Source organism: Corylus avellana, chromosome 8, assembly GCF_965113065.1.
Source record: "Corylus avellana chromosome 8, dhCorAvel1.hap1.2, whole genome shotgun sequence".
Classification (NCBI taxonomy): domain Eukaryota; kingdom Viridiplantae; phylum Streptophyta; class Magnoliopsida; order Fagales; family Betulaceae; genus Corylus; species Corylus avellana.
The window spans coordinates 21,441,106-21,581,575 of record NC_142497.1 but is presented as its reverse complement, the minus strand read 5'-3'; the positions used below and the strand labels follow the sequence as shown (position 1 = coordinate 21,581,575).

The 140,470-nt window shown below is 36.3% G+C and overlaps 18 protein-coding genes and 1 pseudogene across 21 annotated transcripts; 5 read left to right on the top strand and 14 right to left on the bottom strand.

Annotated features, from left to right (window-relative positions):
* Nucleotides 1–19,375: 19,375 nt before the first annotated feature.
* On the top strand, nt 19,376–22,782 carry LOC132163543 (uncharacterized). Its single transcript, XM_059573863.2, has 3 exons — nt 19,376–19,481; nt 19,803–21,509; nt 22,060–22,782. Exons 2-3 carry the CDS (start codon nt 20,011–20,013, stop codon nt 22,310–22,312), a joined length of 1,752 nt encoding a protein of 583 aa, XP_059429846.2. The 5' UTR covers nt 19,376–19,481; nt 19,803–20,010; the 3' UTR covers nt 22,313–22,782.
* Nucleotides 22,783–27,004: 4,222 nt separating this feature from the next.
* LOC132163120 (transcription factor MYB119-like) lies at nt 27,005–28,978 on the top strand. Its single transcript, XM_059573314.2, has 3 exons — nt 27,005–27,390; nt 27,536–27,662; nt 28,274–28,978. The coding sequence occupies exons 1-3, from the start codon at nt 27,005–27,007 to the stop codon at nt 28,976–28,978; spliced, it is 1,218 nt and encodes a 405-aa protein (XP_059429297.2).
* A 2,929-nt stretch (nt 28,979–31,907) lies between these two features.
* On the bottom strand, nt 31,908–37,419 carry LOC132163602 (GDP-mannose transporter GONST2-like). The gene is made up of 10 exons (XM_059573950.2): nt 37,305–37,419; nt 35,981–36,186; nt 34,954–35,167; nt 34,558–34,697; nt 34,309–34,438; nt 33,633–33,731; nt 33,277–33,431; nt 33,050–33,166; nt 32,081–32,178; nt 31,908–31,986 (listed from the first exon to the last, which is right to left on the bottom strand). The coding sequence occupies exons 2-10, from the start codon at nt 36,175–36,177 to the stop codon at nt 31,943–31,945; spliced, it is 1,194 nt and encodes a 397-aa protein (XP_059429933.2). The 5' UTR covers nt 36,178–36,186; nt 37,305–37,419; the 3' UTR covers nt 31,908–31,942.
* Nucleotides 37,420–39,669: 2,250 nt separating this feature from the next.
* LOC132163603 (zinc finger (C2H2 type) family protein) lies at nt 39,670–41,745 on the bottom strand. Its single transcript, XM_059573951.2, has one exon. It carries the CDS (start codon nt 41,367–41,369, stop codon nt 40,257–40,259), a length of 1,113 nt encoding a protein of 370 aa, XP_059429934.1. The 5' UTR covers nt 41,370–41,745; the 3' UTR covers nt 39,670–40,256.
* Nucleotides 41,746–49,936: 8,191 nt separating this feature from the next.
* Nucleotides 49,937–54,298, top strand: PHT4;1 (phosphate transporter 4;1). Of its 2 annotated transcripts, XM_059573821.2 has the most exons (10): nt 49,937–50,407; nt 50,670–50,777; nt 51,106–51,261; nt 51,513–51,728; nt 51,960–52,169; nt 52,491–52,628; nt 52,868–52,969; nt 53,119–53,184; nt 53,312–53,396; nt 53,806–54,298. In XM_059573821.2, exons 1-10 carry the CDS (start codon nt 49,967–49,969, stop codon nt 53,901–53,903), a joined length of 1,620 nt encoding a protein of 539 aa, XP_059429804.2. In that variant the 5' UTR covers nt 49,937–49,966; the 3' UTR covers nt 53,904–54,298. The 2 variants fall into 2 exon arrangements, with proteins under 2 accessions (XP_059429804.2, XP_059429805.2); XM_059573822.2 differs by lacking the exon at nt 52,491–52,628.
* A 1,831-nt stretch (nt 54,299–56,129) lies between these two features.
* LOC132163647 (mediator-associated protein) lies at nt 56,130–59,734 on the bottom strand. Of its 2 annotated transcripts, none has more exons than XM_059574016.2 (5): nt 59,457–59,734; nt 58,445–58,860; nt 57,917–57,995; nt 57,664–57,744; nt 56,130–56,775 (listed from the first exon to the last, which is right to left on the bottom strand). In XM_059574016.2, the coding sequence occupies exons 2-5, from the start codon at nt 58,574–58,576 to the stop codon at nt 56,372–56,374; spliced, it is 696 nt and encodes a 231-aa protein (XP_059429999.2). In that variant the 5' UTR covers nt 58,577–58,860; nt 59,457–59,734; the 3' UTR covers nt 56,130–56,371. The 2 variants fall into 2 exon arrangements, with proteins under 2 accessions (XP_059429999.2, XP_059429998.2); XM_059574015.2 differs by having other exon boundaries at nt 58,445–58,855.
* Nucleotides 59,735–63,003: 3,269 nt separating this feature from the next.
* CYP86A1 (cytochrome P450, family 86, subfamily A, polypeptide 1) lies at nt 63,004–64,842 on the bottom strand. Its single transcript, XM_059574337.2, has one exon. The coding sequence runs from the start codon at nt 64,833–64,835 to the stop codon at nt 63,297–63,299; it is 1,539 nt and encodes a 512-aa protein (XP_059430320.1). The 5' UTR covers nt 64,836–64,842; the 3' UTR covers nt 63,004–63,296.
* Nucleotides 64,843–69,298: 4,456 nt separating this feature from the next.
* LOC132164441 (thylakoid soluble phosphoprotein) lies at nt 69,299–69,964 on the top strand. The gene has a single exon (XM_059574954.2). The coding sequence runs from the start codon at nt 69,479–69,481 to the stop codon at nt 69,767–69,769; it is 291 nt and encodes a 96-aa protein (XP_059430937.1). The 5' UTR covers nt 69,299–69,478; the 3' UTR covers nt 69,770–69,964.
* A 4,091-nt stretch (nt 69,965–74,055) lies between these two features.
* JOSL (JOSEPHIN-like protein) lies at nt 74,056–76,071 on the bottom strand. The gene is made up of 2 exons (XM_059574465.2): nt 75,744–76,071; nt 74,056–75,406 (listed from the first exon to the last, which is right to left on the bottom strand). Exons 1-2 carry the CDS (start codon nt 75,825–75,827, stop codon nt 74,942–74,944), a joined length of 549 nt encoding a protein of 182 aa, XP_059430448.1. The 5' UTR covers nt 75,828–76,071; the 3' UTR covers nt 74,056–74,941.
* Nucleotides 76,072–79,185: 3,114 nt separating this feature from the next.
* LOC132163595 (Calcium-dependent lipid-binding (CaLB domain) family protein) lies at nt 79,186–81,811 on the bottom strand. Its single transcript, XM_059573943.2, has 2 exons — nt 80,972–81,811; nt 79,186–79,533 (listed from the first exon to the last, which is right to left on the bottom strand). Exon 1 carries the CDS (start codon nt 81,737–81,739, stop codon nt 80,981–80,983), a length of 759 nt encoding a protein of 252 aa, XP_059429926.2. The 5' UTR covers nt 81,740–81,811; the 3' UTR covers nt 79,186–79,533; nt 80,972–80,980.
* A 1,268-nt stretch (nt 81,812–83,079) lies between these two features.
* On the top strand, nt 83,080–85,345 carry RPL4 (ribosomal protein L4). The gene is made up of 2 exons (XM_059574012.2): nt 83,080–83,998; nt 85,044–85,345. Exons 1-2 carry the CDS (start codon nt 83,155–83,157, stop codon nt 85,079–85,081), a joined length of 882 nt encoding a protein of 293 aa, XP_059429995.1. The 5' UTR covers nt 83,080–83,154; the 3' UTR covers nt 85,082–85,345.
* Nucleotides 85,346–92,345: 7,000 nt separating this feature from the next.
* Nucleotides 92,346–93,695, bottom strand: LOC148584275 (uncharacterized; annotated as a pseudogene).
* Nucleotides 93,696–95,166: 1,471 nt separating this feature from the next.
* LOC132163119 (disease resistance protein Roq1-like) lies at nt 95,167–97,441 on the bottom strand. The gene is made up of 4 exons (XM_088518832.1): nt 97,404–97,441; nt 96,209–97,313; nt 95,824–96,099; nt 95,167–95,733 (listed from the first exon to the last, which is right to left on the bottom strand). The coding sequence occupies exons 1-4, from the start codon at nt 97,439–97,441 to the stop codon at nt 95,167–95,169; spliced, it is 1,986 nt and encodes a 661-aa protein (XP_088374958.1).
* Nucleotides 97,442–97,569: 128 nt separating this feature from the next.
* LOC148584274 (toll/interleukin-1 receptor-like protein) lies at nt 97,570–98,070 on the bottom strand. Its single transcript, XM_088519005.1, has one exon. The coding sequence runs from the start codon at nt 98,068–98,070 to the stop codon at nt 97,570–97,572; it is 501 nt and encodes a 166-aa protein (XP_088375131.1).
* Nucleotides 98,071–100,370: 2,300 nt separating this feature from the next.
* On the bottom strand, nt 100,371–101,786 carry LOC148584273 (uncharacterized). The gene has a single exon (XM_088518831.1). The coding sequence runs from the start codon at nt 101,784–101,786 to the stop codon at nt 100,371–100,373; it is 1,416 nt and encodes a 471-aa protein (XP_088374957.1).
* Nucleotides 101,787–102,857: 1,071 nt separating this feature from the next.
* LOC148584272 (uncharacterized) lies at nt 102,858–112,092 on the bottom strand. The gene is made up of 3 exons (XM_088518830.1): nt 112,050–112,092; nt 103,924–105,226; nt 102,858–103,155 (listed from the first exon to the last, which is right to left on the bottom strand). The coding sequence occupies exons 1-3, from the start codon at nt 112,090–112,092 to the stop codon at nt 102,858–102,860; spliced, it is 1,644 nt and encodes a 547-aa protein (XP_088374956.1).
* On the bottom strand, nt 106,268–111,889 carry LOC132163118 (disease resistance-like protein DSC1). Its single transcript, XM_088519052.1, has 4 exons — nt 111,818–111,889; nt 111,559–111,690; nt 111,185–111,460; nt 106,268–106,723 (listed from the first exon to the last, which is right to left on the bottom strand). The coding sequence occupies exons 1-4, from the start codon at nt 111,887–111,889 to the stop codon at nt 106,268–106,270; spliced, it is 936 nt and encodes a 311-aa protein (XP_088375178.1).
* A 6,931-nt stretch (nt 112,093–119,023) lies between the features above and the next one.
* LOC148584271 (disease resistance protein RUN1-like) lies at nt 119,024–123,830 on the bottom strand. The gene is made up of 2 exons (XM_088519004.1): nt 123,334–123,830; nt 119,024–120,143 (listed from the first exon to the last, which is right to left on the bottom strand). Exons 1-2 carry the CDS (start codon nt 123,828–123,830, stop codon nt 119,024–119,026), a joined length of 1,617 nt encoding a protein of 538 aa, XP_088375130.1.
* Nucleotides 123,831–133,984: 10,154 nt separating this feature from the next.
* Nucleotides 133,985–139,292, bottom strand: THIC (thiaminC). Of its 2 annotated transcripts, XR_009438346.2 has the most exons (7): nt 139,213–139,292; nt 137,888–138,210; nt 137,595–137,722; nt 136,194–137,020; nt 134,772–135,454; nt 134,560–134,647; nt 133,985–134,412 (listed from the first exon to the last, which is right to left on the bottom strand). XR_009438346.2 is itself a non-coding variant. In XM_059574374.2 (6 exons), the coding sequence occupies exons 2-5, from the start codon at nt 138,196–138,198 to the stop codon at nt 134,774–134,776; spliced, it is 1,947 nt and encodes a 648-aa protein (XP_059430357.1). In that variant the 5' UTR covers nt 138,199–138,210; nt 139,213–139,292; the 3' UTR covers nt 133,985–134,647; nt 134,772–134,773. The 2 variants fall into 2 exon arrangements, 1 of the variants encoding a protein (XP_059430357.1); XM_059574374.2 differs by having other exon boundaries at nt 133,985–134,647.
* Nucleotides 139,293–140,470: the final 1,178 nt, after the last annotated feature.

Genomic DNA, 140,470 nt, shown 5'->3' with positions numbered 1-140,470 from the left:
CCACAGTCTGTCATAATCATAACCCAAGTTTTCTACTTGCTATTTTTTATATATTATTATTTATACTTCTTTTCGTTTTAAATTACAGCTATGAGAACAAAGATTTTAACATGTTTTAATTTATATAAATGAGATCTTATGACAGTAATTTTTTTTTTTAATATGTCTTTTTATTGAAAAATGTGTAATAGATTTCTTGCACACATTTATTTTTAACCTATAAAAAAAAAAGTAAATTAAAATGTGTTTAAATCTTGAAATTAAATTATAATGAAGAATTCTGCGTATAGTACGGGTTATGAGCTAGTTACAATAACTCAAGAGACAAAGAACTCAATAGTTAAGAGTTACAAGAACTCAAGACACAAGAACTCAAGAAATAAGAACTCAAGCGATAAGAGTTACAAATGATAAATTAACTTTATTGTTATTAATGTAAAAGTAGAAAAAAACTTATAATGTTCATATTTTTTCTCTATAAATAAGAGTATTATACACAATAAAAAATATTAAAGTAAAATGTAGCCATGAAAATGCTTTAATGTGTGGAAGTAAGCTATAAGCCGAACCACCTTAATTCTTTGAGTCTCTCTTCTGTATCATCTATCTTCTTTAAATTATAAGTTCTAATAAAATCCATTGGTCATCCCTCCATATCACATTTCATCATTGTTCCCACTGAACTATCTTTACTTTGATGACGACCATAAATCCCTTGCCTATCTTGAATAACGATTCATAAGTTTAATTGGACCATAAAAAAATATAAATAGATAAATAAATGATTCGTTTAAGATTTATTTCTTCCACAAGTCTCTTAGGTGGCATAAGTACATTGGCTACAAATCAGCAACCACTACAAACACAGAGCACCAAGGTTTCGAAACACCAAATGACTCAATTTTAGCCAAAATTGTTGTCAAGGTGTAGACAACAAACAAAATCAAAACAATGCAAATAAAGAAAAACATACAAGGCATTAATAAGATCTAATAGCTGGGCCTCAACAAAAGCTTTATGAGTCGAGAGAAGATCTATTATTTCAACCAGAGGTTTGCCCTTTCTAACTATACTCATAGACACTACAACTTCTAATTATAAACACACACACACTTGCATTACCTATAATTATTATAATTGAATATCTAATAAATAATATACTATCACAAAGTATCCCGCCCGCATACCCACACCAATTTCATGTTGTGTTCACAGAGGTTTTCAATACCTAAATATCTTCTTCATTCCAGGTGGTCCACTGCCAATGCCTTAAAATCTTTTGCTAGTCTAATCATGAATCGGCCAATTAATTAAGTGCATCATGCAATATGATTAAAAAGGAAAAAAAATGTAAATACATTTTATTAACTAACCTGTATGGCCTTGTATAAAATCCTAATGGCTTATTCTCAAATAGTGTAACCATCCTACAGCTCTCGAAGAGAGCGTAATCATTCACACTTCTTAACATGGAGTCTAACAATTTGGCATATATTTCAGGAAATTGATTGTTTAGCAATTGCTCAATTTCTTCATGAAACATTGACTATCATTAAATAACAAAATAAAGATGCTCATCTTATAATCTTATTGTCGTTGATATTTAATCATTTGCTCAATATCTTCATGTAATGCGGACAAATGGCATTAAATAACAAATTAATACCTCTTCATTGAAATGCTGATGCGCGTTATGGATTAGCCATGGAAGATTTATAGCATAAGATTTTTTGTAGTGATTGTCATTATCAATCACCATCCAATGAAAAGAACTATTCGGAGGGATATTGAAAGTCCATCCTGAAAACAATTTGGGGGTAGCCGAGCCACCCCACAGTCTGTGATAATCAGAATTCAAGTTTTCTAATTATTATTATTTATACTTATTTTCTTTTTAAAATACAAGTATGAGAACAAGGATTTTAACATCTTTTAATTTATATGGATTAAACTAAAATTGTATTTTATGATAGTAATTTTTTTTTTTTTTTTTTAGATTTATACATTTATGCAATGTTTTGTGTCACCATGTGTAGTAATGTATTGGCGTATTAATATGTCTTTCTATTGAAAAATGTATAATAGATATCTTACCCACCTTTATTTTTTAATCTATTAAAAAAAAAAAAGTAAACTAAAATGTGTTTAAATCTTGAAATTAAATTACAATGAAGAATTTTTCGCATAGTATGGGTTTTGAGCTAGTTACAATAACTAAAGAGACAAAGAACTCAAGAGTTAAGAATTACAATAACTCAAGAAATAAGAACTCAAGAGATAAGAGTTACAAATGAAAAATTAACTTTATTGTTGTTACTGTAAAAGTAGAAAAGTATAAATTAACTTTCATTTTTTTTAAAATTATAATTAAGGAAAATTTTGAAAAGGTCTTCTACATATTTGTCATTAAAAAAGGACAAGCTCACTAGTATTTTGAAAAACAATTTTTTTTTTTTAATCACTCCAAAGTTTTTGATTGAACTATAGTTTTTGATTGAACTATTGATAACCATCTTATTTTCTCTAGTGAGTAAATAGGGCAAAAATGATATATTATTTTGGTTGCATCACCCATCAAACACTATTTGCTACTTTGAGAATATTATAAGATTCATATAAAATTAACTTGTAAAAAAATTCGAAAGAGTGTGTTTGTGTGTGTTTGTTTCCAATCTATGATTGTTTATTTGTTCTTTTTTTTTTTTTTTTTTTTTTCAATCTGATTGTCTCTTACGTAATCGTAATTTAAATTTAAAAAATTTAGGTTCATGGATCAAACCGTCAAAATTAAAAACTATCTATTTAAAAGGAAAGAAGTTGTCATTCCAAAAAGTAATACATCGTTGAATTTTAATGACAAAACTTCAAAGCTTAAAGTGTTGCCAAAAAAATATCATTATAAAACTCTAGTTGTGGAAATGTAACTGTTGCAGTTGAAAAACATTCACTTTTTATTTTAAATTGAGTTTATCATATTTTTAATTTGGCTCATACAATAGTAAATTTCTAACTCTGTCACTGAATAGGGGTGGACCTATGTTTGGCTTTGGGGGTCCATGGCAATCCCAAACTTTTTTAAGGCTCCGTTTACTTTGACGTAAAATGGTTTTCATCGGAAAATATTTTCGGGAAAACCATTTTTCTTGAAAATATTTTCTGTCGAAAACATTTTACGGCGTTTACCGTGCACACGGAAAATAATTTTTTTTTCCAATAAGGTCCCTGCCGGAACCTACACAGGACTTGTTCGAGACCCTGCATGAACCTGCCCAGGACCCTGCCGGGACTTGTCCAGGACCTCGCGGAGACCTGCCTGGGACTTGACCGGGACCCGACTTACCCAGGGCCCCACTGGGATTTGACTGGAACCCGCCCGGGACCCCACCTGGACTTGATCGAAACCTGCCCGAGACCCCGCCGGGACGTGACCGGGACCCGCCTGGGACTTGCTCGGGACCCCGCCGGGACCTGCCCAGGACTTGACCGGGATCTGACCGGGCCAGGGGTGTAAACGAGCAGAGCTTGAGCGAGCTTCCCTTGTTTAGGCTTGGCTCATTTAAATTTTACTCGAGCTCAAGGGCGAGCCAAAAAAATCGAACTCGAGCTAATAATAAGTCGAGCCGAGAGCTGGCTCTTATATTTAATGTCTTTGTTTTTTTTAAAAAAAAAAAATTAACCTCAAATACTCTTAAACGGCTTAAGAAGTTAGTTTGCATATGAGTATTTGCTTAACCTGGCTAGTCGAGTATGGAGCCTGAGTCAATACAGCAAGGCATTTGGTTTCAAATAAAGAGGATATGCATCCTTTTATAGATAAGCAAACTTGGAGATTAATGTTTTCTTAACAATGTGGGACAAGTTAATAGGTTGCATTCAGACTACATTGGGACAACGCCCCCTACAAAAAACTATTTTTTAACGTCTCTCTCTCAATCCCCGTCACCAGTCACAGCGCATCTTCCACCTGAACTCTCATTTCCCACTCTCTCACTCTCGTTCATCAAACAGGTAGTGATAGTGTTTGGGTCTGTATGATTCTTCAATAGTTTATGCCTTTTGCAATCTCCCTTAATAGTTTCTACTTGATTCTTCTTCCTTTCGTTTGAGTCTGCTCTAATTGAATAGAGGTCTTTTTAATGATTGCTCTCTCTCTCTCTCTCTTTGATCACGAAGGGTTTAGAATTTTTCATTCTCTAATGCTTAAATATAAATGCAATTTTAAGATTTTAATAATTATGAGATTTATAATTAATTATGTATTACTTAGTTTGTATATATATATATATATATATATATATATACACACACACACGAGCTTGCTCACGAGCCTAGCCGAGCTTACTTCGTTTAATATTCGAGCTAGGATTTGTGTTCATGAAGTGTTTCATTTAATATTCGAGTCGAGCACGAGCCGAGCTTATGCGAGCCGAGCCCGAGCGGGTCTCGGCCAAGTCCCAGTCAAGTCCCGGGTGGGCCCTAGTCAAGTTCTGGTCAGGTCGCGGGCGGGTCCCAATCAAGTCCTAGTCAAGTCCCGGGTGGGTCCTAGGTGGGTCCCGGTGGGGTCCCGTCAAGTCTCGGGCGGGTCTCGGTTAGGTCCCGCTTGCCCGAGCAAGTCCAAGGAGGGTCTCGGCCAAGTCCCGGTCAAGTCCCGGGTGGGTTCTAGTCAAGTTCTGGTCAGGTCCCGGGCGGGTCCCAGTCAAGTCCTGGTCAGGTCCCGGGCGGGTCCTAGTCAAGTCCTGGGTGGGTCCTAGGCGGGTCCCGGTGGGGTCCTGTCAAGTCTCGGGCGGGTCCCGGTCAGGTCCCAGTCAAGTCCCGGTCTAGTCCCAGGCGGGTCCTGGGCAAGTCCTGGTCAGGTCCCGAGCGGGTCCCGGTTAAGTTCAGGGCAGGTCTCGGCGGGTCCTGGGCGAGTCCCAATCAAGTCCCAGCAAGATTCTGGGCGGGTCTTGACGAGGTCTATCGATTTAAAAATGTGATGCTTATAATCGGAAAATGGTTTACGGTTTTGAAAACTGTAAACCATTTTCCGAAAATTAAAGAAGAATTTTCGGTCAAAAGGAAAATATTTTCCGTTAACCACTATTTTACGGTGTTTTTATATTGAAGTAAACACCGTAAAATGTGAAAATTATTTTCTGAAAACTATTTTACGTCGAAGTAAACGGAGCCTAAATCACTCCAAAAAATGCTACTTTTGAATTATACTACAATTCTGACTACAAAGTCATTTAAAAACGAGAAATGATTATTGTCAATAATCTGCTCATATTTTTCTCATATTCTCCTACAAATTTAATAGATAAACCATTAGATTTGTGGGTATACCATTCACTGATGCGGGGTTCACTTAAGTTTATAAATCTAATAATTAATTTATAAGATGAGATAAAGAAAATATGAAAAAAATGTTTGACACCAATTATTTCTCTTTAAAAATTGATATAATCACTAATTGGTGCAATAATTAACAGAATTTGATAAGCCATTTATTTTCCTCTATTATTTTGCAAATTATGAACTATCACGTTTATTTGTAAATAAATTTATTGTAAAAAATATATAGTATTCCTAATATTAGACCAATTAAATTTGAATATAATCATTACTCCAATCATTTTAATTTTTTAATGTTATGGGGAAATATTAAGAAGGGCCTTTAATATTATCAACTACTTTCTCCAAGCCCATAAATACTTAGAGAACCGAGCTCAGATTTGGCATTTAAGGCCCATGACCTGATCCCACCAGTTTGGCAGTTTGTTAGTTGGATTTTTTCTTGGTGCCGTTACATCAACTACCCTAAAAAACCATAGAAATGAAACAATTCAAACTTCTTGTTTCACATCAAAATCTAAAATGACCGACTTTTGCAGTTTATCTTAGGATTTTACAAATTAGTCTCTCACTTATCACTTATGTGATTGCCTTATAATGATCAAATAATACTTCAAATGGGCAACTGGGCTCCACCTATATATATCATTGGCTTAATTAATTATAAACCAAAATCAATGAAAAATAATTTGAGGAATTACAAATTTTACTACAATTTCTTTTAAACTCACGTGGTAATCCACGTGGCTGACTTGTTAATTGTCGCATGAACTTACAAACTGACGTAAAAATCAATGTATTATTGTCCATTGATTTACAATTAAATTTAGGGAAGACTTCACTTACCACATTGCTCTTTCATCATTTTTACAATCATATTATTAAATTCGCTTTTAAAAGTGTCAAGTTACCATATTTCAGAAGTTTGCAATATCAACCATTCTATCCAAATTCAACCTTAAATCCTAAAGGTTGATGGGTGATATCCAAAAAAAAAAAAAAAAACTCTTTAAATGTTTATAAAATTACAAAAATACCTTGAATTTTGACCGGGTATTTAGAAATTTCACTCCCTCCACTATAATTTAACACTGAGTTTAAACGAAAAGGTTGGCATTATAAACGAAAAGGTTAATTTAAGAGTACGATTGCAAAAACAATGAAAGTTCAAGGATTATAAATGAAAGTTTTTTTAAAAATTTAATTGTTTAATAACTGACATGATAAATGTTACGTAAACTATCACTCTTAAGTTTAAAATAAAAAAATTGTTAACATCATTGACAGGTCTGCAAAAGGAAAAAGAAGTAAAAGATGAAGATTCGAGATAATAACCTCTAGGACTCTAGGTCATAGTTTCGGTCAATTAAACTACCTCTTTGGACCGGTCTAAACGAATTAGAAAAAACTTGATTTAAAAAAATGTCAATAAAATCAAAACACAACCATCTCAGCTTTATGTCAGTGTAGAGTACGAATGGTACAACACATCCACATCATAACAAGAAATTCTACGTCAGCCAAAATTAAATGTCGACGTTGGTATATGAAGATTTCGTATGGACGTGAATGGCGGAGATATGCTCAGACACGGAGCTGTGGATGTAACTTCATGGCGCCAACTCTGCTGGCCCCGCCGTTGGGACACAGTCGCCGATGCTGACCACGTGCATGTAGAAAATGACCAGCATCTTTGATATTTTTCCTCCCCATATTACCAAAATATCCCCACCCACCAAAATAAAAAGACATCCTCTCTATTTTCCTCTTGCTTACGTGTATTGCATGGTTATTTACCGGGTTCGTAATTTTTTGTGTAACTTAATTTAATATAAAATTAATAAATTAGAGTTGAGAAGTTTGATTGGTTTAATTAAATTAATCAGATTAAGATTAACTTATGTAATTTTATACTAATATTTTAATATGATTCACATCCGACACGTAAACATGAATTCTCAATGCTAATCATTTATAAATCTCAATTTCTTATAATTTAAGGATATATGTGCATTGCATGGTCAATTGGAAAAAGAATTGTGTATTCTCTCACTGCAGTTGGACAAATAGCTACCTAAATGCCTACTCAAATAGATAAACTCATTCATCCAAACAGGAGGAAAGTAAAGATCCCCATCCACGAAGTATAGGATGAGGAATTTTGGTCATTTGGATTTGCTAATGGAAAAAATAAAAATAAAAAAATCTATGAGAGTGAGAGGTGGAACTATCAAAGCTTTTTTTTTTTTTTTTGGGTGGGTTGGGAAAGGAGTAGAGAAGAGTAGATGAGGAGATGAGGGGATAAGGAGATTGGCGTGGCATCGGCGTCTACAAGTCTCTGTTTTGATTATAAGCCCATGTGGTCAGTTGAATTCCTCTCTGTCTCCACGTTTTCCTTCCGTTGGCTTTTCCCTTGATGCCAACAATCACCTCTTGCCGATCCAATTTTCTTCGTCTCTTCTTTCTCATCACCCACAAGCCCAAATTAACAAGTAAAGATTCGATCTCTATCCTCAAAGCTACATAATAAATATGTTACCATGTTATTTGAACGTGACATTATTTAAACGGTTAGACGTAACAACATTAAATTATATGATCATTCTTCATTTCACTTATTCAATTAATGTATTTATCATTTAATTTAGTTGGTCCACTGCTAAATAATAGCGAAAACGATTAATCTAGCTAATTAGACTACCAAAAAAGGGGCCACATCTACCAAGTGGTTTATGTGGAAATCTCCAAAAGCAAATAGTTAGTGATTTTTTGTGTTAACATGACTTGATCACTTTTTCATTACCCGTCATATAAGCATAAATTATAAAGGGACTGCGGCTTGTCCCCACAGTTTTCCCACCACCAAACGTGGCCTATATGGTTGGGACCAGACCTGGGATGATGGGAATTAATACTACTACTCTACTACCCAACAAATTAATAGAAAACACATTAAGGGTATGTTTGGGTATACGTACGTTTAACACTTAAAAAGTTCGCTTGAAGAAAAAAATACCCGTTTGGTAGAAAAAATTGAAAACACTTTTAAAAGTCTAAAAAACTAAAAAATGATCAAAAAAATGTTTTTTTGACTTAAAAACTCTATTTTTTAAACGCAATTTCAAACATGCTATAAGTTTGATAAAACAACCCTAATTGATCATAAGGGGTTTAAGGCTTTAAGCTTGCATTTTTTTTTTAGATGTGCCAATTATCACGCACATGCTTTCAACAAAATGAGCTGCTACTCACCCAATGTTTGGTAATATTCTCATAGGATCAAGAATGATAAAGATTCACTGTAACCTTTTTTCCTCTTCAATTATATATATATATATATATTGTTTTCACTTTACATTATTTGCTGTGAAGATAAATACAAGAAACTTTAAAATTGTAACTGTACACATTATCAACAAAGTAGTTGTTGACGAATATCACCATATGCTTCAATATATGGAAGGGATATTTTAGCACAACCAGCAAACTAGTGCTTCAACACTATTTCTATTTCGGCAGATTGATTATTTTTTTTATGGTTCGATGAGTGAGATAATTTTGAGGATCCATTCAATCCAATATAATCAGACAAAACAAGTTCCACTTTGGTTTTTGGTTGGAATTTTGATATTTTTAAAGTAAGACTAGTGCAGCAGTTGCTGGCCGGTACGTGTATATAGTATTGTTTTCTTAAGAACAAGATCAATTTGGTTACACGCAGGTAAATTGGATGTTACTGCTAAACTGTCGGTTCTTTTGGCTTGTGGAATTTAGTTTCTTGTTAGATGTTGAATGTATACATTACCCTACCGTTTCTTTCTCCATTGGTCATGATATAAAGTTTTTACAACATTCTAGACTGTCAAAGATGCATACACGTACGACTATAGTGGTTATCCGTTATTTTCTTTTGACCTTTTCTTGTATTGTCAGATTCTAGACTATTCTTATATGCTATAATGCTAAGATGAAAATGATTTAGTCTTAGGGGTAATTCAATCAACCGAAGCCTGAAGGCTATTCATTTGAATCTTCTTTCCTCATTTCTCTACCATTATGCGATTTTATTTTTAATTTGAAAAAGTGTCGTGTGATGTAATATAAAGGTGATTTTTTTTTTTTTTTAATTTATGATAAATTGATAATGTTGTGTTTCTTCTTCTTTTTTTTTTTTTTTTGAAAAGAGAACAAATATTAACGGAGCCTGTCTTTCCAAATTAAACTGGGTTAAAAATAAAATAACAAAAATACGTGGCAGGCATGCATGTTTCAATTTTTAACATAAAATAACAAAAATGCCCTTCAAATGAAATGAGGAAAGGAAAGATGCCTAAATTCATTTATCAGGGGTGAGATTTTAGGAGGGGAATAGATCAAACCTGGCTTTCTTTATAAAAACTTTTTTCTTATATTTTTACATTTACATCACATCAAACCACATAGTTTCAAAACAAAAAAAAAACACCATTTAACAAACGGTTTCATCCATTGTGTTAATTCCAAGTTCTGTCACGTCTCGGTTTGCTTATTGCTAATGCAAAAATCATCCTCAAAAAGTTGTCCTTTCCAACTCACAAAGCATTAAAAATCCACCAACTAGAAAACAAGGATATGACATGATATATACTGTTCTTCTTTTCTTTCATGTTTCTTCGTTGATTATTGGCTTGCCCATCGAGTCCCCAGAGAGGGACACACAGAGGTTGCGCATGCTCGTTGTTCACACATCACAATTCACACCAGAAAAAGCTTTCCGGCCATCCTTACGCAATGCCGCCCCCATTGCTCAGTGCTTGCTTGGAAACTATTATAGTCTCACCCACGTGAAGACGGGCCATTGTTTTGTTGCTCAAGTTTTACATGCAAAAGTCTAGCTAGACCTACTTTTCATTGAGAGAGAGAGAGAGAGAGGCCATTGACATGTTCCTTTGTGCTTTATATGCTTTCTCCAATTAGATATTTTTCGTCCATAATTGGTGGGTTCTTCATATTGTGTCTCCAATAAGCATCTAAATTGACCTTTTCTTTTTCTCATGTTTTGTTTGTTTGATGCTCTCCATACATTATCGATGTGCTTTTGCTATACAATCACGTAGTTTGACAAACCATACTTTGCGTTCACAACAATGCCTTTGATTGGCACCGGTGATCATGCATGTGAAGAGAATGGGTCCTCTCCATTTCTTTTGAAGAGTGAATCAAGTCCCTTATGCTTACAAGGGTATAACTGTCATTTCACTTTCCTTTTTTTTTTTCTTTTGACAATTTTACCCTTATAAAATAAGTAGAGAGTATATATCATTCTCCCATGTGAGAAGTACATAATAAAAATACTTAATCATTTCCTTACGGATGGAGCCAAAAATTATTATGGGTAAGGATTAGAAGTCAAAAAAATTTGCTGCTAGAAGCCGGTTGGTTAGATTTTTTTTTTTTTTTTACCTTAAAATTTTTTTGCATGTTCTTAGGAATTGGAGGGGTGGCCATGGTCAATACCAGTCCCCCCCTCCCTTCGTCTCTAATTTCATCAATTATAAACTATTACGTCAAGATTGTAAGGGGCTGATAATATATAGAAATGTTATATATTACACCTTCATCACATTCCTTTTTTTTTTTCTTTTTAAACAATAGCTTATACAAAAGTTGATAGATACGGCCACACAGAGTAGTAGTTAGCACTACTTAAAATAAACGTTATAGTCTTTTTGAGTAACACTATAAACCACATTTTTATTCAACTACAATTTTACCTATTAATGTGACGGTGGGAATCAATACTAATTACCTATTAAGTAATTAATACTAATTACTAGAAGGTCTTCGAATAAAGTAGCCAATTATGTTTTTTTCTTGGTAAGACTCGCTCGCAGAGGAGAAAATGTGGTGATAGAGCTAGCTGTGTTTATCCTCTACTACAGCAGCCGTACGTGGTTGCACTTTTCTGGTTATACTCTTTCTCATTTTCATATTTTTTGGAGAAGAAATTTGTGATTGATTATTATGCACGTGCCAAATTGGAGTATGATACGAAAATAAATAACAAAGGTCATGCTCAATTAAAGAGCCCTAGGTAAAAACATTAAAACTATAATACATTAGACCGTCACTATACAACAATGTGTCTATTAGGCGACAAAAAATTAAGAGACGTTATCAAGGGACCGGTCACATATATGACTTAGGGCCTGTTTGAGATTGCGTTTGAGGGGCTTAAAAGTGCTTTTAACACTCAAAAAATCTGTTTGAAGAAAAAAGTATGCGTTTGGTAAAAAAATAAAAAGCACTTTTAATGGTCAAAAAAGCTTAAAAATGACCAAAAAACATTTTTGGCAAAAGTTTAAAAATGAAGTTTTTGCCCAAAAGCTCTTTTTGACTTAAAAGTTCTATTTCTCAAACACAATCTCAAACAGACTCTTAATCATTGGAGGCTTCTGGCCAGTGCAACTCTGGCACTTCCTTATTTTGTAAGTGTCTATAGATCGGTTTGATCATGCAAAAATCCGCATCAACAAACGAGAAAAATTAAAAACTAGTACCATTTAACTCAATTGATGAAGATATTCAGTAATGTGTATGAAACTTTAGATTAAATTTTATCTTCACTAATATTAAAGGTTTAAATAGGTGCGCAAGAGAGATTGATGTAAAAGTTATTCATCTTCCAATTCTTTGTGTATGGTTCTTCCATGATATCGAGGGACGACTGCTCCAAAAAGCTTCAGGCATACACCTCCAAAATCAAGTAAGCTAGCTCCACATTAAAAAAAAAAAAAAAAATTAGTAAGTTCCACATTCTTCTTTTTGTCGTTCTCTCACGTTTACAGTTGAGAACCATTTGTATAGAGACTTTCAATTCTTCAAACCGACAGTATTTTATAACCTCTTTTTTTTTTTTTTTTTTTGTTTGGTAGGTGATTTGCCGCCAAACGTTGTACATACATGACGCTAGACAAAGAAATTCCTCATGAATTTCAAGCTAACTTGTCAAGTTTTATGGATAAAGTTAAGAAAAAAATGAATTTGAATGATCGTATCAAATCTTTGGGAGGAAATTAAAGTGGGTGACCATAAGTCAACTAATCTTATCAATTATCATCCCTTTCCCTTTCCTTTTTCCTACCTTTGAAAAAAAAATAAGAAGGGCCGTGATTCTAAGCACGGCAGACTATTTTTATTTATTTTTTATTTTTTAATATCTTTTTTAAAAAATAAAAAAAAATTGCCGGCGTGTGTTGTGCTTAGCTTCACCCAAATAAGAATAATAATAATAAAAAAAAAGCTTGTCATCTCTTTGACGCATGGCTAGTTAATAGTGGAAGTTCTTTATGGGAACCAAGCAGATTCTTGGGTGTAGAAATGTGATGCTTGGAGATTAATTTACAGCCATGATTCCTCCGGGATGCCAGCCTGTCGGTGGGCGCCCACAATCCCTGTTCACACGGCCTCGATTGCTCGTCTCATAGTTGCACATTGCTGATTGCTAACGAACGAACCAAATTCTTTTCGATCGCTCGGCCCACCCCGACTCTGCAAGACGGAGCCGAATAGATTAATGATTGAAATAGAAGATAGCGACAAATTACTTTTTTTTGTGATAAATTAAAAATAAATAAAAAATGCTAAGGCTCAATATTTTTTTATATATTTGGCTAATCTCACTTTACAAATTAATTATTGATTTATAAACTTATGCCACATAAGTCAATAATAGACCTTACAAATCTAATGATTTATTTATTAAATTTATAAGAAAATAAAAAAAATACTAGGGGTATTGAGCTTATTCATTGGAGATGATCAAAATAATTAATAAAGAAAAATGTTACGAATACCAATGAATAAGCTCAAAATCCTGTTAGGAAACTTATCAAAAAAAAAAAAAAAAATCCTGTTAGGAAAAGTACTCATCTGTTAGTAAAATAGTTAGTACATTTAGCATTTCTAAGGAAAGTATGGGCCAAATATGAAGAACTTATTGACCCATAGCATTTCTCATTATTTTATTATGTTAATGTATTATTGTCAATTCATTTTTAGATGAATCTTAATTTTTTTTTTTTTAAAAAAAAAAATCAACAATAAATGATAATGACACGAAATATGCTATTTAGACTTTCTCATGTAATATTTATAGTTCACGTAACATTTACTATGTTAATCATTAATAAATGTGGATTGACACTCGACACTCATTTTTATAACACGTGGATTGTCACATGAGTTTATAAGAAAATTATAATAAAAATTGTAATTCAATACATGCGTATCATATAAAAGAATCATTAATCAAAATGATAAGCATCGTTATGTTACTATTCCAAATTACAGACAAGTTTAAAGAAAAAAAAAAAAAAAAAAAAAAGGTCCAAACTATAGGATGGGACAGAGGTTATAATTCATCCCAAAGAAAAAATCTATTGGTTTATGATTGGAAAAAGAAACCATAAATTTAATTAATATTTTGGCACGTTTTCTTTACTGTGTCCAATGAAAGACATTAAGTGGAAGTTGATATGATTTCTGTATGAATTTATTCGTGGATGGAGAGATACTTTATAGAAAATCATGACATTTTGTTCGTATTTGGATCAAACCCATGTACATAATGCAAGAATTAAGTGAATAAATTAAACCACTTGAAAGTAATAATAACATAGCTCGATATATTCAACAAAGTAATAATCTTAAGATAGAGTAATATAGATTAATGAAGAATGAAACTCCATTAATCAAATTCCCAGATGTACTTGCCCAAACTGTGGTGTAAAAACAATCATGCAAAGCAACAGTTTTTTACTTTCATTTGTGAACAGCCAAATCCTGTTGTACGTCTTCGTTGCTCGTAGAAGACTTGACATCAAAACAGACAAAAAAAAGATTATTAATTAAGCAATCACGCCATCTAATACGGTGCCTGGTTCTTTTCTTTACCGACAGTAATAGTACGTAAGAGGGGCTCTCATGTATGTTTGAGTAGAGAGTACGTTCATCTGTAAGGTTTTTGGGCCGGGCGGGGGCTCCGATAGTCGGATAAGGGAACCTCTTTCACAGTTCTCTATTATTATTCTCTGCCTCATCTTTGAACGGGTAATAATAGGAAATTTGGATCGGTACAATACTTTTTTTTTGTTACTATTTATTTTAAATGAATTGTTCAAATCTTGCCGACACTATATGCAGAAGATCGACCATTTCTCATGCAGGTAATGAACACCATACCTGGAATATTTTCCTTACCAAATGCAAGTAGGTCTATAATTTTGTTAGGTTGTACAAATTCAGTATCAAAATTAGTTTGGCCTAAGTCTATATTTGTTTATTAAATCGAGGCTTCAATTTGTGTTCAAAGAGGCAAGTATTTTATATAACGCTCTGGCCTCATATTGAAAAGATGAGTATCCTACATAAAAAGTGAATTGTTTATAAGAGATGTTCATGGGTATTAAGTTTTATATTGCTTACTTACTAGAAAAAACTGAGTTTATAAGTAATTATAGATAAACTCGAAATTTATTTGTCATTTTGGAGTTATAGTGTTTTTTTCTAGGTCGTTACAATTTAAAGCTAACCAAAAAGCTTGAGCAAATTATAGTCGATAGGTGTTCGAACATGATCTTCAAGACACTTCAACAACTGAGATTTGAGAGCTCCAATCGCAGCATGATCGACAGAGGTGTTTCACAACAGTCACATAAACATCAAATCACAATCCTAGTCGTAGAGCGTTCCAATGCAAATGGAATTGAGCTAGATTCTTATTTAAAAAGTTTTCACTTCATTACCAAAATTATTATATTTAATATATTTATTTGATTTTGACGATGGTGCGTGGTTGCAGTACTTTTTTATTGGTCCCCCCGAGGCAGCGTAGTCTAGAGTTAGGTGAATGTCAAAAGGCTAGGTCACTCCGGTGACCGGCCACATACAAGATTACGAATAAAACTATCAGAATGGCGCCAGCCAAAAAGCAGCCAGTTAAAAGCCTTCAATAATGAAATCATTAAAATATTTTTGAAAGACAATCGTATGGACAGTAAAATAATAACATACGTATATTTGGAGAGACGTGATCCTTTTAACGCGAGAGGCTGGTCATTAACGATGTCTAATTTTCTTTGTTGGTGGCATTAATAGCATGCTAGTAATTGATTAGGGTGTATGATTTTTAAGTAGATACGATTTGAAGAGCTTGTTTGAATGGATTTGATTGTGAGGGGGTGATGGTGGCTGCAACAGTCTGATTAGATTATATTTTTGATGATTATTTTTCATTTTTTTAATAACATGTGAGATGAACATGAGTTTTTAATAAAATTTATTTCAGCTTTGTCCTTGCAATTAAAAAAAAATGTACATTTCACATGTTCAAAAGACACATGCATGTCACTTTTATAGATTAAGTTAAAAAAAATTCTTTCAACCCAGTTTAAATGAAAACTTTGTCCATGTTATTTTAATAACAGTATGTAAGCCAAATCCTAAAATAATAACATACGTATATTTGGAGAGACGTGATCCTTTTAACGCGAGAGGCTTGTCGTTAACGATGTCTAATTTTCTTTGTTGGTGGCATTAATAGCATGTTGGTAATTGATGAGGGTGTATGATCTTCAAGTAGATACGATTTGAAGAGCTTGTTTGAATGGATTTGATTGTGAGGGGGTGATGGTGGCTGCAACAGCTTGATTAGATTATATTTTTGATGATTATTTTTTATTATTTTAATAACATGTGAGATGAACATGAGTTTTTAATAAAATTTATTTCAGTTTTGTCTCTGTTATTAAAAAAACATGTACATCTTACATGTTTAAGAGACACATGCATGTCACTTTTATAGATTAAGTTGAAAAAAATTTCAACCTAGTTTGAATGAAAATTTTGTTCATGTTATTTTAATAGCAGCATATAAGCCGAATCCTGAAATAATAACATACGTATATTTGGAGAGACGTGTCCCTTTTACAGTGAGAGGCTTGTCATTAACGATGTTTAATTTTCTTTGTTGTTGGAATTAATAGCATGTTTGTAATTGATGAGGGTGTATGATCTTCAAGCAGATACGATTTGAAGAGCTTGTTTGAATGCATTTGATTGTGAGGGGGTGATGGCGGCTCCAACAGCCTGATTATATTATATTTTGGATGATTATTTTCTATATAAAGTAGTAATCTAGTCCCACTTATTATATAGTAATTGTGATGCAAGTTGGCACTAGAATCTGATAGGAAATTTGGTAATGAAGTTACAAGAGGCTATCAAATTACTCACAGCCAATAAAAAGATCTCCACCGTGGAATGCCAGCCGCTAATCCTTTCGTGGCTGTCACCATCACCGGTCACCCTCCTTCTCCTGATGGCACCATCGCGCAAGTTGCCTTTGGCATTCACCTCCAGCCCTGCTCACCTATCATTTTGGACCGTCGGTTCCTCACCCGCCAAGAGCTCACAACTAGATATTTTTTTTTTTTTTTCTGTATTTTTTTTTGTCCACATTCGGGACCCAAAAAGAAAAAGAAAAAGAAAAAGAAAAAGAAATCGTAAAAAACAGAAAAACAACAGCCTAGATCTAAAAGAAGGTACAAAAGCGTAAGATATGAAGACATTATTATTGTTTAATTAATGAAGATATTATAAGTTATATAACCTACGGAGATGGTCGCACCGGACCTCCATTTCTACCCCATCTTTACATTCAATTAACAGTTGGCTCAACTTTTTCGAACAATTTAATACATCACATGTCTTTATGTGAACCAAATGACGAAAATATCCCTACTATTGTAAAAAATTACCTTTTTATGCTACAATAATTTGTAAGATACTTTCGAGATAAAAATATGGTGTATAATATTACTTACTTTTGTATATTTCGATAAGTAATGCTATATGCCACACTTCTATTTTACTCACATGTCATTAGGTTGATAAGACAGTGCTCATTATATAACTATGAATTTCAATATTTATTGCCAATAATCAATATTAAATTTTAAATTATCGGAGTACCTAATTATTGTTAAGTGAGTAATATAAAAATTATGTTTGTATCCCACAACTTTAGAGCATTCTCAGCAGTTTTCTCGTCATTTTGCCTACATTTAAGGATTCAAACTATTTTTTGTTTTCCTGTGTCAAAATATACATCAATAGTTTCCCTTAATCATTCTCTATATCATTAAAATATTTGTTTTTTTTTTTAATTATATTGTATATATGAGAGGAGAGATGAGAGAGAATTGTGATAGGAGAGAGGAGAGAAGAGAGAAGAGAGAGAATCATTTTTTTATATTTTAATAATCATAAGAATTGCAATAGTAAAACCAAAACATTGGGTTTTACTGTAGTAATCCTAATGTTTAGGGTTCATTTAGAGAGTATGCTGTAGGATTTTTTTTGTAATTTTTTGAACATATTCTCTAGACTTAGGGAACAGACTCCCTAAGTTTAGACAGTCTACTGGAAATGCTCTTAATGTTGACATGACCAACTAACTCTTAGACTAGTTTTGTTTTTTCTTAAAAAAAAAAAATCAAAGATTAGTCGGAACTTCCCAATCAACATTATGAAATGATTGTATGATGGAAATGTAAATTATAATATTGATATTTATTTAGTGGCTTCTTTAATATCATCCGTATCATAGGCGAAATGAAGGGACCTTCATGACATTCTTGAAACTTTTTCTTTTATATATATATATATGGGACGGAACTAACATTTGGAGTTTGAAAGGCCAAAACTAAAAAATAAAAATGAAGAAAATAAAATTCTAATTTAAAAAAAAAAATAGGGAAAAACATGTGGCCAAGCCACCATGTGGTTCCACCCCTATAAAGTTTGATCAAGTTCAACTATTAGAAATTAAAAACATGTGGCAAAGGCACCATGTGGCCTCACTCAATATTTGTACTTTCGATCAAGTTCAACTATTGTTTATGAAAAAATAATATACCTGTTAATTTCTTTTACAATTTATTAACACGTGTATATGATTGGAGAGTGTTAATAATCTGTTTTTCAATGTGTTTTGAGAGGATTTTTTTTTTTTTTTTAAATAGTGTTAAGTGACATAAATATAAAAATTATTTATGTTTTGACTAGTAATTCGTGTTTTTAATTAGATTTTGTTTTAAAAATAAAAAATAAAATTTTTAACAAATATAGCCGTTATCATATATATTATTGTTGGATTTTTTTGCTAATTTTCTCAAAGTGGTTAACTTAAGTTCAAATTGTTGACTTAATTTCAGTCACATGTTAACAGGTGTTATTAGGTTATAAAAAAGCTTTTAGTGTATAAACACTACCAGTATAAAGTGCGGAATGGTATTTTCGTCATTTTGCAAAGCAGAGTTCTCTACTTTCCAATTTGATCATCAACAATAAGGAATAGGATCCTCTCCATTTCAAAATCCCTCCATTTCCTTCATTTAGTGCATTTTGAAGGGTATTGCATTTAATGCACTACCCTTATTAAAACTTTTGGACAACACTACCCTTCAAAATGCACTAAATAGAGGAAATGGAGGGATTTTGAAATGGAGAGATCCTTTTCCAACAAAATCCCCCCATCATCATCATAAGACGGTGAAAATATCTTAATCGAAGAGCTTTCAGGAAAACACACGTTGAGTTTACACTCAAAAATAACCACGAATACGAACACCGCAACAGTACTATATGGACACGTGTCGCAATGGCAGCAGCCTAGTCGGCGGTGTCACGATTTTCAAAGTCGGTCGGGTTCCAAACGTGGCACATGAAGGACGGTCAGATCGGATCCGAGTAGTCCGTGAAAACAGCCGCGTGGGACTGAATAGTCCTCGAGTAGTTTCCCAAACGCTTGCAAATTGGCATCTGACCCGGGACCCACACAAATCTGACCGGTTACCTAAACTCCCCGTTTTTTACCGTACGGTCAGGTATACCTAGGGTGCGATTATTATTATTATTATTATTTTATTATTTTACTTTTAACAGGCTGTACAGTCCCTGAGATTTTTACGAGCGCGTGAGAGGCCTTTGTATATAAAGGATTCGAGAGGGCTCTCTTTAGGACAAAAGTGAAGGGTTAGAACTTCGCTTTGAGTTCCCATCGGAAGTCTTCGCCGGAAAAGTTTATAGAAGTACCTGAACAAATCAAAGTAAGTTTGTGACGAGTTTTTTTAGAAATTTTCCCAGTTTGGAATCTCACTGACATCGATTTTCGCGAAAGTGTGAGTTGGTCTCGGTGCGCGTTTTCCCGATCCGATTTTCATGGAAAATAATGAGTGGCTATGGAAATTGGAAATGAGCTTTCTATAAGACATGGCAGAAATGAAAATGATTTTTGCGAAACAAAATTTGGGTTTCTTTTCTTTTGAGTTCTATGGGAAAAATCTGGGATTTGATTGAAAATTGGTGTGTTTGAGTGGGATTTTGGGATAGAATTGTTGACGTATTTGGTTGGTTTTTATGATTTTCAGGTGAAAGAGTGAATTTGAAGGAAGATAGGAGAAGACTTTTCTCGGATCCGATTGGAAAAAAGGCAGCGAGATTTCCGATTGGAGGAAGAGAAAAAAATTTCCTCTTTTTGCGAAAGCATTTTCCCGGACTTTCCAATTCCTTTGGTTTCTGATTTCTAAACCCTTTCGGCTTTGCGCTGTTTCCCATTTCACCGTCCCTTCGAGAGATATGGGAGTGAAGGTAGCTACGACCTGTTTGCATTGGTCGCAGCCGATACTTCTTCGCTCTCCCTCCACATCTCAAACCCTAGCCTCAGCAGCCTCGTCTCCTTCAAGACGACGTCGTAGCCGCGATGGAGGAGTTCTCGTGTGCCGGTACGTGCAGAGACTGGACCGATCGGCTCTGTTCGGAGTCACACCGACGAAGCTTTACCGGTCCCGATCTTACGAGTACCCGAAACCGAGAACTGAGACTCTGAAACGAGTTTGCAGTGCCAGCTTAGACTCTTTTTCTGACGAAGAATTCTCGAAGAAGATTCAGGAAATGGCACTCCGATTCCAATTGTCGGACGATAGCGACGACGATAATTGTACTGCCATGGATGATTCGGAATCACACATGCTTCCAGATTCCATGGATAGTTTTGACAGTTTCAACAGTAGCGTCGACTTTTTACAGAATCAGACGCATAGAGCACCGCAACCACCTTTGGACCTCGAGCCTCCGTGGCCGGAGATCCGGCATGAGCCTCCGGATTGGGCCGGAAGAGACGAAATCATCCCGTCGAGCATCGAACGCAAGGCGAACAGTGTGGATCTTCCGCTTTCGCTCCGAATCATCAAGCGGAAGATGCAATGGCAGGAGGGGTTCAGGGAGGTCGGTGAATCGGCTTATTGCTCTGTAAAGAAAGCTTTCTCGTCGATGGTGTTCATCATTAGAGAGCTTCAGAGCTACACGTTGCATATGAGAGAGTTCCTCTTCTACGAAGACCTACAGGGGATTCTCGCACGTGTCCAGAAGGAGATGCACGCTTCGTTCGTGTGGCTTTTCCAACAGGTCTTCTCTCACACGCCGACTCTAATGGTGTATGTGATGATCCTCCTCGCGAATTTCACCGTCCACTCGATGGGCCACAACAACCTGGCACTCGCAGCCTCACCGTCAATTGAGTCTTATTCAACTACGACAGAGATCGCTTCGGTTGTAGAAACTGATAAGGATGAGACGCTTCAACGGTTTGATTCTTCCGCAATTAAGAGTTTTTCGTCGTCGGGGAAGACAGCGTCAATCGGCGGAAACAATGGCGGTGGAGGGACGGTAAGGCCGGTGGGTAGTGGGACCGACGGTGACGGACGGTTCGACGGGTCGGATTACCAGTACCGGACGGTTCCCCCCGACGGGTCTTCTTCGCAATTGTCTTCTTCCTCTTACGGAACAACAAGAGAGGCAGAGGCGGAGACGCAGGAAGAAGAGGCGACTCTTTGGAACTCCATAGTCGAAGAGGCTTCGGGAATGCAAGCCGCACTAAGAGACGACGCTCTGGATGAAGAAACAATGAAACGGTTCGTTTCGCCCGTGACGGCTAAGATCGAAGCGGACTCCGACTACGCTGAGTTCTTCAGAACAGAGCTGCTCTACCGAACGGGCCTGGCCCAAGAGCCCAACAACCCTCTTCTTCTCGCCAACTTCGCTCAATTCCTCTACCTAGTCGCCCACGACTACGACAGGTACTACAATTAAGTCTTTCGTTTTTCTTTTCCCATTGATATTTCAGTAATTAATTCTAATTTCTCGCCTAAATTTTTGTCCAATTCTACGATGCATGTTATAGTAAGTTACTGTACAACGTAAAAGAGTTCATGTCTTTTTTTCTTTTTTCTTTTTTTGGGATGAATAGCGTAAGGAGTTCATTTTGTTCTTTGTTTCTTCCTCCCACTCTTCCCTCTTCAATCCGTTTTTGTCGGTTTGCTTAATTTTGGGTTTTGATGATAAGGGAATGTGTGGTTTAGGTTCCCTTTCTTGGCAAACTATCATATTTTGTTACTTTGCGTGATTCCCACGTGCTTCACAAGAAAAAAATATCTTCAATTTTGACTCTAAAACTCGTTGACTTCAATGTGATATTTTTTTATAAGTACATGTTTGGGTTACAAAACCTCGTTTCAGACCGAATAACACAGAAATTTGATGCACCCCGGACCTAATTATTATCCCATGTTATAAGTTACATGAAAAAGTCCAGCTGTTGACTGTGTTTTTTGGTTTAATGGTGAACAGAGCGGAGGATTACTTCAAGAGGGCGATACGGGTGGAGCCACATGACGCGGAGGCACACAGCAAGTATGCTACCTTCTTGTGGAGAGTGAGAAAGGACTTGTGGGCCGCGGAGGAGACGTTTCTTGAGGCCATCTCTGTTGACCCAAGCAACTCATACTACGCTGCTAATTATGCCCATTTCCTTTGGAACACCGGCGGTGAAGACACTTGTTTCCCTCTCGACTCCCCCGAAGAGACCACTGAAGAAGCTTAAAAAATTAACCCCCCCCCCAAAAAAAAAGAAATAAAATGGGTTGTTCCCACCATACCATACTTCCACTCTCTTTACTCGGATGACAAAATATGCACACAAAAAAAAAAAGGAAAACAAAAAATGAAAGAGATTTTTGTTTGAAGTTTTGTTTTTGTTGTTTTTAAATTAATTGGGCGGTGGAGTTTGGAAGGAGGAAGCATGTGAGTGAAGAGGGGTCGGGCACATGCTGCACCGCGAATGGAAACAATGGGAGTGTGTTGGGTTTGGCGTGTCTTCTGCCATGGAGATCTATGGTGGTAAAGCTTGGACCAGTGGGGATGGTTTTGCTTTTGCACAGTTTTTCAAACTTTTTGGTGACACAAATCACATGGCAAACTGTAGTTAGCCTCTTGTTCATATATGCTATTTTTAAATTAGAAACAAAGAAAAGGACTAATTTAATTTAGCAAAAGAAGCTTATGTTATGCTTCTCTCTCTCTCTCTCTCTTTTGTGTGGTGGGATACAAATCAATATGCACTCGTGACTATGGAGACTGGAGAGGCGTCAGCCTGTAAAAGTAGAGCTTTGCGTGGTGCACGACGAGAGATAAAAAAAGGAAGCTTGAAAAGATATATCTCTTTCTTTTTTAGTCACGTCGTACAAGTGCTTGAAAAAGCAGTACGAAATCTTGTTGCTTACAATAATTTGATTCCTTTATTGCAATCTAATCAAGAGGGTTATATCCCAATCTTAACACACCCAATCCTTCTTCAAGAAGAAGAAGAAAAATAAAAAAAACAAAGCAAGGCCTTGTTTGGCTTCAATGGAATCTGAGAAAAGCATCGATTCCTAGTATGTAAACTAGAAACCAACTTGTTGCAGCTGCTGTTCTAACAAATTGACTCACTTATGGTCTACTCACGCGGAGGCGTACTGTATTTTCTATTTAGAGCTTCTTGTTGGACCCTCACCTCTTTTGTACTTTGTTTTATTGTAACCATTTCCTAATAGGGATTAATAGCTATCGTTTTGTTTGTTAGCTTTTTTTTATTCACTCTTTTGTTTTTGTTTATCAAAACAAAGACGTTAACAAACAGTCCAAAACATAAAATACTCAAAAATACTAACAATTATTAAACAGAGTCGTAGAGTTTTTGTTGAGAAATATGTATGTATTAATGCATGTAAAACAAAACTCATAAAACAGAGACAAACTAAATCAAACTCTTAATAATGACCCTCAAGTAGAATTCCTTATAATTAGAGTGATCAAATTGAATTGCAATGTAATTCGAACACGCCCACATGTCAGGTAGAAATCTCAAACTATACTTAAGACATCTCAATTATAGAGAATCCCGATCTGAACTCTTATCTTTGTTCCTTTGAAGCCCAGGTTCAATGAGTCAATACCTACTCAAAGGCAAAAGGTAATACATATTAATAAATATGAATGAATGGAGAATTGACAAACACTTGCCGTCAAGCACATGGATCCCATGGTCTCCCTAGCATGAGGTTAGGCCAAGCAGAAAATGACGGGTTTTTCACGTGAAAGGAAGGGGGTGGTTATTGAGCTTCGCCCCTTTGCCCATGTCTCCATCCACTTCCTCTCTCAATGCCCCAAGACATGGATCACTAGGAATTCTTAAATACAAAGTTTTTCTAATATTATCTTTCTTATTTTTGGATGAGTGGCCCCTAACATATAATCTAATGTTTCTTTTGATCTTTAAAGGAATACAAGACCGAGCAATCTATCAAATTTGGATCTTTCACATGAGCCAAAACATGAATGAAAGGTTAAATCTAATTTTGATAGAGACCAAATTTAATTTTTAAGTGTATATATATATATATATGAGAATATTTCAAAACCAGGGGGTCACGGCCCCTAGCCCCTGGTTTTGTCCTTGCATGCATCATATTGACCCAAATATATTTATTAAAAGAGTAACGCAGAGTAATGGTACATACTACATTCTTATTCTACTCTTATTTTATTGGGGTAATGTGACAGTACTCATCAGCCCTTGAATTTTTTTTATTTTTTAATTTTAACAATGGCTGATAGGCTACATCAACCTAGCTAGCTGATGTTGGAGGTGGGATGCACTGTAGTATATAATATTGCTCTTATTAAAATCAGAATTTTTGTCAAATTAATTAATTAATTTTTTTTTAAAGAAATCAAATTAACCTTTAGATTATTTGACGAGGGGGAGAAAAGTCTCAGATTTTAAAGTGTAGCCAAGGTAGGGGTAGGTGGGCCGCAATTTTGTTTCCGTTGACATAGTTGGGCTCGACTCAAGGCTCAATAGGTAAACGGATACTAAATTTAGTACTTCATGGGCTTGAGCCCTCTAGATCCCCCGTCCAGTCCAATATCCAAAAACGCAGAATATATATATATATATATATATACACACACACACAAAATTATAAATATGCATAAGCATATTTTAACGAAATTTGGTCATTATAAATACGCAAGGAAATAATTGAATTCCAAAGAAGTAGTATTATCTTCTTAGATATTGGTTTGGATTTTTGAAATTTTGATTATATAATCAATAAAGTCTATTAATAACATGAAAAATGCTTAGGGGTACTACACCTTGTACTATAATTTCCTTACAAACTAACATGATGGTTTCAAATTTGTGAAATTTTTAAATATGTATACTCGACCGGTCAACTGCTAACTAGTTAAATTGATGAGTCAAAACTTTTTTTCTTAATAATTTCACTAATTTTTGTCTGCTACAAGTCAACCACTAACTAGTTAAATTCACGAGTCAAAACCTTTTTTCTTAATCATTTTACTAATTTTGGTTTGCTACGTCATCGTATAAAGCAACTTGTAGTAAAAACTGTAGTACTCTTAGTAACACTAATATACACAAATTCTTGATTAAACAAAGTTTTTATCCAAATTAGGTTGGAAAATATTTCTTTGATTTAGTCTATTATAAATTGACATATGTTCTTATAGTATGTGATTTTCACATTCGTTTTTAATAGCATTAAAAGATGAGATGCATTTAGAAAATACATGTGAAAATCAAGGATATATCTCAAATTAATAGGTTGGATTTTTTTTTTTTTTTTTTTTTTTATCCCTCTTGATCTCTCTAGACGGGGTAAACAATAAGTGATTACTAATAAGTGTAAGGCTAGCACAAATTTTCTTAAAAGGGACATTTTAAGCTTATATATGTCTAGTGCAGTATTGGATTCCTCTAAATCAATTGCCATTTGCCACCCACTTTAAACATGGTTCTCTAAAAACGAAAACAAAAAAGGAAAAATTATTTTATGGGTAAAGCTTAAAAAAAAAAAAAAAAACAAAACAAAAAAGGAAAAATTATTTTACGGTAAAGCTAAAAACTATACTTTTATCTTACTTCAATTCTATGCATCACTACAATTTCGGTATATCACCGACCCAACAATGGTGGAGGCTTATGCAGCTTGAAAAGTAGTATTATTTGGTAGAGATTTGGGCATACGAAACGTTACGTAGGAAGTTGTTGCTTTGGAGATAGTTTATGCCTTTTAGATTGAAGACCACCTACGGCAGAGATATGGTACGTTTTTTAGGATGCAAAAATTGTATTGCACATTAATTTTTAGTCTTGGCTTGTGGTGCATACAAGAAGAGAGGCAAATATGGTGACACACATGTTGGCAAAGAGGGCGCTCCAAACATTTATGAAAGAATATTATGAATTTATTCATGATGTTATAAACGCTGAAAGTTGTATTCTTTGATACTCTTTTGAATGAATGAACGAGGTTTAAAATTCTATGTGTCTTGCTGACGTGGGTATCCATCAGCTTTTGAATTTTATTTTTATTTTTTAACAAGGGGCTTATCCTGGGATTAATTGACATTATCACCGTAAAAGATAATTGTGAAATAAAAAAAGCTTGAAAATACCAAAATAAACCGTCATTGCTAATAGCTAAATTATCTCTTTGAATTCTAAAATGTTGACCCATCAACATGCAAATTCAAGCTCTTTCCCATTTGTGAAATTAATAGTGAGCTTTTTATTAGCCAAAGAGATAAGAAACTGAAAAAGGGCCAATAATATATTTACCTCCATGTGCAGGCAATTAGCAGCCATCCAAGCACGCAATTAATTAATAAAAACAAGGTCTTACAATTCTCCCCAATTTCCTCACCCTAATTAATCACAATTAATTTTCAAAAATGACCTTAGCTGCCAACGTTTTCCTTTTGCTCTAATAATTAATACCACCATTTTTTTTTTAATCGTACCATTGATTTATCAAAATCACCCTCTAAATTGCCTTAAAAAAGGGTCATACTCGTCTTCTCAACATAATGGCGCCAAAATAATCAATAATTTGTAATTTTTTGTTCATTTTAACAAAAACAAGCGATTAAATTAACAATAATTGTGGGTTTAATAACGAACCCACTAATCTCTCCTTATACTCTTTCTACTTTTGTCTGAGAGAGGAAGCTCAGGAGTTACACCCATGTCCGATTTTCAGCCGTTGGATGTGCCCCATGATCAACGGCTATCATGCCATGTGGCTAATTACAAGGCTTGGTATAAGCTTCTTTGTCCAGCTCCAGTCATGGGGGTTGTCTCACAAGCTTAGCAAAAAAAAGAACCCATAAAAAGTTTCCCAAAAATCAAGCCCCTCTCTCTTCTGGGTATTTTCAAGCTCCTCTTATGGAAGAAGGTGGTGGGAGAGGTGTTTTCGGGAATGAAAATTCCCAGAATAACCCTTCCATATACCGTCCATGTCCGCCATTAACAGCCATAGATAGGTTCTTGTACGGGCAGAGCCATTTCTCTCAGAACAATGCAAAGAACAAACAAGTGCTTGTTTCTGACAACGGCTTCTGCAGCTTTCCTCCTTTCACCGGTGCAATTGTTGACGGGTTTTTTGTGGATCATGGGGAGCCTCTGAATTGGATGCATGAGAGAAACCCTAATATGGGTTTCAAAGAAGAAGTGAAAGTTGTTGGGAAGAATTCTAAAAGTACAGCAAAGAAAGCTAGAAAAGCCTCGTCTGAAGCTTTGATCAAGGGGCAATGGACAGATGAGGAGGACAGGTGAAATAAATTTATAAAAGCCTTTTGATATCTTCTTCTTCTTCTTCTTCTTTTTCTTTTCTTTTCTTTTCTTTTTTCATTATATTATTGTTTCTTGTTTGTTTATACGGAAATATTTTAGGGTTTTCTTTTTCATGGCTTGAAGGACACTGATAAAGTTGGTGAAGCAATATGGAGAGAAGAAATGGGCACAGATTGCTGTGAAGTTGGTTGGAAGAGCTGGCAAGCAGTGTCGGGAGAGATGGCATAATCACTTACGCCCAGATATTAAGGTTTTCTCACTTTGTTTAATTACTTTATATCTTCATTTTGAAGATGTTTGGAACTCTAGGCCTTTTATGGGTGTATCTAAGAACTGAAAATTTTTGTTAGATTCTCAGATTTGATATAACTAATTAAACCATTAGTTCGACATGAAAAAAAATTAATCATATATAGATTTCGTTGTGTTTGTGTTGCAATCATGCATAGATCCTTTAGAATCTATGTAAAAGATCTATTTGATTATGATCTCTTTAGATCCTTCTTTGTGATCCATGCCAAGGAAATAATAATTAACTCATTCGGAAAAGAAAGCTTTAGATTCGACATATATATATATATATATATATATATATACACCATGCAATTAAATCTTAATTAGATCTTTGACACCATATCTTCTCCTTCCAAAAATTGTTCATCTCTTGTTTTTTATCATGCAGATAGAGAAATTCTAGGCTTCATTCTTCAAACATATTATTTATCGAATATGTAGGACCCCCCATATAAACCTAGGAATCCAATGATGGATTTGAATCCATAGCGTTTCTAAAAGTTGACGCCTTTGTGCGACATTAATGGGTTTCTCATAGATTTTACAAACTAATCATGTTGGTTTCAGAAGGATAGCTGGAGTGAAGAGGAGGAGAGGGTGTTGGTTGAAGCTCATGCAAAAGTAGGGAACCGATGGGCGGAGATCGCAAAGTGCATTCCAGGAAGAACAGAAAACGCAATAAAGAATCATTGGAATGCCACGAAAAGAAGGCAGAATTCAAGGAGAAAGAACAAGCAGACAGATCGCCAAAAGGGAAAGCCCCAGTCTTCTGTTCTTCAAGATTACATCCGAAGCAAAACGCTCACGGATACCACCGCCGCCGCAGCCGCCACTGCCACCGCCACCACCAGTACTTCCACTCTCTCCGAAGAGCTTATTGATTCTCCCACATTCAACATTTCTCAAACATATGATGATGAACTCCTCTTCATGCAAAACTTCTTTGCAACCCAACCGCATCTTGATCATAACGACGACAATTACATCAATCAAAACATTAATGGTGACCACCAGCTGCTCAGTGATGTTAATAATCTCCAAACAAAAGAGACCCATCTGTATTCTGACCTCTACCTCTCTTACCTGCTCAATGGTGGCACTGCCGCCAATGATTACGGCTACGACGAGGCCATGAACATGGAGTTGCAGCTTTCAGATGAAGCTTACAGCTCCACCAGTGCAAAGAAAGAGATGGATTTGATAGAGCTGGTCTCTTCATCAAATTCTCAGTTCTCTCAGGGAAGCAATTACAGCAGCTTCTTTGTAGCTTAGTGGGTTGGTTTTAATTGTTGTTATAGAAGAGAATTTGAAGAACAATCTCTCCCTGCAGTTGTGATCATAAATGTGAGATTTGGGATTATAACTGTTGGGGTAGGAGTTTACTGACACTTGAAAAGGTGAAGCTGTTAGAGTATGTTCCAGGACGCTGATGAGCGTTTCTGGGCCCTTTTTTTTTTTTTTTTTTTGTTAATGTTTTTGTTTTGTAGCTGGATTGCAATCATTATTTTCCTGGGAATTCCTCGCTTTCTTTTCTTTTTCTGTTACTGTCTTTTTCTTTGCTTTTTCAACGGCTTTTGATTCTTGAAATGTTGTCGACCAGAGTGTTCGGTCAACACGATAGAACTGATCATTGCTCTGAAATGGATATATATAGAATATATCTTCTTATAAATCTTACGGGGTTTGCTCTAATTTTTTTTTTCTTTTTTTTTTTTGGTAAATTCCAAGTGTAATTGCCAATCATTAGCATGTTTTTAATTGAAAAAAAAAAAAGGTTAATTCTTCTGATTAACCCACTTGCTCTCAAGTCTCAACAAATTTTATTATATTTCACCCCATATACAATATTTTTGTCTTTTTATTTTCAACATAAATAATATTTTTCTCCTTTTATTTATCAGAAAAACATTTTAAAATTAAAAAATAAATAAATAAAAAAGAGAAGAAAAATAAAAGCAACGTCTCTCCCACTTAATATTACTGACCTAGTTGTAACTGGATCTGATACTGCTTTATGGGCAATTATTTTTGCTAAAGATATGGGGTGGAATAAGGTGGAGTTGGAAGGAGATGCGTTATAAGTAGTGCAAGCTTTACGAAAAGAGGGGCAAAATTGGTGTCGTCATGGCTAAGTAATTAACGATGCTTGAATTGTGTTGCAATCTCTTATACAAAGTAGAGTCTCTCATGTTCGACGAGAAGTAAACGAAGCAGCTCATAGACTTGCAAAGAGTTCTCTCACAATTATGGAAGAACTTATTCATATAGAAGAAACTCTTCAATGTGCTTTTGATATTGTAATAGCTGAACGTACGTATTATTCAAAGTATTCATCAATGATATATGAAATGATTGAATGGTTTAAAAAAAAATAGCGTCAACATGCATTTTTTAACTTAGCAACCTAGAACTATTTCATGAAACTTTTTCTTATGAGATGCACTACATATATTTAAAATTAAATAGCTAAATAATAGTATTTTGCGTTGGAAAATTAGTGTCTGCCATGATAAAAATCTATACTACAATGGCACCAACAATATTGTGGATGTGCACTACATCTACGATTTTTTACAAATTGGGTTAGATTTTCTTTTTCTTTTCTTTTTTTTAGTTCTTTTTTCAATCGAGTTTTTAAAAGGTAACGAGTTTTTTTGGCATGTAAGAAACATGTCTTTTTTTTTTTAATAACATGTTAGCCATTTAAAACACCCACTCGGGTCACTCTATTGCATGTAATGCCAACTAGCGCCTTTGGTTTTTTTTTGTCTAAAGGATAGACTGGCCCTACAATGTCCACGTGATTATACGTTGCATGTAAAATAAAAGTGTGGTTTGTAGCATTACTCTTTTCAAGTTGTAGTGTTAAGTAATTGAAAAATAATCCGATACTTTTCATAAAATAATAATAATAATAATAATAATCCGATAGTTAAGAATACATGCACTACAACACAAACACGTTTGCAGCACTTCGGATAGTTTCTTCATATTTTGAAAAAGTAACGGTTTCAATGTCGTGGTTACTACTTTTAAATAGCATTTTTATTATTGTTTATGGTGCTATTTTCAGTTACAATTCTAATATAAATTATATAATTGGAAAAACATAAATAGAAATTACGACTTTAAAACACAAGAAAACATTTTTCTTTTCATGTGAAAAGTAGTAGGGTTGATATTTAGTAAGAAATTATCAATCAACGACACCATTGATTCAAAAAAATAAAAAATAAAAAAAAATAAAGTTTATCCCCAATCTAGGGTGGTAGAGAAAATTCCTCAAACCTCACTACTAAATTGATATCTATCCTTAAAGTATGTAACGTGCATATTTTTAAAATACATATGACATAAGAATCACGTGCTTTATTAAAAATGTTTATGAGAATCACGTGTTCTAAAAACTTATATTAGTTTAATAGACCAGGTTAAAATTTAGAGATATTATTTAGTATTCTCCCATTCTTCTCCATCCTCATCTTTTGAAAATCAACCATCGACTCTGTAAGTCCCACTTACAGAGTCGATGGTTGATTTTCAAAAAGAGAGGATGGAAGAAGGATGAAAAAAATACTAAATAGCATGTCTCTAAAAATAAGTTCTGTATATTTGACCCATATTCTCCAATAAATTCGATAGATAAACCGTTAGACTTGTGGGGTTTACATAAGTTTATAAATCTAATGATTAATTTGTAAGATGAGATGGGCCAAATATGAAAAAAAAATATTGACTCATAGCATTTCTAATGAGTTTTGTCTCTCATTAGATTTCTACAAATTAAATCTAATGACTGTTTTGAAACAAGAACTCAAATTATCTGAGTCAAAGAATATTATTACTATGTATCGTTGACAAAATTCTTTCCCAAAATTAATACATGCCAAATCAACGTGAAGATGATTAATTTTCAGTATGCCAATTTTTATGTCTAAATTCTAATATATATATATATATATATTTTTTTTTTGAAGAAATAAAACCTGTTAAGAATATACTAATTACATTCTTTCTTTACTTATGATTTATGAATCTCTTTGCCCATTCAAATTCTTGAAACTGTGTAAAAGCAGCTGCCATTGTCAAATCCTTGCTTTCACTTCTTTGCTGGAAAATAATTTCTGCAGTCAGAAGTTCAATCATTATTTGACACATTCCTTTCTCATATGATCAGGCAGAAGCCATTTGAACAGAGCCTCTAGGATGCTTTTCGTTTCCAATGAAGTTTGATGGTCAGGACAATTTGGCCCTGGCAAAGAATACTCCAGCAAATAGACCTGAAAGAGGTGTGTTATTGACATGATCTTTAGAATAAGTAATTAATACATTAATTAAAGTTGTCATGATATTTGCAGTAGATTTTGTAATTACCAAACAGTATACTGAAGAGATTTGATACACTAAGAGGAACCTTGAAGACCACTAAACCAGCAATGGAGATAGGAATCTTGTTTAAGGAACCCACCAAACTGTAAAACAGAAGCACAATGTCAATGATAAATATGTGTCAAAAAACAGCATAACATGCCGGGGCGAAACCTTAAATTTTAGTTTGGGAGCAAAACTAAAAACAAAAATTTGGAGGGAAAGGAAATTAATTTTTGAGAGTTTATGTCATAAAAAACATATAATTTTAAGGATTTTTTTTTTTTTTTTTTTTTTTTTTTTTAATTTTATTTTTGTGGGGTTGAAGCCCCCAAACCATAAGCTAGTTCTGTCCATGGTAACAAGTATTTAGACAAAAGATTGAACAGAACAAAAGTTTGCCCCGGATATTTAGACACCTATAATAAGCAATTAGTCCCACGTTGATTTATTACTAGGTGTTGGAAATAATTCCACTTTATTAGTCCACTTGATACATCATGGATCTCAAGACCAATATCAGCCTACCAGAAGAATAATGGGCTACAACTCTCAGCACTTCTAGAGCAAGTGGAAGTAAAAGACCTAATCCTAACCTATAAATAGGCCCTTATACCAGGTATAAACCCTAGACTCAATTATTGGATATTGGACAGATTTTTCTCAAATGAACTAACTTAGACATCGGAGTAAGACCCACCGGCACCACCTGCGAGTTCTCTTAATTGGTTATTGTCTTACAGGAGCATGAAAGATGCCTCGAAGAACGCAAAAAAGTGCAGATCTCACCAATCGGAGATTGTTAGACCAAAAAATGTTCTAACACTAGGTAATTTTAAGGAGCTCTAAATGTACTTTAACTAGTCATTTTGAAATGATAACGCAGATGTATTTAGCGCTTTCCTTAAGTCGTGACAAATAGAATCAGAGTAATCTAATAACACAATATAATACTAAAATATTGTTTAAAATCACCTGTAAGTGGTCGGGCCAGTTTGATGTAAGAACCACATAGAAGTGAAGCTAATGGCAAGTCCAAGGAATCCACTGGCCGTGGCAACAACCCAAAACATTGGCAATTTAGTTACATCCCTGGAAATCACAACCAAAAAGAAACAGTGAAACACGTAAAATATAGCTCCTTGCATGGAAGTAAAGCCTGAAAGTGGTGTCCAGTTTAATAGTTAAAAGACATAGCTTACACATTAATTACATATTCCCATTCACCAAGCAGTATAATCAAGAAGATCGCAAAAGGTAGAGATAATAAATTATTCAGCAACACCATTGAAACTTCATTAAGTGATCCAGATCTTGTTGACTTTTTTGCTTCATCCATGACACGCCGCAGGGTGAGCTATATATCACAAAGGGCAATTTTTGCTTACTAATTCTGCAGAATTCTAGAATGATAGAGAGATCTTCACCAACAATCATAGTTCCCATGGTCCAAAGCTCAAGATTATAGATCTCAAAAGCAAACACTAATCTCACTGCTGTTTAAGGGAAAGAAGGCAAGAATATGTAAACAATATATTTGCACCTAAAAACTACATACAGAGTAGCTTGCTGTTAGAACGCAATTCAGAATCTGCCATGCATAACCCACTGCATCAAAGGAGAGATCCGTGATTCCACCAGTGACAGCAGAGATAATCTGCAATGCACAGAGATACAAACCACCTGAGACTCTTTTTCTTGTTCTAGAAAAGGAAGAACTACATATTTCTAAGAGAAACAAAAACCAAAAACATATTAGATTGGAAGAAATAACATGATTTATAGATTAATCAATCAAAGTACGGGCAATTTTATTTCTTTGACTTTTAGGGAAAATGCAATACTAAGCTGATATCTCTTTCCAAATGCATATAAAGGGACCCAAGAACTTATAGAGCTTAGACAAGTATTGACATCAAATTAGGGAAGTAAGATACCAAGTTGTCCAAAATTAAGATTTGGGTGAAACCAACTCTTCCAATATGTTTCAAAGTGTAAATAGATTAAACCAGAAAGTTTTCTTTTCATAAAATTAGATTCCAATAACAGTCATTTGTACCAAAGTGCTTTTCTGCTACAAAAACAATGTGAAAATAATCCCAAGAACTATAAAATCACTCCAGCGTTTCATTTAACTAGAATAGATAGGTATATCTTTACTGCAACTAGTCATCATCACCAGCAAAGAGATTGAGGAATTGTGCTGAACAGGTTGGAGGGAGAATGGCATTTACCATTAAAAACATTGCAGTCCACACTTTTTGATTCTGAGTTTTCCGAAATATATATAGTTCTCCAATTGCTGTTAAAATATTTGTCATGTTCTTCAGAATTGTCACCATTGCTATATTTATGTACTTCAAACTGAAAAGAAAATGTGCACCAGAAAATATTAATCAAACATGAATGTTAGACAGAATATTAATCAAACAGTTGCTCATAATAGGATTAGGAGCACCAAACAAGTGCAGTTCATAGCCTACCTATACATGCCAGATAGAAGCATTCCAATGAATATTAAATTGACAGGGATCCAGACCCTAATCAGCTTCCAGTTAAGCTTTTCCACAGAAACAACTCGACAGAGGCCCAATACCACAACAACTAGAGAACTGATGAGGTTCTGTTTAAAATTACATGAAAAAAGGATATTAGTTTTCATCATGCTTATATGAACTTTTAATAACACAAAGGAAGAAAAAAAAAAAAAAAAAAAAAAACAGGCCGCATATGTTCAACTAGTACAAACAGGCTGCATATGTTCAATGGAGAGAAAACATTGCCTGTAGGAAACATTAGACAATTCTTCATACTCCACCTTGTTAAAGTATTGATTAAATGATTAATTGTACCAATATCTATCAGTTTAAGTAACATACTTGATAAAACATTAGTGATACTCCTGCATTGAAATTATAGCTTGATAGAACAACTTTGTTTAGCAATATCATGCTGCAAGAGGATATGCAATAAGCTGTCCCAGAAAAAAGAGGCCCAGCAGCTTTTTTTCCTGATCCATGTTCGCGATTTTCATCATCCACAACTGGAAGAATGACACTATTATCAACTGCAGCTCGTTTCCCTCTAGAAAACCTGCTCAGGAAGTAAAAGTTTGACCCATCATTTTTTGCCATCAGTAAAATGCCCCACACTGACCATGAACTCAAATCTTCAAAATTTTGCTTCCCCAAGAAAAACTCTTTTCAGATAGTTGTATAACAAACAAATTACAGAACAATTCAGAGTCAAAAGATTAGCTAGTTCTACTTTGTATCATTGTGACCAATGGGCAAAAGAAAAATTCTTGTGAAGTGGTAATGAGGCATTCAATTTTAGAAGAAATAGGACTAAAAGTAAAAAAAATGTTTGAGGAACTACAATTTTTATTATAATTCCTTACAGACTAGCCTAACAGTTTAGCTACTTAATTGCTGCTTTTCATGTCAGCCATAATCAAATTAAATTGTTTAGTGGCTAAAATGGAAGTGCTACATTAACTGACACATCAGCATTTAATTGTGGCAGACATGGTAAGTGTCAGATGGACTACCACATCAATTTGTAAAGGGTTTGTAGCAAAGAGTTGTAGTACTCCTAGCAACACTCCCAAAAGTATATCACAAAATGACAAAGTTGATCTTAGTATACCGAAAATCAAATCAAGCAGGAAATAATGTTTACAAAGAAATTTCCCTATCCTACGCCATCATTTTCATGTCCCAGAAACTTCAAGTCTTAAAGCCTCAAGTATAAAGAAAGAAAGCATCTCTCTAGAAGTATATGATAAATAGTAAGGTAAATACAAAGTAATATAGTGAAATTGGAAGTGGGGAAAGGAAAAGAAATATGTACATAGCGAAAATCTGCATGATACAAATAGAGCAAAAAGATTATAACTCACTCTACCTGTCAGTGAAAGCTCTACGCTCTGCATTTGTCACAATATTGGTAATTGATCCATTTCCTTGCTTACGGATATCGTTGAAAACTTTATATGTTGCATTAACCCTATCATTCAATGTCACTTCTCCATTTATAGAGCTTAACTCGGATTCCTCAATGTCATGGCTATTAACCACATCTAACCTGATTTCGGCTGACATGTCACAAACCTGGAAATGGGAAAACAAAATGAACTTCTTAAATGAAGGAGACTGATTTGAATTCAAAACTATTGTTACCGTTTTAAACGGATTGAAAGCCGGTGCAATACACGGTGTAACGGCTCAAATCATGACAACAAATAAAAAGAAAGAAGGGGCTGGCAGCCGGCCACCCCTTTGCCCATAGGATTTAGTTTGGCCACTCCCCTTGCACTACAACACACCCTTTTTTTTCTTCTTTTTATTTGTTATCACGATTTGGACCATTCATTTGAAATAAACAGCTCAAATAAGAGGTATTACACTAAGGGTCTGTTTAAATGTGCGTTGGAAGAACCTAAAAATGTGTTTAGTAGTCAAAAAATTCATTTGAATAAAAAATTAAAAGCGTTTTTAATGGTTTAAAAAGTTCAAAAATGACCTAAATGCACTTTTGGCAGAAGCTTAAAAATGAAGCTTTTGCCAAAAAAAAAAAAAATTTTAACTTAAAAACTCTATTTCTCAAACACAATTTCAAATATGCTCTTAATGTAAAACCGCTGAGCATCAAACACAACTGACAAACTACCACACCAATACTTTCCAACGCCTAATAAATTGCTGTGAATTAACCATCTTCATCCAAGACGCATACACTTTTCTTACTCGAAATTAAAAATTTGTAAATTTCTCTGGCACATTCCATGAGCCTAAGCAGTAAGCATACTCAATGTTTGAATTTTGAATCTTGATAAATAAATAATAAACCTCTTTTTTACTTCTTTTTTTTTTTTTCCTTCAGACCAGCCTCAGATTCCTCAGCACAAAGTGGGAACTTGAAGTATGTTCTCAAATCTCAGTGTGATATATGTTTGAATTTCTTTAACAGCTCAATGTAATAATTTGTATTCATTACGAAAATTAAGTGGAAAGCTGCAGAGAACATAACCAGAACTCAGAATGAACAAAACAATTTCAGTTAACGTGAATGTCAGAACAAATTTCCCCACGCCTAAAGAGTTCCTAGGAACAGAAATTCAAGAACAAATTAATTAAGGAAGAAGAAAATGAAGTGAAAAAAAAAAAATCATAAACTGGAGCTAAGCTCGTAAAAACTAAAATAGGAGAATTCCCATCAAGATTCGTACCTTACGAGGTCGTTTCAGTTTGGAAAAATCACAACAGCTGAAGAATTATTTATACAAAGAAGTGGCGAGCTAGAGGGCTTGTGAAGCAGAAAACCATGGCTGTAGAGATGCAACTGCGAGACCCTTTTTGAAGAGCACGCAAAGGGAAGGAGGGAAAAGAAGAAAAGGTTCACGTGGATCAGAAATAAAAGGATCGGAGGGGCCGAGATTCCCGGCGAGGGAGGAGGAGGAGGAGGACGATCCTCCAAAAAAAAAAACGAACAATTTCCAAAGCTTCCAAAGTCAAACAATTTCTTCTTTGTTTTTTTCTTTTTCTTCGAATGAGCCAGAGCCATCGTGCGTGCGTCTCTCACTTCGAGAACAAGGGAGCGGAGAAAGCGAGCTGAGCTGTGCGTGTGTGTTCTCCAGGGGCTTTGTTTCTTGGGATACGCAGGGCTGGAGGAGTCTGTGATGAGCAGCAAAGTTGGGGGTTCGATGCATGCAGGTTTTCAGTACCGAGCCTTTTTTGCGCGAAAAATATGGGTTGGGTGGGCCATGTTTTAGCAGTTTTTAAGATTAAACTTAAAAAGAGTGAAAACGGTATCTGGGCCCTCCAATTTGTTTTGGTTAATTGTCCATTGGATCAACTTTAAGCATGCTCAACTCACTTTCCTTCTAATCAATCAATTATTATTAGGAAAAAAATTGCTAGGAATTTTATCAATTTACTCCCTAAGATTATAAGTATTATCTAATAAATCTTTTCATTCACTTTCGGTTAAATTTTAAGGATATTGTCATGTCGCATCCAATTAGAAGGCAACATGTCAACCTGTGTCTCATTTAATAAAAATAATAATAAAGACATTAATATATATATATATATATATATATATATATATAGACATGACAATATCCTTAAAATTTAACCGAAAGTGAATGAAAAGATTTATTAGATAATACTTATAATCTTAGGGAGTATATATATATATATATATAAATTTTAAAAAGCGTAGGGGGTGGTTGGAACCACCCTATCCCCTATTTTTTTTTTTTTTTTTTTTATATTTATAACTTTATTTTTATGTTTTTATATTTCTAATTATTATTTTTTATTTTTTATTATTAAAATGGACGCGTGTTGCCTTCTGATTGAGTATAAGATGACAACATTGTTAGAAATTGATAACGCAATGACCTATTTGATAACAACTCTAGCCTTAAAGAGTAAATTAATAAAATTTAAACCTTGAGATCGATTTTATAAAAAAAGTGATACCTTAGGATTTTTTAGAGCATTTTTTTTTTAGAGAAAGTTTTTCCTCTAAATTAGGTTGAACGAATTTCGTTCAACCTAGTCTAACATGTGTCTATTTTTTTAATAACATGTGAGATGCACATGAGTTTTTAATAAAATTTATTCTAATTTTGCCCCTGTTATGAAAAAAAAAAAAAAAAAAAACATGTGCATCTCACATGTTTATGAGATACATGTCTTTTTTATAAACTAGGTTAAAGGAAATTCCTTCAACTTAGTTTGAAGGAAAACTTTGTCATTTTTTCCTTATTATTATTATTTTCTTTTGCACTTGATAATTACACGCTATAATGATATGTGTCAGTTTAATAAGCCGAATTAGATAAATTTCCTCCCATCTAATTTGAAAAAAAAAAAAAAAAAAACCCTTGTCATGGAAATAGTAAATGGAAAGTTAATACAACTCGATTCAAACGAATACAATCTTAAGCAAGCCCATAGCTCAAAGCTCAACCTGCATCTTGGAGAAGCCCCAAATTTAGTAATATTGGCCCACTAAAATGAATGGGTTGGACACATTAGAGACCCTATCCAGAAAACAAAGGCTGAGTGGGCCAATATTTTTTCCATTAATATGATATTATTTTATTTATTTATTTACATGAATATGATATTATGTAGTTCTTTGTCTAAAGTCAAATTGGGTTCAAAGAAATTTACTAAAAAGGCAAGTGAGCCATGTGAGCAGCCACCAGCACCGACACCACCATGGCCACGGACGCCTCAAACTCTCATCAAACCAATCAAACACCGTAGGTATGAAATTTGTTGAGATTCATGGTATATCAATTTGAGGGGTAAAGGTAATTCTATCATTCATCAAATTAAAGGTGTAAAAAGGAAATTTGAGATATTCGAGGAACAAGCTTTATATGGTGGGGATTGTTTATCAAAATCTAGGCACTTCCCTTTAATGTTCTCACAATAATTTATAAAGAAATTGTAGTAACATTTGTATTATTCAAACATTTTTAGAAAACATAAAGAATACTGATACCATTGGACCGACATCTGATGTAGTATATAGCATTTCTCAAATATGAATTACATTATTTGCAAGCAACATAAACAACTGTGTAGCTCCATAAAAAATAAAAAAAGAAAGGCACATCACAATAAATCTAGAATCCCTACAAGAAAATCCCATGAAGAGAACAAAACAAAACTTGTTTCCCCACACACAATTGGCATTTTCTTTCGCCAAGTTAGATTCCATTGAGGAGGCAACATATTTAGAACTATATTACAATAAGTTATCTAACAATCGACTCAAAATCAGTGCTATCCAAGACTGCAACATTATTTTTACTGTTTTAATAATGTACACTGTTAAATACGACAACATCAAATCTTGACCATAAAATTACTCATCTACCTTTAGAAGAGAAATAGAGATCATTTTTGTCCAAGTGGGATAATGATAAATATCACAACCTCTAAATAACAATTATCCTAACATATGAGAGGAAGCCAAGCCACTGCCGAAGTGGTCAATAGGGCATAAGGTTTATCACGTGGGACTGACACCCTACACCTACTGTGACCCCATTTCTGGGTCACAGACAAATCGAAACCTATGAGAAGCATAATACACAATCAGCACCACACATCACAAATAACATTCCACGACTGAGAAAACGACCGCAGGATCATACTCACACAGTGTACACAATCACAAAGCAAGGAAGCACAGCCCTTGGATTAAACACCAACAGCTCCTCCTCGTCCACTCTCGTGTGGGCCCCACTCCCGCCCCTCCCGACGACCGAGTCAAACCCGCCATCCTCCTTGTCCACGTCCACATCCGACTCACACCCGATCCGGCCCGCCACGACCCGGCAAACCAGCATGGCCCGCTTCACGTTCATGAACCTGAACTCCTCCTCGATCTCCTCTGGAATCGCCACGTGTGCCCTCCAGCTGGTCGACAGCGTGGAAATTCCGTCCAACTTGGGTGAGAAGCCGGACTTGATAATCCCACACACACTGCAATACTGCTGGCTACATATGCTGGAATTCCCATCGTACCCCAAATCACAGAGAAACGTCGAGCAGTGGAATCTCAGGAGCTCATTACCATCGGCTATACACCTCTCGTTTCGTTTCCGAACGGCGCCGTTTCGCGCAGCTTTAGCTTTCACCGACTCTCTGTACTCCTCGAACCTCGTAAGTATCTTGGGGCAGTTATGGATCTTCAAAATCCGATGAATTTTCGGGGTCTTCTGGATGTCGGTCCAGCCGGTTTTGAATATGATACGGACGATGTTCTTGCTCGAATCGCCATCGAAAAGCTCCGAGAGAGCGTGAACGATTGCCTGGTGCTGTTCCAGGAGCTGGGGTTTAGGGAAGATTTCGCCGCAGGCCGTGCAGGGGAAGATATCGTTTCGGAGAGGAAAGAAGGGGTTATCGGCGGAGATATCGGATTCTAAGCAAGACCCAGATTGTTTCTCGGGGGGGATGAAGATGGGGGCGATGGAGTGCTGGGATGATCTGGCGGAGGAGACGGTGGTGGTGGGAGTGGTTGGGTGGGTTTGGGTGGAGCTGCTTGTTTGGCAGGGATTGGAGGAGAAGATACGTTTGAAGAAAGACCAAGAGGAGGAGAGAGCTTTGGTGGTTTTGAATGAAGGAGACGGCCGAGAAAGGCGAGAACCTCTGCGTTTCTTCGAAGGTCGGTGGTCTTTTGTGGTGGTTAAAATGAAGCAACCGAGGTGGAGGAGGAGGATGAAGATAGAAAAGAACTTGTTGAACAATGTCGCAACTTTTGCCATTGCTCTAGGAGCTTGAGCTTGAGCTCTAGCTCAGGCCATAGAGAGAGAGAGAGAGAGAGAGAGAGAGAGAGAGAGGGCAGAGAGGGAGAGGGTGTGAGGTGAATGATGGAAGGAGAGAGGTGAAGGTAGAAGAAAGGTGAGGGAAAGGAAAGAAAGGAATTGGAAAAGGTGACGTGGGTGGGGGCTTTGGAAGAATAAAGCTAAGAGTGGGTGTAACGCATCTTCTTCCTGGCATCTCTTCTGTGTTTGTGTGTGTAAATTATACAGATCATAAATTCTCGTCCCACCTGAGAGACGAGAAAATTAATCCAGTTTGCGTTTTATTCGTCTCTTGTATCGTAGGGGTCAGTTAATATCACCTTTTACCGAAATTAACGCTCTGTCATTCCCTCCTCTTCCTTGGCTCTTCTTTGATTGAGATCAAAACATTGTTTTCATCATTGTTTCTTAGTGACAGGTTTTCTTCAAATTAGTATCTCGTTTATAAAAATGATATGCGTCGGAAAACATATATATTTTATAATAAAATATATTTTAATTTTGTTCTTATAATTAAAAAAAAATGTGTTTCTCACATGAATATAATGCATGTCTTTTTTATAATCAATGTTAAAAAAAACTTCTTTCAACTCAGTTTGAAAAAAAAATTATGTCAAATTCTGTAATATTTAGGCATGTATTAGTGTAAAATTTCGACTCTTGAAATAAAAATTCTGTAGTTCTAATATTCTTGGACGTAATTTACTGTCTAATTCTTTTTCGTACATCTTTCGGCAAACAACTGCTATTATAGTTACGCTTAGATAGAACATAAATAAAATAATGACAATTGGTTTCTAGACTTTCTTCAACTGGTAAGAAACAACGTGGGCCTCTTAAGTATCATGACTTGATGTATGTGCCAGAGAAAACTGTCCTCGAAAGTTTTTATGGATCATTTGTACTAATTCGGTACTTTGTAATATTAATTTATTACGTGAATCATACTTAATTTAAATAAATTTCTATAACTCAAAACTTGGATAATCAATTCGTTGTCAGATGAAAAAACTCCACATGAAGTAGCAATATTTTTTTGGAAAAAGAATAACGTAGTTAATTCCCAAGTTCCTAGTTATGACGAAGACGTGCCATTGCATGTGCATTGTGCAGAGCTCAGCTCCCCCACAAGTGGCCGATCCATTTTGGTTCTGAGTGTTTTATCAATGGAATAATGCATCTAATTAAAATCCTCTGCAGAAAATAAAGAGAATCCAAAGCCTTTTATCTTCTTCTGCTCATTTCTTATTTTATTTTACTTTGTTTTTTTTTTTTCCTCTTGAAAGATATAAACAAATAACACGTGAAATTGTCTGATTTTGCTTATTTTTAATTTATAGTTTCAACGCTTTTCATGGCCAAATCTAATTAAGACGCACAATTAATGTTTATATTAATTTTCTACTTTTTCATGGATCGAGAAGTTCTTTAATAACGAGGAGTTGATCGAGCTAACTCGATCCCAGGGAAATTAATTAGGAATAATTGTTTTCAGTGCCAAACGTGGTGTGTTTGGGAAAGTATTTTTCCCACTTTTTTTAATAGAATAATAATAATAATAATAATAAATTTAAAAACTACTCCATCTTCTTACCTTTTCACTTATCAACATGGGATTTCCAAACCAGACCTAAAAAAAATATTATAAACTTATCAAGTATTAGTGTTCTGATTGGGTATGATTAAGTGACATGGCGGGCTAATTAACCTCTAAAGAGCATTCTCATTAGCCTGCTTCAAGTGAATTTTTTGAAAATTTTTCTACATCTAAGAAAAAAAGAAAAAGAAAAGAGATTTAAAAAGTCTTCTGATAGTGCTCTTAGGACTGTAACACATATTACAAGCATTTATAATCGTCTAAACCATATGCTTAGGTACGTATAATAATATTGGACCTAGAAGTGTACTAATTAAAACTAGGTTATAAATCTCTTAGCTTAACCAGTCCCAATGCAGATGGGAAAGAGAGGGTTCATTACGAGCATTCCCTAGCAAATTGCACTATATTCCCTTTTTAATTTCAATAAAATTTTCCTTTCAAATTGACTTCTTTCAACCCAATTTTCTAAACTGACATTTATTCATATAGCATACAATTTTCATATATATTTATAATTCTCAAGTGTATTTTTAATAGATCATCTAATTCTCATATAAATAGTTTTTGGATTAGAATTCCTTACAATTTTTTTAAAAAAAATAGTAGATTCTCAAATTACTTAATTTTGGTCATTTTTAGGCATCGAAATGCTTGAAAAATGCTGTCTATTAAAAATGTGATATGTTACCGTTGAGAATTTAATATATTTTCATTAGGTTCTTGCTCTTTCTGTTGTAAAAAGGCTTTGAGAAAAAAAAATATATATCTTTTTATTTTATATATGAAGAATAAGCGTATTTACAAAAGTGAAAAATAAGCATCTTGAGAGAAAAATTCTTTTTAGTTACTGCAATAACATTCAACTTTTTTAATAAGTAGCATTTTGCAAGCATTTAAATATAATTTGAGAATTTACAATTTTAAATAAATTGTAGGGGATCCTAATCCATAATTTTTTACATGATTCAAGGGCATATATGTCAATTTAATAAGCTATTATATATATATCCAACCTAATTTGGAAAAAAATAATGTTGGTCTCCCTTATTTATATCCTTTCCATCTAGGGGCGGATCTAGGTGTAGCTTTGCCCCTCTCCCATAATTTTTTTTTTTTTATTTGCCCCTCCAAACCTAAAATTCTAGCTCCGCCCCTCCTTCCATCCATACACTCAGATCTACTAATACGGCTCATCAATGTTGTAATTATCACATAAATAGCATAGCAAGCTAGCTAGGGTGTCTATGTGAGTGATTCTTCATGGTACTCAACCATGTCGATCGGTTACAAGACAAGCTATACAAACATCACGTTCACAAGCCATAGCCAGTGGCCAATTAAGCGGAGACATCATCTTCATCCGTTCTCTACCTGTTTTTTTTACAAGTAAAAGCTTGTGATAATTGCTATTTTGAGGATGTTCCATATTTTCTCCTTCGCCTCACGATATTTTCTTAATGGGCAGAATGATCTCGCGAGTCGCGACATATTGGATGATCGATATCCCACCAAACAATTCAATGTAGGCCACCCGAGAATAAGGAGATGTCTGGCTTTTTCTGTGGGTGGGGCCCACTATGATCTTCTCCTCGGCCGATAAAAATCCTGATGATCCCTCCGTGTCTCCCGTTCGTTAAATTATTTAACCTTACTTCTAATCATGCGATTCATGCTCACTGTGTTTAATATAATATATAAGGTAAACAACTTTCACTGCATTATAGATCCTCTCTTTTATGTGAATAGGTAAAATTTACCAAATTTTCAAGTTTATCTGATTCGCATCCTCCGGTGAGATATGTATTCTACTGAGCGCCGCTTGTTGGTGAGGCACGATTCTGGTAGAGCAGTGGCGTCGAATTTTTTTTTTTTTTTTTGACATGTTCGCACAAGAGGGGGGAGGGAGATTCGAACTAATGATCTCCACTTCATAAAGTATGGACCCAGCCGATTGAACTACCTCTTGGAGACCTATAGCGTCGAATTTCTTGCCTCTTAACATGCTGCAACCGTAATCAGTCGTTGTGTTGTGCTACTTGCTTGCTGGTAAGTTATTTTTTTGTAGAAAATAACGTGATGGTTGGAATATGACGTGGCGAGGATGCTATCCTATGCGTCACACCGCCCTCATTGTGATGTGGGTAATTGGCTGATTATCTCACTTGGCCCATTGGGGCCGCCCAAAGTTTAGGGCGTAATTGTTTGGTGTTAAGAATATTATATTAGAGTTATTTACTTCCTTAGGTATTATTAGTTTATTAGGTTTACATTTTCTTAATCTATTAGGTTATTTGTCTCTCTATAAATAGAAGCTTCTGTATTCATTATCATTATTAGAATAAAATATCAATACAATGTAATCCATTGTGTGCTTTCGCTCTTTATTATTCTTTCGTTTCTATATATCTTCATTATTTTATCATAGTATCAAAATAGGGATCAGAACATTCTAACAGGCGTAAGTCTGTATTCTTGCCCCGGAGCTAGTCGGGTGGATACTTAGTAATATATCAATTCAGGTTCTGAAGTCATTATATAAGAATTTGTATACAACAAAACATTGATCCATTATAAGTTTTTGTTTTGTTTTTCTTAATTTCCACCTAGGACGAACTGTCAGCCCATAAAAAAGAAAAAAAAAAAGACAAAGAAAAAAGAAAGAAAGAATAATTTGGTAAAGCAAGCATATTATTATTCTGTTGCCTTTCAATGAAATTGACTTTGACGACATTAATGTTGACTCTTGAAGATGAAGTAAACGTTCACATCACATGATAAACAGAGTGGTAAAAGAAGCTCTGGTTCTTTTCTCCTGGGACACCCTTTTAAGCTTTCCTCTGTTTTCTCTCTCTCCCTTTGTTTTTGTTTTTTTTTTTAATCCCACCAGCTACCACCACATAGAAGAAAGCAGCCGACAGTGTTTTATACTGTTCAGCAGTCTCTTTAGGAAAAGCAAGTAGATAAATAAATATATCAATAAAAAAGTTTGTGATTCAATAAAGAAAATACGAGAAAGAATCAAATAAATGACACTACCGATAATAACTTATCGGCATGCAGTTTAAGAAAGGAGTCGTTAAAAATGACAGTTTTTTAGGCCGTCCAAATTATAAGCTAATTGGAGATATTTCTATTGCAGCGATAAGAATATTTGATAACCATAGCAAGAAATGTTGTATTGAGATTGATTTTACCGAAGCTATTAAAGATGAGCTCTATTTCGATATCTAATAAGGAAGGCGTTTTATTGAAGGTTAAGGGACATCGGATTTGGATCTACCACTCTGCATAAGCAAACAAAAGTACCATCGTCTACAAAGAGACGGAGGAGGAGGAGGAGGAGACGACGAAGAAATGACACACATTTGTGTACTATTGATTTTGTTTTTCAGCAAATGATGTGATGTCACAGCGCAAAGCATGTCTTTTTCTAATTATTTTTCAAAATGATTTTATAAGTAATATTTGTTGATGGACATGCGTATATTAATTTAATTGGGCATGGGGGAAAGGAAAGCATGAAGCTAGTTCTAATGATCATGAGCATTAACATTTCTCTTATTCTGTTTCCTTCTCTCTTTCTGATCAATAATTAACTGTTCCCTGTATTGCTGGCCACCATCTATATATAGCTTTTCGTATTATACTTGTGCAAAAGCATTTTAAATTAATCAAAGATTAAATTATTTTATTCATATAATATTTAAAAACTCAATAATATGTATTTTGTTTATTATTTTGCATGAAAATTTAAAAAAAAAAATGAAGATTATATACTCAATATATTACGATATTATATTAAGACTGGAGAAATTTGTGGGCCTAACTCATCTAATAAAATTGGTTCTACAAGAGAGGGATGTCAATTCTTTATAAACATACACAAGGTCTTGTCCACAAGTAATGTGAGATTATTTCTCAACAGCCTCCCTTACGTGCAGGTCGGTATTTTTCCTTATCCTTGTTACGAGTAAGTAATACGGGCTCTATTTGTCCTATGATAAGCTCTAATACCATGAAAAAATTTATAAGCCTAACTCATCTCATAAAATCAATTCTACAAGAGAAAGTTGTCAATTCTTTATAAATATGTCTAAAGTTTTGTCCACATGCAATGTAAGATTATTTTTGGACAGAGACAATGTAAGTAAGTGATAAATTAAAATAAAATACCAATTGTGTGAATGCTTAAGCCATTTTTATTAGTAAAAGAGAAGAGAAAGGCCACATGTCATCTGCCCTAGGGGAAAGAGGCTGCCCCGGTTTTGAAGGGAGTCCCGGCCGGCCCCCCCATTTCCATAGGGTTCCATTAAAAGGCTGGAAGTTGGAAGTTTGAATAATTTAGAGTCCGCCAAAGAAATGGGGTCCATCGTGGGGAGCAAGTAGCAATTATTATTGGTATTTTCTGAAACGACGTAATGATCGTCTGAAATGTTCCACCGCAGCTCAGGCCAGTACTTGTACGGCGGGGGGGACTGATTGTAGGTTGAGTGAACCTCAAGATAGTTCCGGGTAATTATTCGGGTAACAAATTATTGGGCCATCCACATTATTCGAACAATTATAGCAATAGCTTTAGATAAGAAATATAACTTATTTTCAAAAGAAAAGAAAAGAAAAGAAACATAATAATTAATCTAATGTTGTGTCTATATGATGTTGTTACTAAAGTACTAATTAATTATATATGTTATGCTCAGACAAAAAAACAGAAGAAGAAAGTACTGACGATGTTATGCTTAATGGGTTTTATTTATCCTTTTATTTTAGATTGTGTTTAGTCCCACAATTTTGCTGGCTAAAAAAGTGTTTTTAAACAAAATAGCGAAAAATGTCTTACGTTTGATTTGAAAAAAAAGTAAAATATAGGGTTAAATTTATTTTATCCTCTGAAGTTTTATGAATTTTTAAATTTGAACTCTAATGTTTAAAATTTGGCAATGTATCTCCCTAATGTTTTAAAAATTTTCAATTCAAACATTTCGTTACTAATTTCCATCAAATTGGACGGAAATCTATGAAATTACATAATTACCCTCAATTTTTTTATTTTTATTTTTTAAAAAAAATTTATTTCCATCCAATTAGACAGAAATTAGTAATGGAGAATCCGAATTAAAATTTTTTGAAACATTAAAGAGGTACATTGCTAATTTTTAATTTCATGTAACTTGCAAGAAGTATAATTTTAAAAACACACGATTTAAAATCGTACGTGACAGACGTTGCTGTGATGTGGTAGGTTATTAAAGTTTTGGACGAAACATAGACAAAAGACTGACGAAAAATGTTATGGGTCAATAAATTCTTTATATTTGGTTCATATTATCTTATAAATTAAATAGATTAACTGTTAAATTTATGAGGTCCATCATTAACTTATGTGAGAGTCCATATAAGTTCACAAATTTAATAATTAATTTGTAAGATAAGATAGGTCAAATATGAGAAAAATATTGACGTTTAACATTTATCGGAACTGAAAAGGTCAACTGAAAAATCACAAGTACCCTTTCTGACAAATTTTGGGCTCAATCAAGAGAGAAAAGGGCTTGAAGTTACAAATGCGCGGCCAATCCAGTCTCTTGTGGTGGGAAGTTGGGCTATGATACTCTGTCTTTTATGGTGACATCGACTACCCACAGGCCAGCCCAATCATGTGTTCCACAACCCGGTAGGAAAATAAAAAATAAAAAAAATCATATAGTTTTCCTCCTATTTGAATATAATCAGTAAGTTTTTAATTTCAAGTATAAAATTTTTTACAGAGTTTTTTTTTTAAATTGGGTTGAAAAACTTTTCTAATTCAGTCTATAAAAATGACATGTCATTTGAAAATGTAAGATACACATTTTTTTTTTTTTTTTATAACAATGACAAAGTTGAAATAAATAATATTAAAAACGTATGTGCATCTCATATGTTATTAAAAAAAGAAATACACGTCATTTTTATAGATTGTGTTGAAGGAAGTTCCTCCTATTTGAATATAATCAGTAAGTTTTTAATTTCAAGTATAAAATTTTTTACAGAGTTTTTTTTCTAAATTGTGTTGGAAAAACTTTTCTAATTCAGTCTATAAAAATGACATATCATTTGAAAATGTGAGATACACATGTTTTTTTTTTTAATAACAATGACAAAGTTGGAATAAATAATATTAAAAACTTATGTGCATCTCATATGTTATTAAAAAAGGAACACACGTCATTTTATAGATTGTGTTGAAGGAAGTTCCTCCAACCCAATTTGAAGGAAAACTCTGTCTTAAAATTTTTAGGTTTTGTCCAAATTTTAAAGTTGACTATTCATCACTTTACCCTTAAAGTTAAAATCAACATATTTCATCTACCAAGTGTGTCTCATTTGATACGCCAAAGCCTATGTCAGCGCTCAGTATTAATATTAGCATTTCCATGTAAACATCAAAATTAACAATTTTTCCTCTAATGTTATAAATCCAAAAAATTATAATGATTAAGACGTGGGTTTTTGTTTATGGAGTTAAGTTTTTTTTAAAATATATATAAATACCTTAGTGCTTAATGCTGATATGAACACTGGCGTGTTAATTGAGATACACGTTACATATGACATCCGTAATTTTGATAGGAAAGTGACCCTATAAAATTTGGACAAAACCTAAAAATCATATTATTGAAATTAGAAAACAAATTAGATAAAAAATAAACTAAAGGTTAAATATGATTTTTTTTCTTTAAAAAAAAAAAAAAGGAAAAAAAAGAATTGAATACTATCTTGACGGATTCTGTTTTCTGTTAAGTTCCGTGAAGTTTTATCAAACGAATTCCTTTTACTCTTCTCAGTCCAATCTCCTGCAAGCAACCTCCACGTGTCAAAACCAGAACCAATGCCCATAAATATCCCCTCCACTTCTCTCCCAAAATCTTTGCTCTACCCTTTTAAAAATCCTTTCTTTTTTAACTCTTTCTCTGCAATGAACTGTTCACTTTCTAACGCCATGAGCGCCAGAGCTCTGCTCTACTCTCTATCCCTCACGCCCAAAGCACCTCCTGATATTTCGGTTCGAAAGAAAATTCCTGGTTCCGATTCCCATTCCAAACCCAGGTGCCCGTTTCCTTTGCTGATTCGGGTCCGGTTCTCCTCCTCCTCCTCTTCCCAAGAACAAGGTTACTCTGTCTTTCGGGTCTCGGCACGAAGAAGCTCCGGGAAAGTGTGGGCCGATGTCAAATCCGAGACTTACGATGTATCCGACTCGGTTCCGGATTCTGTTAAGTTTGAGGAGGCCCTGGACGGTGTCGTTCTGGGGGAAGAGGAAAAGTTGGAGAGCTCAGTTTCCTGGCGGGAACAGTTTCCAAAACGATGGGTCATTGTCGTTTTGTGTTTCTCGGCGTTCCTACTCTGCAATATGGATAGAGTAAGCAGCTTTTGTTTCTCAGTTTTTTTTTTTTTTTGTTCTTTTCTTTTCTTTTGTGTGTGTGTGTGTTAATTGTTATGTTCAAAATGAAGCTTAGGAAATTGTCATGCTTCAATGCTAGTTATGAGAAGTAATAATAATAGGAATACAATGTTGGTTTCGGTTATTTCTGTTAATTACTATCGTTATACAGTTAAAGTAGCCGTTAAAGAAGTTTGAGTCTTTGGGTGGTGAGAAACTTTGAACAGATTATGTTTGACAGGTGAATATGAGCATTGCCATACTTCCAATGTCAGCAGAGTACAATTGGAACCCATCAACAGTTGGTTTGATACAGTCTTCGTTTTTCTGGGGTTACCTCCTTACTCAGGTTTGTTAATGCAGCCTTGTCTTAATCTAGTCTATTACTCTATAGTAATATGGTTATTAGTCCCATGTGTTGAACTTTCTTTGTTCATGAAAGGAAAAAGTTATTACCTATGATCATGTGGATGGAAGATGCTAAAGTATTATTTAAATGATTAATTTCATCATTTATATGACTTAAGCTTTTGAGATGATCTTTGATTTAACATTATATTAGCGCAGAAGTCTTGAATTCGAATCTTGTATAACCATTAATTTCAGTTAAATATTTTGCATCAACTTAACCTTTTGGGATAAACGGTCTCATTTTAACTTTGTAACTTTGAGTGAAGGTTGCTGGTGGCATATGGGCAGACACAGTAGGTGGAAAGGCTGTCCTGGGATTTGGTGTTGTTTGGTGGTCGATTGCTACAGTTCTCACTCCCGTTGCTGCTAAATTAGGGTTGCCTTTCTTGCTTGTTGTTCGTGCTTTCATGGGGATCGGTGAGGTTGGTGCTATTCTAATTATCTTGTAAAATCAATTTTTTTTGGAAAGAGAATGTTGTAATATGCTTTTATCCCATGAGGTGATGACTAATGTACTATGTTTTAACACTTGTCTTGAATAAGTTAGTGACTAATTTAATAAGTTCCTACATTATGTCATTAGAGATTTGATTTATCTTATCAGGCAGATGTATCATATTTAACGATAAGATTATCTTGTCAAACATGTCTCAGTAATTTGGTTCTCTTTCAGGGTGTTGCTATGCCTGCCATGAATAATATTTTGTCAAGATGGATTCCTGTAGCAGAGAGAAGTAGATCATTAGCATTGGTGTACAGTGGGATGTACCTTGGATCAGTCACTGGCCTGGCCTTTTCACCTTTTTTAATCCATCAATATGGATGGCCATCAGTCTTCTACTCCTTCGGTTCTCTAGGAACAGTTTGGGTTGCTGTGTGGCTAAGTAAGGTAATGTTTGCAGCATTTATGGAAGCATTACAGATTAACATGTTGCTTTTTGGATAGATTTTACCATTACAAAGTTTCAGTAGTTGTAATTTATTCCTAATACTTCAAACTTTTTGGATCACAAGTTCAATTTTTAGCTTTTGTTTTTTAAATATCTTTGAGAATTGAAATCTCAGATATACTTATGTCACCTCACCTGTTCTTCTCTTCTTCCGGGAATTGTTGTTGTAGGCACATAGTTCTCCTCTTGAGGATCCTGAGCTGCGGCCCGAAGAAAAAAAGCTGATCCTTAGCAACAGTGTTTCCAACGAACCTGTTAAAACCATACCTTGGAGACAACTTTTGTCAAAAGCACCTGTATGGGCCCTAATAGTCTCTCACTTCTGTCACAATTGGGGTACATTTATTCTTCTAACATGGATGCCAACGTACTATAACCAAGTAAGTCTTTATACTTCTTGCAATTTAGACTCCTTTAATTGTGGGGGGCTGTTGGAAGATATCAAGTTTACTAGTTTCTCCAACAATTTTCTTGTGTGGAATATTTTAATTTTCAGCTTTACCATCTTGTGGTGTGTCAACATAAATGCTTAAACCTATGGGTTCCTACTTAATTGCCATTTTTTTGTTAAATTCTGATGGCTCTTTGGGCTGCAAAATCTGCAAAACTGTATAATCTTATTGGCATCTTAGAGAAGAGGTGCTGTTGCTTGCATTCATTGTATTGACAGAGTAAATACGTTTTCTCTGACAACTCCCTAGGTCCTGAAGTTCGATCTTACAGAATCCGGGCTTTTTTGTGTTTTGCCTTGGCTTACAATGGCATTTTCTGCAAATCTTGGAGGGTGGATTGCAGATACACTTGTTAGCAAAGGTTTATCTGTGACAACGGTTCGCAAGGTAGCAATCATTTTGCTTATACTTAAATCTTTAAGTTTCTCAAGTGCCAATTCAATTTTCTATAGAAATCACATTCTATTGAGATTTAAAAAGGGAAAAGAACTGGTTTACTTATTACAGATTTCAAATAATTTGCCAGTTTAAGTCATCTTCCCACTTTGCTTTGCTGTAACCTTTAGTAAACTCTCTTGGTCACTTTTCTGTACTGCTAATAAAGTATTTTACATTCTTCCCTGCAGATCATGCAAACAATTGGCTTTCTTGGTCCTGCATTCTTCCTAACTCAGTTGAGCCATGTTAATTCTCCTCAAATGGCTGTTTTGTGCATGGCGTGCAGCCAGGTTTGCTTCTTACTACACGTTTAAACAGAAAGGAGTAAATTCCACAAATTTACCACATTTATTATTTTCTTGTTTTTGTGTTCTCTTTAGCTTCACATCTACAAGCTATAAGATCATCCTAATCAACATTAACTTCTTTTCTTCAATAGGGTACTGATGCATTCTCACAGTCTGGTCTATATTCAAACCACCAAGATATTGCCCCTCGATATTCTGTGAGTATTGTATTATTAACTCTTTAGTCCTAGATTTTGTTTACATGTGCTTTCATTCATGAAATTACTGTGAAGACTAGGGAAAAGTTAAGTGGGTTTTATTTTTTATTTTCCATTATTTCCTCAGGGTGTATTGCTTGGTCTATCCAATACTGCTGGGGTACTGGCAGGTGTTTTGGGAACAGCAGCAACAGGCTACATCTTGCAACATGGTTAGAACTTCTCTCTTGCACTTTTTTAGCAACTTTGAAGCAAACTTGGTACCCAAAAATAAGTGATTAAATTTATCGTTTTCTATCCACTTGAGTTTTTGGGTATAAATAATAATTTAACAAGAACAGCATCCTTTTAACTATCTCTTCCAAAACTTAGCTATACTAAATTTAGTTGGTGAAGACTCCCAAGGAGTGTGAAAAATGATAGTATTCTAAACATTCAATTTCCCAATGAGGACAGAGCTCTACACTGCTGATGTTCTTTCTTTAGGCGGTTACCAAACTCCTACCCGTTACCTGTCTTCCACCTGCTATTCTTGTGGTCATGGTCTTATTATGCTCACTGCTCTTGTGTTGTTTGTTATTTGAGACAACAAACTGATTCTTATCACCCACAATTTCTCAGGCTCATGGGACGATGTTTTCAAGGTCTCTGTGGGGCTCTACTTGGTTGGCACTGTAGTTTGGAACCTTTTCTCAACTGGGGAGAAGATATTGGATTAAACTAAAGATATTTGATCTGATTCTTCATATGCAGCACTTCAACTCCTGAGCTAATGTATAATATACAAGAGTTCAACTGCAAGGAATGTTGGAAAAAAACAAAGAGATCAAATTTGAGAAGAGCAAGATCATTGTAATGGGTATTCATTCTTATGCTTGAAGATCATTTGCAGAATTCTTTTCCACATGGGGCATGGAGCTTGAGTTTAGCAGAGTGAATGCCCCCCCATCTCTTGAACACTTCGATGCCATCTGAACAGAGGAAGGATACATACGTAAATTTGCACCAGACACAGCCTGTAAATGTTGTATTCAAATCAACTAACACCAATTTTGTGATTGTGTTGCACACATAATTTCAATAATATTGTTTCCCCAATCTTTTCTTCTGATGCTATTCCTCTATTTCTTTTATCATTGTTAGAATATTAATTAAATGATGTGTTAAATACTAAAAACCTCATAAGGTTTGGACACTTTATTTTTTTTTCTCCTAAGTTTGGATTTGTATCACAGGAGGTACTTGTGGCTTTGATAAAGACCAAATTGGTCTTTTCATCCATTGACCGTTAGTTGACTTAACGGAAGTCCATGTCACTGACATGTGGACCAATTAAAATTTGACACCTGGCATAAGTGGCTTAGACCCAGTGGGTCAGTGAGACTGAGACTGAGACTGAGACTGAGAGAGAGAGAGAGAGAGAGAGAGAGAGGAGTCTGTTGACGAGTCAACATTTGAAAGTCTAGAAGTAAGGCTGTCTACACCAAGAATGTATATTTTAGGAAGTCTTTCAACTGGAACCCAGTTTCAAAGAATTTCCTAACGTATAGATGAATGACTTTGAACATACTCACTTTGCTTCTCATTCCCGATTCATTGTTTTTGTCTTCTTAGTTTCAAATTTAGAGGATTAGATTTAGTTACAGATATTAGATTAAGACAAATCACGAAAAAGACATTTGAAACGAGCGTTTCATTCAAACCTGATTTCATTACTCTTTACTGTCGAACAGGCAGGCCAGAGAGAAGCCTCTAGAACCCGACCAATTGGGCTGGGCTAGAGTCCAATAACATTCCATTTCTAACACGCCATCGATAAGTCCAAACTTCATAGCCTGTAGTTATATATATATATATGATTCTTGAGGTTGTCTATGCCCAATTTGAAAATTAAACTTTCATTAATTAGGTGGCCACATCATCACTGATGACATCGCCACTTATGTCAGGTATCGGATTTTAATTAGTCCACGTGTCAGTGACGTGGACTTCCATTAAGTAAACTAACGGTTAATGAATGGAAGGACCAATTTGGTCTTTATCAAAACTACAAGTACCTCCTGTAATACAAATCAAAACCTAAGGAGAAAAAAATAAAGTGTCCAAACCCTAGGGGGTCCCTTCAATGATTAAATCAATCATTTCTTATTAGTTTAAGCTTTTGAGATTAGTGATTTATCAGTTATCACGGTATCAAATCAAAGCTCTTAGTCTTCAATTTTTTTTTTTTTTTTTGGGTGTATCGAGTCTTCACTCTTTTACATTAGCCGAAGAAGGAAGAGACTAAGGACCAACAAAAAAAAAAAAAAACCGGGAATACATTGGACATTTCAATCTTTAAGATCCACATGGAGGCTTGTATGGGCCGTGACCCCTCCAAATTGTTTAATAAGTTTTAATGTATAAGGAAGATTTTAGGCTTATTGTTAAATGGCCCCTACAAATTGTTTAAAAAAATTCTCTCTGCACACCGTAAACATTAGACAAAGTCGCAACGTAGATCCCATGCCTTATTGGGCTGCAATCTTCCTTTTTCTTTTTCCCCGTATTAAGCTTTAAGTGGTTGATGTTATGCACTTTGTTTAACATCGATATTCTTATTTACAGTGTATCCTGCATTCTAGTGATGAAGGAAAGTAGACTTTCCACATCTCCACTTTCTTGTCCGTGCGGGAAGAACCACTAGAATTACATGCAACAAATCTAAATTTGAATCATAAAATAAATCTTTTTTTAAAAAAAAAAAAATTGAGAGAATATATAGGGAGGGTGCTTGGAAAGATGAATACTTAATACCCATTTTTTTTTCAGGTATAAAATTTGAAATAGAAAGAACAAATAATGAGCTTTTCTACTTCTTCCTATTTGTGCTGCATTTTGACAAATCAATGTTGATAGCCATAAAAGAGCAGAAAATATTTCCAGTACATAACATGAGCCAAAAATCAAACAAGGAAATAAAAGGAGCAGAAAATATTTCATTTCTCTCATACCAGCGTTTCCATCAATTTTCTTAACGATTCAAAAGCCCGCATTCCAAGAATACATAATGAACTAGAAAATTTGTAAATCCTGTTGCAAAAGCAGCAGTGATGATCTAGCACCTCTCCTTACCATAAAAAAAAAAGAAAGATTTTGCATAGTTGGGGAAGATAATTAACTACTGAAGAAAGGCAGGGAGGGCACCTTACTCTTCATTTTTAACAATCTTTGTCTTCTTTGATTTGTGGTGATGGGAACGCCCAGAGGACCCCCCTGATGAAGTAATTGCACTATGACCTCGTCCTGAGTCTTGCGGAGAGCGCTCCATAGAAACAGGGGAATTGTGCACACGTCTTCGTTTTGGAGTCTTTGATGGCTCCCCAACTTCCGATAAGGAACTTCTTTGTCTGCTACTATGCGAGGAAGGATGTCCACTTGTCAATTGTGACCCTCTCAGCATAGTACTTTGCATAGAAAATTGTCGCGAAGAATTTGTCAGTGACAGCCCCCTGGATTTCTGAAAATGTCTCAAATTGATGGGATTGGGTTTTTTAATTTCATCAGGCTCTGGATGATAGATAAGGTTAACGAGACGTGAAATCTTCCCAACTGCAAACGCATATATATTAAATCATATGAGTGCACGAAAGCTTAGACATCAACAATAGGAACAACACCAATAATAAAGGCAACAATAATAGTGATAACCTATTCAAACGATCATGCTACACAGACAGAATTGATCTCATCTATGGGTCAACTGATCACGTGACAAATGAAAGACATACAAACTAGATGTTGGTGATGAAACTTCACTGGATCAAACACCAAAAACAATCCTTCAAAGTGAGAAGCATGGATAACTTTGATTGTATAAATTCCTAAATAAATATATGATTTCAGAATCTAACTATGAACCATATGAGGATTACAGATAATTAAATATCAGACTTATGAACAGAGGTCTCAGTATGGCACAAATGACTAGATGAGTTGCTAGATTGGAAAAGTAAAAATAACCATGTATTCATTTATTAATTTTTCTTTGCTAGGTAAATACTTTGGAGGATGATACAATGAAACAAAGAACAAGGCAGAATATAGAGGAAAAATCCTAAAGATATCAAACTTCAAAATAGAAACCAAATGAACTAAACTAGGACAATTCCTCTCAGGCACTTCTTTTTCTCTTCAATGACTTTTAATGCTTACTTAAGCATTCATTAAAAAAAACGCTTCATAAGCTGTCAGGCAGAAGGAACAAGACCAAAATGGCCAAAATGGATCCCAATGGACAACCTCATCTGAAAAGTTTACATTATTGAAATAACACACCCAAATGAATTGACTAAAACACATGGATATCAACACAAATAAGATAGAAATATAAAAACTACTGATTCAACTTAATTCATATGGGTTAACACTGGATGAAGCTTGAAAGATATAAGAAAGATGAGGAAAAAAGAAAGGAAAGATGCTTATTTACAAGCATACCAATTTTTGAATCTGATGCAGAATTAAGAAAAACTGTTGCATTCGACTCTTGAGCCACAAAACTGAGATCACAGACTTTTCCTGTCACAATGCACAACACTGAATAAAAATAGTTCTGACAAATCATTTGCTGCAAGCAGTAAGTTACATTTAAATCAAGCTACATGAGATGCTAGAATAGCTAACACAAGAAAAACTTGGGTGCTGAGACTAGAGTTTCCCCCATGTACTGACATAGATAATTCATATTTACCCGATGAATTGTCAAAACTCCCCGACTGTCCATCTTGATGAAGCTGGAGTGACATTTCCTGCCCATCCACTCCAGGAAGCTGCAATACCCATAGATCAATTGATAAACTTAAAGACTTGCCATGGCAACATCAACTATAATGGCAAATTTCCAGTGACTTTCAAATAAGATCTTTTTTTGATAGGTGACTTTCAAATAAGATCTTTTCACTGTTAGATCTTTGATGCTATGGAAGTCAAACCCAGACAACTATTTTATGCTCGGATTGAGCTCCCTCATGTCAAACCAGTTATTTTTGAGTTAATAAGACAGGTAGACCACACTTTACCACATAATACAATTTTGCAAAACAAATTGGCATTGACCCTCCAACTAATTCTAGGTTTAAAAATTTTCTCTTCAACGTGAAACAACAACAACAGTAACATGGCAATTACAGTTTGTTAAAAACCTTGCTTCATGTTGGTTTTGTTTTTTTGTCTTCCACCCTAAAAACTGTGTCAGCATATACGAAAGAATAAAACTTACCGGTTTACTAGGTGGCAAACGAATGAGCCAAAGTTCTGTGGAATCTGTTGAACTAAGATCAATGAGTGGTTCCTTGGCCTCTAACTGAAACTCTGGAAGAGGTTTGTAACCTTGTTCATCGTCAGAATCCATTCCCTCAATCTTTAGGTCACAAACAACCAACTGTATTTCCAAAAAGTAAAGCAACGTTCTGATCCCCTGGGAAGAAAATCACGGCCGATTATGCTCTCCGAGCTCTAGAACGTGCGGCGTGAGAGCTGAAAGGCTGAGAGAGGCGAGAGGTACAGCGGCGTGCGTGAGAAAGGAGAAGAGAATAAGAAGCTTGTTTGGAAGCAAGTTCAATTGGGCTCAAACTTGGGCTTCCGTTTTGGGTCAGTTTTGAACTGGGCTTCACACTATGTCAGCAAAGGTCTGTCCTTCAAACAGTAAAATAGATGAATTGTCAAAGTGCGGGGAGAAACAAAGAAAAAGACATTGAGAGAGGTTAAAATCTGATAAAGAGAAGAACAAAATAAACATAATGATCAATATAAAAGAGTAAAATACCACAAATAAGTAATATCAAGTAAGAAAGCAATAAGAATATAAGCTGCACAAAAACTTAATAAAACAACAATCAATCTTCTAAAAAAAAAAAGAAGCCAATGAATGCACCCCATGCACCCAGCCTATACATCATACCTAAAGGTCCTAAACAACCAAAACCTGACGCAAACAGAGAAGAAAAACAAGGGCCCAACAGCAATACAAATTTCAAGAATAATTACAGCAATTAGCAAATGCTTATCCAAAAAAAGAAAATTTATTTGCAGGAAAAATCAAGGTAGCGTAAATCAGATCGAGGTTGAGTAAAAGACTAAAAATCTATCATTTTCATTCCTATGTATTCCTAAATCCGAATAATACAAACAAACTCGAAAATAAATGCAAAATCAAAGAATAAAAATCTAAACCCTCAATTAGTTCAAAAAATAAAAATCAAAGAAAATGAAGTAACTCGAAAAATCTATACCTGAAAAGACGGGAGACGAGAGAGAGATACGACGGCTTACCGCTTGCAACGAGAAAGCGAGGGAGACGACGGTGAAGTTAAGCCACCGGACACGATGGGAGACGAGAGAGAGACACAACGGCGTGCCGCTTTCAACAAGAGAGCAAGAGAGAGAGTCAACAGACGGCCGCGGGAGGCGAGAGAGAGGGAGGCAGCCGGAGAGAGACGGCTGCGCGGCGTGAGAGAGAAAGGCCGGAGGCAGGGCCGCGGGAGACTGGAGAGTGGAGAGGGCAGCAGGTGTGAGGAGTTAGAGATTAGGGTTCAAATGAAAGTGTAGTTTACACTCAAGCTTAAAACGACGCCGTTTTGAGTTTCAATTAAATTTTTGGGAGAAGTTCACATACCCCTCAAACTACCACTAAGACAATGTCCCCCAAACTTTGACAATATCATTAACACCTCAAAACTACCAAAACCTAAGGCTAGCAATAAGACAAAAATACTCTTATAGATTTCTAAAAAATAAAAAATAAAAATAATTTTTTTTAAAAACGAAAATTTTAATTAAAAAAAAAAACGATTTTTTTTAAAAGCAATTTTATTCGAACTTTTTTTTTTTTTTTTGAAACATAAATTTTTATAAGAATTTTTTTTAATTATGTTTTAAAAAATGAACATTTTTTATTTTTTTTAAACGAATTTTTTTTAAATGAAATTTTTATTAAAATTTTTTTTTTAAAAAAAATGAAAATTTTCAATTTTTATTAAAAAATCTTTTTTTAATTTTTTTCTTATTAAAAGGATTTAAAAAAAAAAAAAATTGGCCATTCCTTGGATTTTTTTTTTTTTTTTTTTTTTTTTTTCTTTAAAGGGGAAATCATTCCAGTCTCATTAATTGATGAATGATCATGAGCATAAAGCTCTTACATTACAGAGCAAGCTCTGAGAAAATCATAGTTGAAGTTACGAGGTTACAAGTCATAAATACATACATAACAATTTAACATTTAAGGCCTATCTATAACATCAATATTCACTAACCCATAACTAATCTTCAGTTGTAACAACAGATCTGTTCCAGACAGACTCAATTCAATGCATAGGTAGCTCTTATTCTTCAGCCCTGAGAGTAGAAGACCCCATGCCGAAACTCATCATCCTTAACCCAAAAGCTAAGATACTGTTCACATCCATAACCCAAGGGTTTGGACCAGATATGGGGATAACGACAGTCCTTATTCAAACAAGTTATAAAGAAAATGCAAAAATAAATAAAATAAAATAGATAAAAAAAAAACACACACACACACACACACAAAACCAGCAGACGACAACATCGGTGGAGGCGAAGCAAAAACCGCATGTGTGGAGCACATGCAAAAGAGTGAAGTTCCCACGTCAGCGTATAGTGGCAGTGTTGCAACGAGGAGGGCGGCGACAAGTGGTGGAGATGGTGGAGAAGGCGAGGGAGAGGCGCGTCGTTGGCCTAGCAAGCCCGAAATGAACAAATTTAGCTTAGAGTAGACCGAATCTAAACCCCCAAGGCGACTAGAGCAAAGGAAGAGGCGACGACCGGATGAGGTAGCAAGTTGACAATGTGGAGGGAGTGGCATGGCCGATGCTCAAACCGGTAATGGGGACCTCAAAAACAGGAGACAAAAAAAGAAGTGCATAAAAATCAAAAGAAGGGGGGGAGGGGGAGGGATGGGGGGATGGGTATATATATATAATAAAAATAATTTAATATTTGAGTAATTAGATAAATTAACTTCAACCTTAAATAATTTAATATTTTAACTTATAATATCTATATATATACATACACATATACACATAAATACACATATATCTACAATTTTATATCAAGAATCAGAATTACGTATATTCAAACTATATCTATTACGTTATGAAGATAGTTATTTTTTTTATCTTTTTGACTACAAAGTTAAAAATATTGTAATAAAAATAAAGTTATACAAATTGAGTCTAGTTTATATATATGAGTTCGATTCACCAAATAAACGGATATAAATTTTTGTTTAAACTCTATTAATTAATAAATAAACAAATCTCGAACTAACCTAATACAAATCAAATTCGAATATGCTCACGACCAGTCATGTTTATTTACTGTCCTCCGGACATTGGGTCTATTCTAACATCCACCAGTTTCCGTACATTTACGAGCATCGTTGTTGTTTCAGCCCACTTTTCCGTACCATCAGCCGAAGCTCGCATGCATGGAGCCCATGCACTCCCTTCAAAAGCGGGCAGCCGTAGATGACACGTGTTTTTTTAACGTAAAATTTTGGCTAATGACGTGGCATTCAAACAATTTGTATTTTAATTTACAGACATACTTAATTACTACATTATCCTAATATAATATCATAAGATAGAGTAATGTTAAGTACTATCTTTTTCTCTTTTAAAATTGATGATACTTAGAATTAATCTAATGTATTAATTCAATAGTTTAATATATATTGAGTATATAGCTCTTCAATTTTTTCTATCTTCATTGCAAACATATTATTGAGTTTTTTAATACAACATGAACAAAATAATTTAATCTTTGATTAATTAAACGAGTTTTAGTTTTGTACACATAGCTAGGTGTGTAGAACATAATTATAAATTACGTGTTCTTATATCATTTAAGTTTCATATAGTAACCAAGAGCTAGTTTTTTTTTTTTTTTAATGACACATTCATAAAATACAAGTACTATGGCATATTTTAGAAACCGTACATGATTATTACAACTTAAGAAATCTTTTAGTAATATCTGCATTATCACTTCAAAATGACTAATTAATTTGAAGTTTTTTTATAATTACTTATAAAGACATAATAAAGAATCAATATCTGTTAAATTAATCACTTTAACATTCTCCCTCACGTGTGGCCCAAATACGTAGAATATTTAATTAAATGTGAATGAATTGACGGAGTCAAGGTTCGATCCCAAGACCTTTGGCTCTGATACCATGTTAAATTACCAGTTATCCTAAAAGCTTAAGCTGGTGGGAAGAGGTAGATTTAATAACTTAATTAACCATTACTTTAACAATATCAATAAATGCTTTTATAATCCACTCACTTTAGGTGAGCTACTCATTTTCATTCGGACAAAAATTTCCTCTAAATCAGTTTCAAGAAAACATTCTCCAACCCATTTAAAATAATGCCAAGTGTCTATAAATATTTAAAAGGCACATTAAATTCTTAACGTCATTAATAACACTTTATTAACTTAGACTAAATTTAATGTGCATTTTAAATGTTTATAGATACTTGCACTATTTTAAATAGGTTGGAGGATATTTTCTTTAGATTGATTTTAAGAAAATTTACGTCCTTTTCATAATGTAGGATTAGTCATTGGGATTGTACTCATTAGCTAGGGCCATCTAATGGAACCTTATTTCATTACGAGCATTAGACGATTGCTTAAGCGAACTAATAGAAGAGCTGGCTTTTATAAGTGTCACATAAACTATTATATTAATCTGTAAGGAATTCATATATATTGTAAAAATTGTACAACCCTAACATGACGGGGAGAGAATAAAGAAAATAACTTTGTGGTATATTTTATTGATAAACATATAAAAAAAGAAAACCCATATCTACTGACATGGAATATGAACGTCACGAAGACATTAATCTTCCAACTTAGACGAGCAAACTGTACTCGAATTCAACTCACCTAACCCAACAAACAAGGAAAATTAAAGTAACATATCATAGCAAAACAACAAATTGAATGACTATTACACCCTTTCCCTTTACCTGCCACATTGACAACTATGCCCTCACAAATAACCAACTGAATCACCATATTGCCCCCATCCTTTTTCACACAGAGAGCTGACGTGGATTCAAGTACACGTGGAGCCCATTCTTCATGAACAGAGTGAGAGACATCTTCTGCTCCACGCGATGACCGGGAACGGGCGATATCCGATACCTCAAAAGCACAGCCGAGGCCACAGACTTCATTTGCAGGTAAGCCAAGTCCTTCCCCAAACAAGTCCTCGGTCCAGCATTGAACGCCACGAACTTGTACCCATCTTTGGGCGGTTCGAACCGGTCTCCTTCTGCCGAGAGCCACCGGTCCGGTTTAAACTCCATGCAGTCCTCGCCCCATATGCTCTTCATCCTCCCAACCGAATATATAGAATACGTGACCGTCGAACCTGCCGGTACGAACGTGCCATCAGGTAAAACATCGTCCGACACGACGTACTTGAAGTCCTCCGGCACGGACGGGAACAAACGCAGCGTTTCTGCAAGTGCGGCTTTCAGGTAGACCAACCTGTCGGCCTCGTCGAACACCAACGGCTCTTGGATCCATTTCTGGTGGTCGGCCCCACGTGTGTCATTCAGGACCGTTGATATCTCCTTGATGATCTTGTCCTCGACCTCCGGGTAGTGCATGACGAGCCAGAAGAACCAGCTCAGCGCCACCGACGATGTGTCACGTCCGGCGAGGACGAAGTTCAGAGCGATGCGTTGGAGGACGGAGATTGAGAAGGGTTTTCCGTCGACGTCACGTTTGTTCATGAAGCGAGAGAGTAAATCATCTGACGGGGATTCCTTGCGCGCCGTGATGGCATCGTTCATGTAGTTTTCGACGACTTGAAGGCTTTCTTTCAATCTCCTCTCCGTTCCGATACAGAAAATCTTTTCCAACCTCCAAAGGAAACCCGGGTAGAGAAGGCGTTGGAGAGTGGATTCGGTGGCGGTGTCAAATGACATGGCAAACGGGTTATCGGGTAAACCCGGAGAGAGCGTTTCCGGGTCTTTACCGAACGTGAGCCCGCATATATTATCGAACGTCAAGCGTAGCAACAAGTCCTGCAAGTCCACCGACGTGTTGTCTTTAGCTGCTTTCTCCAAAATGCACCAGAGCCGGTTCTTGATAGTCCGGTTCACCCAGCGAGCCATGGCTTGCCTTAGAGTCCGGGTGGTGAACTCCAACGCCGCCGTTTTGCGCTGTATGAGCCACGTCTCGCCGTCGCTGTTGAAGATCCCTTGGCCCAACAGGTCGTGGAAAGCCGCCTGCCAGTCCGGGCCTTTCGGGTAGTTATCGAACCGGGTCCGGAGAATGTGCTCGATGTTCTTGGGGTGACACGTGACTGTGAAAAACCCTTGCTTGCGAGCCACGAAAGGAATGGGGATGGTGCAAGTTTGGTAGGTAGCTGAACCACCGGTGGCGCGAAGGTTATTAGCCATCCAGTCGTGGATTCTCCAGCGGTTCAGAAAGAGAGACGGGAGGCTCCCAACGAAAGGCCATACCTTGGGACCGGTGAGCTTCCGGGCTAGGAGATAGAACCAGACGAGATAGGCTGATGTAGCAGCTGCTATGGCGAAGAGAATAGCTAGGCTTTCCATTGGTAGAGCTCAGCTTAATTAGACTGGTTTTCGACAAAGAGATTGTCCCACATGTCATATATATATATACACCAAACATAAGGAGAAAGATTTAGGAGGAGTTGTTGGGAATTTTGGCTGTTGGGTTGATACATAGACCAGTATGCATGAGAGTAATCAATTAAGTATACACACGAAAACCGACTTTAAGTCTTTTATTAAAGAAAACCCGAAATATTTTCTTCCTTACAACAGCAGCCGACACGTTCATGTATTAGGTTATCTATCTATGTTTTTTTTTTTTTTTTTTTTTTTGAATTAAAACGAGCATATATATTAGATTAAAATGATCAATTGATCGAATCTTTTGTATTAATGCATTTGATTTTCCTGCACGGTAATGGTAAGTTAATTATTGGCTCTTAATTTGACTTAAATTTCTTTATAGCGTGTGTCCAACGAAGGGGCAAGTATATTTTTACCTACTTCAGCTTTCCAACCCATCTTTTTCGTTTTTTCTCTGCTTTCTTGCTTGCCTAGTTTTTTGTTTGTTTGAGAGAGAGATATTAGTTAGAGATGGTATACCCGAAATGAGAAATTGGGTTTGTTTCAAAACCTGGAAAAAGGAGAATTTATGAATCTTTGAACCCATGTAAGGAAAAACCATAGAAGACCTCATGAAAGAGATGAAGCACATTGACTCTCTTTTGAGTGAGTAGTTCTGAGAGGAGGAAACTTTGTAGTGAAGAAATGAAAGCCCAAAAATTCTTCCTTTCTCCTTTCTTAGGCTAATCCACACCAACCAATGCATAGGATTTTTAGTTTAATAGTTTCCCAAGAAGATTCTCTCTTATTAAGCTGTCGAAATGTCCTCTCACTAGACTCCGTTTGGTGATTGTTGTTCTTTCTAAGTGAGGGTTCAGATACCTTTAGTGTTACATGTGTCCATGTTCATCTTAGTTCATGTCCATTTTGCTTTTGTTACCACTGCATGCATGCGGCTATATTGAGAGAACTAGAATAATTGTATGTCCTATTTTTCTGTTATTTATTTGTATTTTTGTACTGTTGTTTTTGTTTTAGATTTATTGTTGGGAAGCCTACTACTTTTTATATTTTTTGTTGTTTTTCTTTAGGACCTCCCACCCTCTCTTCCTTTTAGATAAAGATTTAAATTTCACAGAAATTAAAACGTGTCAAACCCACTTGTCTTCAACAGTTTAAATGTCGAATCTTCTTTTATATTGTTCAAAATTCAAGCAGTCTAATAATTGATAATTTCGGTTCTTAATATTTAAAGATAAAAATCTTATTTATTTATTTATTTATAATTTTATTGTAATTTATAGATAAAAATCTTTAATAATTTTATTGTTCATATTGCTAACAATTTAAAATTTACAACGATGGTAAAGACCAGTTGAAAGCCGATATATTTTTCAAAACACTTACAACTGAGTCAAAACACTGAAACGGGCCAAAAATATTTTTCTAGGGGCAGCGGCTCGGGCCAATAGACCCAAGCCTCCGCTGCAAATTTATTCTTTACCATTTTTTTTTTCAGTTCATCCATGTCCATATAATTTACAGCTACGTCTACATGCAACCACCACAACCATATGGTCTGTAAGAGTATGGCCAATTCACGCCACATGGCATCAACCATATCAAGGCTGATGGCTTTCAATTCCTTAATTATAATATCAGTTTTTATTTATTTATTTATAATAACATCATATATGCAGTGCTTAATTAAGCTGTTGCAAGTGTGGTTTCCAATTAATTTTGAAATTGATTTTCATACTAGTTTTAATTATATTATATCTTCATAGCAAATCTTTTGACCAAAAACGAATCCGCCTGTTGTTAAATAATTTTATTTCAAAGTTTAAGTTAATAATAATAATAAAAAAAAAGCTGGAGTATTTGATTCTTTAAATTAATATTTTACCATTTTCTTTCTTGAGAAACAAATATTGGAAGCATGAATATACAAGGAGCGCGGTGTCACTCATGCAAAACCCTAAAATTAGAAGGCAGAAGCGACTGTAAATACAACCTACAACTGAGTCAAAACACTGAAACGAGCCAAAAATAATTTTCTAGGGGCAACAGCTCGAGCCTATAGACCCAAGCCTCTACTCCATGGATTAAGCCTTTGAAAAAAAAAAAACAATCTTATTTAAACCGTAACACTTCCAATGTTGAACTAGGTCAGGTACAAGTCGGATCGGACACAAACTAGGCTCCACATAGCCTAACATAAATAATCCTCAAATTACTAATTTAAATAGCCAATTGTGTACCCTATATAGAGAGAGATGCTATATACTACATCATCGTCTCATCCTCAATTCACTGGGTTAACATGGCAGTGTCTACTAGCCCTTGAATTTTTATTTTTTTTAACATGGGTGAATCAAGGAGACAAGGACTTATGTGCATTGTCACATAAACACAATAAAATAGAGGTGGAATATAACTATATGAGCGACATATATATAATTTACAGCTACGTCTACATGCAACCACCACAACCATAGTCTGTAAGAGTATGGCCAATTCACGCCACATGGCACCAACCATATCAAGGCTGATGGCTTTCCTTATAATATCAGTTTTTATTTATTTATTTATAATAATATCATATATATAGTATTTAATTAAGCTGTTACAAGTGTGGTTTCCAATTAATTTTTAAATTGATTTTCATACTAGTTTTAATTATATTATATCTTCGTAGCAAATTAATCTTTTGACCAAAAGCGAATCCGACCTGTTGTTTTTTTTTTTTTGAATCAATAGTAATTCATTTCATTCTCAATAGTGGAAAAAATTCAGAGCTATAAAGCTCTATACAAAAAGAGCTAATCGCTCTTGTGTAACAACATCCAAAATGGAGTTTGGTATATCTTCCAGCCAAATTCTCTCACCTTCCTCCCTGATGGCGGCCTTAGCTAACCTGTGAGCAGCCTCATTCGCTACTCGTTTGACATGGCGAGCTTCCCACGTTCTAAAGGAATTCCTTACTTCCTGAATATCACCAACAATATGTCCATATTTACTCCATGAAGGACCCGTGTTAGTGATGGCATCAACCACTTGCTTGGAATCCCCTTCAAGTATGACATCAAAGAAGCCAATGTCTCTACTAAACTCAACTGCCACTAGCGCCCCCATAGCTTCTCCCACAACTGGTTCCTGAAGTGAGTTTATCATTTTACACAAAGCTGCTAGTACCCTTCCTCCATCGTCTCTTATAATTACTCCAATACCCAAACGGTTCTGTTTTGAGTCCAGTGCAATGTCCCACGTTCTAAAGGAATCCGGCCTGTTGTTAAATAGTTTTATTTCAAAGTTTAAGTTAATAATAGTAATAAAAAGAAAGCTGGAGTATTTGATTATTTAAATTAATATTTTACCATTTTCTTTCTTGAGAAACAAATATTGGAAGCGTGAATATACAAGGAGGTGTCACTCATGCAAAACCCTAAAATTAGAAGGCAGAAGCGACTATAAATACAACTTACAACTGAGTCAAAACATTGAAACGAGCCAAAAATAATTTTCTAGGGGCAGCGGCTTGAGCCTATAGACCCAAGCCTCCGCTCCATGGATTAAGCCTCAGAAAAAAAAAAAAAAAAATTCTTATTTAAACCGTAGCACTTCCAACGTTGAAGTGTTGAACTAGGTCAGATACAAGTCGGATCAGACTCAAACTAGCTAGGCTCCACTTAACCTAACATAAATAATCCTTAAATTACTAATTTAAATAGCCAATTGTGTACCATATATAAAGAGAGATGCTATATACTACATCATCGTCTCATCCTTAATTCACTGAGTTAACATGGCAGTGTCTATCAGCCCTTGATTTATTATTTTTTTTTAACATGGGTGAATCAAGGAGACAAGGACTTATGTGCTTTTGGTAACCACAAACCCAAGCCTTCAAGAACTTGGATTGCTATCCACAGATGATGGCCCATATTTAAAGATGGTCTGAGAGGAGTTTGACTTTGTATCAATCACTCCCTTGAGTTAAATAATAATAATAATAATAATAATTGATAAAACGCATAAATTTAAAAGTTAAACTGTAATTTTAAAAGTTAAAGCTTAATTTTATTAATATGCTTAACTACGTTTTTAAAAATTACGTTTTCAAATTCTAATATGTTATCAAACCACTTCTCGTGTCCCATTTTTGTTATTTATTTATTTATTTTTAAATAATATCCACGTATGATCAGAGGAGCGCCTAACATTCCTTTTAACTAAAAAATGAAACCAGACAGATTGAATCTTTGGAGTTTGGACTCGTTAAATGAGGAGAGTTACATCTCTTCCAATTTTGATGGGCTCCGGCCCAGTTAGCCTACAGCGAGCGTCAGCATGAGAGCATTGGTCACGGGGGTGCCACGTATTGTATTCAAAGCCATATCTGGTTAGGATGAGCCCTCCCTCGTCGTAAAATTCTTACCATGAAAAATGGCGACTCTGAGGATAAGACACTTGTGGAGAGCTCGTGCTTCATCCAACGGCTCATATTCACTTGAGAAGAGCCGCAGAGGATATAATATCCTACCCTCTTCGCCTCTGCAACTCTACTCATTTCAACCGGTCTGAACTAAACAGATTCAAGAAAGAAAGCTAGCTAGAACATGGCTTCTCTAACAATGGCATTTGCTCCGGCAGCCGGGAGGGTGGTTTTTGCGGCGACGGCAGAAAAGAGTGCCGGCGGAGGCAAGGAGGAGAAAGGGCTTCTGGATTGGATTGTCGGAGGGTTACAGAAGGAGGATCAGCTGCTTGAGACCGACCCAATTCTCAAGAAGGTGGAGGAGAAGAATGGCGGCAGTGGCTCCGCCGGTGGGCGCAAGAACTCTGTGGCAGTCCCGCAGAAGAAGAAGGGTGGCTTTGGTGGCTTTGGAGGGCTTTTTGTTAAGAATGAATGACTCTTTTTGGTCATGTTCTGGCATTTCACGTACGCCACCATGCATCTTCATGTCTCATTTGCTTTCAATCTTTGGTGATTATGGAATGCTTAACTTCTGTTTACTTCTTCGTTTCTGTAGCTATAAGGATTACTATTAATTCATTTTGGGTAAGCTACCCACTGTTACTTTCTTAAATTGATCTATAATTACTTATCATACTTATTTATTATCGGTTGACGTATCGTATTTTCAAGTGTTAAATAAAAAGTTACTTAAAACATGTCGTATCAACTCTTATAAAATGAGAATAAAGAATACCATTACTCTTAATATATTATGCTTTTGACTTTTTCTTTGATTGATTGATCATGAACAATGGATGGAATGGGAATTAAGACTGCTCACAAAAGTAGAAGAGTATAAGTCATTGAATCTAGTTTGCCTCTAGAAACATAAAAAATAGAAATAGAAAAACACTTTTTGTGTCATGTGAGAACACTTTTTGAAATAAAAACATAAAAACGCTACCCAAAACACCTTAACAAACATAATCCTAAATTCTGCCAATTGGATAGCAATCAGGGACAGGAATGAACAGAACAATTTCTTGGTACATGCAGAGGGACAAACAGATTCCTAAGTTATGATTTCTACCATTGTCCCTGCAGGATCATCTAACTAAATTGGAATAGCAAAAATCAGGATAGCAACAAACTTTCTCAAAAGAAAATTCAGGATAGAAACACTTTCCTGAATGGGGATGCCCACATCCTAGATTCGGATTGTAATCATAGATGGTGGAAGGAATTTGGGAAAAACATGTTTAGCACCATATGATGAACATATTTAGTAATTTCCCCATGAAAGCATATTAAGGGATGTTTGTTAATGTGTTTTGGGGTATTTTTTATTTTTGGTTTCTAATGTAACATAAAAGTCTAGAACATCTTTCATCAAACACCATATTCATACTGCCTAAATGGATGCTAAAGCCAACAAAGATGGAATATACTATTAGACAGAAAGAAGATTTGATATGAACAGGAAGGTCCATAACATAAAATTCCTGTACAAAAACATTATAGATTTTACAATATCAAGAATTGGTTGTTACAGAATTTGATCTTGAGAAAGTAGAAGAAGAGTTGATGAACTCGATGCAATCCTCAATGGCTTCTGTTCTATGAGAATCAACAGGAGCTACGAATGGATTTGATCTTCCTAATGAAGAATCCTTTGGTGAGTGTCTCCTCCTCATAGACACCAAATGCAGAGCTCTTGCTACCTTATCAGCAAGATGCTTAAGAAATCTAATAGGCAATTCAGACCCTTTAGGCAGTTTGAATCTGCAATTATTTCTAGCAAACCTCCGAGGTCGTCCCGAAGCACTCTCACTATAGTTTTGTTTGTAAGAAGAGTAAGGGGTTGTCTTGTCCATGAGAGAGAGAGAGAGAGAGAGACAGAGACAGCCAGAGAGAGCTTTGCCGTTGGTATAGCAAAGAATGTAGAGAGCTGCAGCAGATATATATATTAAGTTGTGAATGTATTAGGTGAAAGTGTGTGGAACAGATTATAGAAAAGGGCCAAAAGGAAATGCCAAAAAAAGGGTCGATTGGGGCGGTGAGAAAAGAGGGGCCTGATCAGTAAAAAAAAATTCTGCTTGCTATACTTTCTGATGCACTCTATGAGCACATCTTTTTGCTTGCATGTAGTGCAAGCATAGAAAAGTGAGTACAACCAAACAAATAAAAATACAAAAGGGAAATGAAAGGAATCATTTCGGTCAATTAGGTACTGCTACCATCATCTTTTATGATTCTAAACTAAAATACCAGAAAAATGCAGGCTTAAGCAAGCCATTGAGTTTCTTAGCCTCCATCTTCTAAAAACGTGTGTTTGTAGGGGTTGCAATTCGTGTTCTCGTAATGGGTTAGGATTGTGTTGAGGCATAAATATAATAATATATATGTCAATTTTAACCTAACCAATTTAGTTAAAAGGATCGGAGCCTTAAACTATAACCTACTAATTTTATTTTGGGTTTGCATCGAGTTCATGAGTCGTGTTAAAATTGCTAGCCTTATGTGTTTGTAGTGCAACTTAGATTCTTCATGTTAGGAAACGAAACAGGAGAAGTAAACACATAGGAAGACCAGATTTATGTGTTTCATCCAAGCTAAGGCTACATCCACAGAGGTGCTACACTGTATAAACATATATGTCGCCCTGTTTAACTATCACTAGGACCCTAAGCCTACTTTGCTTGCAGACCTCTCACGGGCTCCGCATAGAGATCGTGCCATTTTGTAGTCCTCATATTGTAAACCATCCAAGATAATCCTAATTTCTTTCTAAAGTGAAGCAAAAACATACATGGCCAACCTTTTTGTCCTGAATTTGAATATAAATTTTCATCAATCATAACCTCCATCACCAGCACCACCCGTGGAGCTTACAAGTATATATTATCTATAAATAGATAGTAATAAATTGCATATAAGTTATATAGTGACAACAACATCAAGATGTTTCCATCAAATTAAGGAATGAAAGGAAGGCTCCAACTATTAATATGTGGTCGTGGACAAAGGAATCTCGAAAAAGTTCCCTTGTGTGGACAAGTTGAAGGAGGTGTATCTCTTTTTGAAAAGAAAGAAGAAACAATCAAGCAGCAGCATCCAATCGGTGTTTCTTGCTTTCCAAGTGCTTTCGATTCTCTGTTGGAATTTCCAAAGGAATCCACACCGTCCATTAAGAGATAGAAAAGGAAAGAAAAGGTGGACGGGGGGGAGTGGGATAAAGGGTCTACATCTATTTGCTTTATGAAATTCTAATCTTCGATAGACTTTTGGCTAATCTGTTGGTAATTATTTGCAATATCCATATGAAAAACTTTACAGCTTTTTATAGCTTAGAAAGAGCTCCATGAGAAATGGGTAGGGGTTAAGGGCCAAAAAATTTAATTAGTAGGGACCAATAGGCAAAAAAAAAAAAAATTATAAATTTTTTTTTTTTACATTGATTTTTTTTCCCCTTGGGGGGGGGGGGGGGGGGGGGGGGGGGGGTGTGGGGGAATGGCCTAGACGGCCCCGATTCCTCCATCCTTGGTTTTGGACTTAATTCTAAACTAATATCAAGTTTACATGCATATTAGCAACTCATATAAGAAGGTAGGTGAACTTTCACCTATTTCGGCACGTGTTAGGACACTTGCTAGAGCTACCTAGACACCCATCATAGTAGGTGGGACCCCACCTATGTACTCTCTTAGATGAGTTGCTTATATTGCATGCAATACGGACAGTTTATTACACCCAATCCAAGTCCCCAGACCATAACTCTGTAAATGAGATTTTTTTAGAAGTAGGATTTATCAAGGATGAAGATATTATGAATTTTTTTTTTTTTTTTTTTTTTCCTTTTACAAGAAAAAAAAATTAAGAATTATCAAACAAGATAAAGATACGTAATACCATCTGTTGATAGGTCTTATGCCCCCAACCGAAGAAAAAGACATTATTTTAGTTGCTAGAGACAAGCGGAATACGTTGTTGGTAAAATGTTGGTAAAATTCAATACGATCATATGATCTCCGAGCATTGATTACATCTTGCTTCTTAGGTTGGTGCAACTTTTACCAGTAAGTTGTTGGTTAAAAAATTCAAATCAAATCGGTATTTCTTGGCATTCAAAATATCATGAGTGGGTTAGTTGCTCCACCAAGATACTTCTCTTCTTCTGGAATGGGGGCTAAAAATACAATTTTTACAATTTACTTTACCACAATGGAAGACCCAATATGTTGTAATCAAAACCAAAGTTTTCCATCGACAAGATAAAGCAACACGCAATGCCTCCCAAAAAAAAAAACGCTAATCAAATTTGTGCCATCACTTTTAAAAGAACTAGCTAATTTGGAGCTTCTTAGTATCACTTATAAAGCCGGAATCAATATGAGATTAATACCCATGAGTGCTTTTATAATCCACCAATGTGTTTAACGTGGAGTATTTGAGGAAAGAGCGAGAAGCTTTAAAGATAATGAGCTTGTGATGTTAGAAATTAAGAAGATAATGTTCTAATCCCTTTATTCTTGGAGAGTAGCATGAAATAGCTTAACTCTTGCCAATTTTTCTTAAGTTTTTGGAATTTTGTTCTTCTTTTTCTACACTTTTGAGGTTATTTGTGTATATTCCTTTTCACTAGGGTTGCGTCCTTCGTCGTTTTGAATGAATTTGCATTACGTATAAAAATAATCCATCCATTTTATGTGGGCTATTCATCTTCCCAACGTGGAACTAAAGTGCTACACAACATTAATTGCCAACTCCAATTCAAGCACAAAAAGGTCACAAAACTTTTGAGATAAGAGTTCACTGTATAGAAGCTAAAATAACATGCATTTCAAGACCTTTTTTTTTTATCAGCACTTCAAACTTGAAAGGAAGCATTTAGGGAAATATAATCTCAACACTAAACATTATTAATTTAGTTTCTTTATCAACATCACTCGTTCTATACAGGCTATACAGCATTAAACAGTACAAGACGGGTTAAGAGGCCATTGAACTAACCAGCAAAGCTTGAAAGGAGCACAATCAAATTCCTTCCAACTACAGCTTCCAGATGTATCTTCACTCAAACCATCTGATATGTCAGCAGTCAGATCGAATAACCTGAAATCAGTTTCCATTATCACCTACTTCCAACATGTATGACATCTATTTTCATTCACGTTCAATGCTATTTGGATTTTAAGCCAGAAATGTACTCTGTATCGAGATATTGGTCTGAGAGTCTTGCCCAATATATCTGTGTTCTCCTTCTGCTCCACCAAATGTTTATTTACCAGCAACTTCTGAATTTTGATCCAATTCAGAACCCCATTCAGGAACAGAACAATTCATTGAAGAAACAATTAAGAGCATCCTAAATCACCACCTGCTGATCATCCTGATAGCTCCTATTACAAAACTTGCTAACAATAAACCTCTTATGAACAAATTTCCAGTAGTACCTCAAGAAGTCCAAGCTTGAAAGACAATAAGACTTTTGCAGTAGTTGACAAAGATGCAAAAATGAAACTGAATTCGCCTACAAACTGCCTCTTCTTTTGTACAAGTACATCATACACACACACACACATATTCAGAAGTTCTATTAAAGAACTTGACCCAAAGCAAACAAAGCTCACTGTTTATCATTCATGACAAGCAAAACCTCCCCACCATGATCAATGATGTGATCCAAGAATTCCCTTACTTCTTCAGCATCTTTAAAAGTCTCAGGAGCAAGAAGATCACTATCCAAATTATGCCAAACCCCATCAATCTTTTTCAATGTAACCCAATGCCTACTTTTCCAAATCCCACCAAACTTTCTAACCGACACATTAAGCACAATACCCATCAAAGTATCATCGGAAGCATCGAGATTGATCAAAGATGCTCCATTACGACGATCATGCCAAACTACATGCTTTCCTTTCCCTTCTAAGGCCGCAATTAGAACATTTATGTCATAGTTTCCTGTCATTGTATTATGATGAGGCTTAATGAGCACAGATAACGGTGTCCAGGTCTCCTTGCTTGGATCATCAAGAACAAGTTTCTCAGCGATTTCATTCAAGCTAGCCCGAGTAAACGTGTCCTTTTGCTGTTTTATGGCGTAATATTTTACATTAATAACAAACCCATTAGAAGATCAAATTCAACAGATATGTTAAAGAAACATTCTTTTTTTTTTTACCAAAAAAAGAACGAGAAATTGTGAATTACGCTTGGTTCCTGAGAAAACAGAGGAAAATAAAACAATACTGAATAAATTCAATCCTATAAATAAAAACCCTTGTCTCAAATGAACCAGAATCAAATTTCTTGGGTTCCAAATAAGCGTTTCATTCTTTTGCTAAAGAATTTCTCACTGACCAAACAAAGCTTTCGAAAAAGTAAAGGGCCAGAGAAAAAGAGAAAGATGGGTTTGGAGAAGTTACCTGAAAGAGATTGTTGAGGGAGTGTAAAAGGCAGAACTGTAATCTTTGCCTTTCATGGTAGATTTGGGTATTCTCGGTCGCCATCTTCGATTTCTCTTGGTCTAAGTCTTACAGACTCTGAATCACGAAAGCAAAATAGGATTTCAGAGAATTCTATAAAGGAGGAATTAATTTCTTGGGTTTAGGCTTTTCTTCCCCGAGATGGGTCTTTTAGCAATTTGCTTCCACTTTGGTGCTCTTCGGTTATTCTTCAATTTTTGTTTTTTAGAGGTTTTGCGATCGTCGTTTGAACAAAATGTTCGCCGTTTCAGGAAAAAACTAGATAATTTAGGCATGTCTAGCCGCACTGTGTTGTTTTTACTGTTTATTGCATTTGATACTTTTCTGTATTTACTGTTCGTCTTTGCTTTATTTACTGCTTTACGTGTGTTGTAATGTCCCTGTACTGAAGTTGTTTGATCTTATTAGGAAGATTTTAGATGCTAGTGGTCGTCCTTCAATGCCAGATGTGGTAAAATGGGTCGACCGTAATGACCAGCGACCCGTTTAGAATAAACTTAAACTCAACCTGTTTAGTTAACGGGTCGATTCCACCAAACTCGACACGACACGATACAACAATTTCACGAGTCATCTGATATGACCCGCTTAATCCTGTTTAACTTAAAAAGTGAATTTTTTTTTATTTTTTTTTTTAAATGAAAGTGATGAATCGGGTCATAAATGGGTCAATTGACTCATTTATGACCCAAACCTGTTAAGGATAAACCAATAATAATAAAATAAACGGGTGTAACAGGTTACCCACTAGTGACCCGCTGGTTGACCCATAAAGAGCAAAATAAACCTGTTTAGGGTAAACTCAAACCCAGTAATTTTGTGTCGTGTTGGTGTTGGGTTGTCGGGTCGTGTCAAAATTGATAGCTCTATTCAACGACTCCAATTCAATTTTCTGCAGTGCCAGCCCTACAACAACCATTTAATTGTAATTGTTGCTTTTACTGCAATGAACTCTTCATTGAGTTCTTTTGCAAACTGCCTTGGGCGGCTTTAGAAAAGGCACGGTTTTTTGGACTGGATCCAAAATTTGTACCATTTGGGCTTTGTTATCGGGGTGTCCACCCCTTTTGGTTGTTTTATCCTGTAACCCACCTTCCCTTTTTTTTGGACTATATCCAAAATTTGTACCATTTGGGCTTTGTTATCGGGGTGTTCACCACTTTTGGTTGTTTTATCCTGTAACCCGCCAGTCTTTTTTTTTTTTTTTTTTGGCCCTTTATTCTTCCGTGACATTCCCCATGATTTTTTTTTCCTTCTTTTTTAAGGGTTCAAACAATGCTAAGGGTTTTGTAAATAATGAAATCAAACAAAAATTGTTTAATTATTTCCTGAAATTTGACCTTTGACAAATAACTCATATTAGAGTTTAAAAAGTGACAAATAAATTTTCATATATAAATTTCGTTCATTTTTCTGGCAAAATTATCATGAAAATTACATATTTATCTTAAAAATAAGTAATAATAATAATAAAAAAGCTATTGGTCACCCACCCCTTTGGTCGAATATGGGGGTTGGCCAAACCCAATAAAAAAGAAATTGTAGAAATTTTTATGGAATGAGTTATTTGGTATGCAAAGATCAATGGTATATAAGGTGATGCCCTCAAGATATGACTAACTTTGAAATCAATTATTATTATTTGACATGTCCGCATAAGGGGAAGAAAATAAGATACGATAATTTCATTTCATGAAACGTGACTCACAGCGATTGAGCTACCTTTTTAAGAAAACTTTGAAATCAATTAATGAGATTTAATTGTATTAATATTTATTATTTTAAAATGTAATAAAATATGATAAATATTGACATGATAAAACTTAAATAATTTAATTTAAAATAAATTTTATATATATATATATAAAATCAGTCTATGTGGTGACACTTATTTACTATAAGCTTCTTGTTGATATAAAAATATTAATAAGAAGTCCTTATAGCTTGCAAAATTAACAAATAAATTATTACTATCAAATTCCGTTCAAAAGGTTAACAAAAATTGTGTTAGTGTGTTATGTCATATCCAATTATATAATGACATTTGTCGCACATAATAAAAATATATAAAAATTAGAAACTAAAAACTATTTTGTGGTTGGGGCTACCCCTCTCTATGTCTCTTCTAGGTGGTTGGGTTACCCCCCTCTCGATCTCTTTCTATGTGTGTTGCAGCATGAAACTGTGAAAGACTAAAACGCTTGCGTGCGAGCAGGGGATCGAAGAAGACAACAAGTGCTCGAACCGCAAAAAGAAGAGGTTTAATCAGTCTATGTGGTGACACTTATTTACTATAAGCTTCTTGTTGATATAAAAATATTAATAAGAAGTCCTTATAGCTTGCAAAATTAACAAATAAATTATTACTATCAAATTCCGTTCAAAAGGTTAACAAAAATTGTGTTAGTGTGTTATGTCATATCCAATTATATAATGACATTTGTCGCACATAATAAAAATATATAAAAATTAGAAACTAAAAACTATTTTGTGGTTGGGGCTATCCCTCTCTATGTCTCTTCTAGGTGGTTAGGCTACCCCCCTCTCGATCTCTCTCTATGTGTGTTGCAGCATGAAACTGTGAAAGACTAAAACGCTTGCATGCGAGCAGGGATCGAAGAAGACAACAAGTGCTCGAACCGCAAAAAGAAGAGGTTTCCTCAAGGGATCAAGTCCCTCTTCCACGTGCAAGTCCCTCTTAAGTTAGATTTTAGTATATATATATATATATATATATATATATATATCCACACTAACAAGTTTCATCAAGATTTTGAGTAGAGACTTATTTATTATTTTTGCGGACAGCTCTCATAACATTTTTAAATTATATGGAGCATATTGTTAATCATTGTAGTTGATTTTACATTTTTTCTTATTAAAATTTAAAAATTTATATAATAAAATTATAGAAAATGCTGACCCAAAAATTTTTATTTACAAATCTAATAATTGATCTATTAAAATTTGTAAAAACAGATGATGGTTGAAAGATAGTTTAAAGATGGTTTCCTAAATCACTTTAGGCTATAAATGTTCCAGCTTGGAAAAGAATGATAGTAGCATTCCACCAAGCTTTGCTTGTTCTTGTAACGGGTGTGCTCAAGCTGTTAAACCCCAAAGGCCACAGCATCTCTACAGCATACCAACTGAGCAAGTGAAAATCAGAGGACAAGTTTACTCTGGACTGGATCCTCAAGCTCTCTCATGCATTTGCTAAAGCCTGGGTGATCACCAATCACTGATCTTTCTCTGTCCTTTTAAGGAACTTAAAACTTTGCACAACAAATCTATTTTGAAACCTTGGTTTCATTTGTTAAAATTATCTTCTTCTGTCTTGTTTTTTGTTTTCAAAACAAAAATATTAACAAACAACCCAAAATACAAAACATTCAAAACTGTATTGAACACTTTTTGCTTCTTAATCTTACAAACAACCCTTGTAAGAGTTAACAGCTTCGTTTAGGCAGGATTCAATTCCAAGTCTGTTTACCAGCTAAACTAGCTGAAAGTCACCCCCTTAATCTATCTCACCACAATTGGAGAAGCTCTCTCCCTTCTGTGGCTGCTTAAATTAAGACTAGAATGTTCACACCTATGTACACTTTGGACATCAATTTGAGCATGCCATCAAACTTAACTTCCAGTCCTCCACCTTCCCAAGATTATCACCAGCATCATAAATTCATAGCTGTTGGCAGTCAACCAAAGGAACTCATGATAGAGCAACCTGTCAAAAGCCATTGCATCAATAAATTAGAAAATCACTTACACCTTTCCTTCATTAGTCTAAGATAAGTCAAATCTGCTCACACCTACAATCATGTTTTTTCAATTTGTACCACCATTCATTTGTCACAAATAACCCAAAAATGCCAAAAAAAATTTGTGTAGAGCATACATAATGCTCAGTGTAACCACTCAAAAAAAGATGTGAATATCCATTCACATGAATCACAAATCACATAAACACCACCACAAATTTCTTTCAATGAATCTAGCAGTTGAAGATTCCCACATTTCACCTACTCAACCGTCTAGGGCAACAAGAATCGCACATATCAGCCACTCAGAAGACTTGATTGAAACATTTGATCTGTAATGAAGACTGTAGGCAGAAATATTACACTCAAAATTGCTGGAGCAGACAAGCACTACAATGCCAAAGCTTCATTATGCAATCAATCAAAAGCTGGTTGCGGTCTGGCCAAGAAGCCAAGTCATGACCACACCATCGCATAAATGCCAGTTCAGTTGCACTCACAAAAGCAATAAAGACACTTAAGTTATAAAGCCAAGCATCCCAGTAAAGCTCTACATATGGCTGGCTACCTTGTAAGAGAACATGTAACCACCACGCCCGAACAACCAAAACATCAAATGGCTATCTACCTTTTAAAATAGCAGTTTAACTTTTAAAATTGTGCGTTTTTAAAAACATACCTCATAGACTACTTTTACTATGTCTTCAAATTTCAATTTTTTACAAACGCACTCCCAAAAAATACGTTTTCTCTGCGATTTGGTTTAAAATCATACTTTTGGTTTGCAAGATCAAAAGTGCCAAATGCACTCGTAGTCTTATACTATCAGATTCCTCCCGTACACAAGGTGTAACTCTCAAAGACAATATACCTACCACACCAAAAGAGTTCTTTCTGATCCCATATCATATTCCCACTCAAGCAATAAAATCAATAATGAGTAGTTAATATAATATTGATGGAGCCAATGAATAACAACAGCAATAGTGGTATGAACATTTTTACAATGATTTGTGATTAATATAACATTTTTGGATTCAAACCCATCACAGTGTTTACTCCCAATAATAAGAATCATTTCTAAACACAGAGCAACCAAATGTTCTAAATCAGCAAAGTATGAACATTTCTTACGAGGTAAACTAGAAAAAACTCAACAAGTGACATGCCAAACACCTATAGAATAGGAAAAATTCACCAATACATATTCCTCATTCAAAATCCAAACTTCTCTTCTATTGTTTAAACATATATATATACAAGTATATTTTCTAAAGGTAAAGACCTTAATTTGGTTCAGCAATCACAGGATAATTACGATAATATTTTGGTCATAGCAGAACACTGATCATCAATCACATAAATTCGTTAAATTTTCGGATGAATCAATCACAAAAATTTCACCTTCCGTGCTCAGTAATCACGGCGATAACTGCCGTATCTGTAACCGTCTCTGTCCCTCGTCACCGACTCGTGATCGTACCGCGTGAAATCGATGGGAGCTGATGGCCCACCAGGCGGGCTGTAATTGGACGCCAGATACGGCTGAGCCGGCGGCGGGTTGTGATCGTTCGAAGACGAAAAATCAACGGGCGCCGACGGGCCAGCTGGTGCTACGGGCCCTACGCTACTGGACGTTCGGTTCAAGAATGGCCGAGACGGTGGTAGAGAATAGTGGCCAGTGGAGCATTGAGGGGCAGAAGAGTAAAAATGGCTGTTCCGCGGGGCAATATGGTAATCTGGAGGCGGAGCACGGCGCTCACGCAGGGCGAGCTTTAACCGGACCTTACCCTGAGGCCGGCCCGAAGGTCGACAAAGCTCGAGGGTGTGAATCGGGCGAGTCGACTCGGTCGAGTCGCCAACAAGGTTGCCGAGCGGGACTCGGAGGGCACCAACTAGGGGTTTGGGGGTTTCGGAGGGTCTGGAGTGGAAGATCTCGAGCGTGAGAAGGGAGTCGCAAAGCGGGCGCGTGAGTGGGAGCGTGAACCGCTCGTTCCAGACGGGCCGGGTGGAACCCGAGTCGTCCGATCTGGTTGCGAGACGGTGGCCCGGATCGAGGTAGACGGTGGCGTAGGGCTTGAGATCGCCGTTGCGCCAGTTCACGTTCTTCAGGTGCTTGGCGGAGACTACGGTGATTTCGAGGTCGAGGGGGGTCGAGGTCGGCGACTCCATTGGTAGTGTTAGGTTTGGTTGGGAAGGCGGTGGTTGCTACCGCTCGCCGAGAGTGGAGCGTGAAATATTTTAGGTGTGGAGAGGTAAAATAGACGAAGTGCTATATATGTAAAAAGTCTATGGTAAAGAAAAGTAGAATTACTTTTCAAAAAGTTAAAGGGATATAATCACTAACGTAGTAATTAATTAATCAAAGATAATTTTCAAAATAATAATAATAATAATAATCAAAGATAAATATGTAAAATGTAAAATATTTAACTTTAAAAAATAAATAGACAGAATTTAAAAAATTATATCTTATACAAATACTTTCAAATTTAAAAATCACCTTGATGTTATGATAAAAAAGCAAAGTATAGTGTTGAGAGTGATTGGTCGAGTCGTGTCGGGGTGGCTCAAATTTGACGAAGGTGGCCGAGCTCTTAGGCGGTGGTTTTGCCACCACCCCTAAATGTATATATTTTTTTAATTTTGTAGATTTTTTAAAATTATTAGTAATAATTTTTATTAGTTGAGCTGAAAAATTTTGAGAAGCTAAAAAAATTTGAATTGAGTTGATTGTTAAGTAGTATCAAATCAACTAAAAAAACAAAGAACAAAAAAATTGAGAAAAATCATCTTTCCAAACAAGCCCATAAATAACTCATTATAGCTTTTGTTTTATTTACTCTTCTTTTTTCGTAAGATTTCTTATGAAATGGGGTAGGAGGATGGGGATGGAATGCTTCTCCGGCAACTCATTTCCACTCGCCCTACTTAAGAGGTGTCCATCCAGCAAGGGTCGGGTTGGGAAAGTTTCTTGCAAACCGTCTTTGTGAGGATTGAAAGGGGGCACCACCACCGCCACCTCCTTCCACCCATTCCTTATTTTCATTATTATTATTATTTTTTAATTTTTAATTTTTGATTTCTTTAGCTTTTTAAATGGAAGATTTGACAGAATAAATTTTTTAATAAAAGGTGAAAAGGTCAAATTTATCACTTCGAAAAACCAGAAAACTTTTTATAAAGTGGTAAACTATATGAACCAAATTTGTATTTAACCCAAAGGAATATTGGTTTAAACTAAGGAGAGCATTACATCTTTTCTTTATTTATTTTTACTTTAGAAGCATTTCTAAAGAGGAATATTTAGACAAAATTAAAAGAAAATTTGATTTTATTTAAAAAATAAAATAAAAAAGAAAAGAAACACTAGCCTTTTAAGAAAAAAATATATTGATATGACAAAATTAATATTAATTAAAAATAATAATTAAGTTCTACTAACCTCAAAGTATACTCCACTCCACATGGTAGAACAAAATTTCCGTACTATTTATCACTATGAAGCCCAGGATAGGCTACTGGATAACAATCCCACCGTCCTCTCTCTCTCACACACACATACACAAAGCTCAAAGCTTTGAAAAATGGCGACCTCCGCAACACCCCCATCTCTCTCATTCTTCTCATCCTCAGTCTTCCTCACCTCCTCCAACCAAACCCCAAAGCTCTCTTCTTCAATCTTCAGACCCAATTCGGTAAAAACCCCAGCGGTGAAACCCCTCTCGCTCACCTCCCAGCTCGCCACCCTCCCAGTGCTCTCATTCACCGGCGAGAAGATCAGCGAGACCCAGCTCGAACTCAAGTCCGCCCCACCCGAAACCGCGCGCGCTGTCGTTCACCGAGCCATCATCACAGACCTCCAGAACAAGCGACGCGGCACCGCCTCCACGCTCACCCGCGGTGAGGTTAGAGGCGGTGGTAGGAAGCCCTACCCACAGAAGAAGACGGGCCGGGCCAGACAGGGGTCCATACGGACCCCGCTCCGGCCCGGTGGGGGCGTGGTGTTCGGGCCCAAGCCAAGAGACTGGTCCATCAAGATCAATCGGAAAGAGAAGAGGCTGGCGATTTCGACGGCGATAGCAAGCGCCGCAATTAACACGATCGTGGTGGAGGATTTTGGGGAAAGGTTTGAGAAGCCGAGGACGAAGGAGTTTATTGAGGCGTTGAAGAGGTGGGGGATCGACCCGAAAGAGAAGTCGATGTTCTTGATGACCGAAATACCGGATAATGTGAGGCTTTCTAGCCGGAATATCGGGACGCTGAAGATGCTGACGCCGAGGACGTTGAACTTGTTCGATATTTTGAATGCGGACAAGGTGGTGCTGACTCCGGCTGCGGTGGACTATTTGAATGAAAGGTATGGGGTTGATGGTTATGAGGGGGAGACCGAAGATGAGTATGAAGAGGAAGAAGGAGAAGAAATTGAAGGTTAGTCAGTCATTATTTGCTTTTTTCTGTTTCTGTTTTTTTTTTTTTTTTTTTTCCTTTTAAATATGAAGTTGAGAATTACATGCATTTTGGACAAATACGAGATTGTCTGAATTTAGAAGAAAAATTTGTTGGTAATGTAATTGAAGGAACTTGTTTTAAGGTTGTATTGATAAGTTTTATTGTTGGTTAAAAATGTGCATTGTGAGTCAAAATGTGTGGGATTTTTTGGGAAAATTATTTGAATACAATGCATGCAAGAGGAAGGATTGCTTCCTTCTTATGTAATAATATTTGGATATTTGGATGAGCGTTGAGAAACATAAATATGGGAATGGTGTATATATATGGGAAATTAACAGTTATGGATTAAAACCCTATGCTACTTACTTCAGCAAATGGCAGATATTGTTCTAGAAGGATTTGGCTTGTCTCCGGTGATTAAATACCTGGAGATGTCATGTGGTTCAAATAAATGGTAAAGATGGCAAGATTGGGGAAGAAATCACTGACAATGGTAATTGCAATCTTCATCGTTTATTTGAGCCATAGGAGATCTCCAGTTATTCGGTCACCAGAGGCAAGCCAAATCCATTATGGAATTGAATTTTATGCTACTCGTGCACTCTTTAGTGATGTTTTTCAAGGATTGCCTTGTGTCTTTTGCAGCCATGTATCTCACTAGAGAGGTCTATCTAGTTCCACTCTGTAGAGAAGCATGGAATGTGCATCCATTTTGTGGCTTTTTGTTCCACCAATTTCTGTTGATTCTTAACTTATGGGAGTGATCGTTAATGGGTTGTTGTAGCTCAAGATAGATTATGTTTGAATGTTTTTTAATGTCTTGGCCTCTTTATCTGTCTACTTTGTTTCTATGCATGAGACAATGCTGTAATGGATGGTGGTTCATCCTAGCTGTGTAAGAGTAATATAACCATGGAATTTCCTTTTGCTGTTTCATATAAGAAATATAAGCTCTGGTTGGTCTATTATTCATGCTTTTCTTCCATTGACTGTATCTCTTTCTCATCAATTTGGAATGTAGGAACTGAGGCAGGAGAGAACTCTGATGCAAAGGAGTAATGGTGCCGGGAGTCTTCTGACCACCTTATTCCTTATTAAGCGAGGACCGATCCAATTCCAATCCGGCTAATCCTGAGGGGGGTTCCAGCCTGCTTAAACCAACAATCGTGTTATGTTGCTGCTGCAATGTTGTTATATTTTAGGCTGGTTTTGTTAAGTTTTCTGTGCATGATTTTTGTACTAATTTGCACATTAATCTAATACAATTGTATCTATTGGATCTTCTACCTTGTTGTGTATTCAGAATGTTGCTTCCTGGTTCAACTCTCACTTTTCAGAATATTGTTTTTCAATAGGTATCCTCCTTTTTCTGGCTATTGCTCTGTTGTGGATTTTGTGGATCTTATCTTTAGGGTTATGAGGGGAATGAGGAAATGGACCTGAGTTAATGGAAGGAACATTTCACTTCATAGCAGAGAAAGCTAGGAAAGAATAACAAAAATTCAACTATAGTAAAGATCCATGGAATGAAACCCAATTCATAATAAGGGCATTCACATTGGGCTAGCCAAAGTATAACTTTTTTTTTTTAATTACCTACTTTTCCTAAACACCACGCATCTTATTCTCTATTTTAGTTATCTATTTTAAAAAATTCATTCCAATAATCATTTTTGAATTTTTTTTTATTTAACGGTCATATTTTTTAAAATTCTTATTTTCTTAACGGTCGTTTGTATTGCTAATTGAGGAACAATAATCTTAGGGAATGATTTCTCCATCCACGTGAACCACGCCATTTACGGGGTCCACTGCATGTTTTGTGTCATTAATTACTTTCTCTATCGTTGGCAGCATCCGAAAGTGATTTGAGATAGGCTTAACTTTTGGGGCAGCAAAACTGTGCTAAAGCAATGGATTGATAGATAGGGTTGAATGTTTTCTCTCTAGCTTCATCCTAGATGAGAAGGAACCGTGTCTCACAAATCCCAGAATTTGATTGAGAGTATTGTTTCTGCTTAGTGTTTCTATCAATGGCGGATGAATTGTCAAATCTGTGGGCTAATCTTTCGCTGTCAGAGGGTGAAGATGGAGAATTGGAGATTCAAACGACCGAAGTTAGCGAGATCATAACGCGGGGAAAATCTTGTATTGTCGGGAAACTAATGTCTGAAAGGCTGGTGAGTAAAGAGACAATCAGGAGCACGATGGTGCGTTGGTGGAGACCTAAGGGAACTTTTTCCTTCAAGGTATTGGGCGGCAACCTTTTTTTGATTGATTTTGAGGAGGCCAGGGATAAGGCAAGAGTCTTGGAGGGTAGGCCCTGGGATTTTGAGGGTTTTTTGTTTCTAGTTGAAGACTTTGATGGCCGAATCTCGCCATCTGAACTCACATTTGATAGGGCTTCTTTCTGGGTGCGTATGACAAATCTTCCTTTGGCATGTATGAGTCGAGAGGTGGGGGTCAAACTCGGAGCATCGGTGGGACGTGTGGAGGAAGTCGACACAGACAAAGAAGGGATCGGATGGGGGGAGTTTCTGCGGGTCAAGATTAATATTGATCTGTACAAACCTCTCTCTCGGGGCCGTATGATCAAATTTGATGGAAAATCACGATTGGTTGGCTTTAAGTTTGAACGTCTACCAAAATTTTGCTACCATTGTGGCGTGATTTGCCATGGGGTGGAGGGATGTCTTAAGCGGAGTAGGATGCGGAATCAAGAGCCAAACCAGTTTGGTCCTTGGCTGCGTGCAAACTCTCCCACACGAAGACCAGATCGAAACCATGATCGCCATACAGAAAACGTTGAATCTTCCAAAGCTGCAAAAACAAATTCAAGGGAGGCCCCAATGCAGAGTGAGGTTCCGGGGAGGAAGGAATATGGCCGGAAGAGGAGAGCAGCGGAATCCGGGGGGACCAACGATACCAGGGAGAATATTCCGGGGCGCCAAAACGCACGAGCTAAAGAAGGTAGAAGCGGATCTGCAGGAGGAAATAAGGGAGAAAGTAATGAAGCCTACCAAATTGACCCTCAGCTACTTAAGGAAGGAAATATTGTAGGGGTTATGACGCAGCATTTTGAAAAACAGCCCAATTTATTACAAGAAACGTGGATCCCATGCAAAGATGGTAAGAATAAAGGTGGTTTGAAAGCTGGCGCCCATACAGGAAATGCTTCGCAAGGGAAAGATTTTTTGGCACCAGCTGGATCATGGAATGCGGGACACGTCAGGGAGAGCCCACCTAATGCACCAACGAAAATAGGAGAAACACTTACAAGTCCTGGGGGCCCATATTCAGGCCCGGTTTTAGCCGATATTGAAAAATCCATCAAAGGAGCCAAAATGGGGAATTTGATTACTAAACGAAAGCTGCGCGATGAAGACTATGAATTATATGAAGGTGAGCTTTTTCCTCCCAGCAGAAATAACATTTTATCTGGAGGTGATTTTCCTGAGATTGGTAGTATAAAAAAGGGGCGTACGGGAGATGTAGACAATGAAATTTCTAATGGTTCGGGGGTGGCGGAGGCTGGTGTCCAGCCCCGCCGACCGCAATGATAATTTTAAGTTGGAACTGCCGGGGGCTTGGGAACCTTCGGACAGTTCATGAACTTCGCCGGATGGTGAAGGAAAAGAGACCCAATTTGGTTTTCCTTATGGAAACCAAACTCCGGAAAAAAAGAATGGAGGTAATTCGGACAAAAATTGGTTTTAAGAATATGTTTGTGGTGGAAGGAGTGGGGAAAAGCGGAGGATTGGTGTTATTTTGGGAGGACGATTATGAGGTAGCGATCCAAAATTACAGCCAACGGCACATCAATGCCGTTATCTACCACCAGCAATCCAACTGGAAACTTACCGGATTCTATGGACATCCGGATGCTACAAAGCGTCTTGAGGCATGGAATTTGCTAAAATTTTTGGCTCAAATGACCCCGGAACCGTGGCTGTGTCTGGGAGATTTTAACGAAGTATTGGTGTCGTCGGAAAAATTGGGGGGAAATGTACGCCAATCTAGTCTCATGAAAGCTTTCCAAAATACTCTCGAAACATGTGAGTTGATGGATTTGGGTTATCATGGGCCTAAATACACATGGAGTAATGGTCAAGTGGGCAGCGCACTTATCCGAGAGCGTCTTGACCGGGGTGTAGCAAATTTTGCTTGGCGGACTTTATTCCCGGAAGCTGAGGTTGCTGTATTTTCCACGACATGTTCGGACCATGCACCTCTGTGTGTGTCTCTGTTACGGCAAACCAGACTGACTCGTCGAAAGCAACGTTTTTTCTATGAAGCAGGCTGGGCAGTTGAGGAAGGGTACCAAGAAGTTATACAGCAGAGCTGGCGGCGTGAGCAAGGAAATGGAGTAAGTTGGGAACGTCTGGCAGCAAAATTGAAGGCATGTGTCCATGGGTTAATAGGATGGCAGAAGACTCGGGGAGGCAATGAGCAGGTCGCCATTTCCACTTTGCAAAGGAAACTGGTACAGCTCCAGGAAAGTGAGGTGGCGGGGACTGAAATTAAAATTAAACAGGCCCAAGAGCAATTGGGGCAATTGCTTGACAAAGAAGAGTTGTGGTGGCGTCAACGTGCAAAGGTGGAGTGGATGCGAGCGGGGGACCGCAACACCCGATTTTTCCATGCTTGTGCTAGTGCTCGACGTCGTCGTAACTACGTGGGTATGATCAAAGACGAGTACGGACAGACTTGGGAAAATTCTGCTGGAATAGAAGAAGCCTTTGTCAAATACTTTACTCTTCTCTTTACAAAGGGACCGGATGGGAACATACAGCAATGTCTCCAACCCATGACCAACCGGGTAACTGCCGATATGAATAGGGCACTAGAGAAAGCACTTACGGCAGAGGAGATTGAAGTAGCCTTATTCCAAATGGCTCCCCTCAAAGCACCGGGTCCGGATGGTTTAAACGCGTGCTTTTTCCAAACAAATTGGCCCACTATGAAGGAGGAGGTATGTCGGGTAATATTTGATATTTTTAATTCCGCAGTGATGCCTCATGATTTAAATTTGACTCATGTTGCCCTTATTCCCAAACTAAAAAAACCCACTTGTGTAACGGAATTTAGACCCATAAGTTTATGTAACGTTTTATATAAGCTTATCTCAAAGGTCCTAGCTAACCGCCTAAAACAATTCTTACCCCACATCATCGCCCCAACCCAAAGTGCATTTATCCCGGGGCGCCTCATCTCGGACAATGTACTAGCAGCGTATGAAACCTTACATACGATGCATACGGGGATGCGGGGAAAGAAAGGTTTTATGGCAGTGAAGCTCGACATGAGCAAAGCATATGATCGAGTGGAGTGGTTCTTTCTGGAAGCGGTGATGAAACGTATGGGCTTTGGTGCTCGATGGATTGCTCTTGTTATGATGTGCGTCAAGACAGTGACGTATTCTATCATTGTTAATGGGAACCCTTGTGGGATGATTACTCCGTCTCGGGGCATTCGACAAGGGGACCCTATATCACCCTATCTCTTTCTTCTATGTGCAGAGGCTCTAAGTGCTTTGATCACTCAAGCAAATACAGATGGAAGGTTAATGGGGGTTCCTACTTCGACACGGGGCCCGGAAATTAGCCACCTTTTCTTCGCCGACGACAGCTTATTATTTTGCAGGGCTACCTTGTTGCAATGGAATCACTTGTCTTCCATATTGCAATTATACGAAGAGGCGTCGGGTCAGAAAATGAATGCAAACAAAACTGCTATTTTCTATAGTAGGAATACTCCGGTGGCGGACAAGGATTCTATTCAAGAGGTAGCTGGAATCCCTATCAATCAAAGATACGACACATATCTGGGGCTTCCGGCCCTTGTGGGGCGGTCAAGAACTAGTGCCTTTAAATGTATTAAGGAGAGGGTATGGAAGCGCCTTCAAGACTGGAAAACTAAATTTCTTTCTCAAGCTGGGAAGGAGATTCTATTGAAGGCAGTGGTACAGGCTATCCCGACCTATTGCATGAGTATTTTTATGCTCCCGAAGACATTATGTGCAGAAATAAATTCGTTGATGGCAAAGTTTTTTTGGGGACATAAGGAAAAGGACAAACGCATCCACTGGATGAGTTGGAGTAAATTAAGTTGGCCAAAGGCTAAAGGAGTTATGGGTTTTCGTGACTTGTCTGTTTTTAATAAAGCTTTATTGGCTAAGCAGATATGGCGTCTTTGGAAAACTCCGGATAGTTTTATTGCAAAGATAATGAAAGCGAAATACTTTCCGGAGTGTTCGATTCTTGATGCCACTCTAGGGAAAAGACCGTCCTTTGCTTGGAGGAGTATCCAAAACTCATGTGATCTCATTCGGGAGGGATTGGTGTGGAGAGTTGGTAATGGGAAAAAAATTCGCATTTGGAAGGATAGATGGCTCAATTCTCCGACTACATATCAAGTGCAATCAGCTCCCAGAATTCTGCCGGATCATTCCACGGTGAGTCAGCTTATTGATGTCAATACAAAATGGTGGAACTTGGCCCTGTTGGAACAGATTTTTTCAAGGGAGGAGATGAGGGCAATCCAATCTATTCCGATAAGTGCCACTGACCAACCTGATATGCCTATTTGGAGGGGAACCGCTACTGGGATTTTTTCGGTGCGTAGTGCTTACTACATCCAAAAAGAAATTGAGATGTCATCTCAGGCGGGGGGGTCCTAACATAATCGGATGGGATCTTTTTGGAGTCACCTTTGGAAGCTCCAAATCCCAAACTCGGAGAAGCACTTCATTTGGCGGGCGTGCCACGATATACTCCCCACTCGCGCAAACCTCTGCGCACGGAAGATCATTCAGGAGCCCTACTGCCCAATCTGTGAAAGGGAGGTTGAAACTGTTTTTCATACCCTATGGCAATGCCCGGCTGCAAGGGACGTTTGGTGCGTGGGAAAAATTATTTTTCAAAAAAGCTGGTTTGATGGGCCAAATTTTATGCAGGTGGTGGAAGGTATGTTCCAAAAATGTGATAGTGAGGACTTTGCCCAGTTTGTGAGTATCTCTTGGCGTATATGGCTACGACGGAATGAAGCTTTACATAATGGAGTGTTTATGCATCCTAATCAACTAATCAAACAGGCAAGTCTTGCCGGAGAAACTTTCCATCGGAGTAGGGCAGGAAGTAGTGCACAACCGGCACCAATTGAAGAACCACCTCTGTTTTCCTGGACAGCCCCGCCCCAGAGCTATTTAAAAGCTAATTGGGATGCTGGCTTTGACAGGAGAACTGGCCACATGGGGCTGGGAGCAGTGATACGGGACGAGCAAGGACGAGTGTGGGCTGCAAAATCCCAGACTCGAGAGGGTTTTCTGGATCCCACAACAGGGGAGGCACTAGCAGCTCACATGGCGGCAGCTTTGTGTGTGGAGATGGGTCTTTGGAAGATAGTGCTAGAGGGCGATGCCAAGAATGTTATTAATGCAGTCAATTCGCATGATTCAGATGATAGCTTACGAGGACAATTAATAGCTGACATACGCACCACGTTGCGAGATGTTCCAGTGTGGGAAATGCACTACGTGCGCAGAGAGCAGAACAGAGTAGCACATGGGCTCGCTGCACTAGCAGTGAAAGAAAAATTAGATATAGTGTGGTTTACCAACCCACCGGCATGTATCTGTGAAATTTTGCAAGCAGATATTTCTGCTTTGCATCAGCAAATATAAATGAAAGTCTGCAATTCTCAAAAAAAAAAAAAAAAAGGAACAATAATCTTAATGATCTATTTAATTGCAAAAATGGCACCGCAAGAATAATAGAATTTAGAAAAGTTGTCACAGGTTGGTGTGGAGTGACAAACTCTCAACCTTAAGCATCGAACCAATAAGTTGGGATAGGGCTGCATCAAGCCAGAATATCAAGTCACAAGAAAAGGAGAAGAAATTAATCAACCACCAATAACATTAACTCAAAACAACAACTAAACTTTGAAGTTCATCAGCTGTTTTGGAACAAGTACCCAAAAAAAAAATGGTTAGGTTGACAACATAGACCAACAATTTTACAGCCCCCCTGGCTTGTAATGCTTGCAAATAACAGATCAAGTTCCACAATTTTTGTACAATTAAAAGACTTATAAAGACAATCAATTGAAAGGCATAAGAAGCCACCAGGCTTCTTAATTAAGCAACTAAGCTCAGTGAATTAAGCAGGTGAAACTTCCATCTGTTACAGGGAAATGTCTAGCAATCCTCATACAGAAAACACAGAGAGACAGAAGAACCAGCAAATAACAATGCTCAGAACTAATGACAATGCCATCTTGCCTCTCATCAATGCAATGATTCTCCTTGCCAAATAACTACAGATTATTCTACGACTCTTTTGCCCTTGCCTATAAGCCTGTGATCAACAGATCCTCCCATTCTACTGGGTATTGTCTCATCATCATAAATTTTCTTATTTCTTTGTCTATGAATATCAGCTGCAATTTGACGAACGAGATCCTCAGTGTCAGACAATGACGCAACACAGTGCCTTATTGCTTCCTTAAACTCTACCTCATCATGCGGATATATAAGACAGAGCCCACAATTCTGCACTGTCAAGCTTGGGCTGTCGCTGAAAATTGAAGCCGTAATGCCTGTGCATTGATTCAATCAATCTGGAAGTGAAATTCGGGGACTATAGGATTGCCACATGAACCCACCTAGATAAAACAACTCGACATCCTCTCCAGTGGGGCGATAGACATGGTGAGGCTCTATGCTATCAATCGCAGTTTCCAAACAACAAATAAGATAATGACAAGTTTCTTGCTCCAAATTTTCATGGATGGCAGTTGAATTCTCGTAGACTGAAAAAGAAGTACATAAAGCAAGTCCCAGCCAACGTCTATCCTTATTATGAATAATTGAAGGTAACTCAATTTCCACTTGGGGTTCATTGCTGTAATGGCTGAACCAATCTAGGATTTGAATTGGAGGGAAGCAAGAATTATAAACAGAGCATCGATCAAAGGCCTGTAAAATAGAAATGGGTGTCCTCAATCTTTCAGTATATGGATCCCTATAACTATAACAGCAGACATCGTCTGCGGTTTGCTTAATATCTAGGAAATTCATGTCGTTGTTGGTGTTTTTCTTGAGATTCTTGAACACTTTCATGGCGTTTTCCTTGCATTTTTCCAAGAGAATTACGAGCTTCTTTTTCACTTGTTCAATTCGGTTGACTGGGCTGGGTTTAACGAACGCCATCCCTCCAACGCCCAAGAGATCTTCCACGGGGTTCGTAGGATTTTCCAGCAGCAACGCTTGCTCGCATGCTTGGATCTCGGCGTTGTAATCGTAATCCAGAGCGGCGTCGTTCTGGGCCAGGTGGAAGAGTGTCGCGGCGTGGTAGAGCGCGAAGAAGATTGAGTTGGGGGCCAGCTGGACGGCTCGGCGGTTGGCTTCGAGCGCGGTCACGTGGTGAGCGACTTGGGCGGCAGAGCCGTCGTGGCTGAATTGATAAGCGGCTCGAAAATAAATGCCGCTTCTGGTCAAGTGAAGAGCCGCGGAGTCAGGGTAGAGCTTAAGAGAGTAGTCGACAAGTTTCAGCGCTGTGATAAGGTTCCCGCCTCGGACAACGGCGATGGCCAGCTCCATTTTGTTGACGGCGTCCATCTTCACAGCGGGCGGCGAGGGAAAGGAAGGGATGGGGGCTTGGCGCGGGCGCATTTCTTGAAACAAGGCATTTTCTTGGAGGGAGGTGGAAAATGGTGATTTTAAATTTTTTTTTTTTTTTTTTTTTAAAAAAACTTTGAAAAGAATGGATTGTGAAGACGGGTTATACCGTTATACAGTTAACGTAAATCAGTTGGAACCAAGGCTTTGATGGATATATGTATTCCATATTGTCCAATGAGGTTAGACTATTTTCCAATTGTTTGGACCCACTAGATTCGACTTCGTCAACACCCATTGGTGTATGCAAACGGGAATGCTACGATTTCTTTTGATGTTCTTCTGATCTCACGTGTGTGTGTATATATATATATATATAATTTTGTTTTCTCTAGAAAACAATATTCGCGTAAGATTCATGTGAACACGAGGAGCAACCGTGACATTTCTCTACTCAAAATATAAATCATATCCATTAACATCAATTGGGGATTCATCCAAGGAAACTATTACATAATTAGCTTTGGATTTATTCTATAGAGCTGTAATTAGGTGTATAGGAGCTCATATATATATACTCGATGGAAAGATAACAATGGAATACAAAAAATCTACTGCAGAAAATTCCTGCACAGGCTGCACGTACGTCTCTTCTTCCTTGTGTTGTATTCAGTTCACTTTTATCAAGTTCCTTTAAAATCCTTCATTATTGAGGTTTGTTTTGTTTGGCAAAACACATGGTCCAATTCAAAACCATGTGTTAATTTTCTGATCGACTATAACAGTTCAATGATTGAGAGTCGTTGTTGTAGCAGAAGTACATCAAGATTCAAGTATAAGAGTAGAACAATCTCCAATTTACAGTTTCACTAGATAAAGATAAAACAAATGTAATTCAAATCTATACAATCTATCTCCAGCCTCATCGGGACTCCTAGGATGAGATGCTGCAACAGAGTTGGTTGAAGGCCTTGTTGTATAATCCTCTGCAGTAGCGGAACATGTTGGCAAAGCAGCTGCATATGCATCACTGGATGTCTGAAAATGCCATGTGTCCTTTGCACGTGAAAAGTGACACATGCCATTTGTATAGACTAGGTTGGAAAAACTTCTTCCAACTTAGTTTGGATGAAAACTCTGTTCGTGTCGTCTCTCTCCCAAAAAGAAAAAGAAGAAGAAAAAATAGGCATCATAAATTATCAGAGACAAATTTGATCTGTGTCTTTTGAGGCTTGTACAAGTTGAGACTTCCCTTGTGCAGTTGCAGCCTGAGCACCCTCAATGTTTGAGCTAATATCATCTGCAACAATAAATATGCTTCTTCTCTCCATTAAATTTCCTTGTGCATCTGATAATCTTTCTCCAGGCCTTTGCAATCTTCATACTGATATGATCTAGAGCTTTTACTGATAGATACTCCTGTTTCATCTGAAAGTCTGTGTATCAACTTCCCTAGAATGTGTTTCCAATGAGGTACAATCATCAGCCTCTACATATACTACACTCTCAGGAAATTATTGTAAGCTTAGTAAATTGAGATGCTTCCTGGTATGTGCTCAAATTTGTTTCTAGATGACAAGTTTCCTAGATCATTGGGAATTTCTCCATCTGGCAAATCGCAATAACTCAAATCTAATGTTCTCAAATGGCATAAATCTGAGAATGAATTAGGCGCCACCAACCCAATGTCAGGCTCGGAATCAAACAACAAGTCAAGTATACGTTCAAGGTTCTTCAATCTAGGAATGGAGGATGGTGCTTGTCTTCCAGTAGTTCTACCGGTATCAAGTTCCTCCAGAAGTACCGTGTTCCCTAGGTCCTTTGGCATTTTATCAAGTTTTGAGCAACCGGAAAGAATCAAAGTTTCAAGGGAATCCAAGCTAATGTTGCATGGAAGGCTAGTAAGAGATTTGCAATCTTTCAAGTTCAGTAAAGTAAGTCGTTTGAGAGCTCCAACGGATGGGTGGACCTCAAGTAAGCTCACACAGCCTTGAAGAATCAGCATCTCAAGATTTGGGGCTCCCGTCAAGTCCGGAGTCTTGATCAATTTTCGAGAGTCACTAAGTTCAAGGATTTTTAACTTGTGTAAACTCTGATAAAACAATAAACATAGGGAAAAAAAGTACTTAAAGCAAATTTGAAAAGGAAAAAAATAACACACTTGCATCAGTGGAGATCTTACCTTCTTTCCCTTCCATATCTGTACAATGTGGCTGCAAGGCATATGGAGTTCAACGAGATTGTCAGGTGAGAAACTCATTGGCAAAGACTCCAAAGGATATCTATGCCAATCAATAGCCCGCAACTCGTTAGAAAGAGTACTAAGACCCTCAGAAAGGTGCACATTGCAGATTTTGAGCAATCTTAAGTTCTTCATCTTCGAGAAGGCTTTAGCATTCAAGTGTAATTCCTCCAGTGGAGCAGAGTTTAGGACTATGCCTTCAACCCTTTTTGTTCCCTAGTAACCAAGAAGAAAGAATTTGTGTAGTGAAAGATACATTAGAAACTGGAAGTGCAGCAGAAAATATATACAAATATACTAGTTTATTCTCTACTTGCCCACTTACTGTATTATTCTTCAGTACACGAACGATGTCTTCAGTAAACCACAATCTACTGCGTCTGCCAGGCTCTTCAAAAGATTCACGACGAACGATCTCCCGACCCATTGCTTCTAACAAATCATTCAACCACAATTTTTTTCTTGAGATGGTTATGAGTGACTTATTAATGAGATTATCTATACCGATTTTAGGGTGGTAACCACAACTTTCTAGTATATCTTCTACACGATCTTTGTCCTCCCCATTGAAGAAACAAGCAATATCTAAAAAAATTCTTTTCTCTAATTCTGGGAGTCCATCAAAACTTATTTGAAGTCTATCCTGGATTTTCCCATCAGGAATTTCTTTTACTTTACTTAGCATACTTTCCCATACATCTACACTTCTACAATAGAGGGATGAACCCAAAATGTCAAGGGCTAAAGGAAGGCCTTTAGCATAATTTAAAACCTTCTTGGACAACTCCACAAAATCTCTAGTGGGGTGATCTTCCTTGAAGGCTTTCCGACTAAACAATTGGAGTGCTTCACTGTAATTCAATTCCCTAGTCTTATATATTTCAGCTTCAGCCACATCGTGCTCAATCAACAGACGCTTATTTCTTGTTGTTACGATGATTCTACTCCCTCGACCGAACCAGCCACGCCTTTCTGCTAATGCATGCAATTGTTCGGGTTGATCCACATCATCAAGAATGATGAGAACTCTTTTCCAACATAGTCTGTTTCTGATCACATTCGCTCCCTCGAAAACATCCCATATATTAATACTGCTTGCTGTCATCATAGTCCTGGAAATAAGTTGTTTTTGTAAAGCAACTAGACCATGTTTTCCAGCTTCTTCTCTAACATTGGTAAGAAAGCAATAAGCTTCAAATTCACAAGCAATTCTTTCATAAACAGCACGTGCAAGAGTTGTTTTACCAATTCCACCCATCCCACAGATCCCTACAAAGCGAACATCATCCACCCCTACACCTAAATATGAATTCATTAGTTCCTCTACTTGAGAGCCTATTCCAACAAGATCATCGGAAACAATCGGAACTATAGAATTCAATTGACCAAGAATCTTCCCAACAATGTTTTGAATGACTTCTGACTCAAGCCTGCAAAATAAGGAGAAATCTAATAATCTTTTTTATAAGATAGATTGTCAAAAAATAAACTTTACCATCCAATTTGTAATGCTCTAAAACATTAAGTATGTTTGGCAATGGCTTTTTACTGTAGCCATGGCTTGTTAATGTAGTCGGAAGTGATAGATGTGAGAAAAAGTAAGATTATATGATAAATAGTAAATGGCTTTGGTTCGCTATTCCTAAACACACCCGAATCATTTCTGCAGTCAAAATCAGAAAATTGTCACCTGTCCTGTAAATCCCATCCGGAGATATTGGCTACCTCTTTCAAGGCATCTCTCCATCTTTGCACCCTCTCTATATTCTCCTTGAAATGTTCTTCATGTTGAGAAAGGGCCTTGGCAAAAATCCCCCTCTCTTTGCGTACGTCAGAGGGATTGACATGGTAGAAAACAGGCAAAACTGTCAGCTTCCTTTGTTCCATGCACTCAACAATCTTTGCAAGTTCATCCAAGCACCACGTCGACGACGCATAGTTTCTTGAGAGAATAATGACAGCAAACCTCGAAGCTTCTATGGCTTTCAATAGCTCTAGAGAAATGGATTTTCCTTTCTCAAGTTCTTCGTTGTCCCTAAAGATCCTAATTCCTTTCCCTTTCAACTCGCGGTACAGATGATCTATAAAAATTTTGCGAGTGTCTTCCCCTCTAAAACTGAGAAAAACATCGTATTCCCACCCGGACAATGACGAAGAAGAAGAAGTTTTAGTGATCATGGAAGCCATTGTTAGGAAATTAATCCTATTTCCCAAGACCCGTGAGATGCGAAAAATAAGAAGAATGCGGAATAACAAAGATAAGCAATCGCACACGACACAAAGATTTAAGTGGTTTAGCTTAACAAGCCTACATCCACTGGCGGAGACAACCCGAAGAAAATCCACTATCAAAAGATGGAGTACAAAAATAGTAGAAAGAAAATCACTCAGATCCCAAAGCCCCAATACACTCAAATCTCACTATCACACAAAAAAGATTATTCTCAAAATAGAATACAAAAGACAGATGTACAAACTCTTCTTTTGCTGGAACAGATGGCGGCTGATCTCTATTTTCTCCTCTCACTCTGCAGCACCTTTTTTCTTCTAATCACTTGTTTTTGGCTCCTCCAAAAACCACCAAGAAGAAAACACTGTTGCTGCCCTTGTACTTCCTTTTCTCAAATTCTCTCTTTTTTCTCCTCCCTTTGGTGCTTCACGTTTTTGTGGCACACATAAAACACAAAGGCTCAATGCCTTTAATTAACACTCAAAGTCGATTGCTATGGATAAGGAATCCAAATCCAAGTTGGCCAACAAAGTCCATGTCAACAAAGGAATACATACCCAAGTACCGGTCAAACTTGAATATAGCTAGGGCCCACCAAGAGACTTGACAATTCAAGTCATCTATAACAGCCATCGGAAACATTCTAAGTTTTACGGTCTATATATTGATTTTAGAAGAAGAAGAGATTCTATTTGCTTACGATGGAGCATCCCTTGAATTAAGCTCAAATAATGCATAGATAACTTTTTGACTTTGAGAGTTAATATACATTAAATCCAAATCTTTTAGATTTGTTCATTTAATATATATATATATATAATTCATAGAAAAGTCATCGAAACAATTAATACTCTACTTTCTAAAAGTCGTCATTGCCTTTTTTTTAAGTCATGAACAACACTAAAGTTGTCAAAGTGTGTGAATGATCTTATATTGGGAACATGATTCTCTCCGATCCAAAATGGACTAAAAAATATTATGTTAATAGCTAGAATTTTTTCAAAAGATTCTGAGAGCATAATGAGATATTTGTCGTTATCAAAGCAATTGTAATGATATTGGCAAGAGGTGGTTGACATGATATTTTATTGAATTTAAATTCATAAACCAAATTCTTTAATTAATTAAAATGCATATTAGGTGAAATATAGAGTAATGGTAATTTTTACACTAATTTATTATATTTATTTGGGTTGCTTACCCTTTTTGTGTTTTATCCATTGGTAATTCCCATTTTCTCCTGCCCAAATTGAATTAAAAAAAAAAAACCCACGACTACAAAAACTTTGAAAGACGGATATATTTGGTTTTGACTGGGCCCAATGTTTCTTGAAATTTTAATTATTATTTTTAGTTACATAATGTAATAAATAACATGTCTCCTTTAAGTATAATAGAGAGAATTTATTTTATGATCTAGATTTTACTTTGTTGCATTTACTAGTGTTCACGGTGTTGTCCCCAAGAGGTAGTTCAATTGGTTGGGACTATGCTTAATGAAGCGGAGGTCACTAGTTCGAATCCTCATTTTTGTGTGGACATGTAAAAAAAAAAAAAAAAAAAATGTTCACGGTGCCACGTCATTTAAGCATAATGTCACATACCATAATATATGTAATGAACTCACATTTTGCCAATTTTTCTTGTACAATGAAACAAGTTGACACTCATTTGCACCGGTGTTGGAAATTTACTTGCAAGTTGCATTCACATCCTTAATGTTATAAGAAAGACACACAAGAATCTAGCAGCCAAACTAAAATCTATTCTATTGTATGTGCTAATTACATTAATATGGTGATAATCACAACAAGCAAGTCTCAAAGTTGGGGATCATCAAAATAGAAAATCATACAAAATACGATTCAGATCAAAATATCAATCAGAGGACTAGTAAAGGAAAAAGCAGAGAGTGATTAAGGGTGAGTTCAACAGCTGTTCTGGTACAAGTATCCCCAAAAAAAGGTTAGGTTGATAACAAAAGACCAACAATTTTACAGCCCCCCTGGCTTATAATGCTTGCAAAATAACAGATCAAGTTCCACAATTTTTGTACAATTAAAAGACTTCTAAAGACAATCAATTGAAAGGCATAAGAAGCCACCATGCTTCTTAATTAAGCAACTAAACTCAGTGAATTAAGCAGGTGAAACTTCCATCTGCTACAGGGAAATGTCTAGCAATCCTCATACGTACAGAAAACACAGAGAGACAGAAGAACCAGCAAATAACAATGCTCAGAACTAATGACTACAGATTATTCTACGACTCTTTTGCCCTTGTCTTTAAGCCTGTGATCAACAGATCCTCCCATTCTACTGGGTATTGTCTCATCATCATGAATCTTCTTATTTCTTTGTCTATGATCAGCTGCAATTTGACGAACGAGATCCTCACTGTCAGACAATGAGGCAACACAGTGCCTTATTACTTCCTTAAACTCTACCTCATCATGCGGATATATAAGACGGAGCCCACAATTCTGCACTGTCAAGCTTGGGCTGTCGCTGAAAATTGAAGCCGTAATGCTTGTGCATTGATTCAACCAAAGTGGAAGTGAAATTCGGGGAATATAGGATAGCCACATGAACCCACCTAGATAGAGCAACTTGACATCCTCTCCAGTGGGGCGATAGACATGGTAAGGCTCTATGCTATCAATCGCAGTTTCCAAACAACAAATAAGATAATGACAAGTTTCTTGCTCCAAATTTTCATGGATGGCAGTTGAATTCTCAGAGAGTGAAAAAGAAGCACATAAAGCAAGTCCCATCCAACGGCCAGCCTTATAATTATGAAATCTTGGAGGTAACCCAATTACCACTTGGGGCTCATTGCTGAAATGGCTAAACCAATCCAGGATTTGAATTGGAGGGAAGCAAGAATTATATACAGAGCATCGATCAAAGGCCAGTAAAATAGAAATGGGTGTCCACAATCTTTCAGGATATAGATCCCAATCACTATAAGAGCAGCCATCTTCTGCGGTTTGCTTAATATCTTGGGAATTCATGGTGGTGTTGGTGTTTTTCTTGAGTTTCTTGAACACTTTCATGGTGTATTCCTTGGATTCTTCCAAGAGATTTACGAGCTTCTTTTTCACTCGTTCGATTCGGAAGGCTGGGCTGGGGTTCATGTACGTGATCCTTTCAACGTCCAAGCGATCTTCCACGGGGTCTGTAGGATTTTCCAGCAGCAACGCTTGCTCGCATGCTTGGATGACGTCGTTGTAATCGTATTCCAGAGCGGCGTCGTTCTGGGCCAGGTGGAAGAGTACCAAGGCGTGGTCGAGCGCGAAGCAGATGGAGTTGGGGGCCAACTGGACGGCTCGGCGGCAGGCGTCGAGCGCTCTCTCGAGGTGCTTGACTTCGGCGGCAGAGTCGTCGTGGCTGATTTGAGAAACGACCTGTAAATGAAAGCTGCTTCTCATGCTGTAAAGAACGGCGGAGTCAGGGTAGCGCGTAAGAGAGTCGTCGATGAGTTTAAGCGCCGTGCTAAGGTTACCGCCACGGGCAGCGGCGTCTGCCCGCTTCATTTCGATGTTGACGTTACTCTTCTCATCGGGCGGCGAGGGAGGAGTGGAGGGTGCAAGGGATGGATCGGGCGGCGCGGGAGGAGTGGAGGGTGCAAGGGTTGGGGGTTTGGCGCGGGCGCGGTTCTTGTAACGAACCATTTTCTTGGAGGAAGGTGGAAAACGGAAATTTTTAAATAACAAAAAAAAAAAAAAAAAAAAACTTTGAAAAGAATCGATTGTGTGTGGCCAAGATAGATTACGTTTGAATATATGTATATATATATTATCTTGGTTACTTAATAAAATACTTAAAACTTTTTTTCTTTAAACTTTTAAAATCTAATCTTAACCATGAAATAAATTCCCTCATTTTACTTTGATCCACTAATGAGTCAACCTCTTACTTTGTGAGTGCTCTTGTCACATTTTAAGTTTTGAACTATCTCTGTAATAATATTTAAAGCCTGTTTGAGTTTGTATTTGAGGGGTCTAAAAGTGCATTTAACACTCAAAAAGTCCATATGAAAATATATATATATATATCCTTTTGGTACAAAAATTGAAAGCGTTTTTAAATGTCTAAGAAGCCTAAAAATGGCTAAAACGTATTTTTGGCAAAACCCTAAAAATAAAGCTTTTGCCAAAAAGCACTTTTTGACTTAAAAATGTCTATTTCTCAAACGCAATCCCAAACAGACTCTTAGTAGATTCTCATATGAATGCTATACAACCATGATGATGTGGTAGTGAATATCAGCATTTGGATCAACTAGAGCTTATAAAAATAAAAATTAATGACCGCTATTCACTGCCACATCATCATAATTGTATCATTTCGTGAGTTGCTCAAAGTTTTATATGGCTTGAATCCCATGAGATTAGGTTTACTACAATCTTGCCATAAAGCAAAATTTTGTGTAGACTAATTTATATCATCCTTCAATAGAGTAATTCAACTGCTATCTGTTATTTAAAAAATGACAAACAGAGAGACTTGTGCCAGTAAAACTGTTTCGAAATAATCAATCAATGTGGCAAATAAAATTAAAACATAATTAGCAAAAGTAATGACAATGCCATCTTGCCTCTCATCAATGCAATGATTCTCCCGGCCGGCCACCGACTCCAAGAACTGCTACATCAACTAGCAAAAAGTTATTCAACAACTCTTTTGCCCTTGTGTTTAAGCCCGTGATCAACGGATCCTCTGAGTCTTTCAGGGTCAGCGTCCTAACCGGAGCTGCCAGTTCTACTGGGTATTGTCTCATCATCATGATTTTGCTTATTTCTTTGTCTGTGACCAACCGTCAAATGACGAATGCGACCCCAATTATCAGACAATGAGGCAATACAGTGCCTTATTGCTTCCTTAAACCCTACCTCATCATGCCGGAATACAAGACGGAACCCACAATTCTGCACTTTCAAGCTTGGGCTGTCGCTCAAAATTGAAGCCCCAATGAGACTGCATTGATTCAACCAATCTGGAAGTGACCTTTGAGGAATATGTAGGATAGCCACATGAACTCTGGAATTCAATTACCAACGCCAAACAGCCACATGAATTATAAAATCTTTTACAGTTCTAGGCTACTAAACAGTAATTGTCCAACGCCAAACAGCCACTGATTACTTCACTTTTTACTCGATCTGTTAATTTAATTAAAACGTTTCTCGGAAGACTCGGAAGAGTCAAAAGGCTTTTGCAGTGTGCTAAATTCAGTAAAGTAAGGCCAGTTAAACGCTCAATTGATGATGGAAGTTTTTTTATGGCAGTCCCATCCAAATAAAGTTCCAACAAACGTTCCATATTTCCCACAATTTCTGGAAACTTCTCGAGCTTCAAACAATTAGAAAGAATATCTCAAGGGAATCCAAGCTAATCAGTCAGAGTACTAGTAAAGGAAAAAGAAGAGAGTGATTAAGGGTAAGTTCAACAGCTGTTTTGGAACAAGTACCCCCAAAAAAATGGTTAGGTTGATAACAAAAGACCAACAATTTTACAGCCCCCTGTTTTATAATGCTTGCAAAATAACAGATCAAGTTCCACAATTTTTGTACAATTAAAAGACTTCGAATGACAATCAATTGAAAGGCATATATGAGAAGCCACCATGCTTCTTAATTAAGCAACTAAACTCAGTGAATTAAGCAGGTGAAACTTCCATCCGCTACAGGGAAATGTATAGCAATCCTCATACAGAAAACACAGAGAGACAGAAGAACCAGCAAATAACAACGCTCAGAACTAATGACTACAGATTATTGTACGACTCTTTTGCCCTTGTCTTTAAGCCTGTGATCAACACATCCTCCCATTCTACTGGGTATTGTCTCATCATCATAAATTTTCTTATTTTGGAGTCTATGAATATCAACTGCAATTTGACGAACGAGATCCTCACTGTCAGACAATGAGGCAACACAGTGCCTTATTGCTTCCTTGAACTCCACCTCATCATGCGGATATATAAGACGGATCCCACAATTCTGCACTGTCAAGCTTGGGCTGTCGCTGAAAATTGAAGCCGTAATGCTTGTGCATTGATTCAACCAAAGTGGAAGTGAAATTCGGGGAATATAGGATAGCCAAACGAACCCACCTAGATATAGCAACTTCACATCCTCTCCAGTGGGGCGATAGACATGGTAAGGCTCTATGCTATTAATCGCACTTTCCAAACAACAAATAAGATGATGACAAGTTTCTTGCTCCAAATTTTCATGGATGGCAGTTGAACTCTCGCAGACTGAAAAAGAAGCACATAAAGCAAGTCCCATCCAACGGCCATCCTTATAATTATGAAATCTTGGAGGTAACCCAATTGCCACTTGGGGCTCATTGCTGTAATGGCTGAACCAATCCAGGATTTGAATTGGAGGGAAGCAAGAATTATATACAGAGCAACGATCAAAGGCCAGTAAATTAGAAATGGGCGTCCACAATCTTTCAGGATATAGATCCCTATCACTATAAGAGCAGCCATCTCCTGCGGTTTGCTTAATATATTGGAAATTCATGGTGTTGTTGGTGTTTTTCTTAAGTTTCTTGAACACTTTCATGGTGTTTTCCTTGGATTCTTCCAAGAGATTTACGAGCTTCTTTTTCACTTGTTCGATTCGGAAGGCTGGGCTGGGGTTCACGTAGTACCTGATCCTCTCAACGTCCAAGAGATCTTCCACGGGGTCTGTTGGATTTTCCAGCAGCAACGCTTGCTCGCATGCTTGGATGACGTCATTGTAATCGTATTCCAGAGCGGCGTCGTTCTGGGCCAGGTGGAAGAGTACCACGGCGTGGTAGAGCGCGAAGCAGATGGAGTTGGGGGCCACCTGGACGGCTCGGCAGTTGGCGTCAAGTGCTCTCTCGAGGTGCTTGACTTTGGCGGCAGAGTCGTCGTGGCTGATTTGAGAAACGACCTGTAAATGAATGCCGCTTCTGATGCAGTAAAGAACGGCGGAGTCAGGGTAGCGCGTAAGAGAGTCGTCGATGAGTTTAAGCGCCGTGCTAAGGTTCCCGCCACGGGCAGCGGCCTCGGCCCGCTTCATTTCTATGATGACGTTAATCTTCTCATCGGGCGGCGAGGGAGGAGTGGAGGGTGCCAGGGTTGGGGGTTTGGCATCGGGCGGCGAGGGAGGAGTGGAGGGTGCAAGGGTTGGGGGTTTGGCATCGGGCGGCGAGGGAGGAGTGGAGGGTGCAAGGGTTGGTGGTTTGGCATCGGGCGGCGAGGGAGGAGTGTAGGGTGCAAGGGTTGGGGGTTTGGCGCAGTTCTGGTAACGAGCCATTTTCTTGGAGGGAGGTGGAAAAACTTTCAAAAGAAAGGATTTGTGGCTATCCTATATTCATTTAAAAAAAAAAAACTTTGAAAAAAAATTTAAATAATAAGATAGATTTCGTTTATATATATATATATATATATAAAAAAAACTGTTTTCCAATACCTAAACCAAATCCCCTCATTTTCTTAAAATTTAAATCTACTAAATCTAATCTTAACTATAAAATAAATCTCTTCATTTTCACTTTGATCCACTTTAATGAGTCAACCTCTTACTTTCATCTACTTAATTATAGTGAATGAGTATTTTTGTCTTTTTACATTTTGATTGGACAAAAATACCCCTTTATTATTACGGGATATTACCCAATTCAAATAAACTGGAGAGAATCCTAATTCCTTACTTCGAGAGTGCTCTTGTCACCTTTTAAGTTTTAAATTACCTAAAACTGAGTAATATTATTTAATAAACTCTCATATAAATATCATATAACTATAATGATGTGACAGTAAATATTAGCCTTTAGATCAATAAGGACTCGTAAGAATAAAAACTAATGATTGATATTTACTGTCGCATCATCATAGTTATATGAGGTTAGAATGTACTAAATATAATTTCTTATTCCTGGAATTGTAACAACTGCAATTCTCATAAAATTTCTTTGCTGTATGGCTTATAGAGGCCAAACCAACAGGAAAGTAGCAATACAGACAAACACAAACTTGAACAGAAACAGAGCATCATACTAGAACAAAGTCCTTAACAAGAGAAGAGTTGCCCAAAAGTTTTCTATGGCTTTAATCCCGTGAGATTAGGCTACTGAACAGTAATTTTCCAATGCCAAACAGCCCCTGATTACTTCACTTTTTACTGGATTTGTTAATGAAAACGGTTCTCGGAAAACTCGGAAGAGTCAAAAGGCTTTCGCAGTCTGCTACATCCAGTAAAGTAAGGCCAGTTAAACGCTCAATTGATGATGGAAGTTCTTTTATGGCAGTCCCATCCAAATAAAGTTCCAACAAACGTTCCATATTTCCCACAATTTCTGGAAATTTCTTGAGCTTCAAACAATTAGAAAGAATCAAAATCTCGAGGGACTCCAAGCTAATGTTGCATGGAAGGCTAATAAGAGATTTGCAATCTTTCATGTTCGGTAAAGTAAGTCGTTTGAGAACTCCAACGGATGGGTGGACCTCAAATAAGCTCACACAACCTTGAAGACTCAGCTTCTCAAGATTTGGGGCTTCAGTGAAGTGTAGAGTCTTGATCAACTTTTCAGAGTTACTAAGGTCAAGGATTTTTAACCAGGGTAAACTCTGTGATAAAACAAAAAACACAGGGCACAAAAAATTAAGCAATCATTAACTTAATTTGAAAAGGAATCATTAGTTAGTTAAGAGTGTCAAATAATATTGTTTGATGAATTTTTAATATAATTATATTAGTAATTTCTTTTCTTTTTTGTGCGGACATGTCGAAAAAAAATTATTATATTAGTTAATTTAGTTATATATATATATATATATATATTTAATGAGACAGTCAAATTTCAATATAATCTATTATTTTTAAAAATTAGAAGATGAGATTTTGATATGATCATCTTTTTTTTTTTTTTTGTTGAAACGATCGGACACTTCAATTTTGATCTAATCATCTAAATTATTTATTTTAAAAGATCATACGTCAAGTTTCATACGATCTTAGACTCTCATATAATGATTATATAAATCATATAACACAACCACCAACAAAATTTATTTCCTTAAACGTAAAACTTCAGATTGTAAGAGGTTAATTTTCATATATATGATAATATGAGGCATTAAAATTTTGAAATTTATGTTAATTTATATCAAAATATCGCATTAATTAATGACCTAGACATAAAACTATTCATGCATATTGAATTAACCAAAATAAATTCAAATTTAATGTATTTTTTTTATTTTAAATATTATTTGATAGGAATTATAAGGAATCTTGACAAATTAATGTAAATATGAGAAGTTAATAAACAAAAATTTCTTTCTTTCAAATAAAATTTGAATTTTTAATTCAAGATTGATACAAAATTTTCCTTAACTATCCTTAAATGTGCATAATAATTGATCAACGTTTAAATAACCTTTTTTTGGAAGTGAACGTTTAAATAACCTAAACATAAAGTTATATTATTTGAATTTCATTAAACACTAAGTCAATAGTAATTAATGCTAAAAATTAAAAATGGTGCGTTTTGGTATTGGCTAATTAAGAATTTGTATTTAAATCACCTAAATTCTCGTGAAAACGCACTCAACGGTTCAATTTTGTTTTGATTAAATGTGAGTCGTTGATGCCAATGCGTGATGGGATATGCACAAACTCAATAAGACAAAAAGATAAAAATGCCCTATGTATTTTTCAATAAGACAAAAATACCCCTATAAATTCAAAAAAATAAAAAAAAAATAAATAAATTTTTAATTTTTTTTTTAAAACGAAAATTTTAATTTAAAAAGAAAGATTTTTTTAAAATTTTTTTTTTTTTTAAACGATATTTAAAAAAAAAAACGATTTTTTTTTTTTTTTTTTTTTTTGTAAAAAACAATTTTTTTTAAACGATTTTTTCTTTAAACAGAAATTTTTATTTAAAAGAAACGAAAATTGTTAATTTTTTTTTAAAACAGAAATTTTTATTTTAAAATGTTATAAAAAAAAATATTTTTCATAACAAAAAAAATAAAGAAATTTTTTAATTTTTTTCTCATACAATGGATTTTTCTTAATTTTAAATTTTCCACCCTTTGGGTTTATTTATTTATTGGGAAAAGTCCACATAACCCCCTCAAACTACCATTCAATTGACAATGTCCTCTTCAAACTTTCAATTGTGACAATGTCCCCCTCAAACTACCAAAAACCATGTTCCCCCCAATGACGAAATTACTCAGAGTAAAATATAAACAAAAATACTAAAACTTCTAGAAAAAACCTAAAACTAACAAAAAAAAATTATCCAAACTTGGCCAATTTTTTCTTTCTTAAAATCAATTTTATAAGAAAAAAATTAAAAAAATTTCGATTTTTTTTTTTTATAGAAATTGAAAATTTTTGTTTTATTTTATTTTATTTTTGTTTTATAATTTTATTTAAATAAAAATTTACGTTTTAAAAAAATAAAATTTTTCGCTTAATAAAATGAATTTTTTTGTTTTTTAAAACTAAATAAAAAAAAAGTTTTTTTTTTAAAAAAAAAATTTCCGTTTAAAAAAAAAATTTGTTTTATTTTTAAATTAAAATTTTTCGTTTTTTTCTTTTAAATCAATTTTTTTTTTTAATTTATAGGGATATTTTTGTCTTATTGAGAAATTTATAGGGGCATTTTTGTCATATTGCTAGTCTTGGGGGGACATTGACAATGTTTTGGTAGTTTGGAGGGGATATTGTTGCAATTGAAAATTTGGGAGGGACATTGTCAATTGGTTGGTAGTTTGAGGGGGGTATGTGGACTTTACCCTTATTTATTTTAGTTTTAGGTTTTTTTCTAGAAGTTTTAGTATTTTTTGTTTTTATTTTACTAAGGGTAGTTTTGTCATTGGGAAAAACGTTGACAATTTTTGATAGTTTGAGGAGGAAATTGTCACAATTAAAAGTTTAAGGGGACATTGTCAATTAGGTGGTAGTTTGAGGGGGGTATATAGACTTTCCCCTTTATTTTTTGAATTCTTTTTTATTTTCTCTTAGTGAGAATTAATATTATGTTAAATTGTTAATGACAACAATAGGAATTTACAAATATAATATGTTAGTCATATAATTAATTAAATCGTATATGATATTACTGAAGAAGATCAGAGCAAGATATTGATTTGATTTAGAAGTACCGTGATTTGCAGAGATTTTCGAATATTTAGATCGTTTAGTTGAACTTAATTTTTCGGACGTTGATTTGTATAGATAAATATTAGTTGAACCCACTATCTTTTATTTTTTAACCTTTTGAATTCTTCTTTTCTTTTTTCTTAATTGAGAATTAATATTATATTATATTGTTAATTACATGCAGCTGTAGGATTGTAGGAACTTACAAATATAATAGATTAGTCATATAATTATTTAAATCATATATGATAATTGAGCGAAATTTAAGGAGAAAATCACGACCTTTAATTAATTTACGAAATTGAAATGCACTTGTGCAATATATTCTTCTCACAGCATTTTCCCATAACGTTGGTATATATATATATATAAAATAAAAATAAATAAATAAATAAAAAGACCATGTTTAAGCCTTTTCATAGTGGGCAAGGCTTAGGTGCGTTCAAAACGATTGTGTTTTGGTCAATAAAAAAATAATTTTTATATTAAATATTAAAATAATTAATAATTAAAAAATAAAAATATTAAAAAACTAAAACTATTAAAAAATTAAAACAAAGAAAAGGAAATTGAGGGAGAGGGCGAGAAAGAGAGAGAGATGGGAGAGTCAGACACAGTTTTTAATATTTTTATTTAAGCATTATTGATTATTTTAATAATTAATGTAAAAAGTTATTTCTTTTATAAACGATTGTTTAAGCCCTACCCTTTCATAGTCTGCGGAATTACAAAAAATAAAAATAAAATAATAACAGTGCTTGCCAGCTGTTAAGCATTATACCAATAATGCTTGCCACTTGATTTCATCCACCATGCAATTAGCTCCACGTGTCCATACCTGATTTCACTCTTCCTTCCTTGAAACCAGCAAACTTCCTCTTCCTTAATTCCTTTCTCTTTTCACAAACCAGACGAAGGTTCCTTTCTCTTTTCGCAAACCAGACGTCGATCTCCTCCTTCTTCCTTTCTTCTCGCCCTAGTTCCATCTCTTAGCTAGTTAGGCTTAACATCCTCAGATTAAACCCTACCAAAGAAACGCCTTACCCCAAAATGGACGGCGCCATCGTTTTTTGGGCAAATGCGGACCCAGTGACGGCGTTTCATCTAAAAACGCCGCCATTGCTGACCCATTAGACGGCGTTTCATCTAAAAACGCCGCCATTGATGGCCCATTACCGGCGGCAGCACAAAACGCCGGCATATGCTGTTTTAGACGGCGTTTTTATAAAACGCCGGAATTGGAAACGCCGGCCTAAGGTGTTTTTTTTGTAGTGGAAAAAAATAAAACACTTTTTTCATTTTTTTTTCCTATTCAACATGAAAGGAAAATTACATAATAAAACACAAAATTGATGGGCAACACAAACAACAACTCATAGACATGTTGAAAAATGAAGCCAAATGAGTAAACAATGGTAGTATCTTTTAGAATACGTCAAAGGAATAGTGTATGGTTGTTGCACCAACCAAACAGTCAAAGGAATAGTGTATAGTTGTTACACCAACCAAGCAGTCAAATGAATAGTGCATAGTTGTTGCACCAACTATGGACTTTCATATTTCTTACCGACCCTTCTACACTTATATAAAAAGCATCAAGTTTCAATGTTTCAAAAAGCTAAGACAAGAAAATAATAGAGAGAAAAAGAAGGAAAGGTTGGGAGAAAAGAGTATAGAGAGATAAGTCAAAAAACGACCCAACTCTTTAAGAGAACCAAAGTGGCCACAAAGGACGGCAATCAGAGGTAAAGCAAAAGGCTTCGGAAGGAGCAATCCTTTCCGAACTCTTGTGAGAACCAAGGTAACGGAACAAGCATTGAAAGAGGCTGAATCTAAGCCATCAAGGGAAGGCCACATCACAAAAAATAATAATAATAATAATAACACACTTGCATAAGTGGAGATCTTACCTTCTTTCCCTCCCATATTTGTTCAATGTGGCTGCAAGGCATATGGAGTTCAACGAGTTTATCAGGTGAGAACGTCATTGGCAAAGACTTTAAATGATATCCATGCCAATCCATAGCCCGCAACTTGTCAGAAAGATAACAAAGGCCTTGAGAAAGGTGCACAATACGGATTTTGAGCAATCTTAAGTTCGGCATCTTCGAGAAGGCTTCAGCATTCAAGTGTAATTCTTCCTGTGGAGCAGAGTTTAGGACTATGCCTTCTACTCTTTTTGTTCCCTAGTAACCAAGAAGGAAGAATTAGTGTAGTATATTAGACATTGGAAGTGCAGAATATATATACAAATATACTAGTTTATTTTCTACTTGCCACTTACCTTATTATTCTTCGGTACATCAAGGATGTCTTCACTAAGCCACAATCTATTATGCCTGCCAGGCTCTTCAAAAGATTCACGACGAATGATTTCCTGACCCATTGCTTCTAACAAATCATGCAACCACAATTTTTAAGTTACAAGCACATAAACCTAGATGAGAGAACCCAAAAAACCTAAAGAATCAAAATGAAAAATGACTTGTGTGTAGGCGCCGGGTTCAGTGCTTTTAGACTCAAAGATCCTATGTGCTCAGTACTTTCGCAAATCTAGTTGGTGCCACAGTGGATGAGCGTCGCCAATGGTGGGCAGAAGCGGATGGTGTGGGCATCGTTCGGTGTGCGGAGGCGACCAAACCACGTGAGGTTGAGAGAGATAGGCCGGATGGTTGGCGTTTGGCCTTCGTGGTGGGCTGCGACAATTGGTGCTGGTCGGAGGCATTGCTTGGTGGGAGAAGGTGGAGGGAAGAGTTTTGGGGGTTTGGGAGAGAGAGGGGGAAAGGGCCGGTGGTGGGCGGCGACGTGTCTGCTTCATAGCCACTGGATGGTGATGGGCGGCGGTGCTAGATGGTGGTGGCCGGCTGTGGTGGTAGGTGGGGCGGGAGAATTTGGGAGAGAGGATGCGGGAGAATTTGATAGAGAGGGGAGAAAGCTAAACCTAAGGCCTCGTTTGGTTTGCGGAATAAATCATTAGAATTGATTAGCTAATCTTAGGTCTAGCTATTCCTTTGTTTGGTAACACACTATTCTTAGGAATAGTTTATTCCCATTTGACTACTAATTTCATACATACAAGATTAGCTAAGCCACTAAAAAATCTTTAAGGAATGTAATACATTTTTCAAAAATACCCATATAATTTTTTTAAATTTTTTTTTAAAAAAATGAAAAATAAAGTGGGTGACTTGACCACCCATTAGGGTGGTTGGCCACCCACAAAAGAGGTCAGGGGTGGTCACACCACCCCTGTCGCATTTTGGGGTGGCCATAGATTTACTTCAAGGGTGGCCGGAGCTCCTATGGGGTGGCTATGGCCACCCCGCTGGTCATTGGGGGTGGCAGCGGTGCCACCCCTGTTGCCCATCGAGGTGGCCACGGCCACCCTTGGCCGCTTCTGTGGGTGCCATCCATTTTATTTCAGGTTTTTTTTTTTTTTTTTTAATATGAGTTTGAAAAAAAAAAAATCAATATGGGGGGTTTTTTGTAATTTTGATTCAATTTCAATTTTTGCATGTGTGTTGTTACCAAATTAAGGAATATGAATAATTATTTTATTTTACATTTTTTTATTTCTAATAGTAGCTATTCTTTTTTTTGATGGACTAAACATTTCGCGAATGAAATGAGACCCAAGAGAAATGATGGTTAACCCAGGTTGGGTTGGTTTAACAGGTAAAAGTGCGGAATCGCGGATGGTTTGCTTATGGAATGCTGCTCCGTAGCATTACTCTTGGGCATCTGCTCCATTTTCAGCGCCAAAGGCCCAAGAAGTAAAAAAAATTGCTAAGAGGAGAAAATTTGGACTCCATTTTCGCTTCTCTTTCCTAAGACTCAATTTTCACATCTCTATTTTCGCACCTTTGCTTGGGTTTATTTTCGCATTTTCGCTTGGGCTCGTCCTACGATTGGGTTCATCTCCTTCGTGCATATCCCTTGTAAAAAATCTGATTATGGAATTCAATAAGGAGTCCAAGAAAGGGAGAAAAGTTAGCTAATATCACTCAAAGATCTCAAAATACAACCAAATGAAAGGGGGATTTCCACAAGACCCTTCTCTTTCTCTCTCTGTAACCAATATGCATATAACATTTGAATATTTAATTTTTCTTTAAAAAAAATAGCTTTCAATTTTTTTTTTTTCTTGTCATAAGTTTCCAATCAGAGTAATCACAGTTTTCCCAAGACAAAAGAGCTGTAATCCCAGTTTTCATGTTAATTAGTTTCTTCCATGTTTCCGAAGACAAAATCAGCTTTATAGCCTGTAGCCCTTGAAGATGAAAACCATAATTCTCTAGAGAGCGAGACCTTGGAGAGATGCGTAAATGGAGCCTTCAGTCGACTTTGGCGCAGGGCTCTCTGTTTTCTCCGAAGATGGAGAGATGGAGATTGGAGAGCTCCTTCTCTCTCTTCTGTTTCTTTTTCTGGCTGGCCCTGCAACAAAGTACACTGACATGACATGAAGAAATTTTTATTCGAGAGCCACGTTGGCTCCACGTTAGTTAGTAAAGTTATTCCATTATATTTTAAGTACGAGCAGAGATATATATCAAACAGGCGTTCATGAACAATCATATATGAACAGTCATGCACATCGATATGATTTTATTATAAAATATAATTAAAATATTATATATAAAAAATTAAATATAAATTCATGTACACTCGTGTGATATATATTACTACTTAGTAAGTACATAGTAGCATTTCTCGTCAAAAGAATCAATCGATTGATTTAAGAACATTTTAATTGAATTCTTTAAATTTGGTTTTTTCTTTAAAAATTTGAAAAAACAAACAATTTTATTAAGCTCTTTTCTCTATTTCAAACTTAACTTTAATTAACAAGTCTCTCCAAATACAAAGTACCGAAAAATAAAAGTTATTTAATTTTTTAATCTTATATATTCATTTTCCTTCTCTCTCTCATTTATCAAGAATTAAAAAATAAAAAAATAATAATAATATTTAACTAAACTAAGAGAAGATATAAAATTTAATATTTAGTAACTTTTCAAATTTAAAAAAGTAATTTTCTCTTTGAATTTAACTTCTATTTGAAAAAATCAATATGGATAAATAAAAGCTCATTAGAGCCGCAAGTCAGCAACACTTTTCATTTTAACTATTCAGAATACAATTTTCTTTTTTTTTTTAATTATTTTAACTACTAATTTTTCACAATACACCGAACATTTATTTTACCCATTCCTTCTAATTAAATATTATTTTATTATTTTTTATCCTACCCTTTTCTTCTCTCTCTGCAAAATCAAAGCATTCTTTCTCGTCTCTCTCTGCGAAACCATCAACAATGCTGCTGGAAATCAGATTTACACCATCTCTCGTCTCTCTCGGCAAAACTAAACCAACAAATTAGCACCTGGAAATCATATCAGACCATAAAAAAAGGGAAAGAAATCAGACCAGACCAACAAATGGCCATTGAAGCACTGCAATACACATGGTCAATTTGGTGGCAAAAAGATCACAACTTTTTGAACCAAGCGAAGAGTAATGGGTAGGAGAGAGGGACTGGAGGGAGGAGAGAGGGCTGCGAAACCAAAAATTTCTGGGTGATGAGAGTTTGTTTCAATGAAGATGAGAGAAGAAGAGAAAGAGGGAGAGAAAGAACAAAAAAATTTCGTGGCTTCAGATGTGAGAGAAGAGAAAGTGAAATAATAAAATAATGAAAATAAATAATATTATATTGTTAAATAATTTGCTGTAGTAACTTTAGGAAAAATTCTATTTTAGAATGGTTGCTGAGCAAGAAAATTGCAAAATTTAACTTAAAAAGTCAATTTAAAAGCCTCTAGCGAAAATGATTCCCTTTCTCCCTGTTGAGTTGAGATTTCCGGCTGCCCAGCGTCAGACATCTCTTTATTTTATTTTATTTATTTATAATTTGTTTTTTAAATTGAAGAAGAGAGATATTAAAGAGAAATTCAAATTTGAGGTATTAGCACTAAATTTAGGATGATAAAATTCATTTTAAGTGATACCATCCCTAAAGGGTTAACCTTTCGCCCCTAGGTTTTAGTTTTAAATCCAAAAATAAATTTTGAGGTATTAGAAACTAAATATTAACTCATAAAAATTTAACAAAAAATAAAAAATAAAAAAAATCTAGTAGAACTAGGAAAAAAGAGATTTTTCTACATTTTTTTTTTTTTTTAATAAAGCCACATCAGACTTTGGCAGACACTTGTCTGCCTCTTGGCAGTCAAATAGCAGGACTCTTCCCTGTTTCCTCTTCTCCTGGTTTTTCTCTTGGTTTTCTTTTTTCTCTTTTTCTTCTCCCCTGCTCCTCAGCCAGCTCCGTTCAGCGCCACCTTCACCGCCCCATCTCGTTGCTCCGCCTCCGTCGTCCCTTCACCGCCACAGATCCACCTTCTCCTCCTCACATGGCTCCTCCGATCTTCCCTCCGCCCCTACCGGTGCTGTGTGGTTTTTTTGTTTCTTCTGTCTCTGGCCCTCCGATCTTCGGTGCTAGCTCAGAATCTGGTTGTGGTTGTTTTTCCTTTGCTTTTTGTTTGTTGATTTTGTGTGTTTGGCTTTCTGCTGAAGCTTTTTTGAAGCTTTTTTGTTGTTGTTTTTTTATCTTTGTTGTTATTTTCTGTGGACTTTCACCCCCTTGTACTGAAGTGGATGGATCTTGTTGAAGCGTAGTTTTCCGAGATGGTGACGTGGCATGCCTTTGAGTGGTACGAACAACTTGGTGGATGTTGTAGACTACACACAAGAAAAAACAAATAGGATTAGAGCCCCCGGTGGTGTCCCGGCGGGGGAGCTCCGATGCCTAAGTTAGAAAGTGAGGAAAGAGTCTTTCAGCAACCAAATTTTTCAGAGCTTTGATTGCACGTACCTTGGATGGGAATTGGGCACTGTATTTATAGGCATGGAGTTCCATTTGTTTCCCGCATATCTTAAGATTCTTATCCTTGAATATCTGGTTTGCAGTTATTTTGATAAGGAAGGAATCCCGGGACGAGGTGATAAGGCCTTTGTATGAATTAGATTGTCTTTTGAATTTGAATATTAACTTATCCCGTTGGTGTAGGGATCGTTCGTAAAAAGGATTCTTTTGAATGTAGGATAATGTTCAATGGAATGGATTTGAACATTTCCACATCCTTAGTTGTAGAATGGCAGTTTCACCCTTGACATTTGACTTGTTCCAAATCCGAGAAGAAGCGTCTCGGATTTGGTATTTGATATCACTCGAGGAGAGGTCTCAGATTCCGAGTCTGAGACCTTCTCGGCTTACGAGGCCTCCTCGTGGAAAGCCCATCCGAGGCCTTGTTGGGTTTTGTTTAGCTTAGACCGGGTTTGGGGCCCGTTGGGCTTTAACCGCAGATTTATGGTCCAACAGATCTTATTTGGGGGATTTTTGTTGCTGGTGGTTGGCCTTCTACGGCTCCGATTCGGTTTCTGCAGTGTTTGTCCTGCAACAACGTTGTTGTTGCCTTTACCGCATCGGGCTCTTTACCGAGTTTCTTTGCTATTTGTAACCACCTTGTGCGGCCTTGGAATAGGCTTGGCTTGTTTGCCATTGCGTGCTGTTTGGTCCTTTCAGATCAGATATAGATTTCGATCTTGAATTTGTACTGCATTTACCTTTTGGGCTGTGTTGTTGGGGTGCCCACCCCTTTTGTGGTCAATTAGTTACCCTTTTTTGAATAAAAAAAGAAAAATAAAATAAAAAAATAAAATAAAATAAAAAAAGAAAACAACAAGCTCTTCTTCCTGAAATGGTACAATAGTTTCTCTGGATCGCGCTTCCCTTACTGCAGAGGCCGCAGAAATTAGTGTGGAAAGATCATGAATCGCTTCCTGTCAAAAATAGACCAAACAAAAAATGTTAAAGGTAGACGGGTATGAGAGAGAGAGAGAGAGAGCGACCTCAAGGTATCTTTCTGATCTCAGTGCATCACTTTCCCTAGAACGTGTTTCCCGCATCGCAGACTTTAGTGTGGAAAGATCACGAATGACTGCCTGAATCGCTTCCTGTCAAAAATAAACCAGACAAAAAATGTTAAAGCTAGACGGGTATGAATGAGAGAGAGAGAGAGAGAGAGAGAGAGAGACCTCAAGGTATCTTTCTGGTCTCAGTGCATCACTTTCCCTAGAACGTGTATCCCGCATCGCAGACTGTAGTGTGGAAAGATCACGATCGAATGACTGCCCCTGTTAAAAATAGACAAAACAAAAAATATTGAGGAGAGCGAGAGAGAGAGAGATCACGATCGAATGACTGCCCCTATTAAATACACAAAACAAAAAATGTTGAGGAGAGAGAGAGAGAGAGACCGAGACTGTGACCGAGAGGAGGTGTCCTTCTGTAGTCCGTCCAACAATTTCCATAGAAAGCGCTTCCAATGAGGTACAATCATCAGACTGTAAAAATAATACACTTGGTGGAAGTTTTGGCAATGATCGAAGCCTGCTACACCCACTCAAGTAAATTATTTTAAGCTTAGAAAGTTGAGAGATGCTTTCAGGTATGTGCTCAAATTTGTTTCCACGTAGATCTAGAATTTGCAACGATGACAAGCTACCGAGATCATTGGGAATTGCTCCATCCGGTAAATCGCAATAACTCAAATCTAATGTCGTCAAATGGCATAAATCTGAGAATGAAGTGAAGAGTAGCGATGTAGGTAGCAAACCTTTACATCCACGTAAGCATAAATGTCTAAGGTTCTTCAATTGTAGAAAGGAGGATGGTACTTCTCTTATAGCAGTTCTACTGACATCAAGTAGCTTCAGTCGTTCCAAGTTCCCAAGGTTCTCTGGCATTTTATCAAGTTTCAAGCAACCGGATAGAGTGAGATTTTGGAGAGAGGTCAAATTACAAACGACACTTTGAAGAGTCAAAAGGCTTTTGCAGTCTGCTAGATCCAGTATAGTAAGGCCAGTCAAACGCACAATTGATAATGGAAGTTTTTTTATGGCAGTCCCCTCCAATTTAAGTTCCTTCAAACGTTTCATATTTCCCACAATTTCTGGAAACTTCTTGAGCTTCGAACAACCAGAAAGAATCAAAACTTCAAGGGAATCCAAGCTAATGTTGCATGGAAGGCTAGTAAGAGATTTGCATTCTTTCAAGTTCAGTAAAGTAAGTTGTTTGAGAACCCCAACGGATGGATGGACCTCATATAACCTCACACAATCTTGAAGAATCAACTTCTCAAGATTTGGAGCTCCAGTCAAGTCCGGAGTCTTGATCAAGTTTGGAGAGTCACTAAGGTCAATGATTTTTAACTTGGGTAAGCTCTGTGATAAAACAATAAACATAGGGAAAACAAATTCAAGCAATCTTCAACTTATCTGAAAAGGAAAAAAAGAACACACTTGCATAAGTGAAGATCTTACCTTTTTTCCCTGCCATATTTGTTCCATCTGCTCGCTCCAATACATTTTGAGTTCAACGAGTTTATCAGGTGAGAAAGTCATTGGCAAAGACTTTAAAGGATATCCATGCCAATCAATAGCCCGCAAGTTGTTAGAAAGATAACTAAGACCTTGAGAAAGATGCACATTATGGATTTTGAGAAATCTTAAGTTCGGCAGCTTCAAGAAGGCTTCAGCATTCAAGTGTAATCCTTCCTGTGGAGCAGACTTTAGGGCTATGCCTTCAACTCTTTCCGTTCCCTTGTAACCAAGAAGAAAGAATCGTTGTAGTGAAAGGTATATTAAAAACTAGACGTGCAGAAAATATATACAAATATACTAGCTTATATTGTCTACTTGCCACTTACTGTATTATTCTTCAGCACATGAAAGACGTCTTCCCTGAGCCACAATCTACTACGTCTGCCAGGCTCTTCCAAAGATTCACGACGAACGATCTCCCGACCCATTTCTTCTAACAAATCATGCATGCACAATTTTTTGCTTGAGATGGTTATAAGTGACTTATTAATGAGATTATCTATACCGATTTTTGGGTGGTAACCACAACTTTCTAGTATATCTTCCACTAGATCTTTGTCCTCCCCTTTGAAGAAAAAAACAATATCTAAAAATATTTTTTTCTCTTCTTGTGGGAGTCCATCAAAACTTATTTGAAGTGTATTGTGGATTCTCCCCTCAGGGATTTCTTTTAGTTTACTTAGCATACTTTCCCATACATCTACACGTCTACGTTGCAGAGATGAACCCAATACGTCAAGGGCTAAAGGAAGGCCTTTAGCATAATTTAAAACCTTCTTGGACAGCTCCACAAAATCTTTAGGGGGTTGGTGTTCCTTGAAGGCTTTCCAACTAAAGAGTTGGAGTGCTTCTTCATTATTCAATTCCTTAGCCTCGTATATTTCATCTTCAGCCACATCATGTTCAATCAACAGACGCTTATTTCTTGTTGTTATGATGATTCTGCTCCCTCGACCAAACCAGAGACGCTTTTTTACTAATGCACGTAATTGTTCAGGTTGATCCACATCATCAAGAATAATAAGAACTCTTTTACAACATAGTCTGTTTTTGATCATATTAGCTCCCTCGTATTCATTCCGTAAATTAATACTGCTTTCTGTCAGGATCGTACTGGAAAGAAGTAGTTGCTGTAGAGCAACTAGACCATGTTTTCTAGTTTCTTCTCTAACATTGGCAAGAAAGCAATAAGCTTCAAATTGACAAGCAATTGTTTCACAAACAGCAAGGGCAAGAGTTGTTTTACCAATTCCACCCATCCCACATATCCCTACAATGCGAACATCATCCACCCCCATACCTAAATATGAATTCATCATTTCCTCTACGCGAGACCCTATTCCAAAAAGCTCATCGGAAACAATTGGAACTATAGAATTCAATTGACCAAGTATCTTCCCAACAATTTCTTGAATAACTATTGACTCATGCCTGCAAATTAAGGAGATTGAATAATCATTTTTATGAGATAGCTAGATTGTCAAAAAACGAATACATTCACTAAATTGGACGAGAAATTTACCTTCCAATTTGCAATTTGAATTGCCATTCAATTTGCAATGCCTAAAAACTTTAAATAATTGTATTTGACCCCTCAAACCACCAAATACCCTCTATTAGGAGTTTTTTTTTTTTTTTTTTGCTAAAAAGAATGAAGCAGCATTCATGTGTATTGTTAAAGTATTTGATTAATAAATTAAATTGATCTCTTCCTATTAGTTTAAGCTTTCGGAACAAGTAATAATTTAACATGATATCAAAGCCAAATATTATGAGTTTTCGAACCTTGACTCCGACAATTCACTTCCCAATTAAATTAAATATTTCATGTATTTAGCCTCACATATTAAAAGAGAATTTGATCTCACAGGTGAAGGGAAGTGTTGAAGTATTTGATGAAATAATTAAATTTACCTCTTAGGTTAAGCTTTTTTGGACAAGTGGTGGATTCAACAAAGAGCACTTAAAGATAGATATATATTTTGTTATACTTATTTTATTTCAGTCTATTGCTCCATAAAAAAATAAAAAATAAAAAAAGAGATTATTATATACAAGAAAAGATTGAAGGGTTGTTCATTTAACCTTTTTACTTAGAGTTGCTTCCTTAATTAAAGTAGGTGTTATAATCTAATCTGGAGAGGTTTTTTATGTCAAGAGACCCAATCGTACCGAGTTGAGTACCTCGGGAGCACGAAATCAACCTTTATAACAACACTCTTGTGTGATTTTATAGAATTGTGAGATATTTCCTTGCTCTTATTTTAAACTCTTACATTCTATTTATCTTATTGTTAATTTCGGATTAATATTATTTTGTCATCATCAAAAATTTTTGCACCATCCAAATAATTCCCAAACATGGGCTTCTTTATTAGACTATAATCTGTTACGAGAATGGAGTTTTATGCGGAACAATTATTAATATTATGATATATTAAAATATATGATACGGTAAAATATTTTATTGTGTTTATTTTTATTTGATATTGTCTTTATTTTATTCCATGTAAGAATCTTGATGACTCAACCCTAAAAAATATTCTAATGGTTTGCATTTTTTTTTTTTTTGATAAGTAAAGATGCATATATCAAAAGTGCAGAGGGGCGCAACTCTTAGTACACATGAAGTATACAAAAAGAGTGCCTAAGTAGAAGAAGAGAAAAGAGTAAGAAAGTCAGAAAAGCTAATCACAAGGACAAGAAGCCATCCGGTAGTCCAAGTGAAAAGGGTAGAGAAGAAAAAATGAATAAGATCCTCAAGGGGCCTCGACGAGTCCTCGAAACATCTATCATTTCGTTCCATCCAAATACACCACATAAGGCATAAGGGAACCATTATCCACATGACTGCACTCCAAGAACGACCTTCCGTCCACCAGCAAGCATATAACTCCTTGACACTGCAAGGCATAACCCATCTCAGCTCAAAACGAGTGAAAATAGCGTTCCACAAAGCACTAGCAACCCCACAGTGAAGAAATAGATGGTCAACAGACTACCCATCCGATTCACACATACAACATCTGTTAATCACAATAATGCGTCTCTTTTTGAGGTTGTCCAAATAGTTTGCTTATTTAAAGGCTGTTAATCACAATAGTTTGCCAATTTAAAGGCTATTATGTTATGAATAAAAAAACTAGAAAATTAATCCAAACTTTATGTTTGAAAATGTTTTTGGTTCTCTCAAAACCTAACAATCTATCCCGTTACGTGTATGTAAAGGCATTCACGTAACATTAATATCAAAGCCAAGTTCAATGACGGATCAAAGAATAGATCATTTGGAGCAACAAATTGGAGATATTGGGACCTTGTTGGAGCGTTTGACGAAGAGTATGGAGGAGCAGGCTGAAAAATTAGAGAGTTATTTAGCCGCAACTAATCGTGCAATCCACTCATTCCACCACGATGAAGCAACCCACAACCCAATCTCACCACCCGGTTTAGTCAACACCAACAACTCAAACATATCACCTATCTACCACCAGGCAGAAAAACCGAAAATCCAATGTTTTTCAACCCCAGCCATGCATAGCTACCACCTTCATCCCAAGCTGGAAGCCATATTTCCCCAGCCCCAACCGCAGATCCACAAGTCAACGTTGCTCAAAGAGATTTGCCATTGCCGCCATCACAAATCCAAAGCACCACCGCGTCAGTTGAAGACCCACAACGTAGCTCTCATCCAACTTATCCCCACCAATCTCCGAAGAGTCGCACTTGAATCGAACCGGCATCTGCCCGACCATGACAATTGTTCTGCATCACAACCCAACGGTCGAGCACTATCTTGTTTGTGGCTCAAAAAAAGGAGGAAGAAGAAAAGGAAATTTGTTTCCTTTGTTTGGGGCAAAAAAAAAAAAAAAGGAAAGGAAAAAGTTGACACGAAAGAAAAGTAAGAAAAGGCCACTTAATTGGTCTACTAATATTTTTATTATTTATTATTTTTGTTATGTGTTATTATTAATACGTAGATGAAATTCCAAGAGCAAGATTATTTCAAGAACAAGAGTTTCAAGACCTTGAGGACAAGGTCCTCTTCATCAAGGGGAAAGGAATGTTACAAGAATGAAGTTTGATGCGGAACAATTATTAATATTATGATATATTAAAATACATGATACAGTATAATATTTTATTGTGTTTATTTTATTCCATATAAGATCCCTAGAAAATATTGTAATAGTTTGCATATTTAAAGGTCATTATGTTATGGATAAAAAAACCAGAAAATTAATCCAAACTTTATGTTTGAAAAAGTTTTAAGTTTCATTTAACAAATTTAAAGGGTCTAAGTTCCCTCAAAACCTAACAATCTATCATTTTACATGTATGTAAAAGCATTCTATTACATGCGCTTTGTTTATAAATACAATGTTATGTTTTTCACAGTTTTTGGGACCTTGGTTTTAGCTCTTATTAGTTCTACAACTTCTTCCTGTACACACACATAATATGAGTATATGATTGGTAAAGCTCTAATTTAGACGTATTAGCTAACTTTACTTGGCGTAGGAGAAAAGATGACAGAAATATGTAGCTACCGTAAGAGAAGTGTTCATTTTTACAGTCAAAATCAGAAAATTCTTACTGGAAGAAGAAAGAAAATTGTCACCTGTCCTTTAAATGCCATCCGGAAACATTGCCCACTTCTCTCAAAGCATCCCTCCATATTTGCACCTTCTCTATATTCTCTTTGAAATGTTCCTCATGTTCAGAAAAGACCTGTGCAAAACTCCCCCTCTGCTTACGTACGTCTGAGGGATCCACATCGTAGAAAACAGGCAAAACTCTGAGCCTCTCCTCTTTCATGCACTCAACAATCTTTGCAAGTTCATCTAAGCACCACTTCGACAACGCATAGTTCCTTGAGAGAATGATGACGGCAAACCTCGATTCTTCTATGACTTTCAAGAGCTCTGGAGAAATGGGTTTTCCTCTCTCGAGTTTTTCGTCGTCCCTAAAGGTCCTAATTCCATTCTTATTCAAAGCGGAGTACAGATGGTCCGTAAAGTTCAAGCGAGTGTCTTCGCCTCTAAAACTGAGAAAAACATCCCATTCCCATCGAGGCAATGAAGAAGAAGAAGCTGTTTTAGTGATCATGGAAGCCATCGAAAACAAACTAAGCTTTACTGTCTATGACAAGGGGCGGACTAGCGCTATATATATGCAGTGGCAGATCTAAGGGTTTTTCAAGTATTTTTATACCTTTACCCGTACTCTTCCTCCTCCCGCCGCTACCCCTCCTCCTGAACCTCCTCCTTCGTCGACAATTTTTGCTTTGACTGTTCTTCGTAATTTGAGAATAAAGTTCAGCTCGAAGTTTTGTGAAGACCGGCTTTTAGGCGAAAACGAAGGAAAGAGAGAGTTAATCTTGAGGTCAACGTGGAAAAGTGTGGTGCTCTTGGGTTAGTGGGGTGAAGCTTGACACGCCAGCATAAAAAAAAAAAAAAAAAATAATAATAATAATAATAATAATAATAATATTTTTAATTAAAAAAAAATAGCTAGCATGCATACTTCGTATCACGACCCTGGTAGTGGGGTAAAGATAAACAGTGCACGTCGCGTGCTGTGAATCAGTGCTCTGGGTAGTGATATACTGCACGTCCGGCATACATCAACAGTGATGCATGCTAGACGTAAAATTTTCTTTTATTATTATAATATATATTTTTTTAAAAAAAAAAAAAATTATGCCCGATGCACGCTGGGCGTGCAGTATACCACTACCAGGTGCTCTTTGATTGTAATGGAATACAGCTGGGACGACTTCAGGTGGAATTTAAGAATGTGCTTTTATATTCGGTTCATGGGGAATTGAGGGTAAATGGGATATTCATTTGAAATGGAGGACAGCTAATCCGGTAAAATGGTGGGACAAAGTTGTCCAATTTTAAAAAATTTCTTAAATAATAACATTGTATGTAATCTTTTTTTAATTGATATATATATATATATATATATATATATATATGGTATTTTTGGATTTGGAGCCTTTCCGGTCCATTTGAATTGGAGAGGTCTCTAGTTAATAGTGAGGATGGCCCTAGGGCCATAAAAACACCTAGTGTTCCGCTCATTTAAAAATAATAAATTATTATTTAATATTAAATATATATATATATAGTTCTTTCCTCCTGGGCATGAGGATAAACTGCTTAGCCCGTCAGGGGTGAAAGCTCCTGGATTACCTGGTAACTGGTTCTGGCGGGTGGGGTCAGTTACTCGTAGGAGTTTGATTAACGGTGAGGATTGTTGTACAGTATGCGTTTGCGACGTGCAATTAATCTGAGTAAAGTTCTCCTACGTTATCAAAAAAAAAAAAATATATATATATATATATATATATATATATATATATAGTTCTTTTGATATGCCCTTGGGGTGGCCGGACCACCCCAAGGGCCACTGATTTGGCCTGGGGTGGCTTCGCCCTTGGGGTGGATCAGCCACTCCCAAGGGCCAAGCTCCTGAGGGGATAACTCCTTTTCGCGAGCTTCCTTATTCATCCGACTAAAAAGCTCCTCCATATCCTTTAGGACCGCCCTGCTTCCTTTTCTTTTTTTTTTTTTCTTTTTTTTGATTATTAGGATTTTTTTATATTTTTTGGCACCATGTAATGAACTGGTACTTTTTTCTATTTTTTCTTCTTTTTCTAATCACTGGTACTTAAATACAATGATGAATTGAGCTTAGAATTGTGTCAAATTCTCCAGTTAAATGTTTAAATTCTAACGACCAATATTCTCAATAGTTAATAACAAAAATATTCAAATTACAAGACTACTTAGATTAGGAATTGAACTTAAAGTACTAACCTCAAAAAGTGTGACATGGTTTGAGTTATTTTGCACCTCGTTGATTAACATTATATTCTCATATATGATGACGCAATTCAGGATCAAACTCCAATGAACTAATATCAAATTCATTGACAATGAACTAATATCAAATTTACACACCAAAAGCCCTAATTTAATAAAGTCGAAACCTAAGAGAGTATTTGATTTGAGAAATTGAGAGGAACTAAACCATTGAGGGAGAAGAGAAAGAGAGAGAAGAAGCTGGAAGCTTGAGAAAGGGAGGAAAAAAAAAACAAAAGAAAGAGAGCGGATAGTGGGAGACAAAAAAATAAAGGCTCCGTTTGCCAATAGCACGGGGTCGGCATTGTAGTTGAAACAGCACTATTCCAGCTACAGTGTCATCTGATTTCCTGCAGCAAAAAGTGTACTTTTATATTAATTTTTTTAAAAACCAAAATATTAATAAAAAAAATAATAATTAAAAAAAAAAAAAAAAAGGAGGAGAAAGATGGGGTGGTTCCAGCCACCCCCTGGCCAATCTAGGGGTGGTCGAACCACCCCCATGGCCAAGGGGGTGGTCCGGCCACCCCCTTGGCCAAAAAAAAAAAAAAAGGGATCGGGTGCATTTGGGTGTGGTCTGACCACCCCCAAGGGGCTGAGGTAGTTTCGGCGGGTATGGGGTGGTTTCGACCACCCCCAGCCCCTTGGGGGTGGTCCGGCCACCCCCAAATGCACCCGATCCCCCCCATTTTTTTTTTTTTTTTTAGGCTTTTTGGGGGTGGCCGGACCACCCCTTTGGCCATGGGGGTGGTTCGACCACCCCCAGATTGGCTAGGGGGTGGCTCCAGCCACCCCCTTGGCCAAAAATGGGGTGGTCCGGCCACCCCATTTTGGCCAAGGGGTGGTTCCAGCCACCCCATCTTTCTCCTCCTTTTAAAAAAAAAAAAAAAAAAAAAATTAATATAAAAGTACACTTTTTGCTGCAAGAAATCAGATGGCACTATAGCTGGAATAGTGTCGTTCCAGCTACAGTGCCGGCCCCGTGCTGTTGGCAAACGGGGCCAAAGTAAATAATATAAAACAAAGTGAGTGGTGGGGAAAGAGAAAATAAAAATAAAACAAAAAAACAAAAAAGAGAAAGAGGAAGTTGGCAGAGAAGGTGGGAAAAGAAGAAAAATGAGAAAAAGAAAGGAAAAAGAAGGCTGAAGTGCGAGATTTGAAAAGCCAAGGAATAATGGAGGAGTTTAAAAAATTCCACGTAGGGGCCGCTTATATATTTTTCTCTTAATAGTTTGAAGGGGCCTGTGTCTAATTTTTTTTTTTTTTAAATCCCACGTAACGGCTGTGGCCACCTCTGACCTCCATGTGGCTCCGCCACTGTGCCCCGATGACACAAGCACAACTTCACTAGAAACCATGGCAAGAGGGTCACCGGTATGCTCTGGTTGAAAACCGGCCCTTGGGGGTGGCCAATCCACCCCCAAGAAGCCACCCCTAGGCCAAATAAGTGGCCCTTGGGGCCCCGGAGGGTCATATCAAAATAACAAAAAACAAATATTATTATATTATTTATTTATTTTTAAAATATTAAATAATATTTTATTATTTTTAAATGAGTGGAACACATGACATTTTTATGGCCCCTAAGATTTCTCCTAGGGCCATCATCACCGTTAACTGGAGACCTCTTCGGTCCAAATGGACCGGAGAGGATCCGGATCCGGTATTTTTCTTCATAATAATAACTACTTAAAAGAAAATGACTGCTTTCATGAAGAAAAATACCATTTTTTTATAAAAAAATATACCAAATACAAAAAGGACCACATTTGATGATATTGCTTCAAAAAAAAAAAAAATTATTTTTTATTTTGTTTTCAAAAAAAAATTAAAAAATAAGAAAAAAGTTGGACCAAAATCATACCTTTATCATGCCTCTATAAAAAAATCAATTCATTCCTCAAAGTGTTATGTCCAACGTTTACATCCTACTAGCAATAGATTACTTTGGTTAGTTGGGACCCAAATTTGGATGAAAAATCATTCAAGTACAGTTTATTATTTTAACAAAAAATTTGATAAACGGTTACGGTATATGTATATATTAGTTGGGATGGCACGTGCATTGCACGCGCTTGGTTCCCTGTGTTATGTATCACTATAATTGTGATAGAAAAACGTATGGCATCTTTTTGTTCTATTAGCAACTCACCAAACTAAGATTTTTAACATTTTAAAATGGACATGTTAGCAGCTAGGAGAGCACATTATTACTCAGCACCCAGCTGGAAATCATTTTGAAATTGCAATAAGGTAGCCCGTCTCGGGAATAAGAAAAACCAGTAGCTAAGAGATTACCATCATTCAACACTAAAATTATTCCATAATGGCCGCAAAGAGCCAACAGGTCTTTCTATTTATCCCTACACTCTATAATAAGATAATAATAGTCTACACAAATACCAAATCAAACCCTAAATTAAAAGTCTAATGAAACAAAAGAAACAAGCACAATGGATAAGCCAAGTCACTAGCAAAAATCAGCTACATATATTCCCCTACCTTGAGTTCTCATATATTTAATCGAAACAGTAATCAAGCCCACGCTTTCAATTAAAAAGCTAGATCCTAAGATTTACAATCACATTACAATAATCACATGTGAGAGAGAAATAAATTTGCAACATACATTAGGGCTCACAAGTTATTGCAGATTTCACTGTGGATTTGCTCGAATTGAGGGCTCATAAGCGCTCTCCTTTGTCGCTGAAGACTACCAAAACGATCATAGATTTACATTTCAAACTAATGAGAAAAAAAAAAAATCGAACATAGATCATAGCATAGATAAAATGATTCGTAGAAAATTCAAGTTCAAACTAAAACGGCAAAAACAAGGATTACTAATTATAAAAGAGGTTTTAAGTAAATTTACCTTAAAAAGTAACAAAGCCAATGGAGATGATATGACCGATAATAATTGGAGACTTAAAAATTTTATGTAATCCTAGAAAATATAAATAAACATTTATTTATGATGAGACTAAAAAAAGATTATTATACATGAGAGTTGCTAAAGATAGTCCAATGCTAGGAAACAACCAAAAACCAAAATCAAAATAGCACGAACACAATTTGAACTCAACCACTAACAAATAATTATAAGAGAAATTAATAATAAAGAAACCCAATTGAGTAAGAGCGAATATTTAACACAAATGATTTTATATGATTGATATTGTTTTAATAGTTGCAATAAAAATTCTACAAGGACAGAAAATATTCGATTTTCTGAATCAAAATTAGTCCATATCAAGATATCATAGCCCACACAGACCATGAGGACAACACATCTACAACTAAGATATCAAACCAATGTGGGAAAAAATCAAGCCTAGCAAGGAAAATGGAAGCTAATAAGTCAACAATCCAACAATTCATTCGTAGAAAGAAAATTCACTTACAAATAGAAACAAATTGAACAAATTGCATTTATCAAGCCACACACAAGTCAATGCGCTATAACAATATAATTAAGAAATGAGTTACTTAATAGGAGTGCTTGACAAAGATAATAAAGTACGCGCCACTGCAATGCAATATGTCCATGAACATTACATTCTTTTAAACCTGCCCAGTGCATCGTTGGTTATATTAATTTTTTTTTTTTGATAAGTACATCGTTGGTTATTTTAATAGGCTAAAAAACACCATGATAGTGTACCATCACCATGACATAAACCAAAACTAAATCATATATGGCGTCAAACATATCCAAGTCAAGGAAGAAGGCTATAAAATGACGACTATGTTTGTTAAACACTTTCTCCTCCCCTCAATACTATTCACTTCCTTTTTTCAAAAAAATCATCAAAACATTCTCACGTTTTTTCACTTTTTATATCACAACGTTCACTTTTTACTATTATTCAAATAAAAAAATCACTATAAAACAAAACTTTTCCACTTTTCAATATCACTTTTTCATTTTTCTATACCAAACATTATTCTCATTCTTTTTCATATAAATCATGACCAGGGGAAAGGAGAGGAGGTTAACAAGTCTTGTGTTGACATAGAAATCAATTATCAACAATAGAAACGAGGACCTAGATGAGAAACTCAAAATTCCCAACTAAACAAATGTGAATAGAGGAATTGCCAATAAAAACAAAAGAAGCATACACCAATTCATTTAGATTGCAAACCTCCATCCCTCATGACATGCATCAGAAAAACATAATTACATGAACAGAACAGGTCTGAAAATGATGTCCTCACGAGACCCGGATCAACAAAAACATTTCTTTCAAATAAATTTACAACAAATCACACCAATTAAAACCAAATTGCTAAAAGATCCAATCTTACATACCAAAATCAAAACACATCGTGCCAAAGAAAATAGAAATAAATAAATAAAAACAGAACCAACGATTTATGATGTTCAGAACCTTATCTGCATACCTAACAAATCAAACCCAAAATAAAATTGAAATACAAAAAGAAGAAACTTGGAACTCTGGAGAATAAAAAATGTTTCACATATGTTTTATACTTAACATTATATAACTCAAAACGAACCATTCTAGCTGAATCATATCTCATTGTTCTTCTCCTCTATCGGCTAATCTCTTTCTCACTAAGCTTGAGCTGAACAAGGGATAATTGTGGGGAAAGAGTTGTAATTAACAACTTCACAAAATATGGAATTGCAAAAATATTCCACCATAAACTTTAAAAAACTAATCAAGGGAATCAAAAACCCAAAGACCAAAATCAACAAGACAATAAATTACTCAGAAACAGAGGCCAAAAATTGAAATATTAAGCAAGAAAAACATGAACTATGGAGAAAAAATGTAATATTTTCTTAAACACCCAGTCGATATCAATAATAATCGTCCAACAGCAAGCATAACCTCCAAACCTTTATAACTAAACTCAATTTAAACTACAATGTAAATCCCAATATAAACCCTAAATTTACATCTCAAATCAGAACAATTAAAGAGAAAAAATCCTTACCTTGTCTCGAGCTTTCTTTCTCCACACTGGTTTTCCTCTCACCCACTACACGGTTCGCATTTTCCCTCTCTTCCGATTCTTGAGTGCTTTTTAATCTCTTTGTATCGGAAGAAATAATATATTTCTTTAGATAATCTATTTTTTACAATTTTCACGGTTGTTTTGTTTGATTTTTACAAGGTCTTAGCACATTGTAGGTCTTATGGGAGTGGGTTATTTTTTCAGTATGAAAAATACTAAGTATATTTGCAACAGTTATGTGGAATCTGAACTATGGTTTGGATTTTTTTTTTTTTTTTTTTTTTTTTTTTTTTTTCAGCCACCTAGCTGCATTACCGTAAATGAAAAATTGTGGTCATGTCTTATTTTTCTTTCTACAAATTGATAAATGCGGAGCTTCGATTGGTTTGCCAATTTGTTACTGGATTGCTTTCCCCTTTCAGACTGCTTGTCCCCATGGTTTATTACTATAATACACTGAATTTGTTTTTTAATATAGAGGAAGATGGACTTGTGTGATGACAATTTGCGTACAAATATTCTGTTGGCATCTCTTTGAATAGGTAAATTGATCGCTATGTTCTTTTAATTTTTATTGAACATCATGATGGTAAAACATTGAAAACTATATGCAATCTAGTAATTCAAAGACTATAGATCCAAAAGTCGTTGACAATTTTTTTTGCCATGAGCAATCTCAGCTTTTAACATAAAAATACGAGCCCTAATTCATTTGGTGAATTGCAGCAAGCGACAAACCCAACTATCTCACTATTTTGACCAGCTAAAAATACACAAATTACAAACATAGTAACATAGATACACCACATTCTGTCAAAAGCAACATAGAAACATTGCAACTGTAAGAATCTTACAGATATATAAACAACATACCAACAATTAGAGTTGGTATTACAACTGTGAGAATCTTACAAACATATAAACGACATACAAATATATGCACTCCAAAATGTGAAACATTGCAACTATGAGAATCTTACAAATATATAAGCAACATACCAAATACATATATCTATCGTATAGATGACAAAACAGAGCAGAAGAAGAGAAATAGATGACAAGGAGAAAATTGTATATAATCAAAATAAGATGTATAGCAGTCTCTATTTTATTTTGATTTTGCCATAACAGAGCATAAGAAGAGAAATAGAGAATAATAAGAAGAAGAAGAAAAAAAAAAAAAAAAGAGGAGAGGAAAGGAAAGGTCTATAACGTTCAAGAAACCAAATGCCCCAAATTCCCAAAATCTTCATAAAATTGAGTATCAACCAACGCAAATCGACAAAAAAGACACCTAGAAATTGCATGCCCACAATCGGTAATCTATCACATACCCAGAAATTCCGTTTCAAACTCGTAACTTCAAAGCCCTAAACTTCTTACCCATTTTCGAAATCAAACAAAACAAAGCGTGGGGTGGGCGTCGCCGGTGGCTGTCCGAGCTGGTGTCGTGGCGGGTGGGCGTAGCCGGCGATTTCAGTTCCGGAGGTGGTGGTAAGGTGTGGGTTCTATAGGACGAAGGGTGATAGAGAGGGAGGAGAGAGAGGAGTGTTTGAGGAGAGAAGCACCAGATGGTGGGCGGCGGCACTATTGGTCGTCGTCCTAGGGTGGCGTCTCCGATCTGGTGGGCGTGGCGTCGCCGGAATCCGAAGGCGTGGGGGTGGGGGAGAGAGAGCAGAGCTCTGCAAGGTTCTGGGGAGAGAAATTTTTTCCTTTGGAGGCAGAAGGGGATAACGTGGGTCAGTGTGTGAAGAAGCTGGTGTAGATTTTGGATGAAAACACAAAACAAACCGAAATAAAATTATTTATTCATCACCAATTGAATGGACAGTGAGCTTGAGGTAGAGCTAGTAAAATTTATAAATGAGTTGAGATTGGATAGCCATGGTTCGTCCGGCTCGTTTGCAACCCTATTAAGTAGTAGGTGAGCTGAGCCGGCTCGGCTAATGTAAACTTTAAAAAAAAAAAAAAAAAATTTAACTTAAATGACTCATCTTTCCAATGAGACAAATTAAATTAAATTTAATAATAATAATATATTAGTAAAAAGCTAATAAAAATATATTAGCTTTATCGTGCCGATCCTGAGCGAGCTCACGAGTAGCTTTGTTCGTTTACAGTTCTAGACTAATCAAATAATTAAGGGTAGAATTGTAATTGAACACTTGTCAAATAAAAGTTACTGTTGGGACTTGAAAGGGCTTTGCCACTTTTAATAATAAAATTATAGGGTTAAATACTATTTGTACATATGGTTTGCACTAAAATTAATCAATTCCCAGAACCAACAAGTGGGATTGATTAATGAATTACCGCTCGGGTCCCATACTGATGGTTCTCCTTCGCATCATCTCCGGCATGTATTTTACCCAATTATTCAAGTCTCCTCCCAGGCTACAAGAAGGAAAGAAGATCCTTAAGGGTAGGAAATCTGCTTTGTCGAAGATCATGCTGTTTCTCTATTTAATTTCCTTGATCATGTGAACGATACACATCTCTTTTTTGGGTCCCGTAGTTCTCTACTTTTCTTTTAAAGAAACATGAAATTTCTTACTTTAAAGACAGATCCGACTAGAAATCTAGTCTCTCCTAAGCTTGTTTGGCCCTAAGAGGTAGCCAAACCATCCCCTAGGGCCAAGGGGGTGGTTCGGCCACCCCAGGCCAAACGGAGTGGCCAGCCACCCCCTACGGGATGGTTCGGCCACCCCAACACAGCATCTTTTTTTTTTTTTTTTTTTTGGGATTTTTAAAAATTTTAAAAAATATGACATGGCACCCAAAAACTCAGGTACCACGTGGCGTATAAGGATGACGTGATACCTGTGGTAAGCCAATAAACCGACAGATACTATTTACGATATTTTTGAAAACTCAAGTGACTATTTGATTTTGGTACAAACGATATGTGCTGCAATAGTATTAACCCAATATATTGGTGAGAAAACTGCCAAGTAGAATTAGTTGTATGAGGGAGACTCGGTGAAATAGACATTTGTGAAGATGATGATGAAGACTTCCTCTGGACAGAAAAACCCTACAAAGCTTTAGTACTTCACTGTTTCTTCGGGAATGACTTTGAGCCTTTCCTTCGCAGCGTGCCAGAGTGGCCCGAGCTGTCAATACCCCTAAAAGAGCTAAAATTCTAATATTGTTGTAGGATCTACAGGCTATCTTGGTTGATGTCCAGCTTTTAAAGAAGCTGAAGAAACTAAAACTATCAGAAATAATGGAGGCATTTCTCCACTCCGAAGTAATGGTGCTATGTTGAAGACTCAGAATTACCGTCAAGGAATCCTCTTCAAGGACTAAATTATGGACAAATTTGACTACGAAGTGGGCTGCAAGAGCTCACCATGCTGCTATGTCCAGTCGTGCTTATACAACCGATTAACGTTTCACATTCAAAAAGTATGAATATTTTAATTAAAAATTCCCCATAAAAAAATATAAGGTTTACATGGTAGTATGTAACTTATAGAGATTGAACAAAGTTCATGTATATATATATGGCCATTATTTTTCTTTTTTGTTCGCTAATATCATAATCACAGGGAATAAAAAAATATATATAGAAGCCAGTTCCAGGCACTTCCCAGCCAGAGGACTGCTGAGTCTGGCCATGACATTGAATCTGCCTTCACATGGATCAGCTAGCCCGAACCATGGATACAAGAAGCGTTCCTCCCCCTCCCTGTGCAAGCACAGAAACAAACAGGAAAAGAAAATGCACGCTCCCTACGCAGGCATTATCCTGTTCAGGTTCAAAGGGACTGTCTCAGCCTGATCTGCCAACATCCCAGCCAAATTATTAGCTTGAGCTGAAGCAGATACAGGCACCCCTGGTGCATCTCTTATGTCAATTCAGCAGCAAAAGAAAGAAATCATGACCAAAATTAAAACATGAAAAATAAAGCATTCTATTGCTGAGCCACACGAAACAGAGAGATAAAAGATAGATATGTCTTTAAAGCTTTCACAAACTAAACTCCAAACTTTCCAACAGCGTTCTTGATAAAAGCTAATCTGGCACCAAGTCTCCATTATTCCAAACCCATTCCCCGGAGGCATATGATCCTGCAAAAATTGGCACCCCCAATTCACGAATGCAATTACTTAAGATTCTAATTAGACAAAACAAAGCTCAGGGAAGCCATTTTCATAAGAAATAAGGAAAAACAAAAAACAAAAGTATACTGACCTTCAATGCTCAGAGGAACTTAAGTGACTTGCTGGCAGGTAAATTTCTCCACCTATTTCACCATGTTGTTCTCCACTGACAGTTTTCTTAGCAGCCTGAAACTCAGCACTCATAGCATCCATCCCACGCTGCACAGCTTCCTCAGCACTCCCATAGCCGTGCTCCTCAGCATACTTCCTCACATCCTCTGTTATCTTCATAGAGCAGAATTTAGGTCCACACATGGAACAAAAATGGGCCACCTTGGCACCTTCTGCAGGCAAGGTTTCATCATGGAAGGACATGGCAGTCATAGGATCCAACGACAAAGCAAACTGGTCCATCCACCGGAACTCAAATCTCGCCTTGCTTAATGCGTCATCCCAGGCTTGAGCGTGTGGGTGACCTTTGGCTAAATCAGCTGCATGAGCAGCTATCTTATATGCTATAACTCCAGCCTTCACATCATCCCGATTCGGCAATCCAAGGTGTTCTTTTGGAGTTACATAACACAGAAGAGCAGTGCCCAGAGCCCCAATATTAGCGGCACCAATTGCAGAGGTGATATGATCATATCCAGGAGCGATATCAGTTGTTAAAGGACCAAGAGTGTAGAAAGGTGCTTCATTACACCATTCTAGCTGTTTTTGCATGTTTTCGGGAATCTTGTGCATTGGAATATGTCCAGGCCCTTCATTCATGACCTGAAAGTGCATAGTGTCATATTGTGAGTCATAATGATAAGCAATCATTTGCTCAAAGTAAAATTTGACCGAGAAACAGTGAAGCAGTTTTATAGATAAGTGCAATGCTGAATACATCAGGTAAGCCTACACTTCTTTTTAAATTTATTTTCACTATGTAATTGTTATGTTTGGTTTGACAGGAAAAAGCATTTTACTCGCATAAAAATCTAGTAACCCATAAATTAATGCCTCCATGGTCAACTCAACCGAGTAAAAGTCTAATTACAGCTGCTGCACTATCCAGTAATTAACAGGTATGTTCAATGGATTAGTAGTTTATGCTCACTAAATTTTGTAGCGCTCATGAAGTAGCCAAGGAGATCAGTACACTCTTATACTTTCACTGAGAAAAGTATTCTCAAAAAGATTAATATACACACAGTGGCTCTCTTTTGGCGCAAAGATGAGCCACTGTTAAACTATGAAGCAACAGAATGACAACTTTCAAATTCATTTTTTAAAAATTAAGGTTAACGAAATTTACTTTTCTGCAGTACAAATCAGTTAAAATCCAAAAATGTTGAAATATTCTGAGATTTACAGCGCCAATTTCTACTCAAGAAGGATAAGACTTCCATAGAAATAAGATTAGAGATACCTAAGCCTTGCAAGGGCAATAAAGACAAAGCCAAGTTTCTTCATGTTGTTAAATGTTTGTAAGCCATTAGGCCACCAAACATTTTTGTAATGTTATTACCTGGACATCCTTTTCCCATGCTCTTCGGGTCAGCTCTCCCTGAGTTAAGAGCTCTGCAAACTGAGCAGTGTCATTGGCATCATAAATGGACCCAGGTCTCAGCCCATCTCCTATTGACAGGGCCACATCGTATTGATTACAGATGTCAAGTATGTCATCCCAGTGTTCATATGCAAAATTCTCCTTATGGTAAGCCAAGCACCATTTTGCATGAATGGATCCCCCGCGTGAAACAATTCCTGTCATTCGCTTTGCTGTTAGTGGGATGTATCGTAGTAGAACCCCAGCATGGATAGTGAAGTAATCTACACCCTGCTCAGCTTGTTCAATCAGGGTGTCTCTGAAAATTTCCCAGGTAAGATTTTCCGCGATTCCATCCGCTTTTTCAAGTGCTTGATAGATGGGTACAGTCCCTACTGGTACAGCAGAGTTACGTAGGATCCACTCACGTGTCTCATGGATGTGGCGACCTGTAGAGAGATCCATGACAGTGTCTGCACCCCACATAGTTGCCCATTGGACCTTGTAAACTTCTTCCTCGATGGAGCTCGCAACAGCAGAGTTTCCAATGTTTGCATTCACTTTGACCAGAAAGTTTCTTCCAACTATCATAGGTTCTAGCTCCTCGTGCTTCTTATTGGAAGGGATGATTGCCCGACCCCGAGCAACCTCTGATCTCACAAATTCTGGGTCAAGCTGCTCACGAGTGGCACAGTACAACATTTCCTCGGTTATAATTCCCTGCTTGGCATAGTACATCTGCGTGTATCTAGGTGTACCTAATTTCTCCCGCCTGTCAACCCAGTCTTTACGCAGTTTTGGTAGTCCTGTTTAACTAACAATGTCAATTCAAAACTAGCCAAGTGATCACCGTCCACAAAAGGCAGAATTACAAGACACTGAAGAAAAAAATGATACCACTATTACTAAAATCAACTACTTCCTTAAAATTTATTAATTGATTGTTTCACACGACTTCAATGTCCATTATACAAAGAAATTAAATCCGAAAAAGAAGCATTCCCTTACAATCTTATTATGTTTCCCAAAGCAATCATCATTGGAATAAAGTTATCATGTAAACATGTCAGGACTTCAGGTCATGCTGACTCAACTTGTATAGTATACCAAATGGATTCAAGAGGATACAGTATCAAAGAGTACTTGGAAGATATGGGATTTATCTACAGAGAGTGGGGAAAAATTAATTCAGGAAAAAAAAAAAGAAAAAAAAAAAGGAAAGAAGAATAGTTAACATCATTGGGAACGAAAAATACAAATCATAAATGGTGTAAAAATAAAAATCTGGACACAAATAAAAAGTAGCTCGCAAACAAAGAAAAAAAAAAGTAAAACTTCAGAGAGGAGTAGATATGTGAAAGTTAAACTTGATTCGCATACCAATGCGAGGGCTAATGTTTTGAGGACCAGTGGTGTCATAAGTGTCAAAGTGTGGTTCATCCCCAGCTAGGTGGACCCGTCGAAAGGGAACTTTGAGTATATGACCAGATTGTTCATGAATAACTTCCCTGTATGCCAGATTATGCATCAGTTCATTGCAAACAAATGTATTTGACTGCATTTTACGTGGGTGTCAATGTCATGCCATGAGCAGACATGAGTTAGCAAACCAAATATCTCCAAATGAAAACAATTAGTCATATAAATCAATTGGGAAAGAGCAAGAGATGTACTTAGATTCTTTTGTGCTCTTTGGAAAACATTGTTCAAAGGACGGAAGTGGCAGAAAATCAGGAGCAGCAGGATCAACTGTATGCTTCCTTTGTTTGGCTTTCTCTGAATCGGTTGTTGGGGGATCAAAAGTTAATGTGGCTCTAGGGCCCGAGCTAACAGATGTTTCCTTCTTAGATGCACTTGAGACACGCCCAACCACATCAAACCCAGGCAAGAAGGCAGTACTTGGGAACTTTGCTGGAGAAGCATGGTTGCCATTCTTGCATACAACTGACGTCAAGCTAGCATGCAGGCTATGCAGTGATGTCATCTCTAAGTCAATCTGAACAGTATTCGAGTATTAAAAGATTAGCATCTAATTGACAAGCAACTACACATGCACCGTATCTACAACAAACTGAGTTGTAACATACAAAGAAAAACTACATATTAATAGAAACAGATTGTGCTTTTCAAATATTGAGTAATTAATTCATCAATTATCCTGTGTTTATGCTATTATGTTGGGTCATCACACAGGTTTGTGGCAAAGATGTATCATGAAAAGCTAACATCAACGCAAATTACCATGGATCAATGTCCTAAACGTAACTCTTCGAAAAAAATAAATAAAAAGAAATTGTAAAAGAATTCCTGCAAAACCAGAAATAACTATACTTTTTTCTCTATAATAATAATTTATAATTGACGGTTCAATTTAATCACAGTTCCTTTAACAAATCAATATCCGATTCGTTCCACCTCACATTGGAAAATTCGTCCTGCAAAACTTTGAGTTAGCTCGTATATATATATATATATATATATAATTCCTCCTTCAACGAACGACATAAAACTCAGACCATTAAAGCCAAAAAAAAAAAAAAAAAAAAAAAAAAAAATCACTAAAAAAACAAACCTAAACCTTTAAGACAACAAAAAAAAAAAAGGAAGCGCTTGCAAAAAAATAGTAGCCAGGCTCTGTTTGGTAGGTGAGGAAATGCAACAAAATCAAATGGAAACTAAAAACTAAATAGCGCTGAACACAAGGACGGTGTGTTTTGCACACTCGGAAACCAAACAGCATGTAACTCGAACGAAAAAAATTGATTTCCTTCATATTTCCCGGCAACCAAACCGAGATCTAAAGGCCGCACGCGAGAGAAATCCAAGGATCAAAAAGGAAACGAACAAAAAGAAATTGAACCTCACAAACGTAAACATGCATGGAAAATTGCTAAATCTAAATGGAAATCAAAGCTTACAAATAAATAAAGAACATTGAGAGTGTAACGCTAGGGTTTAGGAAATGCGTATTTGTGAGAGAGAAGAGAGAGAGGGGGACCTGGAAACGAAGCGGAAGGCCTGGTCTTATCTTCTTTAGGCACGGAGTCTCACTGAGAAGTTCTGAGCTCACAAATTCACATGCCAAAGATTACGTTGGCTGGCTCGCGTTTTAAAGGGGAGCTTGGGACAACTCTTCCGAATACTCCAAAAGATACCTCAAAAGCGATAGCTGACGTGGCTCTCGTGATTCCCCAGTTAGATATTTCTTTGAATTTTTTATGCTCCGTTAATGTGCTGTATACGTGCACTATTTAATTAAGCTTTTACTGGCACACTTAATTTTGCTTCTTGGCCAAGAAACAAAAAAAAAAAAAAAAATTCAGAGATACAAACACAAACAGAGCAAAAACAACCAAAAACAAAACTAACAGGGGTGGATCCTTCCACTACAAATGGGAAAAGAGGGGGAATTGGGTAAGAAAAGTAAAAAAAAAAAAAAAAACAACTTAATTTTGCTTTTTGAAAGTGGTTTGAAGAGAATATTATGTCACAATTACTCGGCTCAATCGAATTCTCTCAATTTTAAATGAAATTGTCACATTAGTCGGTGGTATAAGTCGCCCTCATTACATTGGATTAGGATCCCCAGCAATAGCAATGACATTGGCTTCAATCACCCTCAAAGACCTTTGGCCACCCCATGGCTGAGTTGGGGTGGCCAGCCATCTTATATTTTTTAGAGAAATGCTAAAGGCCCAACTTTTTTGCCCAACAAAAGTCCAACTTTTACCCTTTATTTTTTTTCTAAAAAAAACAAAATGAAAAACGGAAAAAATGTCTGAAGCAACCCTATCTATTTTTTGCCTTTCTTTTATTTAATATTTTTTAAAAAATGAAAAGTAGTATTTTTCTTCATAATAATGATATTTTCTTGAAAACAATGACATTATTATGAAAAAAAAATACCAATTTTCATTTTTTAAAAAATACCAAATGAAAGAAAGACAAAAAATAGATAGGGTTGCTTCAAACATTTTTTCCATTTTTTATTTTATTTTATTTTTTAAAAATAAATAAGGCAAAAGTTGGACTTTTGTTGGGCAAAAAAGTTGGGTCCCTATCATTCCTCTATTTTTTAATTACTTTATTTTATATTTATTTTTTAAAAAATAAATAATATTTTATTATTTTATATTGAGTAGGATATGTGGCGAGTTTTAGACGGTTTGATGAAATTAGACAGTCAAAATTGACAAAAATCTTGGTGGGCAATTTCCTAGCTATTGTTGGGATCCTGATCCCATTACATTTAGGCT

Excerpts from the sequence above, each read along its gene's own strand:
- LOC132163543 (XM_059573863.2), top strand. The coding sequence starts at position 20,011 with ATGGGAGTGAAGGTAGCTACGACCTGTTTGCATTGGTCGCAGCCGATA. Across the intron at positions 21,510-22,059 it reads GTCGCCCACGACTACGACAG|AGCGGAGGATTACTTCAAGA; the intron begins GTACTACAATTA and ends AATGGTGAACAG.
- LOC132163120 (XM_059573314.2), top strand. The coding sequence starts at position 27,005 with ATGGAAGAAGGTGGTGGGAGAGGTGTTTTCGGGAATGAAAATTCCCAG. Across the intron at positions 27,391-27,535 it reads TGGACAGATGAGGAGGACAG|GACACTGATAAAGTTGGTGA; the intron begins GTGAAATAAATT and ends CATGGCTTGAAG. Across the intron at positions 27,663-28,273 it reads ACTTACGCCCAGATATTAAG|AAGGATAGCTGGAGTGAAGA; the intron begins GTTTTCTCACTT and ends TGTTGGTTTCAG.
- LOC132163602 (XM_059573950.2), bottom strand. The coding sequence starts at position 36,177 with ATGTCAGCCGAAATCAGGTTAGATGTGGTTAATAGCCATGACATTGAG. Across the intron at positions 33,732-34,308 it reads GGACTGCAATGTTTTTAATG|ATTATCTCTGCTGTCACTGG; the intron begins GTAAATGCCATT and ends TGTGCATTGCAG. Across the intron at positions 33,432-33,632 it reads TTCTAACAGCAAGCTACTCT|CTCACCCTGCGGCGTGTCAT; the intron begins GTATGTAGTTTT and ends TGTGATATATAG.
- LOC132163603 (XM_059573951.2), bottom strand. The coding sequence starts at position 41,369 with ATGGCAAAAGTTGCGACATTGTTCAACAAGTTCTTTTCTATCTTCATC.
- LOC132163647 (XM_059574016.2), bottom strand. The coding sequence starts at position 58,576 with ATGGATTCTGACGATGAACAAGGTTACAAACCTCTTCCAGAGTTTCAG. Across the intron at positions 57,745-57,916 it reads GAGTTTTGACAATTCATCGG|GAAAAGTCTGTGATCTCAGT; the intron begins GTAAATATGAAT and ends GCATTGTGACAG. Across the intron at positions 56,776-57,663 it reads TGCATCAGATTCAAAAATTG|TTGGGAAGATTTCACGTCTC; the intron begins GTATGCTTGTAA and ends ATGCGTTTGCAG.
- CYP86A1 (XM_059574337.2), bottom strand. The coding sequence starts at position 64,835 with ATGGAAAGCCTAGCTATTCTCTTCGCCATAGCAGCTGCTACATCAGCC.
- LOC132164441 (XM_059574954.2), top strand. The coding sequence starts at position 69,479 with ATGGCTTCTCTAACAATGGCATTTGCTCCGGCAGCCGGGAGGGTGGTT.
- JOSL (XM_059574465.2), bottom strand. The coding sequence starts at position 75,827 with ATGGCGACCGAGAATACCCAAATCTACCATGAAAGGCAAAGATTACAG. Across the intron at positions 75,407-75,743 it reads CCCTCAACAATCTCTTTCAG|CAAAAGGACACGTTTACTCG; the intron begins GTAACTTCTCCA and ends GCCATAAAACAG.
- LOC132163595 (XM_059573943.2), bottom strand. The coding sequence starts at position 81,739 with ATGGAGTCGCCGACCTCGACCCCCCTCGACCTCGAAATCACCGTAGTC.
- RPL4 (XM_059574012.2), top strand. The coding sequence starts at position 83,155 with ATGGCGACCTCCGCAACACCCCCATCTCTCTCATTCTTCTCATCCTCA. Across the intron at positions 83,999-85,043 it reads AGAAGGAGAAGAAATTGAAG|GAACTGAGGCAGGAGAGAAC; the intron begins GTTAGTCAGTCA and ends TTTGGAATGTAG.
- LOC132163119 (XM_088518832.1), bottom strand. The coding sequence starts at position 97,441 with ATGGCTACAGTAAAAAGCCATTGCCAAACATACTTAAT. Across the intron at positions 97,314-97,403 it reads CATTGCCAAACATACTTAAT|GCTTGAGTCAGAAGTCATTC; the intron begins GTTTTAGAGCAT and ends CTTATTTTGCAG. Across the intron at positions 95,734-95,823 it reads AGATATGGAAGGGAAAGAAG|AGTTTACACAAGTTAAAAAT; the intron begins GTAAGATCTCCA and ends TTGTTTTATCAG.
- LOC148584274 (XM_088519005.1), bottom strand. The coding sequence starts at position 98,070 with ATGGCTTCCATGATCACTAAAACTTCTTCTTCTTCGTCATTGTCCGGG.
- LOC148584273 (XM_088518831.1), bottom strand. The coding sequence starts at position 101,786 with ATGGTTCGTTACAAGAACCGCGCCCGCGCCAAACCCCCAACCCTTGCA.
- LOC132163118 (XM_088519052.1), bottom strand. The coding sequence starts at position 111,889 with ATGCCCACACCATCCGCTTCTGCCCACCATTGGCGACGCTCATCCACT. Across the intron at positions 111,691-111,817 it reads CACCAACTAGATTTGCGAAA|AAATTGTGGTTGCATGATTT; the intron begins GTACTGAGCACA and ends CTTGTAACTTAA. Across the intron at positions 111,461-111,558 it reads ATGTACCGAAGAATAATAAG|GGAACAAAAAGAGTAGAAGG; the intron begins GTAAGTGGCAAG and ends CTTGGTTACTAG.
- LOC148584272 (XM_088518830.1), bottom strand. The coding sequence starts at position 112,092 with ATGAAGCAGACACGTCGCCGCCCACCACCGGCCCTTTCCCCCT. Across the intron at positions 105,227-112,049 it reads ACCACCGGCCCTTTCCCCCT|CACCCTCCACTCCTCCCTCG; the intron begins CTCTCTCCCAAA and ends CCCCAACCCTGG. Across the intron at positions 103,156-103,923 it reads GGAGGATGTGTTGATCACAG|AGTTCATGTGGCTATCCTAC; the intron begins GCTTAAAGACAA and ends ATTGAATTCCAG.
- LOC148584271 (XM_088519004.1), bottom strand. The coding sequence starts at position 123,830 with ATGGCTTCCATGATCACTAAAACAGCTTCTTCTTCTTCATTGCCTCGA. Across the intron at positions 120,144-123,333 it reads GGATGGCATTTAAAGGACAG|GCATGAGTCAATAGTTATTC; the intron begins GTGACAATTTTC and ends CTTAATTTGCAG.
- THIC (XM_059574374.2), bottom strand. The coding sequence starts at position 138,198 with ATGACATCACTGCATAGCCTGCATGCTAGCTTGACGTCAGTTGTATGC. Across the intron at positions 137,723-137,887 it reads AAGAGCACAAAAGAATCTAA|GGAAGTTATTCATGAACAAT; the intron begins GTACATCTCTTG and ends TCTGGCATACAG. Across the intron at positions 135,455-136,193 it reads CATGGGAAAAGGATGTCCAG|GTCATGAATGAAGGGCCTGG; the intron begins GTAATAACATTA and ends ATGCACTTTCAG.